This window comes from Schistocerca americana, chromosome 11, assembly GCF_021461395.2.
Source record: "Schistocerca americana isolate TAMUIC-IGC-003095 chromosome 11, iqSchAmer2.1, whole genome shotgun sequence".
Taxonomy (NCBI): Eukaryota; Metazoa; Arthropoda; class Insecta; order Orthoptera; family Acrididae; genus Schistocerca; species Schistocerca americana.
In genome coordinates, this window is record NC_060129.1 from 84553611 (window position 1) to 84697789 (window position 144179).

At 43.0% G+C, this 144179-nt stretch overlaps 1 protein-coding gene across 1 annotated transcript; it reads left to right on the forward strand.

Moving 5' to 3' along the window:
* Nucleotides 1-1394: 1394 nt before the first annotated feature.
* LOC124553266 (ankyrin repeat domain-containing protein 65-like) lies at nt 1395-65892 on the forward strand. Its single transcript, XM_047127151.1, has 3 exons — nt 1395-1585; nt 53061-53231; nt 65508-65892. Exons 1-3 carry the CDS (start codon nt 1395-1397, stop codon nt 65890-65892), a joined length of 747 nt encoding a protein of 248 aa, XP_046983107.1.
* Nucleotides 65893-144179: the final 78287 nt, after the last annotated feature.

Genomic DNA, 144179 nt, shown 5'->3' on the forward strand with positions numbered 1-144179 from the left:
TATCTACGCGGGGTCGGCGCAGTTGTTCTTGGGAAGCGGCCTTGTTGATCTGACTGGTGGCGGGATGCCTTTGCTGTCGCCACCTCGTTCTCCCCCCAAAGGGGCATCTGCGTACCCAGCTGCCTGCACGTTAGAAAGTAAACGAATGTTCCTTACATAGCGTTAACTTGGGTACTGTCCTGGCATTCACCCAGTCGGATGTGGAAAACCGTCTGAAAACTATATCCAGGCTGGCCAGAAAGCCGACCCCCTTCGTTAATCCTCCAGGCTGATTCGAACTGGGGCCAATGCGCACTCCATCCTGGAAGCGGTCACAGCTATTTGGGCAGGCAACGGTTGAGGTGAATAAAACTTACAAAACGCTTTGGGTAAAATCCGGCTGAAAGGTCACGTCTCGATAATATTGTGGGAATGGAATCTCAATGGGCCATTCTCCACGCTGCAGTTTTCAACGTTCTCCCAACAACCCCAGAAGTTATTAGGTTGGTGCGTCGGTTCGTAGTGTTTTTGTTTTGCATGTTTGTATTCCAGTTGCTATGGGCTTATTTCACGATTTGCAGCTTTTATTTGTAGTTCACTTTTGGTACTCGAATTTACATACTGTCATGTTTTGTAATTTGGAGATAGTGACTGGGGCTGTGGGCGCTACAGAATAGAAAGTCGAGTGGAGAAATCGGAACATATCCGACATATTCTTCTGTTTGAGTCCAACAGACGGGTGAGGGCAGGGGAGGCGGCCAGAAACATTTGCGCCGTGTCTGCGGATGACGATACTGGACAGAGCACGGCAATAAAATGGTTGTCTCGCTCCAAGGAGGATCGTTTCGACATTAGTGACACTCCATATCCAGGAAGATCTTCGGGGTTTGATGAAAATAGTTTAGGCGCATTAATCCAAATGATCAGCGCCATTGCACTCGAGAACTGGTTGTTTTGACTTTCCTGCCTGCTAAACCAGTCATTCCGACAATTGTATTGTTTCCGATTTCTTTGCACATTTTCATAGTCATTTAGTCTTGGTTTCTTTGCGCTTCCTATGTACTGCATTCCAAAACGACTTCTATTGCCGTATTCCTGTCCTTTCCTGAACAGTTTTGTAGTTTCTTCTTTCGTCGCTCGTTAGAAATAATTCTTGTATTTCACGCCTTTATACATAAAGAGCCATGATTACGTCTGTCGCCTTTACTTTAGGCACAGAAAGTCTCCAGAGACACCACCCATATATCAAGTGACAGTTTAGTGTTGTATTTACTAGCGTGGTCCTACTATTTGCTTTATTTGCAAATAGTATTTGTTTCTGGTTCAAGTTAGTATCGAAAACCTTGGATTACTGATTTGTTATGTCACCTTGACAAGGCGTGGGGGGGCATGAGGGGGTGGGGGGTGCGGGGGACATGGGGGCCGTGGGGGGCATGAGGATCGTGGGGGCCGTGGGGGGCATGAGGATCGTGGGGGCCGTGGGGGGCATGGGGGGCGTGTGGGGCGCCGCCCCTGGGACCGACCCCCATCCTGATGCCTTCCTCCCGGATTTTGCCCCGACACCGAAATTAACGAGACTGGCTAAAGAGTCCAGAAAGTTACCTGGGTGAGCCCATTCCTGTTCTGAACAAGAAATAAACTTTCTTTTAGGACCTTATAATTGAAAGGCCCCCAAAGAATGGCCACACAGCCTCTATCCTGTCTAGCTCCCTTCTCCATCCGTACTGAATTAAATTCATCTTTATTTTGAAGTAGCACTGAATTACTGCATACGTGCTATTCAATTTCGTGTCGTTCGTACATCTTTGTGATATGCTTCTCAGTTTCTTACCACTCTCCAAGATGTTCCTCAGCTTTTATGGTTCTGACGTACAATACTAAGATATGTCTTTACCATGTTATGGTGAATGTGAGAGCATGCATGATACACTCAAGCCATTTCGGTATTGTTCTGACGACATTATCAGCACATATCTTCCAGTAGGACAACGCTCTGTTACTGCGCCATTAAGCTCCTCTCCTGCTCTCATTTTACAGTGGCGCACCGGAACAGCTTCAGTTATGGTATGGTGGCGAACTAAATTGTAAAATAAACAGTGTGTGCCGAGTGGACGGTTATGGCAGACTCGTGGCTGCAGGGAACGCGTTCCCCGTTGTGCAGCCGACCTGTCGTAAGGGCGGGATTTCTTTGAAACGGGCATCGCCTCACTCGTCACTACAGCACTGCTTCCTGTGGCGCTCGCCCAGAAACTTTGCGTATGCTGGACAGGGTAACCGTGCTGAGCTGCCGCAGCAGTGTCCAGGGGTCGTCCAACACGGTCTGCCACCTCGTGTACAGCACGACAGATGTTTGACCTCAGGGTGCAGGCAGAGTGTCGTTACTCACCACGAGTGTTACACAGCTCCATCCCTCCATGAGGAGCCTGGCTTCGTTATCAGCAGCATACTGAACGTTACCCATTTTGTCGTTCATGTTTAGGGGAGTTTTCGTTTGTTGAGGATAAACTGAAATGTGGAGGATGTACCCAACCCAGTCTTCTATTGCCTCTGCAACTCTGTAATTACGTTACGTACCAGCAAGACCACGTGCATCACACACTGTCTTATACAGCTCCACTACCGCTGACGTACCTTACCTCACCTCACCTGGCCATGACACACAGGGGCACACTGCTATGTCATGTTGTGTCAAACTGCAGCCCAAGATACCCCCACCTGTTCCGTAATGGAGCAATAAAACTTGCTAGATAATTCACCTGGGAAGTGCCTGGCAGAGGGTTCATTGAACCACATTCACACTAATACCCTATTACTCCACTCTCGCACAGAGCGCCGAAAAAACTATCACTTATATCTCTCCGTGCGATCTCTGATTTCCCTTATTTTATTGTGATGATCGTTTCTCCCTAAGTAGGTCGGCGTCAACAGAATATTTTCGTATTCGGCGTAGACAGTTGGTGAATGAAATTACGTGAGAAGGTCTCGCCGCAACGAGAAACGCCCTTTCTTTTAATGTCTCCCACTCCAAATCCTGTATCACACGCACAACACTCTTTGCCCTTTCTCTCGGCAGTACAAAACGTGCTTCTCTTCTTTGAACTTTCTCTACGTCCTCCGTTAATCCTACCTGGTAACGGTCCCACACTGTGCAGCAGTACTCCAAAAGAGGACGCACAACCGTAGTGTGGGCAGTCTCCTTAGTAGATCTGTTGCATCTTCCAAGTATTCCGCCAATAAAACACACTCTTTGGTGTGCCTTCCCCGCAACGTTTTTTGTGTGTACGTAATTGTAAGTCTTACGTATGTAGTTAAATTTACGGGCTTCACATCTTACACTGAAGTCCGTGCTACATTTCGAGCTTCTGCAAAAGATCGCCAATCTTGCCAATTTTGCGTTCGTTTAAATTTGCAAAAACAGACATAATGTCTTATGGGATAACAGCAATCAGTGATTTTATAATGTTGCATAAAATCCGTCTTGATTGCAAAAACATTTTTTTTTGTTTTATTATTCATATGACCGGTTTCGGTTCATTCGGAACCATCTTCAGATCTGTAAAAATAATTATACTAATTTACCATTCCACGGAAGCAAATGTTTTTCATCCTATCTAATCAACATCAAATGCACCAGAACGTACCTGATATTTCACTTACAGGAGTAACCCGTCCAAATCCAGCAACTTTCACATGTTACGTCACATAAAATTGGTTGGCAGAGTGCACGTCATTTATATTAATTGTAGCACTATTACCGACAGTTGGCGTCTGGTACATTTGTTACATTCCATTTATACATACTGTATTCAGCAGATCTTTTTTATATTAAAAATATTGGGATAAAATATGTAGATGTCAAAGTTAAAATCTGTACTTGTCAGGATTAAAAAACAGTAAAATTATCATTTTTATACGATCTAAAAGCATAGGGCGATTTATATATCTATGGTGCTGGTGTGAACTTGTTTTCCTCTACGGTCTGCTTCCGTGGTTCCCGCCATTTTGGTGTTGTGCCGCGGTGCGCTCAGTCGTCTGATGTCCATCGCCGCGGGCAAGAGGGCCGCACAGGAGGGCCACGTCAACGACGCCAGGCGCTGCACGCGTCTTCCGGCTTCTCCACCGCGCACCATCTCTCATCCCTCGGCCTGGATCTCCACACGCAACGGTTGTCATCTTAGTAGGTCGGCATAAATGCTAAAATAGGCGTTATGATTGAATTCGTTTTGTTCATTGAGGATTAAATCCGGATCTTTATTTTTTGTGGGTGTATATTTCGATCTCTTCAAAAATGTTAAGAAAACGCCCCTTATGAGCTCTATGCAGGATTTCTAAATTATTTTCAATATTCGTGACTGAGTGCTTTATCGCAGCCATATGCGCCCCAAAAGCTGTTTTGTTTTGAGAGTAGGTGTGCTCCCTGAATCTGGTTTCAAAGTTCCTACCAGTCTGTCCTATATATTGTTTACAGCAGTCATTACATTTGATCTTATATACACCTGAATCCTGAAATTTATTCCTACTATTACATATTCTATGCCGGAGCTTCAATTTTAACGTGTTATTTGCTCGGAACCCTATTTTAACGTCAGATTTACGAAAGCATCTTTCAATTTTGTCTGCAATTCTTCCATTGTAAGTGAGAGCTACATATTTTTTCTTGTGAAGTGCCCAGACGTTGCTCAGCTTGCAGGGCAGTCACAGCACCCACGTACAGTCTTAACCTAAACGTTACTGCCCTCGGGGAACTGTACAGTGAGTGGAATACACCCACTTCTTCTGAGGCCGGCAGCACTTCATTAACTCGGCGTGTTCTCCCAGGTGGACAACGCCCACTTTGTCTCTGGCCGGGTTACACAGCGCCACACTCTTATGCACGCCCCAGTTCTCCTGTGCAGCGACAAGCATCACCAGTTGGGTACCATGTTTCGGCGAAACGTAAGCTGTGGAAACATCTAGTGTTTGATGAGGCAACGGTGAACCGTGGAAAATTAATCCTGCTGTTTCTGCAGCGCTTCTTAGAAGTTCAATGGGACATTTTCTTCTGTTCTTCCAGCACGGCAATGCACCTTAATTCATTACTGCGTCACAGAGATGCAGAAACCCAGATTCACTTCAGCGGCATAATCTGCGACATAGGACATCACGTCACTCTGTTTTTCATTGTTAGCACCCCCTTGGCAGCTCCTCTCAGAGGTCCAAATGCAGAACCAATCCGGATGTCGACACAGATATCGGCATGACGCTTTTTCAATTATTCGTTCCTTGTTCGGAGGGCGCCAGTGTCTTACTCATCTCTGCTGTCAGTAAAAGCAGTAAGCGGTGCGACATTTGCAGTTTAAAGGCACGCACTGTTTTCTTACACACCACTGGACCACCTCTACTGTTCTAGTGCCTCTCGCAAGAGGAGTGTTGGGTGGTGTTTTGTACGCAGCATCTTCGTGTTTCAGAAGACTACCTCCGCAAGATCGCTTCGGAAGTGGCCACACCCTGAGTTCACGTCATCGTCCTGCAGTGTGTTTTGTGTTAAGATATCTGCCATATTTCTGCTGCACGTGAACAAGTAAACAAGAGATAAAATCCATCAGTATGAAGATCCATAGCGATTAACACTTTGATCTCGGGCTTGACATGTTGTCGTTTAGTACTCGAGGTACAAGATTAAACTGAAACACAGTTGGGTAATCAGTTAGGCGTGTCATACCTTACGGCGGAGCGGTGCAGTAGCGAGGGTGCTGTTGACGCAGCCACGATACAATAACAGCGTCGATTCATTTATTCTCATTTCGTGTAAACATCCCCTCGACACCAGAGCGGCAGAGAGCCTTCGTCACCGCGAGCTGCTGGATGCTTGTCTGGACACGGCCACAGGGGCAGAGGGGCGCAGCTTAGGTGGACACGTAGTGTACGTACAGGGAGAAAGAACCACCTGGGACTGAACCACATACACTGTGTTCAGTTCCAACAAAAAGGCGTTCCATCCAGTTTCCTCCGATAACCTTCATCATTAAAATTCTGCAACCAGCATCACTCCACAAACTCCAAAACATGACCGAATAATTGTTTTCATCTTACTTTAGAACTGAGTGTTGTCATGGGATACCATTTAAAGCACAAAAAAATAGTGAAAATCATGTTAATGCTGGAAAACATGGAAAATACTCAGGCCAATGGCACGGTAAGGTCAGTAAGCCCCTGGACACAGTAGTTTGGTTTCTGCAGCTCTCAGAAGATGGCGTCACCACTAAATGTGAAGGCCTTGTCGTACAGAAGACAGTACACTCACGTCACGGGGTGGCAGTCTGACGTCATGAGTGGCCTTCACGTTCTTCGTGGATGTCACGCTCTCGACAGCGAACTTCTGGAAGCGATTTAGGTCACTTCATGAAGCTGGCAGCATGTCGACCAAAACGATTCCCGTCAAACCAGTAAGGAGACACTCCTCATTGCTGTGTAGGCCGTGCTCTCAGAAAAGCTTTATTTAATGCCGAACAGCATTATCATTTGTTAAGCCACCTTCAAATGTCATACGTGTCGCGGCTAAAATTATTTGATGGACGTAAACAGTCTTAGAAATAAACGTCGAGAACACAATTTATTCTTTGGGCTAACGAAATCTTCCGTTAATAAGGATGACGAAGTTTTCGTCTCACGGTTACATAAATACTTATATTTCCAGACATATCCTACGACGACTTTTACTGCGGATTTGTTCATACAAAATAGCAGTTTCTGTGGCGGGAGCATTTGGTACTGTTTCCTGCTGTCTTTCATGCAATTGTCAAAAATGGTTCAAATGGCTCTGAGCACTATGGGACTTGACATCTAAGGTCATCAGTCCCCTAGAACTTAGAACTACTTAAACCTAACTAACCTAAGTACATCACACACATCCGTGCCCGAGGCAGGATTCGAACCTGTGACCGTAGCGGTCACGCGGTTCCAGACTGAAGCGCCTGGAATCGCTCGGCCACAATGCAACTGTCAAATCTTCTAGCGGAGCGTCAGTTTGTCGTTGTGGCCGTACAGCTGACACAGTTCGTAGTTTCTCTCCTAATGCTTACACTCGTACGGTACTGGTCAGATGACACGTGGCCACTGCAGACTATCCACAAAACGCGAGTGTCATGTTTGGCCAGCCCTACTGTCCAGTCTCCAACTCCCTCTCAGTAGACGTCAGCCACCTGCCACCAGAGTACCCGTGGTACACCAGCACAACTGTGTGGCAGTCTGTCGCCACAGTCCTCCGTTTGTCCATTCAGCACGTCGTCAAACCGCCTGCTCTGGTTCGCAGTCTTTAATTCCTCCTACATCCGCTGCTTGCACCTTTTACGTTCCACCCTTAAATCTATTAAACTTTTTTTCGGTTCCTCGGAGAGGATGGTTGTGTACGCGTGTTTAGCGACGTATAACTTCTCGTAATTAGAGAGCTCCTTGAAGCTTGTCGTGTATGTTTTAAAAGGTTCATCCAGGGTCTGGAACGTACTCAGCATCGAATTTTAATATTACTGGCATTTAAAAAAGAATGCAATATTAAATTTATTGCTTTTACTGGTGGAAAGCTTCTAAAATGATAAAATGATGCATAGAAAATTTTTACTTGTGGATAACAAAATTATACATTCCGCCAACCAGCATCAGACCGACGAGAACGTAGGCCGACGGCATTGTTTAGAGGCCAGTGATCGATCTAAAAATTAGGCAGTTTGCGTAAGTACGCTGCTCGGATACTGATAAGAAAGACCGGTAAAAGAGATCTCAGGGATGCTGAAATAAAAATTTTCTAAAGTAGTAGCCAACTGAACACAAATTTCTAAAATGTGGCATAATAATTTGATAAGTGGAATTAATGATAAAGGAAAGTACATTCTTAATTAAAACATGGCTTTTGAAATTAAATTAGCGTAATTATTTGCCAAACGTCACAGAGCAACACTTACATTTTCGATTTTCGAAACAGCCATCGAAAACCAACGAGAGAGAGAGAGAGAGAAAGAGGGCTCACAGATCCTGCTTTTATGTTCAAATGTGTGTCAAATCTTATGGGACTTAACTGCTAAGGTCATCAGTCCCTAAGCTTACACACTACTTACACACTACTTAACCTAAATTATCCTAAGGACAAACACACACACCCATGCCCGTGGGAGGAGTCGAACCTCCGCCGGGACCAGCCGCACAGTCCATGACTGCAGCGCCTCAGACCGCTCGGCTAATCCCGCGCGGCCCTGCTTTCATGTAATCCGAAAACCAATTACGGCGAGTGCCTTCAACTTGCTTTACAGTTTCGATAGATAAACATTTCTCTGGAACTTTGCCTACCAGAACAGCAAAAAAATACATCCCTTACATCAAATCGTGACCTTTTTTTTACTTTACAGATTTACTTACGCAGAAAAATATAAATGTTGTGTCTAGACAAGACAGCCTAGACACAATGAGAGGAAGCCGAAAGGCACGCGCTTAAACTCACGCAGGCTGGCGTGAGGTCTGAAACAGGATACGTAATGAATGCTATAAAGAAAAGTACGTACCTGCTGGAATACTTAACTTTATTTAATCCATAATTGTAGAACATCGCTCTTGATGATACATGCTTCACAATATTAATTATCAAAGCTATGGCGCCTTGCTAGGTCGTAGCAAATGTAGCTGAAGGCTATGCTAACTATCGTCTCGGCAAATGAGAGCGTATTTGTCAGTGAACCATTGCTATGAACGTCGGCTGTACAACTGGGGCGAGTGCTAGCACGTCTCTCTAGACCTGCCGTGTGGTGGCGCTCGGTCTGCTATCACTGACAGTGGCGACACGTGGGTCCGTCGGATACTAGCGGACCGCGGCCGATTTAAAAGCTAGCAAGTGTGGTGTCTGGCGGTGACACCACAATAAATTCTTAGTGTATTATAGCCTTAATTAAAAAATTGGGGCACAGTCTATTAAGTATTCAAAAAAGCAACATTTCAGAAAGCACTACAGTTCTCGATTTTCTCCAGGCACTGAAGCCCCGGCCACTATATTGCTCTCCAGTGTTTAGATCAACACACCCATCGATATTACTAATCTCATCCTCAACTGGAAATTCTCTCTCCAGTGCGACGCGCCGCATTACTTAGCGACATTATGTTGTCATCGGCCGCATGTAATAACAACGTATTTTCGTCCACATAACTAATTTATTCATTAGGTTGAATATAAGCGCAAATAGCTTTCCTCCATCCCATAAACTTAGATCTGTATAACCCTCAATATATTGGACCACATGAACAGTCCCCTCATTTAAATGTGAAATCAGCTATTACAAGCAATTCATTAAAATTTATAACTACCTCTAGCACCTCGGCAAATCTGGTGGTTTCACACAAGTTCGAGAAAGTTTACTTTTTTAATTTCATTCCTTTCTGTGTGAAGCAAATATTACGTCCCACGGTAGGGCTTCAGTTACGTGCATGAGTATTATTTCATAGCATCCACTGTTATAAAACCTTCTCAGGGTCGGAAAGTAAAACTTGTGCGTCGCTAACGTGAGATCAAGAAATACCGTACTGCTATTGCCACACAATCATCGCAATGCAATCTCACTTAGTGGTGCACAGACGGTTATACGGTAATGTAGTCTTGATTACTGCATGGCGCACTGCAGTTACCAGAAAAGTAGCTCTGTATTGCTGGATAATGACTTACAGACCACATTTAGATCTTTCTTTTTGTCTTGTTGGTCATCACATCCTGGGCTGGAAGGACCCGGGTGATTCCCCGCAAGCCTGGGATAAGGGTAGGTGCGATACTATGGGATAATAATAACATGTGCAAAATATTAACTTTCAGTGATTTATTTGTATTATTAGGTAAATATAGTTCCAATATCACTTCTAACAACTCAAAAGCTAACTAATGAAAAAAATTTTTTTAAAGAGCAGAAGTTTCAGCTAAGCTGTCAACAACTCGATCCTGAAAGATTCGGTTCCCATTATCCTTGATCAGGTCTAATTTAAATAATCAACGAATTCAGCAGTTCTCCCCCCCAGTAAAGACCTAAATCTCGTCTTAAAGCGCTACAGTGGACTGAAAATCGACTTTCAGAAGTCACTTGCGTCAACGAAATTGTCAGTATTACACAGTAAAGAAACGTACAGGTTGGACAACGTACCGCTGTGCTGTGTCATACTGTGGCAAAAGTTTACATGCACGTCGTACGCAACTTCGCCAGGCGTCAGAACCGCTTCGGGAAAAGCAAATGACGTCCTTTGCAGTTTGGTCCAAGCCGTTTTCGATCGGCGTCTTGTTCCTCTGAGAATATGAACCATTCACGTCTTGTTTCCTCGGTGGAACGTGTTGATCCCAAAGAGTTTCAGACGGTTCATTAAAACTTTTGTCGAAATATTGTAATTCTTTTCACAGAAATTCTCGATAGGCATTTGCAGCAGATGTGAGAGACTTTAATGCGGCAGTAGGAAACCCATTTTTGCTAATTTCATCGAAGTTTTTCGGGTACAAAAAAGCGAGCGTCTTCATTAAATGTTAGTTGCAATTTACAACCTGATCAACAACGCCAACATCTTGGCAAGAATCCGCATTGAAGCTGAAAGATTTCGCCGTCTGGATATATTTCACGATATCTACTTTAACTTGAAGTGCATATATATTTATTAATTTATTGATAATGAGTTTTGACCAAAAGGTAATACTTTTCCTTTTTTTCTTTTTACTTTGAATAATTGCTTTTAACAACTGGATCTTACTTCAATAATAGGACAACTACATTTAGAAACAAATGAACTGCAAGTACTGTCTGCGAGAGGGCATTGATTTAAATCAATGTAGAATGTTCAAAATTTTTGCCGGGCAGATATTCGAACCAAAGTCTCCTGCTTGCCAGCACACGTTTTCCGAAAGAACAGACACCACATATACGAAGTTAAGGCGAAACGGCCAGTGATGTCTTCAGTTCGAATACACACCAGGCTGGAACTCCTACGGGAACCTGCAAGATGTGTAGTCCCTCTCGTTTTCCGTCAGTTGTAGGTGACATATTTTAAAGTGCCTTTATTATTTTTTAGGTTCAACATTATTTAAACACAAAGTGATCTCTAAGAGTAGCAAGTAAAGGAATAAAAGAATGATGTGCTGTAGATTATTTCGGTCTATGTAGTCTACTACACTACATTGTTAGATCTCTTTTGTTGCTCGCTTGCTGGTTGCTGCTTTTGTTGCTAATTTACGCTTACTGATTTGATTTCTGCCGTTATCACTAAAACTGCAGTTAAAGTTTTATTTATTTGTGCTGTGTAAAGAAAGTATTAAAAATACAACAAAGTTTATTTTAAACAGTGTAAGTCCTTTAACCGGAGATATTCCTGGTCAAGTCGGCGATAATTACATCCTACGAAATAACTGCTGCTGAAATAATTACTTCTCGAGGCTGAAACTGTTTCTGACAAGCGCTGCCCTGCACAGTCTAACACTGCCCTTCAGCAGGACGGCAGCCGCCCTTTTATAGTCCCGCTTCGATCCTCCGTGAAAAATTCAACTTGTACATCACGTAACGAGCTTCGCAGTCCCGCCAGCCTAATTTACATCTTTTGATACTTAAATAACACTTCAATTCTGACTACATCATTCTCATCCTCTTCGTGCCGTCAAATATTACAACAATTGCAGATACATACACGCCTGTGCAGTTAGGAAGAGCGAATGTTCCTTCGGAGATGCACGTACGTCCAAAAGAACGTTGCATCGTTCTCCTCGAAAACACAGCCGCTGCAGGATCGCATTCACACGCCAATACCAGGCAGCGACTTTCGATTGAAACGTGCCCCTCCCCTGCTGTATGGGAAACTTACGCAATGTGTCTACCAGCACAGGTTGTGGCGCAGGAACGACGACGTGTGATACGGAAGATCGGGTGTGGCCGTGCGCAGCGCATGGGCGGCTAAAGCGGCGGCGCTGGTGTAAAGCTGGGGACCCGGGTTCGAGTCCCGGCGCTGCAGATATCCTCACTGTCGTCAGTCTATTACACAGCTGACGAGTGTTCCGTACCGGCAGCTGCGAGTACACTCCGTGTATCTCATTACGCCTCCGCTGTGGCCGTTCGTCTGGAGTCGCGCGCATCTCCGAAGCAATGTTGCGTCATACGTCTCAACAGCACTGTGGTGTTGAACCTTGTGTTTCAGGAAGAGAACGAGGTAATCGAAGCAGCAACGCGAATTGAAACAGCTTAACGAATACAGCCACATGGAACCACCAAAACATAACAGAGATAAAAGTGTAACATTCTGTGCGTTGGCAGAGTCAATATATGCGGTGCTTATTTGGCATCCTAAACTAAACATGCACAAATATGTCAGAACAATATCTTAAAACTACGTCGAACAACAACAACAAAAAAATGGCTCTGAGCACTATGGGACTCAACTGCTGAGGTCATTAGTCCCCTAGAACTTAGAACTAGTTAAACCTAACCAACCTAAGGACATCACACACATCCATGCCCGAGGCAGGATTCGAACCTGCGACCGTAGCGGTCTCGCGGTTCCAGACTGCAGCGCCAGAACCGCACGGCCACTTCGGCCGGCTTCGAACAACATATTTACGAATTAAAGACATATTAAATAGACTAGACTACTTTCGCATCTCAGATTGAAGTAGTCTTTTGAAGTAGTCCACAATTCGTACTCCTTCATAGATTCACTTAAATTGAATGCACATTTCCACACCACACCATGATATCAAGTGCCACCCCCATCTACGGTGAAATAATCCATAGGATTGATTTCAGTAAAATTTTACATAATAAGCACACGTACGAATAAAAGCTTCAACAACTTCTACCCATATACGAACTGGCTACCAGCTTCTCACCAGTGAATCTTTCAAACGCATGTGCTTCTTATTTGCGCCAGCATTCAATACCTGCAACGGTCGTTACCCTAATCTTCATCTTTCCACAAAGGTAGCAGCGGGCCTTGACTTATCGTGGTGTTTCTTCAACGGACATAACATTTCTTTTGTATGTGAAAAACCTTAAGGATTCGTTTACAATCCTAGGTAGGCATATGATTTTAGCTCTTGAGAGTAGACGGAGCTCCAGTAATCCCAAACTCAGACGTTTTCAGAATTCTCAGTGACACCTGGACGTGGAAAACTGTATGTGATCTGGCCACTGATTCCTGCTGTGTTCAATATCTGGAAAAAAAATGAGGGCCATCTTCTGGTTCTTCTGGAAATGGAATAATTACTGGCTTACTGGACAACTGTGTCCACGGCACCTTTGGCGGTATTAAAAAAATTTATTAAGTCCGACGTCTGCGTGTTTCTCGATCCAAAATACATCACTCTACATTGTTGATAGCAGCAAATCCCACTTCCCATTCTTTGGTAAACAGGATGCAACAACAATAACATTTCGAAATCCAAAAGCAGAGAACCGGACGGCTTTGCTTGCTCTTATTCATAGATCCTTTGAATGTCAGTTTCTGCTTCAGCAAACAATCAGCACTAGAGTAAAAGATTTCACAAGCGAAATATCTGTTTTTCGTATTACGTTTTCCAACTATGCATGTACAGCTTATGGGGGTGTACCTGGCTTAATGTACTGTCCTGACTGCATACGCAATAACTTCGCACGTTACCTGTGTAAAAGGATTTTGCGTCACGGAAAGCAAACACCTTCAGGGCACACTTGGCAGGCGAGTTCGGCCGGTACTGAATGAACCCACAGTTTTCTCTGAACTTCACTTGGACGATACGATTCTTTGCAGTTATTCACAAATTGCTCTACAACAAATCGAACTGCTGCGAGTTCGCCAAAACATTTTCTGCCATTTCTCGTTTCCTTTTCATCAACTCTGGTGCAGGTCACAATAAACAGAAGAAATCGTGTAGCTCATACAAGCTCGAAATATTTCTATTCCAGTGTCATGAGTGGCCCGTAGCTCGACCAAGTGTTGCGTTTTTGCCTGTGTTCAACACTCGGCTCGTTTAAAGTACAAAAAATACGACGCTCTTCGCAGGACTTGCCACGCATTTACCTAGTACACGTCACATCTCTGGAGCGTTTGTACGTGACTTGTATCAGCTCTCTGTGGCAACCAGAACAACTTTATCGGGCCATCGATCAAGTATGTCGAGTACGCGGAAGGTGGAATTTTATCTTAAGGGACCTTTGCTCGCGCCACAAGGACAGCAGTACGTGGAAAAGTTTGCCGAAGCTTCTGTGCGCTGTAAACTCTTTAGCTGTGTAAGCGTGTTTGATTGTAATTTTTTTTTTGTGTAGCAAATGACGTTGAATGAGTATGAGGCGCGATTTTAAACAAATCAAAATCAAACGAAAAACTAAAATTTTTAACGTCGTGAATAAGGTCGCTGAAGTGTCAGTACTAGCTCTTTGAAGTTAATATACCTCCTACGTGTAACTGGAAGAAACGGGAAAAAGAATAACGAGGTAACAAGTGGCCACAGTGGGATTCAAACCGGGGACCGCTCCCTGAGAAGCGACCGCACCTCACAGCTACTGGCCGTTTGCTGCTTCTGTAACCAGCAGCCGGCAGGTCACTGCCGATAAATGGCGCAGGTGGTTTTATCGGAACCAAAGTCGGGGTCGGAGGTTGCTTAAGAATTCTGATGGAAAGCAGTAAACGTAATTATCACCTATGATTAACGAAGCCCAGTATATGAAATACTCTGGTTATTTATTTGAATAAAAATTTGGTTTTATTCTAAGCTATTTATGTAACTGACGACTGTAAGGTATAATGCAAAACAAAAACGAATGGCATACTGCAAAGTGATAGCACGGCGTCATTAATTTATTAAGCGTTACAAGCCGACATCTTTCGCGAAATTAATGGCAGTCAGTTCAGTAATAAGATAGTCAATGTCTTTCGATTTACGTTCATCGTATACTGCTGTTCGTTTCTTACCGAAAAATGTAATCAAATTACCAGTTCTTTAGTTCCCCTTAGCGTAGCTGAGCTGGATGACGGGGAAGCGTGACTTCATGCTTGACCTGTCTGGTTCTCTGTATCCAGCAGTGTCTACATATTTTGCGTGGCGTGTCAAAGTAGTAGTTGTACTTCCTGTGGCTGAATAGATTTTTTTGGAGAATTTTACACCTTTTCAGTATTGCCGTGACCTTCACTCGAGTGTTTCCAAATGGCACTCGCCGTATAGTTGGTCGCTGCGCTTACTTTGCAGCCTGGCCAGCGGCTGCCGAGCCGCAGGCAGCCTGACACAGGGTGCAGCTGAGCGACACGGGGGATGCAAAGTTCACCGGACTTGGATACGATGTGACGTCATTATGACTTATACACGCTACATCGAAAACGATAGAAACCGTATATCGACTTTTGTGAACTTTCGAGAGGTTGTGACGGGGTAGCGCTGTGCTCTGCGCCATTCGTTTAAATGTGTTTTGCGTTCCTTACGTTTAAATCGTGTATTGTACTGTGTTTGTGTCCTGTGCGATGTTTTTCATTTCTTCGTCTCTAATTATTGTGGCTATCCGCTCATGTTGTGATGCAATTCGTATTTTGCATAATCTTGTCTTAGCAAATTATACTGCTGACATAAACCACATTGACATGGCCAGGTACATGCTAAAACTATTGTGGCTGTATACATGACATAATATACAGTACATCTGGTTTATCATACCACCGTGGAATGCTTTGACACTGCATTCAATCATTTCATACGTCAATCAGTACTAGACACTAACCTTTGGTTAAGATTACATTGAGAAATCCACTTCCCCTCGTATTTCATCTCCGGTCGACGATTTTTCTTCAACAATGCCTCATATTTTTCTTTTTAAGTTCGAAATTCAATCATTCTACACACCAGTCATTACTGGACACTAAGGTACCTGTCTCTGCGGTCCAAGTGTAAAATTACTTGGAATTATGGTTGATAAAAGACTCTCTTGGGATGGGCATGTAAATTACTTAGCTAACAAACTTGCACGAGTTCTCTTTCAGCTATATAAATTAAGAAAAAAAAGTCAGCAAGAGTATGCTGCTAGAATCTAATATGTACTGACAAGACCAATTGTATGAAACCATACTAAAATGTTGATGATAAATAAGTATTATTTTCGGCGTAAGCGTTCAGTACAACAATCACACAATCTAATCTGGTCGGGACATAAGAAGACTTCACTTTTTTACGAAACGTGTTGTCCATGGTGTTTTCAAGGCCACGGTCAGGGAATATTTCTATTAATATCCAGCTCTTTTAATTTTATTTTGGCGGAACACATATACGCTGCCACACTGAGCTGTTTTCAGAATCGCACGTGTCAAAACAAACCACTAGCTGACGACAGTTTAGAATCTGGAACGTTCGTAAAAGTCGATAGGTGTGTTAATCGACTAAAGCGTATATACGTCATAATGACGTCACATCGTATCCAGGTTGCGTGAACTTAGCATCCCCCCTGAGCGATACGGGGGGGGGGGGGGGCTGCCCCCCGCGTGCCCCACGGGGGGACTCTCCTGGCCCGTAGCCGGCAGCCGCCAGCTCCCAGCTGGGCCGCTCACACTTCCCACTCACCGAACGCTCTTCTCCGTTGCAGGCGGTACGCACATACTGGGACTGCTATATATACAGAGTGATCCATTGATATAGTGACCGGGCCCAATACCTTACGCAGTAAGCATCAAACGAAAAAACTACAAAGAATGAAACTCCTCTAGCTTGAAGTGGGAAACCAGAAGGCGCTATGGTTGGCCCGCTAGATGGCGCTGGCATAGGTCAAACGGATATCAACTGCGTATGGGAACCCCCATTTTTATTACATATTCGTGTAGTACATAAACAAATATGAATGTTTTAGTTGGACCACTTTTTTCGCTTTGTCATAGGTGGCGCTGTAATAGTCACAAACATATGGCTCACAATTTTAGACGAACAGTTGGTAACAGGTAGGCTTTTTAAATTAAAATACCGGACGTAAGTACGTTTGAACATTTTATTTCGGTTGTTCCTATGTGATACATGTACCTTTGTGATCATTTCTGAGAACGCATGATGTTACAGCTTGATTACTTTTAAATACCACATTAATGCAATAGATTCTCAAAATGATGTCCGTCAACCTCAATGCATTTGGCAATACGTGTAACGACATTCCTCGCAACAGCGAGTAGTTATCCTTCCGTAATGTTCGCACATGCATTGACAATGCCCTGACGCATGTTGTCAGACGTTTTCGGTGGATCACGATAGCAAATATCCTTCAACTTCCCCCACAAAATGAAATTCGGGGACGTCAGATCCGGTGAACGTGCGGGCCATGGTATGGTGCTTCGACGACCAACCGACCTGTCATGAAATATGCTATTCAGTACCGCTTCAACCGCACGCGAGCTATGTGCCGGACATACATCAAGTTGGCAGTACATCGCCATTCTGTCACACAGTGAAACATCTTGTAGTAACATCGGTAGAACATTACATAGGAAATCAGCATACACTGCACCATTTAGATTGCCATCGATAAAATGGCGTCCAATTATCCTTCCTCCCATAATGCTGCACCAGACATTAATCCGCCAAGGTCGCTGTCGTTCCACTTGTCGCAGCCATCGTGTATTTTGCGTTGCCCAATAGTGCATATTATGCCGGTTTACGTTACCGCTGTCGGTAAATGACGCTTCGTCGCTAAATAGGACACATGCAAAAAATCTGTCATCGTCCCGTAATTTCTCTTGTGCCCAGTGGCAGAACTGTACACGACGTTCAAAGTCGTCGCCATGCCATTCCTGGTGCATAGAAATATGGTACGGGTGCAATCGATGTTGATGTAGCATTCTCAACGCCGACGTTTTTGAGATTCCCGATTCTCGCGCAATTTGTCTGCTACTGATGTGCGGATTAGCCGCGACAGCAGCTAAAACACCTACTTGGGCATCATCATTTGTTCCAGGTGATGGTTGACGTTTCACATGTGGCTGAACACTTCCTGTTTCCTTAAATAACGTAACTATCCGGTGAAATGGTCCGGACACCTGGATGATGTCGTCCAGGATACCGAGCAGCATACATAGCACACGCCCGTTGGGCATTTTGATCACAATAGCCATAGATCAACACCGTATTACCCTTTTCCGCAATTGATAAACGGTCCATTTTAACACGGGTAATGTATGACGAAGCAAATACCGTACGCACTGGCGGAATATGACGTGATACTACGTACTTATACGTTTGTGACTATTAGAGCGCTACCTATCACAGAGCGAAAAAAGTGGTTCAACTAAAACATTCATATTTCTTTACGTACTACACGAAGATGTAATAAAAAAGGGGGTTCCTATTTTCAAAAACGCAGTTGATATCCGTTTGACATATGGCAGCGGCATCTAGCGGGCCAACCATAGCACCAACTGGTTTCCGCCTTCAAGCTAGACGAGTTTCCTTCTTCGTAGTTTTTTCGTTTGATGCGTATTTCGTGAGATATTTGGCGCGGTCACTATCATTGGACCACCCTGTATACTTACGCGAAATTTCTCGAAATGGTTTAATTTGTAATAAATGTACGGCCCGCTGAGGTACGTTTATATTTGACAGTTCTTGCATGATATATACAAATGTGTCCTGCCTCGGCGTGCCGTGTCGAAAACATCGAAACCCAGACTCGTGGCCTGTGCAGTTACTGTGAAGACGTCAGAAAAGAAGACAAAAACCCTCTGTCTGGGTTTTCGCGACTGGATTTTGAGACGTGAAGACTTCAGTACCCACAGTCAATGTCGCAAATAGGACACTTGTGTACTGCTGGAGGCTTTGGGATCCGTACCAGGTCGGACTGAAAGAAGACATGGAAGCAATTCAGAGGCGGGCTGCTAGGTTTGTTACCGCTAGGTTCGAACTACACGTGTTACGGAGATGCTCCGGGGACACAAATGGGAATCCCAGGAGGGAAAGCGACGTTATTTTCGAGAAATACTATTTGGAGAACCGGTATTTGAAGCTGACTGCCTATCGAATCTAGAGCCACCACTACACACTGCACGTAAGGACCACAAAGATAAATTGCGAGAAGTCAGGGCTCACAGGCAGTCGTGTTTCCCTCGCTCTCTGTGCGAGTGGAACTGGAAAGGAAACGACAAGTAGTGGTACATAGTACCCTCCGCCACGCACCGTACGTTGGCTTGCGGAGTATCTGTGTAGATGTAGGTGTACGCTGTGAACTACATAGCGGACAGACACGGGAAACCATAGCACTTTCAAGCATTTCTCATTCCGAATTTTGCCTCTCGATCACTTCGAGGAGCGAATTTAAAGTGATTAGAGAAAATGGTTCAAATGGCTGTGAGCACCATGGGACTTAACTTCTGAGGTCATCAGTCCCCTAGAACTTAGAACTACTTAAACCTAACTAACCTAAGGACATCACACACGTCCATGCCCGAGGCAGGATTCGAACCTGCGACCGTAGCTGCCTCGCGGTTCCAGACCGTAGCGCCTAGAACCGCTCGGTCAGTCCGGCCGGCGCGTATTCAGTCTCACACCTCCAACGTGTGAACGGCCAGTGAAAGCATTCCGACATTTCGCATTCCTAGAAACGAGAGGTGGTCTAGGACTGCGATACGTGGGTGGGATGACATGCGACAATAAATTGGTAAATACTTAAGATTTCGATCTTAGTGTGAAAACGTTCTACATTATTTATACGTAAAGAGAGTCGCATTCTTTGCAGGTCGCAGAGACCTTGATCTCAAGCTGAGCGGCCGGCACTTATCTGGAAACGTGAATGGGCACCTGGCAGTCAACACTCCAGACCTGTGATGAGCTGATAAGCGAGTCGCCGTTATCGGGTGTCGACACTTGCGCAATGGGGCCAGTGATTTGCGATTCTGCGCCGTTCGGAAATAGTGAGGGCCCAACTGCAGAGAAACGGCTCCATTTCGGGAGGTTTGGAGACGGAGCAGCTGAGAGGTGTGTGCGTGCAGGAGGGCTGCGTGTGGAGCAGCCTGGCTTTGGGGGGCGGGAGGGGGTGGGATATGCGGGCTGGGGGGAGGCTCTGCAGGGGAGTCTGCAGTCTGACGTGGAGACCCTCCGGCGGGACTAAATCCCTCTCTGAAACATGGCAAACGTCAACAGAGTAACAGTCACGTGAGACATCGTCCCCTTGTACCACACACGACGGGTGGCTAATAACACACGCAGGTCAACGTGTACACCTTGTTACACTACAGAAATGTATTAGCTAGGGTAGCTCATTGTAGGTTGTTTATTATCAGAAAGTAATACGGTGTATTTTCTCAGGCATGGGCCTGGCTCAGAGAATTTTCGACTTGCTGAACACAGCACGATGTGCTGAAGGCGAAAACTCTATAGAAACTGCAGTGTCCACGTGTCCTCCCCAAGAAGGCACAATAGGACGCTGATATCGTCGACACACTAAACACTCTAGCGGAGAACACCGGCTGCATTCTCAGACGATGAAGTGACCTACAGGGAAGGGCAACTTCACGATGACTGCAAGGAAACCTGGAACAAATCTGACGGTATTTTTTTGCTTCATTTGCAAACAGAAACCTCTCTTTAAATAGGTATCAATGCAATAAAAATATCTAGTAATTAGATAAAGAGTGTCATGTTGGCCTGTTGCTGAATTCCACATTTGCATGAGATGCGAAAGTATGTGTAGAGATACATTATAAAACTACGCGTACATCACTAGTTGGCAAGCCACGTGACTCCGTGCGCTGGAGAGAGTTTCTGGGCGCACGAACTGACCCGCCCCTCCCCTCTTCCAGTCGCGGATGCCGCATGGGAAGAGCGGTCGTGGCTAAGACATGCACTGGCTCTGATTTCCAGAATTTTCGGATGCGCTGACATCGCGAAATGTACGTGACAGGCAGTGAGGCATTGTCCGACTCTTCCCAGAAACTACTCTCTCGACATGTCAGTAGTAAACCTCTGCGAGATAGACAACACCTCTCCTGTAGCGTCTGCCCCTGGAGTCTGTTGATGATATCTGTAGCTCTCTTGCGCCGACTAAACGATCACGTGGCGAAACACACCGCTGCTCGTTGCATACTCTCTCTCTCGTCTCTCAGACCTACCTCGTAAGCGCAGCAGACTAACAACACTCAACAATGGGCCAAACAAGCGCCTTATAAGCCTGGTTCTTCGTGTATGAGTTACACTTCCTTAAGATTCTTCCTTTCAATCTGCCGTCTGCTGTTCAAAAAATGTTCAAAAGTGTGTGAAATCTTATGGGACTTAACTGCTAAGGTCATCAGTCCCTAAGCTTACACTCTACTTAACCTAAATTATCCTAAGGTCAAACACACACACCCATGCCCGAGGGAGGACTCGAACCTCCGCCGGGATCAGCCGCACAGTCCATGACTGCAGCGCCTCTGGCCGCTCGGCTAATCCCACGTGGCTTGGTGTCTGCTTTTCCTGCTATTTGTTTCGTGCGGTCGTTCCACTCAAGGCCGTTCTGGATGGTTACGCCTACATGCTGCTCACAGTAGCTGTACAGTAGTGTACTTGTTCTCCTACGTACGCGCGATGTCGTACATTTATTTATATTCAGGGTCAACCGCCAGAGCCTGCACCATTCATCAGTGCTCTGCAGGTCGTAGTGGAAATAGACACTGCGTTGCTACTTTCTTACAGACAACTGCACTACCTGCGAACAGTGTCAAAGAGCTTCCGTCGCTTTCTACTAGATCATTCATGTACACTGCAAACAGTTACGAAACTAACACTCTTCCTCAGTGTATTGCTTACATTACCTATACATCTCAGGATTATGTTCCATTGAGAGTGATAACTTGAGCTCTGAGAAACTCTGGAATTCACTCGCAAATGTAGTCTCGATACTCGACGATCCGGTATTTTTTCCACTAGGCCGCAGTGCAGGACAGTGTCAGATGCCTTCCTTAAGTCGGGGAACGCTGCACCAACCTGAGCCCCGTTGCCTACAGTGCTATGGAGCTGACGGAAGAACAGGACGAGCTTGGGAGTAACACTGTGCATTGGTTGACATGGCTCTGAGCACAATGGGACTTAACTGCTGAGGTCATCAGTCCCCTAGAACTTAGAACTACTTAAACCTAACTAACCTAATGACATCACATACATCCGTGCCCGAGGCAGGATTCGAACCTGCGACCGTAGCCGTCGCGCGGTTCCAGACTGTAGCGCCTAGAACCGCTCGGCCACCCCGGCCACTATGGAGTATTATACGCCGATTTTTTTATCACAGTATATATATATATATATATATATATATATATATATATATATATATATATATATATATATATGTATATATACACTCCTGGAAATGGAAAAAAGAACACATTGACACCGGTGTGTCAGACCCACCATACTTGCTCCGGACACTGCGAGAGGGCTGTACAAGCAATGATCACACGCACGGCACAGCGGACACACCTGGAACAGCGGTGTTGGCCGTCGAATGGCGCTAGCTGCGCAGCATTTGTGCACCGCCGCCGTCTGTGTCAGCCAGTTTGCCGTGGCATACGGAGCTCCATCGCAGTCTTTAACACTGGTAGCATGCCGCGACAGCGTGGACGTGAACCGTATGTGCAGTTGACGGACTTTGAGCGAGGGCGTATAGTGGGCATGCGGGAGGCCGGGTGGACGTACCGCCGAATTGCTCAACACGTGGGGCGTGAGGTCTCCACAGTACATCGATGTTGTCGCCAGTGGTCGGCGGAAGGTGCACGTACCCGTCGACCTGGGATCGGACCACAGCGACGCACGGATGCACGCCAAGACCGTAGGATCCTACGCAGTGCCGTAGGGGACCGCACCGCCACTTCCCAGCAAATTAGGGACACTGTTGCTCCTGGGGTATCGGCGAGGACCATTCGCAACCGTCTCCATGAAGCTGGGTTACGGTCCCGCACACCGTTAGGCCGTCTTCCGCTCACGCCCCAACATCGTGCAGCCCGCCTCCAGTGGTGTCGCGACAGGCGTGAATGGAGGGACGAATGGAGACGTGTCGTCTTCAGCGATGAGAGTCGCTTCTGCCTTGGTGCCAATGATGGTCGTTATGCGTGTTTGGCGCCGTGCAGGTGAGCGCCACAATCAGGACTGCATACGACCGAGGCACACAGGGCCAACACCCGGCATCATGGTGTGGGGAGCGATCTCCTACACTGGCCGTATGCCACTGGTGATCGTCGAGGGGACACTGAATAGTGCACGGTACATCCAAACCGTCATCGAACCCATCGTTCTACCATTCCTAGACCGGCAAGGGAACTTGCTGTTCCAACAGGACAATGCACGTCCGCATGTATCCCGTGCCACCCAACGTGCTCTAGAAGGTGTAAGTCAACTACCCTGGCCAGCAAGATCTCCGGATCTGTCCCCCATTGAGCATGTTTGGGACTGGATGAAACGTCGTCTCACGCGGTCTGCACGTCCAGCACGAACGCTGGTCCAACTGAGGCGCCAGGTGGAAATGGCATGGCAGGCCGTTCCACAGGACTACATCCAGCATCTCTACGATCGTCTCCATGGCAGAATAGCAGCCTGCGTTGCTGCGAAAGGTGGATATACACTGTACTAGTGCCGACATTGTGCATGCTCTGTTGCCTGTGTCTATGTGCCTGTGGTTCTGTCAGTGTGATCATGTGATGTATCTGACCCCAGGAATGTGTCAATAAAGTTTCCCCTTCCTGGGACAATGAATTCACGGTGTTCTTATTTCAATTTCCAGGAGTGTATATATATATATACTCCTGGAAATGGAAAAAAGAACACATTGACACCGGTGTGTCAGACCCACCATACTTGCTCCGGACACTGCGAGAGGGCTGTACAAGCAATGATCACACGCACGGCACAGCGGACACACCAGGAACCGCGGTATTGGCCGTCGAATGGCGCTAGCTGCGCAGCATTTGTGCACCGCCGCCGTCAGTGTCAGCCAGTTTGCCGTGGCATACGGAGCTCCATCGCAGTCTTTAACACTGGTAGCATGCCGCGACAGCGTGGACGTGAACCGTATGTGCAGTTGACGGACTTTGAGCGAGGGCGTATAGTGGGCATGCGGGAGGCCGGGTGGACGTACCGCCGAATTGCTCAACACGTGTGGCGTGAGGTCTCCACAGTACATCGATGTTGTCGCCAGTGGTCGGCGGAAGGTGCACGTGCCCGTCGACCTGGGACCGGACCGCAGCGACGCACGGATGCACGCCAAGACCGTAGGATCCTACGCAGTGCCGTAGGGGACCGCACCGCCACTTCCCAGCAAATTAGGGACACTGTTGCTCCTGGGGCATCGGCGAGGACCATTCGCAACCGTCTCCATGAAGCTGGGCTACGGTCCCGCACACCGTTAGGCCGTCTTCCGCTCACGCCCCAACATCGTGCAGCCCGCCTCCAGTGGTGTCGCGACAGGCGTGAATGGAGGGACGAATGGAGACGTGTCGTCTTCAGCGATGAGAGTCGCTTCTGCCTTGGTGCCAATGATGGTCGTTTGCGTGTTTGGCGCCGTGCAGGTGAGCGCCACAATCAGGACTGCATACGACCGAGGCACACAGGGCCAACACTCGGCATCATGGTGTGGAGAGCGATCTCCTACACTGGCCGTACACCACTGGTGATCGTCGAGGGGACACTGAATAGTGCACGGTACATCCAAACCGTCATCGAACCCATCGTTCTACCATTCCTAGACCGGCAAGGGAACTTGCTGTTCCAACAGGACAATGCACGTCCGCATGTATCCCGTGCCACCCAACGTGCTCTAGAAGGTGTAAGTCAACTACCCTGGCCAGCTAGATCTCCGGATCTGTCCCCCATTGAGCATGTTTGGAACTGGATGAAGCGTCGTCTCACGCGGTCTGCACGTCCAGCACGAACGCTGGTCCAACTGAGGCGCCAGGTGGAAATGGCATGGCAAGCCGTTCCACAGGACTACATCCAGCATCTCTACGATCGTCTCCATGGGAGAATAGCAGCCTGCATTGCTGCGAAAGGTGGATATACACTGTACTAGTGCCGACATTGTGCATGCTCTGTTGCCTGTGTCTATGTGCCTGTGGTTCTGTCAGTGTGATCATGTGATGTATCTGACCCCAGGAATGTGTCAATAAAGTTTCCCCTTCCTGGGACAATGAATTCACGGTGTTCTTATTTCAATTTCCAGGAGTGTATATATACATATACATGTAGTGTTGTTATTGTTGGAGAATTCTCTTCAGAAATTGAAAACGTTGAGTAAATAACTCGATTAATTATTCTTTGAGTTCTTCTTTTTCTTCCAATACGCATTCATTCTTTCCGAGAAGACCTGTTTATGCACAACCGATCGCTTTGGTCTGTACTATTTTTCTTTTGGTTTCTCTGATATAACTTCCTATTTGTCTTCTTTGAGTCTGAAAGTGTCTCTTTCTTGAAGTCAGCTAGTCTTATGTTTGCATTATTTAGGTCCTTTCAAATTTCGTCCAGCCAAGCTGTGGAATACCTTAGTGTGGCTGCATAATCTATTATTCTCCTCGTCAATCGATTTTCTGGTAGTCGGCTGAGATGACCAAAAACTTTCACTCTCCTTTTGCTGATATCATTTTCGAGGTTTGAAAACTTTTCTGTTGTATTAATCGATTGTAGCATGTAACCACCTTTGTTACGTCTTCCTGCTAGAATTTTGCTGATTATCTTTCTCTTTTCTTTTCTGGTGTCTTCAAGTTGTTGTTTCCTGATAAGAGTTAGTGTTTCGCTTGCATAGCGGATTGCTGGTTTTATGACAGTATTGTAGTGTCGAATTTTTGTCCCTCTTGACATTGATTTTTAGTTGCAGAGGTTTTGGATTAACCCTAATCCTTTTTTAATTTTGTTGAGGCGATGTTGATGTGAACTGTTTCAACACCTGTCGGTTCAATGAATTCTCTAAGGTATTTAAAATGTCGGGCCCTGTTAAATTTTACAAAATTTTGTTTTCAAGCTTGCAATTTCTGTTTTTCAACAAAAGAATTCAGTTTTCTCAAATGAAACTTGTAAACCTACTTTTTCTGCACATTCTTTGAGTATTTCCAGCTGTTTCACTGCACTCTGCTCATTCTTTGTTAGTGTTGCCAGGTATTCCGCAAATGCGAGATCTAGTATGTAGATATTGTCTTTGGCAACGCCCAGTCGTATTGGCTTCCAAACCCCACATTTCTTGAGTTCTTTCTCGCATTCTTCCATAACTTTGTCCAGAAATACGTTGAACAGAACAGGAGAGAGTCCCTCACCTTGTCTCACACCTGCTTGAATGTCGAAGGGTTCTGAGATCTCCTCCATATACGTTACTTTAGATTTCGTGCCAATGAGTGTTTGTTTTATGATTTCTCGTGTTTTGGGATCTAATCACCTCTCTTGTAAAATCTGGAGTAGTGAGGGCGTGTCTCCTGAATTGTATGCTGTTTGAAATGTACAAATGTGCTTACTACACTTTTTGTCTGAGACCTCGCTTTTTCAGCATGATTTTGAGGTTGAAAATTTGCTCCAGACATGATCTGTTTGATCTAAATCCTGCTTGATATTCTGATACTTTGAGTTGTAATTGCTGTTGTGTTCTGTTCAAGAGACAGAGGATCGACACTTGCTTGCAGGGAGCGGCCATTGACCCTCAAGATAAGCAGATGTAATTTATTACGCATAAATAGGCATAATGACTGACTACTGGATGACTGTAGGATTGCAGAACAACCAGTGGAAGCAATTACATCCATAAAATATCTACATGTGTGTGTACAGAGCGATCTGAAACTAATGGCAGGTAAAAGCCATGCATGGTAATTGGAAGGACTGTCTGGAAGTGTAGTCCACCCACAAAGGAGGCAGCTCACAAAACACTCGTTCGACCAATACTTGACTATTGGTCGTCAGTCTGGCATCCGGAGCAGATAGGATTGATAGAGGAATTAACGGAGATCCAAAGAAGAGCAGCGCGTTCCGTTAAGGCCGGTTCCCACTAGAGCACGGCAGCGCGGCGTGAGGAAACGGCAGCGGCAAGCGTTTTCCGCGCGGAATTGGCGTTCCCATCTGGAAGCGGCAGACGTTAGCGGTAGCCAATGACGGAAAGCCACTGAGGTACGGGGCAGGACCCACTGAAACACGCGGTGCGTTTGATTAACTATATCTTACACCTACATGAAGGAAAGACGAAGTTGGGTGAAGACATACCAATTTTTCATTTTCTGTACAATATACTCTTTCACATATTTCATTATTCATGTTTTCTCATTTCACCATAAACAGATTTCATGACTACCGTTCACGATTGTTCACTATCTCCTAACACATTGAAACAATGTACAACAAGAGAGATTATTCAGATAGTTAAGCGAGACAAAAATTTAAAATGTGGTACGGTAGCAGGTACACGAAAACAGTAAGAACACAAAGGCTAGGTGGAAGGGATGAAAGTGGAAGCCACCTGATAGAATTTCCCACAGAGCATAATGTAATCATCGCCAGCACCTTGCTTAAGAATCACGAAAGAATAATATATATTTGGAACAGTTTTCGAAACCAGATTTTAAATTGTAAGGCATTTCCTTGTGCAGACGCAAACCTGACTGAAGACTGTCAATAGCAAGAAAAGCGTTCTGAAAAAGAAAATTTGTTCACACCGAATATAAATGCTAATGGTTGGATACTATTTTACAAAGGTATTTGTGTGGAGTGCAGCCTTGTATGTAAGTGAAACGTGGACGATGAACAGTTCTGTCAAGAAGACAATGGACGCTTTCAAAACGTGGTGATTCATAAGAATGCTGAACATTAGATACGAGGATCGCGTGACTAAAGAAGAGGTATGGAATTAAATAGAGGAGGAAGAGGAAATTACGGCACAACTTTGACAACAATAGGGGTTAGTTGACAGGATGTATTATGGGGCGTCAAAGAGTGAGGACAAAGGGGTTGGGTGATGGTATTCTGATAATAATCATCTGTTGAAATACTATTCTACTATTTTATCTATTAATGTAAGCAGTGAATTTACACTTCCATGCACTCTTTAAAACATTTAAACCAAAACTGAAATCAGCTGAACACCAAATCTTTCAACCACTGACAACTACTGGATTCACTTTCAACTTTCTATAACTATCACTGGCTAGCCACACACACATACAGATATAAGGAGAACAAAAATAAACAAACATTAGTTTTCAGCATATAATTCTGCAGTTTGGCAACATGGAAACAAACAAACCAGACAGAAAGAGACATGAGGTGAACACACTGTAGTTACGACTTTAAATCAGAGTTTTCGGTAAAACGTCTACTGCTAGTGACAGAAGAAAAAAGAGCGAACATGAAGATGTGCTTATGTTCCATAATCTAAGTTTTAGTTCAACCTCCAGCATGTGACCAGGTGAGGGAAAACGTATATGTCCGCCAAAAACTCAATTCACTGTTAGTAATCAGTCATTCACGTAAAAAAAGATGTGAACCGTTTTATAATCTGCAAGTATCACAGATCAAAACAAAACTGTGTCATTCTAGATTCCACCGAAGATGCCTTAAAGTAAAAGGCGAAACGCGTCTTGAATCAGTAAAGTACACTGGATAGAAAAAAAAGAAAGGAAATAATCAATAGCTCTACATATTTAGTAAATTACATCTTATGACATACCAGCAAATTAGTTTCGGTTTAACTTCTCATTCGACATGCTATTAATGCCATTTAAAAATATTCATCTATCCCTTCTGAAAAACTGTAGTTACTTTCATATCTCGGTAGATAAACAGATTTAGGATATTTATCATGCGACGAAATACATGACTTTTCACAAGTTATCGTTCGCAAAAAAACACGTTTCTTGAACCGTTTACGAAATTTGCGGTTGATACAACCACATGGTTTACGACAAGCAGGACAAAGTACCGGTCACGTCGAGAGCAACTCGCGCGCGGTCACGGCACAGCCCGTCCGCCGACGTATCAGTCAATATCTCGAGAACGGTGATAGCTATCGATCTGCTCTCAGCTTTAAAAACAATTTCGATATGTTGACTAAATTTCATACGCAATAATGTATTACCTAAAATGAACTGTACGCAAAGTCCACGCATTGCGTTTTTACCACTGCACACTCATTAAAATTTCGTGTAAAGGTTTACATAAATGCGATACAGCAAGTAACCACCACGAATAACGAAAAGAAATTCGGTTCTTTATCGAGAGAAGATATCAGGCTGTAACATGCCCAAGAATAAAATTTTTCTACCGAATAGTTTCCTTGGAATCGGATTATAAGTATTTCATAGCTGCCGCCGCGTCCGCGCCAGCGGTTCGGCGAAAGTTCGCGTGGCCCGGGGTTCTGTACCTGACGTCACACTCAGCGCGGTCTGTGATTGGCGGCGCGCACCTGGGGCGCGTCACGCGGCAGCGGAAGCGGTTCGACGTGGTCAAACCGCGACGCAGAGCCCGCCGCGCCGTGCCGCTGACGCCGTTTCCATGGCAACCACGCCGCTGACGCGCGGTTTTGACGCGCGGCAGCCCTAGTGGGAACCGGCCTTTACGCAAGCATCACGGAGACGCTCAGGCAGGTGTGCTGGCAGACGCTGCAGGAGACGCACTCCACAGCACTGTGTGGTTTACTGTCGAAGTCCCTAGAATGTACAAACAGTCATCTCGCAAAAGACTGTGATGGCAGAATCGGAGAGAGTCGAACATGCATGGAGGCCTACTCACAGCCATTGCTCCCTTGAAGCATTCTCGAGTGGAACAGGAAGAGGGGAATGGTCAGTGATTGACAATGTATCGTCCACCAGGTACCATAATGTTGCTGTGAGGCTGGGACGCCACCACCTGGCAGCCACTGCGGCGGCCTCTGGCTCACAGCTGCAGCACCGTGGAGGCAAGTGCTGCACCTGTCGCCTGAGCAGGGTTCAGCTTGCTGGCCAGCCACAGTAGAGCGACTGCTGACGGCAGAGGTGGCAGCTCCGTGTACTGAATGTGGCGCCCTGCACACCCCAAATCACCTACAAACTTTAATCGTATATCCTCGTTATCACGCAGTAGATCAACAAGAAGTGTCCTTAATCGCTATTCTTGCAGCTGCAGAAATTCCATTACCAGGCAGTGCCAAAGCATTCAATCTCGTGTCAAAAAAACTATAATAGATTTCGGGAGTCCGTTTCGTGGCATGATACTCACTGGAATGAGGCAGAGCGGACTGACAATCATTTCTGATACAATCGCGGCCGGCCATTCTACATCTAGTCTCCGGCCGGAATGGCTGAATGGTTCTAGACGCTACAGTCAGGAACTGCGCGACTCCTCCGGTCGCAGGTTCGAATCCTGCCTCGGGCATGGATGTGTGTGATGTTCTTAGGTTAGTTGGGTTTAAGTAGTTCCAAGTTCTAGGGGACTGATGACTTCAGAAGTTAAGTCCCATACTGCTCAGAGCCATTTGAAACATTTTCTACATCGAGTGCCGAAAGGTTCTGTTTGACGTCGTTCAAACTGAAACAGAAACAAAATTTTCAATCTCGAGGGTGTCGAGTTTAATCCAGTTATCGAATGTTTTGCGACATATCACACCCGGTGGGAATGGAACGTGCCTCTGGGATCCGAAGGGCGGATTGCGCAAGCGTGCTCACGCGGCAGATAAGCCGGCCGGCGTGACGTCACGCGGCAGGTGTATAAGAGCGGCTGCCGCCAGCTGCGCCGCCTCGCCTCACGTCGCTCTGCTCCGCTCCGCCTGCAGGGTGAGTAGCGGCGCTGCTGCCGCCTGCCAGCGGGTCGCGCGTCTGCAGAAATGTCCAAATGTGTGTCAAATCTTACGTGACTTAACGGCTAAGGTCGTCAGTCCATAAGCTTACACTCTACTTCACCTAAGTTATCCTAAGGACAAACACACACACCCACGCCCGAGGGAGACTTCGAACATCCGCCGGGACCAGCCGCACAGTCCACGACTGCAGCGTCCCAGACCGCTCGGCTAATCCCGCGCGGCGGTGCGCCTGCCGGTGTGCGGACGTTTGCCACGGCGGACATTTGCCACGATTTTACCTGCTCCGAAGGTTTTGGTCTCTTGTCTCCCTCTCCTCCTCCTCCCCATCGCTTACTGACCCTTTCCACTGGTTTACTTAACATAGAACCAGAATCTGTCGGCAATTTCCGCCACATTTCTAGAGAGAGTTTCGTTGTGCAAACTATTAAATGCCTCTCGCATTGAAATGGACACCGAATTTCGAGCCTCAGTAAAACTTCGCCAATCTTGTAGATTTTCCGTTCGTCTAAATTATACTTGCCTTTTTCGGTGCTCCTGGAGCAGCATTCTGTCGTGTTTTGTGTACCATGTGGGATCAATTCCGTCTCTTATTAATTTATTTGGTATGAATCTCTCGAGTGCTGTTGATAATATTTTTTCCAACTTCAGCCATATATGGTCTTCACTTACATAGTTTGGAAGGATTGGAGACTGTCTCTAAGAAGTCAACCGAATGTTTAGTGGCTTTTATAAATAGATATATCTCGCGTTTTGTTTTGGTGAATTTCTTTGTTACGGAATTGAGCCTCGCTACGACTGTGTGTTCACTAATTCCTGTATCCGTCGTGATGCTCGGGATTATTTGTAGCTAAGAGTTCAAGTGTGTTTTCGTAACCATTTACAATTTGAATGGCCTCGTGAACTAATTGTTCAAAATAATTTTAAAAAAGCATTTAGAACAGTTACGGAAGTTGTTTTATATCTACAATGTGGTCTGGAAATGTATTTTTGTCAACATACGGAAGGTAGATTGAAGTCACTGCCAACTATAATTGTATGATATGAGTAGCGTACCTGTTTGTGATGAGACTCAAGTTTTCTTCGAACTCTTCAGCAACTGTTTCATCTGTGACCGGCGGTCAGTAAAAGGAGCCAGTTACTAATTTATTCCGGTTCTCGAATATAACCTCTGTCCATACTAAGTCACAGGAACTACTGCTTCAATGTCACTTGTGAGCTGGAACGTACATTACATTATTTTTCCTTAAGTTGTGCTTCTTGTTTCTGTTGTAGTGGAGATCATTACAATTACGGCTTTTCCCTCCAAAACCTAGGATGCTTTCTCTGTGACCCTGTAAATACCAGAGCTAAAGAATGTAGAACAACAATGTACGTTACAAGCATAGCGTTCTGTATTACTTCATTTCCTTCAAAAATGGTTCAAATGGCTCTGAGCACTATGGGACTTAACATCTGAGGTCATCAGTCCCCTAGAACTTAGAACTACTTAAACCTAACCAACCTGAGGACATCACACACATCCATGCCCGAGGCAGGATTCGAACCTGCGACCGGAGGAGTCGCGCAGTTCCAGACCGACGCGCCTAGAACTGCTCGGCCACACCGACCGGCTCATTTCCTTATTTCTAACATTTTAAAAATGTACGTCGGCTTTAGATGACATGTCAATCATAGACTTTCTTATCTCTATTTAATGAACGTATTTTCAGTCATGTTTTGAACTTTGTCCCCCTACACTTTATTAACTAATGTTTCACCGCAAGGGATATCGCATTTTAGAGAGTAAATTAATATGGAGTATGTCGTTCTACTTTTCCCACATTCACATACCCATTTCTTCTTTACTTATTGTCTTTTGGGCATGCAGTTGTAGTAATGAAAGTAGGCACAAATGCAGTGATAAAAAAGAAATGATTAGCATAAATTCGCATTCTCTTTACATAGTTCCTTTCTTGTTGCTCGCCTGCCGATGGACTGTTTCTATCGCGATCAGTAAGCGTGAAAGGAACCTACCGTACAGGCAGAGGAATCTATATTTATACTAGGCACAACTAATTACATACTGGCATAATCGTCGGTATTGCTTTCGTTTCCCTAAAGTTTTAAATATTTCGATTTCGGAAAAGGAGCTCTGTATTCCGCCAAGATGTCGAAGAAGAAGGTCCCTTACGTGCTGGTTGTATCGAGTAAGATGTGGAGGCGGCGGTTTGAAAGCGGACAGAAGAGGGACGAGGAAGGGCGTCCCTTACCTGAGGGGTCGCTACCTGGCGAAGCGGCAGGTGTGGCAAATGGCCGGCGTGGCAAATGTCAGGCATTCGCGCCTGCCAGCGCCGCGCTGGAGCCCTCTACACGGGAGAGTACCGCCAACCTGCCGGCCGCCGCCATTTTAGGTCTACTGCGCAAGGGCAGCCCTGTCGACGGAACTGTAAAATTCACCTCAATACGATAGTACGTTAAGTCAACAAATAACTATCGTTATTAATCGTTACATCCTTGATAACTCGGCGTCTACTGAGAAAATTAGTGAAAGTTCCCTACTCTGTCACTGACAAGGGAACCTCCCCATCATACCCCACTCAGATTTAGTCATAAGTTGGCACAGTGGATAGGCCTTGAAAAATTGAACACACATCAATCGAGAAAACAGGAAGAAGTTTGTGGAACTATGAAAAAATAAGCAAAATATACAAACTGAGTAGTCCATGCGCCAAATAGGCAACATCAAGGAGATTGTGAGCTCAGGCGCGCAGTGGTCCCGTGGTTAGCGTCAGCAGATGCGGAACGAGAGGTCCTTGGTTCAAGTCTTCCCTCGAGTGAAAACTTTAATTTTTTATTTTCTGACAATTATCAGAGTACAGGCACTCACACATAATCAAATTCGCTCTCCAAAATTCCAGGACATGTTCAGATTTGCTTGGACGTATGCAGGATTTGACGGTCTACACACGGAAAAATTTGAAAACGTTAAAAACATATGTTTTGACAGAGCACGGAGAAAACTGTGCGACTGTGAAACTATTGCATTCATTTGTTGCAGCTTATGTGACAAACCCTTATGTTTTCATCACTTTTTTCGAAGTGATTATCACATCCACATGAAAACCTAAATCGGGCAAGGTAGAAGAATCTTTTTACCCGTTCGCCAAGTGTGCAAGTTAGGTGGGTCGACAACATATTCCTGTCATGTGACGCACATGCCGTCACCAGTGTCGTATAGAATATATCAGACGTGTTTTTCTGTGGAGGAATCGGTTGACTTATGACCTTGCGATCAAATGTTTTCGGTTCCCATTGGAGAGGCACGTCCTTTCGTCTACTAATCGCACGGTTTTGCGGTGCGGTCGCAACACACAGACACTAAACTTATTACAGTCAACAGAGACGTAAATGAACGAACGGACAGATCATAACTTTGCGAAAATAAAGAAAGTAAACTTTTCACTCGAGGGAAGACTTGAACTAAGAAACTCTCGTTCCGCTGCTGCTCACGCTAACCACAGGACCACGGCGCTCCGGGGCTCGCATTATCCTTGATGTTGCCTACCTTGCTTGCCCATGCACTACTCAGTTTGTATATTGTGCTTATTTTTTTCATAGTTCCACACAACTTCTTCCTGTTTTCTCGATTGATCTGTGTTCAGTTTTTCAAGGCCTAGCCACTGTGCCAAATTATAGCTAAATCTGAGGGGGGTGCGATGGGAAGGTTCCCTTGTGAGATATAGACGCTTATAAATATAGCTAGCAGTAATTTCTTTCTCACGATGACCTTTGTGAAAAGTATTACATGCTTAAACGATAGAGTCCAGTCAAGGTCTTTGAGGTACACACATGACTTACAGTACATATTAAATTACAAATGCATACTTCGATTTGCATATTTCCTTTTTTAATGCTTGTTTGTTACAAATGATGGTAGTTATTTGTAATTAAAAATAAAAAAATCACAAAATTACAAATTACCAGTGCATCAATTTAGCTAAAACATGTGAAAGACAATGAATTTCTTCTTCTTAAAATACCTTTGCTGCATATCTCATACCAATATTTCTACTACTGCTCTTTGCTGTGGCTTCCTTCAGTACCTGGCAGTTATATTTCCTCCGAAGAACGTAAATTCGAGTCTTCAAAAATTCATCTACAGCTCTGTCCACAACACTGTGAGGAGAAGGAATATTCTGAATGAGTTCCTCGAATGACTTCTGTGCAACTGCCTCCAGTGCTTGGAGGGACAACTTAGCTTACAGGAACAGTTTTTCATCCACACGAAAGACTTTATCTGTCATCTCAATAATGCGAAATATATCTTGGGAAATGCATTCCAAGCTGTCTTCAGTTGTGTAATTTTTTAGTTCAGTGAGTCTTCGAACTGCTTCACATTCAGACTTCTCCTTTGGTGAAAGTGGTTCTCGGCACGCTTCACAAAGCAAATACTTTTTCTGCACTTGCTTTGTTGTTCTGCCTGCTAAATAATGTAGAGACTGTGCTTCCTCAGGTGGCATTTCTTCAACATCGCTTACGTCTGAATTCGCACTTGAAGCAAGCCTGCATCGTCTGTGCCTTCTGCTTCGTCGTACGTCCGTCTGTGTTCCAAGTAGTCGACAAGAAATTCACCATCTTCTGTCTGATAACTTCCATGGCGACTGGGACGAAAATACTGTGACACAGCAATAAGCCGCAGTATCATCTTCAAACTCAGACAATCTGGAACAGGATTACTGGCTCGAACCATACTGAAAAGGTTTTCCAGAGCATCCTGTGATAGCCTGCACAACAGAACACACTGGAAACCTGTTTCGTTCAGAAGATAATCCTGGACATTAATAGCTGTGCATGTTGCTAGAATAACTCCAGATTGTACAGGTTTCCAGGTACCCCTGTTTCCAATTTTCAAATTTTCAAACAGCGAGATGACACTCTTAAGGAACTGTACAACATCATTGTGTATGTCCTCAACGGTTCTACTCATGGCAGTTTTCCTGTTCCTTGAGGTCATTAATTTAAACCAACGGAAAATTGTGGCTATGAAAAACGCTGTTGACGTGGCAGAATCTTCAAGTACATGTTCCTCTATTGCATAATGTAACACTGCTTCAAGGCTGTGATTTAAAAGTGCGTAAGCAGGACCAACCTTAATTTTATCATAATGGTCTGGCCTTATGACATTATCTTTTAAATCCCAAGCAATATTTAATTTCTTTTCCTTGTCAAACTCGTACAGTTTCTTGATAGGCTCAATCGAGACTACCGGTCCCATCAAATTATTGTCTGCAATTGCTTGCCGTGGTAGGATAAATTGGTCGGAATTAGTTAGGTGTTCCTCACATTCTTCAAGATATGAGCTACGTCAGGCATGAAGTACAGATTCCGCTCTGGAGTAAATGGATGTTGGCAGAAATTCTTTGTTTCATTATGACGACCAGCAATAACACCACATTCACCCCACAGTGGCTGATTTTGTCCACCCATATCTGATACAATAACTTCTACCATCAGACCAATCGCTTCACACTTTAGTTCTTTACCTGAAATTGAGTTTCTGGTGAAATGGTAACCAATTATTTGTTTCCACCGCGTACTTAGACCACCAAGCATAAATACCAAGGCGTGACAAGCATGTTTTCCATACGAACCATTAGCTGCTGGAAGTATTGGATAGCCAATTACGAATTTCGATGAAATGTCGTAATTTAGGCCTGGCGTGAGACTCATCTCATCCATCATTATTGCAACATGTCTTTCAAAAGGATTCGTGGTGTCTACCTTCACTTTAAGAGCGGATACGAAATCCTCCAAAATACCTGGGCTGATTGCCAGAGACTCAGGTTTCCTTTGTAGAGTTCATTCGCTTGGTAATGGTTGTCGCAGTTCTCTTACCAGATTGTATTCAACGCTTCCACAAGCTAATCGAATTTTCAAAGCCTTCTTAATAGTTTCTGGTGAGCACTTTGTCCCTCGCATAGTTTTTTTTCTGCAGTGCCAAGATCTGATCGTCGTATAAAAAAGGTTTCACAGATGCAGCCATCATATCAATTTTACCATTTGCACTGTGTAGTTGTTCTGCAATAAGTGGATTTTCCTTTTCAGTGTCATTCTCAGGAGGCAATCCCACGTCAGAACTGTGAACATCCGGCAAAACGTCTTCAGGAAGTACGCAAACTTGATCATTACCTGAAAAGAAATAATATTAATAATAATAACAAAAAAATGTTTTGTCGAACTACAATGCGACAAATATAAATTTCATAAAAAGTTAGTAGTGAATAAGATAGATAAGTTACTCTTTAGTTACATGTATTTAAACTGTACCTGGCTCTGTCTGTGTAGTGAAAGTGCACTCAAGTTCCCTTTGCACACCCCTGTCCTTTGGTGGCTTTCGTCCCTTAATTTGAGAACGATGGCTAAATATATTGGGTACCGCATTAGGTTTCAGTTTTTAACACCATCTTTACAATTTCCTTCAAACTGATCAGGTGTGAAGTGAAGCTAAAAATGACAATCCAAATTACACTGTTAAATAAAGTTCAAAACTAATACCAGTAAAGAAGTAAAGATGGCATTATGAATAACTAACAAAATAAAGCTTTTCAAATTTCATATACATGAAGTACATCTGTATTTGAAGATTTGATTTTCAGGTTCTGTCTCTTATTCAATGGTGATCGTAGGCATTATTGTAAAAATGATGTGGATGTAGCTTTATTAATACTATCAATAACTTTGTTAATGCATTTAGAGCTATTTCTACATAAATACTACTAGAAAAATGTATAAAGTGAAAAAATCTTTTTTGGTTTTCAGGTGGAACTGAACCCAGGACCCACATATCATAAATCAAACGCTATACCGACTTTTTTTGTTAGATCTCTTTTTTCTTTTGTTCGTCTTCGTTCGGTGCATCTGTTCGGGGTGGACGTCCTAAAACACCCGTTTATGTTCGTCGTTGATCCATTAACTCAGTTTTTTCTTATTACAGAGGGGAGCTAACCCTCTGACCGAACACACTGAGTTACCATGCCGGCGACTGAGGTATACTTGCACTCTTCCATTGTGCTTTGCAATATGTAATTCACATAATTATCTGCTGCAAAGATAAGTTTCCTTATCTCACACAATTTAGCTGTTTCGTATGGAAATGTATCTTTTCTTCCAATACGGTGTAGCCACAGTTCGCCTCTTTTCGCATTCCTTTCGAGCCCTGTGGAATGCAGAAAAGCTTGCTACCTCGGACTGGTTTCGTATAACAATTTACAGGTCAGGACTGCGGCATTTTCACTATAGAACAGTGGAACTTGCCACGTTAAGCTCTTAATTTAATACACAAAGAGTATATATATATTTCCAACACCTGTAAATACTTAAAAAATATCGGCTAGTTGATTCAGATTTGCCACTTACGCTCACGTATTGGTTAGGCTCAAACGGCTGCCTCCCTCCGCTCGCCTCACCCGACCAATAGCAGCCGCCGATTGTCGGCAATCCGCACATAAAAGGTTGGTGGCGCTCTCTCGCATACCCAAGGTGGCTTCCGCCGACTCCCCCTCCCTGATGATGCCTTCCACCCCTCCATCTACCCCCCCTCCTACCAACTTTGAAAATCCCCATCCTCCCCCCACCCCCGCCCGCCGGGGTGGCCGAGCGGTTCTAGGCGCTTCAGTCCGGAACCCCTCACTGTTATGGTCGCAGGTTCGAATGCTCCCTCAGGCATGGATGTGTGTGATGTCCTTAGGTTAGTTAGGTTTAAGTAGTTCTAAGTTCTAGGGGCTGATGACCTCAGATGTTAAGTCCCATAGTGCTCAGAGCCCGTCCCCCCCCCTACCCCGCTTTTTCCCCAAGGGCACACTCTCTCCCTTCCCTCAGTACTCCCTTCCTCCCTCCCTCCTCTACCCCGGGCCTCCCCTCCCCTCTACCTTGTTTCCTCCCCCTCCCATCTCCTCTGCCACTGGCATCTACACTCTCCCCTCTCCCTCCTCCCCCGCCTTTTCCCCTTTCTGGCAGCTCCCCAGACCCGTACATGTATAGAGAACTTTCGCTGGCCGGAGATCGTCGCCTAGTGTTTATGTGTGCTGTCGTGTTTGTGTTTCATCGTTTGTGCTCCATAGTTCGTGTGTGTCATCTCTGTCTCCTCTGTGTGTGTCCACGTTTCTGAACATTTTTATTTTGGACACTGTGGCCGTGTACGGCTCCATGTGTTTTAATTTTGTATGCCTACGTTTTTTATATCCACCATGTCTGTTCTGCAATTGTCTCCTTCTGTATCATTAGTCATGTGTGTGGCCGAAGAGCGGCGTAGTATGCCGCTGCTGGCCTACCTGTATCAGGTGTCAAAATAACAATAAAGGGAAAAAAAACCACTCTCATACAGGGCTCTATCCAACGCTCACGAGGGCGGCTCGCCTGCCCGTCGACACCGACTCCCTCCACATTTAAAGTCTGTGCGGGGCTCGGCCGCAAGTGAAAGTGACATAAATAGGGGCTGCAGACGCCAAGCGTTTAGCAAACGTTAGGTTTTATGGCGCGGGTCGGACGACCAAAATTATGTCAGCAAAATTCCCAGAAAGCAATTGGCGCAGCAGAAAGAGGCCAGAGAGATAATCCGAAGGTCCTGTTGTCGAGTCTCTACGTCCAATCTTTTTAGTTTTGTTCATTTTGTATGTCGCTTACACTGCAAATAGACCGGGATAATACTCCAGACATTGTATTTATTAATATCTTAATAAAACGCATGAAAACGAATGGGAAAGTAAAATTTGAAATTGCGAATATTAGTGCTAGCCGCAAGCCGGTCCCAAGCCCGGGCCCATCTAAAAACAAGAGGATGGGGAAGTGTGGAGGGGGAGGAGTAACAACCTCGTAAAAAAACCAGGGTCCGTCCGGCTCCAGATGGTAGCACCCTGTCATAGGGCCCCTGCCTAGGGTTACTAGGTGAAACCCAGCCAACGGTCTCAATGGCGGAAGAGGAACAATTTCCCAACGGCAGAGAGAGCGGAAGAGCTAACTCCAGGGCTTACTACCTTGGTTTTAATTTCGGATTCGGGGCAACCCGATCCCCCAATTTATTATCCAACAATTACTGCTAAGCATGATGGGAACGTCGTCAAAGATAGACACTACTCCAAGAGGTAGACCGAATGGCAAATCCTCCGTTGTTCGTAGAAACAATGCAATGGGGTCAAAGGATTTTGGAGGACCCCAACCAACATGTATGCAGCCCTCAACACTGAAATTTAAGAAAGCAACTATGTTTGCAACCCTAAATGTAAACTCTCTAATTAAAGTAGGAAAATTGAAATTATTGATTGAAAAGCTGAACCAGAAAGAAATTTTAATATGTGCATTACAAGAAACAAGGTTTTTAGATGAAACTGCTTTAGATTTTGAAAACTATCGTTTATTTAAAGGAAAACCAGGTAAAATCTTAATGAAACAAATGCCATACCTGGGAACAGCATTTCTGGTACATCACTCAATTTTAGATTCAGTTACTAACTTCTACTCGAGTTCTGAGAGACTATCCATTCTTGAGATTAAATGTAAAAACAAAGGATACTCTATAATCAACTGCCATGCACCCATAAACCAGGACAACAAAAATAACCCGGAGAAAGTTGAAGAATTTTGGGAGATACTTGAAATGGAACTGGATAGATGCTCAAAGAAGAACATAAAAATGTTAGTAGGCGATTTTAACGCACAAATAGGAAGGGAGAAAAAATACCATGGAACAGTAGGCCTCTTCCCAGGTCACAAAAGAACTTCAAAAAATGGAGAAAGGCTTATAGAGGTATGTAGGCATTTCAACTTGAAAATAATGACAACACATTTCAAAAAGCTGAGCCGAAAAACTAAAACATGGAGATCACCAAATCCACTTCTCGGAGAATTCCAAATTGACCATGTGGCTATCTCACTTCATTGTCAAGAAGAAATTCAAAACACTAAAGTGCTGAAAAGCCTTGATGTTGATTCAGACCACTATTTGACTACGATTAAATTCAGACCACTCCCATTTCGAAAAGAGAAGAAAACCTTTTACAAAATTCCAAAATATAACACAGAAACGTTAAAAAATGAAGAAATTAAACAACGGTTTCAAAGAGCATTGCACAAAGATAGCGATGGCATATCCACAATAAATAAGGAAGCGGGATGGGAGGAGATCAAAAACGAAATAGTTGAAATAGCAAAAGAAAATTGTCTCGTGAAAAGAGTAAGAAGACATCCATGGTGGGACAATGAATGTGATGAGAACCTGGAGAAGAGACAGAAATTGTGGCAGAAATGGAACTCCACAAAAGATCCTCAAGATCTTGACAATTTTAAAATCCAGAGAAGAGAAACAGCTAAGCTTTTCCGTAATAAAAAAAGAAGACAATTTCAGGATAACCTAGAACAGATTGAGGAAGACTTTAAAAGAAATAATTCTAGAGATTTCTACAAAACTTTTAGAAAACAGCTAACCAAATACCAATCCCCAAATTTATGTTTTAAAGATGAAGAGAACAAGCTAGGTTTGACAAACAAGACTAATTGTGAAATATTAGCAAAATATTTCGAGAATCTACTAAATTGTGAACCACCAAAAGATAAAATGAGTTTTGAAAACCACCGAAATACTAATACCGAGTCAAAACCTCCAGACGCTGAAGAAATAAAACACATAATACACAGTCTAAAAAACAATAAAGCCCCAGGTGAAGACTCCATAGTACCAGAAATCCTAAAAATAATGGATACCAACCTCCCACAAGTTTTGGAACATATGTTTAAGAAGATCTGGGACGAAGAAAGAATTCCTGAAGACTGGCAGTGTGCCCTGATACACCCACTACACAAAAAGGGGGATAAGATGAATGTTAATAATTATAGAGGGATCTCGCTACTACCAGTAGGATACAAAATTTTGTCAAGGAAATTACTTCAAATCGTGGAGCCAGTTCTGGATAAAAAAATAGGTGAATATCAAGCAGGTTTTAGACAAGGTAGATCTTGTGTTGAACAAATATTTAACCTGAAAACACTAATTCGTTACAGAATCTCAAGAGGCCAGAGATTTGCAATAGTATTTGTAGATTTCAAAAAAGCATACGATTCGGTAGATAGAGAAACATTACTGAAAGTATTGGAAGAATTTGGGGTCGATACGAAAACAATTCAAATTATCAAACAGACGCTAACAAACAGTAAGGCCAAAGTTAAATTTATGGGTGAAATTTCAAGGAAGTTCGAAATTAAAACAGGTGTTAGACAAGGTGATGGTTTATCCCCAATCCTCTTCAACTGCGTACTGGAAAAGATATTGAGAATATGGAAAGAAGAACTCAAAGGCACCAAGAATGACATCAGAATTGGAACAAAAAAAGAAAAAATAGAAGTGGACTGTTTAGCTTTTGCAGACGATCTGGCAATAATTACAGAAAACGAAGAAATAGCTCAGAACTACCTGGAGAAACTACAAGAAGTTTCGGCCAGAGCTGGACTGCAGATTTCATTTGAAAAAACCGTGTATATGTCTAATCATAGAAATAACAAGAAAAATCTTATTACTAAATATGGCAATATTAAGAGAGTAGAAAAATTTAAGTATTTAGGTGAAATAATTCAAGTGAATGGTTTAGACAAGAGTGCAAACCAGGCGAGAGCAAGAAAAATGGAATTTGCTTTTCAAAAAACCAAAGACATATATAACAAAAAAAACATTTCGATTCAAGCTAAATTAAGACATTATAAAACTGTCATTAGACCAGAATGCCTGTATGCATCGGAGTGCCTAACTCTTAACAAAAAGGGGGAAATAGAAAACATGGAAAAGAAAGAAAGGAAAATTTTGAGAAAAATATTAGGACCGAGAAAGATTGGAGAAGAGTACAAGCTAAAGAGTAATAAGGAAATATACAAAACTATTGAGAAAGTGAGTGAGGCAATGCGTAAACGCAGACTAACGTTTTATGGTCACCTGTTGAGGATGGATGGAAACAGACTAACAAGAAAAGTGTTTGAACATAGTAACAGGAACGAAAAAACCAACAATAAATGGATACAGATGGTGAAAAAGGATTTGGCCTATTTTAATGTCACCCGTGAGTCAATCAGGGACAGGGAAAAGTTTAGACAAATAGTGAACGAAATTAAGTGTTTTCCAGAAGAAACGAAACTAAAGAATAATAACAGGAAATGGTCGGAAGAGCGGAGGAGGAACCACTCGAAAATGATGAGGAAATATTGGGAAGAGAGAAAAAAAGATCAAAAAGCCGGGCAAGTGAATTGTTGAACGTGGTCCAAAGATGGCCGAAATCGAAAGAAGAAGAAGAAGAAGTGCTAGCGAAAGGTAATGCATCTGAATTTTTATTTATCTGAAAACTATTAAAGCGCTTTAAGTAAATCAAAACTTTATTAACATTCTACATATCTACATACATGTCTACGTATCTATTGGTCAACACGGCCGCCCTTGTGACGAATACATTTCTCCCAACAAGAGACCAGTTTCTCGATGCTGTCACTGTAGAATGTTTGAGTTTCTTGACGAACCCACAACCTCACCTCTCCACGCACTGCTTCACCACTATCAGAGTCCGCACCTTGTGGTCTAGTGGCTAGCGTTGCTGCCTCTGGATCACGGGGACCCGGGCTCGATTCCCGACCGGGTTGGGAATTTCCTCTGCCTGGGGACTTTGTATTCGTGTTGTCCTCGTCACTTCATAATCAACATCAGTCGTGACAGTGGCTGAGTAAAGGAATTGGACTGTGTGAAATGTTGGGACTTTGCAAGGGCGCTGATGACCGAGCAGTTGAGGGCCCAACACAACCCAACCTCAACACCAAACGCCGTTTCTTTAAATTTCGCCAACAGCTGAAAATCGGATGGCGCCAAGTCGGGACTGTACGGAGTAAACTCGTGGCGTCGGCTGGTCGCAAACGTCGCAGCGCCCGTGTGAGGTCTGGCGTCGCCACTCTGCAGGAGAGCTCGCTCCGCGTGTGGGCAGACTCTTCTGCAGTCAGACACTGAACCACAGCACACCGTCTCTCACGCACTGCGCCGTGTCACACGCTGCAAGTCAGAGCCCTCTACCGCTAGAGGCCTGTAACATTCAGTGAATATAAAGAATCCGCCTCGATTGCAAACAGAAACCGGATTCTATTTGCCTTCGAGGCGCATTTTTTATAATCATTAAATTATTCACGATTGCTGACGCGCTGCAGTGTTAAAAGTTCGAAAGTTGTCACGTTGCTCAGCGAGGTGGGAAAGTCGACCGAGGGACATCTTTGTCGTGTCATACCTCAGCCGATGTTGAAAACAGATGAAAAAATTCGGAGGTGTTGCTTTTCAGCACGGTCTCAAAAATTTTCTGGAATTGATTGTAAGGCATGCGCGAGAAATTTTTATATAAAATTACATACCTTTATCGTTTTACAGTTGATGATTTATACGGGCTGGGGTGATATTAATCAGTGATAGTCTCAGCGTCTTACAAATGCTGCAAACACAGAACTTTTTCAATTGCATAATTGTTTTAAGGATTCCCGAGAAAAACAAGCTTGATTTAGATACTGTGCCTTACACACATTGTCGAAATAAGTCTGGACTGTAGAATGACTCACACTGTAGAACAGTCGAAAAGTGACACCAAATCGATAAGACAGCTCACAATCACTCTGTCAGTTTACCCACTTGCAAACATTCCAGTGTTCCAGATACATATGTGGGTTGTCTTGGTGTAATCACAATCCTAGATCGAAGCATTAACTGTGCAAGTGTAGAAAAAAAAGAAAATGTCGAACATAAACAAACCCCTCAGGTAACATGACTTTGACTCTGTGAAGGAAGTCACACGAGATGGACAGCAATGTTATAAACTGGTACAATACCTGCTAGTCATCTCTCAGAACTACTTTCGTTTGTGTGTAATGTCTATGTGACACAATTATCTTAATTGGAAATTAGTACAACATGGCATTAAACGCCAACGTCCTGTGCTAATAGAGCTAATGGTACCTCCAGTAAACTAAACCGCACGTTCTAACGTCCAGTCGATCAACTGGGTCCTTCGTTACAGCAGTAGTGTTGCTGAACAGGCATAGCCCGTCACTGGAAACTATGAGATATTGAGTCAGAAAATTATCATTGGTCGCAAGTTTGCGAGTTCCTTATGAGTGTCTTGAAGAACATGTGATCTGACACTGAGACAGAAACAGTTTCCTATGTTTATAATTTTTTTGCTGTTATGTTAATTACCCATATGGAGAACAAGAAAGCAGCGTCCATTTAATATATATATATATATATATATATATATATATATATATATATATATATATATGTGTGTGTGTGTGTGTGTGTGTGTGTTATGTGCAGTCCAGAGATTGTTTGACAGTGGATCTCCAGTCTACATGTCTCTCTCATTCCAACCGCTGTGTTCCTCTGGTTCTTTCCCCATTGACAGATTCGCCAGTTATGGTTTCCAGGAGCCCTTTATGTCTCAACAGATAAGAGAACTAACATTCCTCCTGAGATTCTGTTTTGTTTGCAGCTATAGGAGGTGGTTACCAGGTCGACGATTTAAACCTAAGGCACAAAGACAAGCAGTTGCGTGGGTAAAATTCACACACTTGTCTTTCCAGTGATCGTGTAGTCAAGTTGGCAGAGCTACCGACGTAAGGTATTTATCGTCATCCCCTGTCAAGTTGACATTTGCTCATCTACCTGAACAAATCAGCAGATTGACAGCCTCATAGCTTCTTGTACCCTGATGATGTGGTGCCTTTGTGAGGCTTCGACGGCAGTCTTCCTGCATTTGTCGCACCTCCTCTGTCTAGTTTTCCGCGTCCGTCGACGTTTAAACAGTCACGGATGAACACTTTCGGCTGTGTTAAGGGCGTGGCCGCTTCTGGCGACCCCTGTTTGCGTACGTGGCGGCTGCTGTTCTCCAGTCTGGAGGTACTCTGCTGTCGCTGGAGCAGTGTGATGGCAGCGTGGTGTGTGTGTGTGTGTGTGTGTGTGTGTGTGTGTCTGTGTGTGTGTGTGTGTGTGTGTGTGTGTGTGTGTGTGTGTGTGTGTGCTCCATGTAACCACCACCAGCCCCACACTTTTTTATAAATCCAGACTGAGTTTCTTAAAATGTGGCTTGGCCTTTTTGAGGAAATGAAGTTAATATTTCCGCTGGACAACTACCTTAAATGTTCATTACTTTCTCTCTTTTTAAGTCATTCTTCTATTGATGGAAATTCAAATGTCTGTTTTAAGATTTGTGGACAGTTTCCCTCGTTCACTTGTACAACACATAAGAGTATCGAGCCAAACTTTCACATTCATTGCTCCCACAGAAGATCAGCAAAAACATTGTCGGTACCTGGCTCATGTTAATTCTCGACTTCTACAAAACTATTTCGAATTGCTGTTTTAAAATCGATTCTTCAGCGACTGTTACTAATGAAACAACGTAAATCCAATAAGCAGATAGGGATATCCCATTTTATTCAAATGTCCAGTCTCGGGATCTAATGCACACAGTCTACACAGTCAGTGTAAGGACGAACTGAGAAATTCTTCAGCGAAAATTAGACCTCGTTGTCCAGAAACTGTATCATCGAGTGGTTATCTACTATTATCAGTACCATCTGCAATGCGGAGGTTCAGTGACCTCTGCTACAAAATGATAGTATACGTGTTAGTTGAAAACAAATGGTTCAAATGGCTCTGAGCACTATGGGATGTAACATCTGAGGTCATCAGTCCCCTAGAACTTAAAACTACTTAAACCTAAAGACATCACACAAATCCATGCCCGAGGCAGGATTCGAACCTGCGACTGTAGCAGTCGCGCGGTTCCGGACTGTAGCGCCTAGAACCGCTCGGCCACCGCGGCCGGCTGTTAGTTGAAGGGAAAGTATATTCTCTGCGGCTGGCTCTGACATATCGTGCTGTGTGTGGTTGTCGGATGTCGTCCTGTTGGACTATTTGAGAAGTGTTGAGAATGAGTTGCACGCTGAGTAGGCCTGGTTCCCAATGTTTCGCAGAAATACCCTCTAGGTTGTAATAGATGGTGGATTCCCTGTGTGAAACAACTCCTGCAAGGCTACATGCACAACTATTGGTTAAATGACGAATAATATAGATTCCTGCAATATAATAATGTTGTTTTCTTGAAGAACAGAAGTGAAGAGAATATCTAGTTGAATAATGTACTGCTCACAGTTCTTCACAACCTTCTTGACATCTGGGTAGATGTCCACTTCGAACGATTGCCGGTTCAAGTAAAATCGCCGTGTAGAAAAAATTATGGAAATGAAGCCTCCCCCCCTTCTGGAGCTTATCGCGCAAATAAAATGTGCTGAAAGAAAACCGTAACTATTTAAAAAGGTATTATTAAAGATATGCAGGTATTCACCAATGGCATCAGTCTAACACAGCAAAGATGTAACGATACTGCCACTGGCTGGTGATGGACCACTTTTTATGAACCGTCACTCGAGAAGTATCAGTAAGCAACCAATTGTAAGCAACCAGTTTGTAGACATTTATCTGTCGAACTACACGTGTAGGAAAAGTTGTTCTTTAGGTTTTGGCATCAAGTGTCAGGAGAATAGGATACATTCACTGTGTGAATGCAGCATCACGCATTCTGCTGTGCACACAAAGCTGTATTGCCCAACCCGGCCTCAAACACAGTGATGTGTGTAGTTTGCAGCCGTCAGCTCTTATGGGTCGCTGTGAGCCTGTTCGCATAGAGCAGCGTTTAAAGTTGTTCAGTGCCGCTGTGGCTGATGCCAATGAGACACCTCTGAATAGTGTCACGCTGCATGAAGATGACGACCAAGTACGTCACTTCTGGCCGACACCTCGAGCAAGGAAGCGTACTGCACAACGGTTCGAGGAGGGCGGCAACATATTTACAGTTTTCGACAGCTGATGTTGATCTGCGGAATTTTCTTCGTGTAGTAAAGGAGAATATCAGAGTAATCGCTGTTCACACCTCAGTACTACAGCTTTGTTCTCTGTCACTTTCTTTCTTCATGCAAGCCATATGCCAGTAACCTCCCCAACATAATTCTTTGTTCTCTCCAAATCTAGGCAGTACATGGAAGATTTTGAATTGCTCTAAAGGAACATTATATGACAGAATAATGGTTCGCTGTCAGGTCTTGTATGGAACATGATCAGAAAACCTGGTGAAGTAAGCATCGGTGCTCCAGTGTACGGCTGCTCACACCTCTCGCAGCCTGGGACCACCTCACAGGAACACAAACCAGTCCTCGTGGTGGTTCCAGTTCGTTCCATAAAACTGAGACTTCCCACCTCATTTCCTTCTCCTCTCTATTCAGCCACTATATGAAGCTCACACAGTACTTGGATACATTCCCTTCTGTGTCATGCTTTACTGAGTCTTTGATGAATCGGTACCCCACGCCTCTCTGCCTGTTTCAGTTGCTCTATGGATTTCTATAGCCACCCAGTGAACACCATAGACTTGCATTCCACTGTGGCACTACCTATGATATTATCTACCCCAACTATTACTGTTGCTATTCCACCTTTCATAGTCTGAACATGAAAGAGTTTCTGAGACCAACAATCCCTTTTTTCTGCACCATCTTACAGTTACATGTGTCCATACAAGTCTAGTAGCCATTAACACTGATAAACTGTCATTTATTTTTCAGCTAGATTCTAGTACTTAGGTAATATTTTGTGTGGTATTTGACACACTGGTAACCTTGTGTTTGAGATGACGCTACTTGCATTCCCTCAACCAACTCCAATGAACTTATAGCCTGTACTGTAAACCATTCAGTGTGTTTATCTTTTGTTCAATAGACATCAACATGAAAATTCATGTTTGAAACATCGATCATGTTACAGTCATTAATTACGTTCTTGAAAAAAAAAATTTAACACATCGCAGCTAAATATATTTTTCTACATTACTCCAAACTGCTCCTGCACACTATGGGAAATGACAGGAGGTCTATAAAGTTTTTATTAACAGTAATCTTTTTAGTAACAGTAATCTTTGTGTACAGTGTCTGATGATCGATGTGCCCTGTTAATTAAGTTAAAATGTCCTTCACAACCAGAAGAGTGCCGTGCCTGTCCAGTTGGTTTGCTGCACCACTAGCGAGATATGCTCGTCTCTGAACTAGAAGTTATGCGAGGAAAAGTTCTGTGCTGACTGGGATTCTAACAACGTACTTACTGTCACCGCTGATGACTACACATGAATTGACGTTCACTGTGAAATAGTTTTTCACCAGTAATTAGAAGTGCAATTTATAAACCGCAAATGATATTATAAAAACTTCTGTGCCTGATTGAGAGTCAAAACCGGTACGAATCGTTATTGTTGACAATGAATGTAGAAATGTAAAAAAATTATTATTGCCTTTCACCGATGATTTGCAGTGCAAATGCTACGACTTGAAGTCACCTGATGAAAATTTTTGCACCCACCCACTATTTAAAACCACACCTGCGTCTTTCATGGAAACGCTGAAGAATTTGTATAGCTGGGGAAACAACAAAAGGACGGAACTGTATAGTCCAGAAAGGGTCAAAAACAGCGGAAAGGGATACCTGAGTTGAACTCCCTGCTCATCACCAACACTCTCCAACATCTCAAGCTGAAATACGTACGCTGTGACGTTACATGGCGATTGGTCCACTAGTGAAATGCGTACTTTCGACTTGATTTTGTAATCGCTGAAATGAAATCACATAACAGTCAGCTACACTATTGACATTATGGAATGATGCAGAAATTTCTGCAGGAATGTTGGCCCCTAGATGAGCAGCTGTGATTTTGTACGAGTCTATGGTTACACTAATACTGGATCATACAAAATAAACTCGGCGACAGGTATCAATCAAATTTCCAGAAAGTTCTCCGGGTAGTGTTGTCGCATTTATTGCTGCAGTAGTGTGTCATTGTGTCAAGACCAGTTAATTATTTTGTACTGCTTAATTATTGCGCTAGAGGTTTATATCTTTACTAAAAGAAGAGATGTATTTGGTTTATGAGGATGTCATTCATGTTGTTTGTTGTGGTCTTCAGTCCTGAGACTGGTTTGACGCAGCTCTCCATGCTACTCTATCCTGTGCAAGCTTCATCATCTCCCAGTATCTACTGCAGCCTACATCCTTCTGAATCTGCTTAGTGTATTCATCTCTTGGTCTCCCTCTACAATTTTTACCCTCCACGCTGCCCTCCAATACTAAATTGGTGATCCCTCGATGTCTCAGAACATGTCCTATCAACCGTTCCCTTCTTCTAGTCAAGTTGTGCCTCAAGCTCCTTTTCTCTCCAATTCTATTCAATACCTCCTCATCAGTTACATGATCTACCCATCTAATCTTCAGCATTCTTCTGTAGCACCACATTTCGGAAGCTTCTATTCTCTTCTTGTCTAAACTATTTATCGTCCACGTTTCACTTCCATACATGGCTACACTCCATATAAATACTTTCAGAAACGACTTCCTGACATTTAAATCTATACTCGATGTTAGCAAATTTTTCTTCTTCAGAAACGCTTTCCTTGCTATTGCCAGTCTGCATTTTATATCCTCTCAACTTCGACCATCATCAGTTATTTTGCTACCCAAATAGCAGAACTCCTTTACTACTTTAAGTGTCTCATTTCCTATTCTAATTCCCTCAGCATCACCCGACTTAACTCGACTACATTCCATTATCCTCGTTTTGCTTTTGTTCGCGTTCATCTCATACCCTCCTTTCAAGACACTGTCCATTCCGTTCAACTGTTCTTCCAAGTCCTTTGCTGTCATTCTTAGACAGTCATTTATAGACAGTCATTATTATGTTCAGACACTGGGCCCATTTTTATGCTGGAAGTATCGTTCTTTTACTGCAATTTCAAAAGTAATGTATTTTTTTTACCATGAGGTGATATTAAGCTACAAAGCAGCTTTGTTTATCCAATAAAATTGTTTTTTGAGGAGGTCATTCGTTGTTATTCTGTTATTATTCACACCATTGATCTTGGCAAAGAGGAGGCATGTCTTCAGTAAATGCAGCACAGGGGATCCCCCTGGATAAATTCCGTGTGGAAAAATTTACCAAAGGCTGTAGGGGAGTGGAAGGAGGCCTAAAAAAAAGTGTCACTCAACTGCGTAAGGAAGTGCATACTTTTTCCTCGTGTTGCAGTCAACATTGATGCATATAGCCTGAAAGGGCATTATTAACTGAAACAAGTAGAGTCATGTATAAGGTCGTAGAGATTTTGTTTGATGTGTTGTGATACAGGCTGCTATAAGTACATTTATCAGTCGTCATTCCTTATTTGAATTTATAAACTGTTTTTGCAGTGATGTATTGAATGTTGTACATTTGAAGGTTACAAGGATGATTGTTTCAACATTCAAAAACGGTGCATTAAACATTTTGTGAGTGTATGTGGTTTTTGCAGTGGTGTATTGAATGTTGTACATTTGAAGGTTACAAGGATGATGGTTTCAACATTCAAAAACGGTGCATTAAACATTTTGTGAGTGTATGTGGTAAGTGCAGCGAAGAATTCACATCAGAAAACAGTTTTCTCATTTCGAATAGTATTCCTCTGATGTGACAGTTTACCAGTACGGTCCAATCGATTACTGGCAAATGTATTGAAATACGACCGTTTAACCTTCGTGCAATACTTGAATTCAATAGGAAATGTTGAGGAAGAAAAAAGAGATTAACTTAGGGTCAAACGTCCCATCGACTGCAAGACCATTAGAGTCAAAGCAGAATCTACAGCTCCCAAATGCGGGGAAGGAAATCTACAGTTCCCTTTCAAAGGAAAGGTCTCAGCATTTGCGTCCATCGATTTAAGGAAATAAAGCAGAACGCAAATTAGGATGGTCAGATGGACATTTCAACCACTGGGCTTTAACTTCATAAAAGTAAATTTTGTGGCCCTGAGGAAAAATGTACAATCAAAGGTTAATCTGTGTCCTCAGAATGTAACATCATGCATACGGTGTGACGAAAGTGTTCTGTAGTAAGAAATCCTTCCAAGCAGTATGCCCTTAGTAATTAGCATCTTTCGTAATCGTGGCTGGCTGCAAAGATTTTCATCGAGTCATTTAAACTGCTAGTACGTGCACATCAAACCAAAAGAGAAAAGTAATTGTGATTTTATCGTCTGCGTATGTCTTGTCATCAAAGACGGTTGGTGTTCGTTTCGACTTGATCACTTACCAAAGTTTTCAAGGCATCATTTCAGGTTAAAAATGTCACTCCTAGCAACCGTCGAAACAGAATTCGATAATCACGTCTCCTTATTTGCAGTAAGCAACGATGCTGCGAGCGGGCTTACATTCCCGCCCCTCACAGAACTTTTCGTCGCGTTATTTCCAGTTCAGAGATGTGCACATGTCGCTACAGGTCAACTAAGCAGATGCTTAACGTGTGTTTGTGGCTAGGAAACAATGATACGTACTTGATTCAAATCCCAGTAAAGGAACAAAATTACTTGCCTCACCGTTTCAGGTTGTCATCTCGCTAACAACGAAAAATTTGGATATATAACGTGTTATTGTGCCTAGTTAACAATCCTATTAAGTGCTGGGTTCAAATTGCCATCCAACTCAAAACTTAGTGAAACTTCAAGATTTCAGCGCTTAGATACGTGCACGCTAGCTTACCTGTGACTGAAACGATATCTAAGACCTTTGGTATTTAGTTAACAGAGACAACGGTTGTTCGATTTGAGTCCTGGATGTCAGTGTGAACAAACGTTTTCGTCACGTAATTTCAAGGTGAAAGTTAGTTTCTAAAATGTCATTTATTGCAGTAAACTTGAGTTTTGCAGGCGCTAAAGACTGTCATCTAATAATAACTCTTTTTCTGGTATTGACATTATTGAGATATTAGTCTGATTGTGGACTGACAGCCTTACAGATCAGTTTTCTCAAGTGGTCTCTTGCAGTAACCATTTTGAACAGTGAAACGCCCATACCAGAAAAGAGAGCAGAGGGATGGCAAGACAGTAACACTAAGTAGGTGCATACAAATCAGGTGGAGTGGAATTCAGGCTGTTTGGATAATTTGGAGGGTGATAGTACATGAGCTGACCTGTCCACTAATTCTGTATGTATCTTAATCCTGCACTTGATTTTGAACTACCTGTTGTATGGTGTTGTCATCAACTGCTGTAGGGAGCTCAGGCGTGCATCTGAATGTCATTAACTCAACGGCAATTTATCTGTATAAACTGTACCGCTATCGCAGCATTCGGCACCTGTCGTCTGCCAGTTGCCAGTGTGTGCACGGCCCCTCAGCAGGGCTGGCTGTAGTGAGCCACCCCCACATCCTCACATGGATACGCCAGCTAGCTCACACTCTGCTCTATGTGCAGCACACCAGCCGTCACCGCCACTACCGCCATTGCCACCACCGCCACCACCGCCACTACCGCCACCATGGCCACCGCCACCACCACCACTGCCAACGCACCCCGCCAGACACCTGCTGCAGCTGCACTTCCCACATCTCCTCCACCTGGAGAAGCCACTGTCTCTCGTATGCAGTGAGTTCCCTCACTACACACACACGCACACACACATTGGCACTACATTGTACAGAAGGTAGAAAAACAGAGAAAGGAAATGTAAAGGATCAGTCTACATTCAGTGAGGGTTAGCAAAATGAAATGGAAAGAAAATCATAACATATGGTCAGATGAATAATGGGCAGTATCCACAGAATGAGGAAGTTGTATTATGAAAGAAAGGTCAAATAAAATGGTTTGGTAGGGAAAGCAGTGATCTATTGTGAACATTTCAGTGATATATTCCCATCAGAACCAGTAAACCAATCCAACAATAACTCTGGCATGTAAGGCGACGTCACACACGGAAAATCCAGTCACAGAGAGGGATTATAAGAGCACTTGATGCATAACACTGTATTTAAAGAGACATAAACATCTAAAAATCATGGTGTATTGGAAACTGTAGCAGGGGACAAGTAAAGACAGATTTATTTAAGAGAAAATTTAGGGTCGTTGGTAGAAACAAAGGAGGAGAAAGGATCCTAGACCCCTCTATTAAGCTTGTGCTAACAACAAGAATTACTCTGATCAAGAATCAAAACAAAAGCAGTAGTTGGCAGAGGTGGTCTCTTAAGCCTAAGCTCCTCAGGGTTTGGACCAACATGATTGTACCATTTTATTTTGCTATAACAGGTAGTCAAAGTAACAACAGACATGCAAAGCAGAAACTGTCTACTGTAGATCATATTTCTGTCTGTCAACACACTTAGAGTGCTGAGATCCCATCATTTATTTCTGGGAAGAGGGGGTGCAGGGTCGGACTCTTCACCACAGAGCAGCATTTTCATCCAAAGTCTCCAGTTATTTGTTGGATGTAGTACAATCTTGGTCTTTGTCTACAGTTTTTACTCTCTGCTGCTTCCACCAGTACCATGGCAGTTATTCCCTGATGTCTTCAGATATATCCCACTTTCCACAGTTCCTTTCTTATCAATTCACCTAATTCTCAACATCCTTTTATTGCATCCCAATTTGAATGCTCCAAGTCACTTCTCTTCCTGTTATCTCCCATAATCCATTATTCATTTTCATACAATACTGTGCTCCAAATGTACATTTTCAGATATTCTATCACAAAATTGAGGCCTATCTTTGGCTGCAGTAGCGTTGTTTTGCCTGGAATGATCTGTTTTCCTCTGTTACATTACTTCATATAACAATCTCGCTCTGTCCCTCAGTGTACATTGGCTTCCCAGGTAGCAGAATCACTCAAATTCATTTAATTTGTGGTCCCTAATTTTGATGTTAAGTTTGACACTGATGTTATTTCTGTTACTCCCCAATATTTCCGTATTTCTTTAGTTTAAATCATAATGCTGTGCTCATCCAACGGTTTATTACATTCAACCACTTGGGTACTTCTTTCTCACTTTCAGTGAACATGGTAATAACACCAGTGAATTTTATCAATGAAATACATTCACCCTCAATTTTAATTAAATTCCTGGAAGTTTATTCAATTCCGCAAACGATTCGTTGATGTTCAAACTGAACCCTTGGCGATAGTTTTTCGGTCTTTGTTTTGCACCTTTTTAATGACAGTATTCCTTGCTTCAGTGTTTGCTGTTCCGTGTTGATTATTGTACATATAGCAATTTATATAATCTGCTTGTATTCTATATCTCACTCGTATTTTTCGAGATTTCACACATGTCGCATTACTTTACATTGTCAATCTTTTTAAAGGTGGCCTAATGCAATGAAGGCTGCGTGATTTTCTTTAAACTTTGCTTCCCTTTTGAAATGTATGATTAGATCTATCTCTCTGGGGCTTTTACCTTTGTTAAATCCAAACTTACTTTCTTGTACATATTAATCGTGCCAGCAATTAGGATTCATAAGCTATTAAGCTCATTGTGCGAAATCGTTCGTATTTAATGGTCCTTACTCGCATGTGGAGTATGTAGATGATATTTTTCTGTAAATTTGTTGCTATGTCTATAGTCCCATAGATTCTACAGATGAATTTGAATAGTTGAAACTTCCTGGCAGATTAAAACTGTGTGCCCGACCGAGACTCGAACTCGGCACCTTTGCCTTTCGCGGGCAAGTGCTCTACCATCTGAGCCACCGAAGCACGACTCACGCCCTGTACTCACAGCTTCACTTCTGCCAGTATCTCGTCTCCTACCTTCCAAACTTTACAGAAGCTCTCCTGCGAACCTTGCAGAACTAGCACCCCTGAAAGAAAGGATACTGATGAGACATGGCTTAGCCACAGCCTGGGCGATGTTTCCAGAATGAGATTTCCACTCTGCAGCGGAGTGTGCGCTGATATGAAACTTCCTGGCAGATTAAAACTGTGTGCCCAACCGAGACTCGAACTCGGGACCTTTGCCTTTCGCGGGCAATTGCTCTATCATCTGAGCTACCGAAGGACGACTCACGCCCGGTACTCACAGCTTCACTTCTGCCATTCTGGAATTTGAATAGTTGTTTCATTGCAGCCTCCTGCAAGCATCATATAAACTGCAAGGGAATGTTATTTAACCATTCGCTTTGTTTTGGCACAAATCGTCCAGAGCTTTGTTAAACTCTATGTCTAATGACCAGTCCGCTATGTTTTCCAGCTCGACTTTCAGTTTTCCATCCATCATGTCATCCAATAGTCCCTCACCTCATGGAGGTGCTTAGTGTACTTTTGTCAGCCATCCCTTTCCCTCCCCCCCTCCCCCCTCCCCCCTCTTTCTCTCTTTCTCCCCCCCCCCTTGCACTTAGTAGCGGAATTCTTTTCTAACTCTTACACCCAAACCTGCAGATGTCAGACACTCAGATCAGTAACAAAAATTGCAGGTCGATAGCTTATCAACAAAAACTGCGATTTAGTTCGAGCTGTCTGCTGTTGTTCAGCAGAGAGCGCATAAACCTTAATTAAAAGTAACACCAGGACTACAGAGCACTTCACAAGCCTAACAGTGAGTATGTAAAGTATGGTGCTTTCATGCGGAAGTTGATAGAGCCTAAGATTCCTGTATCAAAGATCATGGGTTCACAACCCAACGACCCTAAATTTTTACCGTATTATGTGTGAAAGTGCTATATGGGACGACGCGCTTTTTTTTTTGGGTCATCAGTCTTCTAACTGGTTTGATGCGGTCCATCACTAATTCCTCTCTTGTGCCAACAACTTCTTCATGACAGAGTAGCACTTGCAATCCATGTCCTCAATTGTTCGCTGTATGTATCCCAATCTCTGTCTTTCTCTGCAGTCCTTAGCCTCTGTAACTCCCTCTGCTACCATGGAAGTCATTCGCCGATCTCTTAGCAGATGTGCTATCATTCTGCCCCTTCACGTTGTCAGTGTTTTCCATATATTCCTTTTCTCTCGGATTCTACACAGAATGACTTCATTCCTTACCTTGTCAGTCCACATAATTTTCAACATTCGCCAGTAGCACCACAGCTCAAATGCTTAGATTCTCTATTCCAGTTTTCCCACAGTCCATGTTTCACTACCAAACAGTACTGTACTCCATATGTACATTCTTAGAAATTTCTTCCGCAAATTAAGGCCTATGTTTTATATCAGTAGAATTCTCTTGGTCAGGGCTAGTCTGCTTTTGATGTCCTCCTTCGTCCATCCGTCTTTGGTTATTTTGCTGCCCAGGTAGCAGAATTCTTTAACTTCATCTGCTTCATGACCATCAAATCTGATGCTAATTCAGTTTCACTCAGGATAGGAATGTCAGCAGCATTTCATATCCTTGGTATCCTTTCATCTTGAATTTTAATTCCACTCCTGATCCTTTCCTTTATTTCATTCCTTCTTCTTTGTACAGATTGAACAGTAGGGTGGAAGACTACATCCCCACCTTACAGTCTTTTTAATCCAAGCACTTTGCTCTTGGTCGTTCACTCTTATTATTCCTTCTTGGCTCTTGTACATATTGTATACCACACATCTCCAGCTATAGCTTAGCCCTATTTTTCTCAGAATTTCGAACACCTTGCACCACTTTACATTGTCAAACACTTTGTCCAAGTCATCAAATCCTATAAACGTGTCTTGATTTTTCTTTAGTCTTGCTTCCATTATCAACCACAATGTCAAAATTGCCTCTCTAGTGCCTCTACCTTTTCTAAAGCCAAACTAATTGTCATCTAGCACATCCTCAATTTTCTTTTCCATTCTTCTGTATATTATTCTTGTCAGGAACTTGGATGCATGAGCTGCTGAGCTGATTCTGCGGTAATTCTCGCACTTGTCAGCTCTAACAGTCTTTGTATTGGGTTGATGGTATTTTGCCGAAGTCCTAAGACACATACATTCTATGCACCAACGTGAATAGTCGTTTTGTTGCCATTTCTCCCAATGATTTTAGAAATTATGATGGAATTTTATCTATATGATCTGCCTTATTGGATCTTAAGCCTTCCAAAGCTCTCTTATATTCTGATTCTAATACTGGACATGACATGTAAAATAGCTGTTTGGAGTTCACAGGAATGTTCTATTGGTGGTCCGCTTTTGGTTCATTTCACTGAAAGCAGTAAAGCTGTAGAGTGCTTTAGTAGTTTCACAGCATATACAACCAGAACAGAAAAATAAAGATACAATTGCATTGCACATGTGGAAATAACAGCAATAACAATAATCAATAATACACAACATAACAAGATCAATTATAGGTACATGATGTTCAACTAATGGAGCAAAAGAAGCAAACTGTCAAAAGAACATTGATACAAACTCCGAAAAGTCTTTGTACATGTAAGGAAAATGTTGTCTCATGTAACAGCTTCGCGCCAACACAGTTGTCACCAGTGGTATTTGAACGTTATACCTTCTCATCCACACGAGATCTAGGATGCAGTTACTCACAGATGCGCTCCTCCCGTGCTCAGCAGCTCTCGTGATACTTTTAACTGCCGTTTACACGTGCCCTGTTTTGGTTCATACTCCATCGACATAATGGCTTTTGGCACCGATCTGAGAGTCTAACATCTGGAAGGTTGGGTGTTGGTGTTGTCATCCCTGCATTTAATTTCACAGAAGGATCTTTAGGCTTTTCTATGTGCTGAATGTGTGCATCCTACGATCACTTTTTATTTATTTACCTGAAACTTATTGCAGTCATTCTACTTCATCGTCCGTCGAACTTAGAATTACATTCTTTAGCGACCTGTAATACTTTATTCCTGGCTTTCCCTGACTATTTTAGTACTTCTGTCTTTCATCAATCATTCTATGTATTTTTTCCGTTTGCTAAGATTTCTTCAGAGTTGCCTTCCTTGCTCCAACATTTGTCCGTTCAATTTTCGTGTTTGGCGTTGTCAGAGACATCAGCTGCTGTTCACCTGAAATTCCAGCTGAGACATTCATTATCGCGTTATCTACAGTCTCACACAACTTGAAAAACCCATTACATTCGTCAGCTCTTCAGAATCCCATTTATCTGCACATTGATTGCTCCTAACAGTTCTTTTCAGTTTGTTCACCACCATAACTAGGTGACCCTAGGTCTGCTCGTGCGTACCTCTTACAATTCATCGGATTCTCTATCTGGGAATGATATAATACAGCTGGAACCTTCCAATTCTTCCAGCTCTGTCTTATACACCAAATATACACCACCACCTTCCTCCTTAACCTTCTTGATAGCCAGAGACGCTGAGGCGCTGAAGTAATCATACAAATATCACAGAACAGAGAGTGTAGACTTGCAGTAATTCCGCCACACAGAGCAGGGGGTCTCTCACACAGGGAGCGGTGTGGACAGAGCCAGCTGCGAACTGATGAGCAAGTCCCACAGAGGACAGTTCAGTAATGACTGCACATGGTAGGCCAAATGTCTTGAAATTTTTTTCTGGAGCTGCTGTCCTACAGGCCATACATATTTCAAAAGTGGTTGTTAAATAACGAAAGTTAGAAGTAGCTCAAAGTGTTAATCACGATATTTTTCAAAGATTGGAAGGGCCACTTGTCCTTAACATTTGACTGTCTGTTACCATTATAACAGCTATAAAGACAGACAGACGTACAAATGCCTCTGCCTGAAGCACATACTTTGGTCTGTACTGGTCTCAGATGCCACACTTCAGGACTTTAATGGTATGGTAAAACGACAATATCTAAAAGGGTGCACATGAAATGCGAGGCAGTTAAGTTATGTGGGTCACGTACAAAGAGGCACAATCCAGTTCAGATCATTCGGATACCTTTGAGAACGATAGTACCAGAGCTGGCCTGTACAGAGGCTCTGTAATTAAGTTTCGTGTAAGTGTCAGGCACTGTATGTACGTTTTGTTCATGCTTGATTTTGAACTACCTGTTGTGTGGTATGGTGAGCAACTGCTGTGGGGAACTCAGGTGGTGCAACTGAATGTGATTACCGCACTGGTAATTCATTTGTATTTACTGGACCACTACTCCTGTTCCGCGTGTGTGTGCGAGTGTGTGTGTGCACTGCAGTGGGCCGTCCCCAGGACCCCACGAGGACACGCCTGCTCACACTGTGCCTCTCTCTCTGTGTGTGCAGCCCACCAGCCGCTACACAGATGAGGCCCACCACCACCTCTACCACCACCGCCGCAGTCGCCACCGCCACCACCACCTCCACCACGACCACCGCCACCGCCACCACCACCTCCACCACCACCACCGCCACCGCCACCACCACCACTGCTGGCACAACCCGCCAGACTCCTGCTGCTGCTGCTGCTCCTGCACCGCCCACGACTCCTGCACCCGATGACGCCACTGTCTCTCGCTTGCGGTGAGTTCCCTCACTACACACGCACACACATACACACACACACACACACACACACACACACACACACACGAGTCTTATGTGGTAGATAAGATATAAATACAAAAAAGAAAAGTGTAAATGCTGAGTCTAGATATAATGACGGTCAGCAAAGCGAACTGGAATAAAATCAGAACAATACAGTCACATGAATAACGGGGCTGTATCGACATGATAGGAGGTTGTATCGTGAGAGAGGGAGTCATTAAGAATAGGTTGGTAGATAAAATAGTGAGTTACTGTCAACAGTTCAGTGATTTATTCTCATCCAACGAATGTCAGCGATAATTCAGGCACATACGCCAACGTCGTACACAGAAAATCTGGTGGCAGGGAGTGACTGTGACTGCACTGAATGTGTGACTCTCTTTTGTCAAAAGAGATAAACGTCCAGTACTCTTGGCATATTGGAATGGTCTAGCAGGGGTCAGATAAACACGTTCGTGAGACCATCTGGGGTGGTTGGCAGGGCTGAGACAGGACAAAAAGAAAAACGATTATTAGCCATAAAATTTCCGCTAATAACAACAAATATGCTTGTCAAGGAGCAAAGAGAAGCAAATGTCGGCAGAGCGTCAGCTCGTCAGGGTGTGGACGACTTTGGCCGACCCGCCGCAGTATGGAGTAACGGCCAGTCCCAGTAACAACACACATGTGAAGCAGAAACTCTGCCTGCTGTTGACCATGTTTCTGTCTGTGTGAACAACAAGTTTAGAGTGCTGTGACCGCCCAGAGTCCACAATTACTTGTGCTGTGCACTCCTATCTCTGTCCTGCCCTACAGGTTTTACCCTCTACAGCTACCTCTAGCACCATGGCACTTGTTCTCTGATGACTTCACATGTAACCTATTACGCTGAGCCTTGTACATGTCACGGTTTTCCACGTATTGTTATCCTCACCTATTCTGGAGGGACGTTTCAGGGTTCCTCTGGTATGAGTTCACCTAATTGCAACATCCGCCAATAGCACCGATTTAGGATGCTTCGATTTCCTTCTCGTTTTTTCCCGTAATCCACGATTCATTTTCATACAGTACTTTGTACAAACATACATTCATAGGTTTCTTCCCCAGTTAAGGACTATCTTTTGTACCAGTAGCCTTGTTTTCCGAGGAATGTCCTGTTTTCGTGTGCTAAATAACTTTTTGTAACAACCTCGCCTTGTCCCTAAGTGTAAATACGCTTCGCACATAGCAGAATCCCTGCAATTTGTCAGCTTCGTGGTCCTTAATTCTGATGTAAACTTTGCCATCAATGTTATTTCCGCCACTCCCCAATACAAGTTTTACCCATACCACGTGAAACAGTAGCAAGATTTCCGTCAGCTACGAGTCATTTTCTAACTCGTGGTAATATTTTTAAGATAAAGTTTGACACGTTGACCATCTCAGGCGGAAACGGGGGGGATGAAACCTCATCGACTTTGGGAGAAAGTCAGAAACTATATCCGTGTGTTCCACACACGACATGCAGAAGAAGACACACACGACCCTCACGCCGCACTTACCAGACGAAATTACTCCCACTGTCTCGAATCCACCCACAGATGTACGACACGTCGCCAATGGCTTTTATCATTTTGAACAATTTTGATTCGAACTCAGTTATACTCAAACCAGAGTTGGCCGTCGAATATGGTGAAAGTCAAGAACATGTACGTGGAATTAATGAGAAGCAAAAGCGGAAACGTGACTGTACAAAAGCAGCCGCACTACAGCTGGAGGGCCATTTGAACAAACATCGGCACCCCTCACCTACCAACAAGTGTGAAAACTACTCGGTAGAGGGCAGTAAACAGGAAAGTAGCAACCAAAGCGAAACTTGAGGCAGTCCACCTGGGTGGTCGGCAGCACGTGAGACAATTACGACCTGATAGCAGGCGAGGTTCGTACGCGCTCAAGTGAAGGACATCTGGTGAGTTATCACATAATTGTTAGCCGCAATAACACGAACTCTACTCCCAATACCTTACCTTCCAATTTTTTTGAATCGTAGCGACGTGCCGTGTGAATAAAGGAATGCTGTAAACTGGCTAAGAGGACAGACAACGTACCACCTGCCAGCAGAGGGAAACGAGACGGGCGGACGCTGGGTGGGTCGCCGCACGCACGCCGGGCACAAGCGGACCACGGGGCGGCGTGTGCGTCGCTGAGGCGGGAAACTGCGAGAGGAACTTCGCAACATGTTTCAGTACATACAGTTACGTGGTACAGAGTGCAAAGTGAATAGAAAAAGGCGTAAACGCAAGAACATCATAATGAATCGTCCTTAAGCTCTTTTGTGTTAAATGGTGTTTCTTACTGACTTATTTATTTTTAAGTAAACAGAAATCTAATTTAAAATACGTAGGTCAGAAGCACTTTATTTTGTGTTGAAGGAAACTCGGAGGAAAAGCTGGTCCTCACGACAGAACACATGCTACTTTTTAGTACACTTTATTTTACTTCATTCTGTATATTAAAACTCCTTTTAACCAGAAGCGACTGCACTGATTTCTGCTGTTCTGCGTTACATTCATCGTCACCCGCTGTATCAGGAATCGCAGCACGGAGCTTCCAGCGCGTGCAGTGCTCAGGGATGGCAGAAGACCAACTTTGCAAACGAGCCTCGGGAACCGAAGCATTGGGCGAGTTACAAGATGTTGAGAAATAAGTCGGAAAGCAGACCATCGTGAACACGGAACTTGGAAGGCGTCGCTCTCAGCTGAGTTACTTTGTGTGCAAACATGGTCCTTCAGATGAAGTGCTAAAAATAAAAAAAATTAGAAATAAAAAAATTATGCGCGAAAATAGCGCAGCGACTCTGTGACAGGTATGGGGGAGGCGTCGTGGCCAGACCTCGGGATGGTTAAAAAATTAAATTAAGGAAAAGGGGTTAAGGGCGCGAGTTTCTAGTCTGCATGTAGTGGATTCGAATACCGCAACTCGCATGAATTTTAATTCTTGGTAATAGTTGCTAGTTAAGAAAAAGTTGAAATGATTCTTGCTACATATGCTGACCTTTTCGTTTCACACAGCTGACAAACATAAGCAGCACCTATCCCACCTCTGGTAACCTGTAGCAGAGTCGGTATAGGCTCGGCCGCGACAGAGTGGGAGGTCATGGCAGGTCGAAACTCTGTCACCAGCTACCTTCCTTACGTGATATATATATCTATCAATGAGCCAATCTCCGTGCAGGGCCACAGGGCACTTGACTCCTACTGTATTCGAGCCTGAGACGTGGAAAATATTGACGCTGGACTGGAATTCGAACTGAGATCTCCCTTTTTCGTCACGTTTGATCACTTTCACATGATGCATTTCCACCGCTTCATTGTCTCTTCTTGTCTGCAAAGTCATAAAGACATTCACAAGAGACACATCTCTGGGTTCGAACCCTGGCATGTCACTTTAAGTTGCAACGTGAGCACAGCAAAATACATGTGAGAAATTATTCTGATTTTACCGATTCTCTGGGCTTTGTTAACAGTAATGGTGGTACTGGTTTCGAGTCCCAAGTCAGACGGGCAGCTTTTCGTCCTGTCGTGTCAGTTTCAAACATGCCACTCCTAGCTACTGGTGAAAGAGAATAGTACAGTCGAGGTATCTTTGTATGTAGTCAACAACGATGTGTCTAGGGTTCCATTCCTAGTTGGCAGAAAATTTTCATTGCTGTATTTAAAATTATGACATGTCCACATTTCGCTGCTCAACGTCTATGCGTGACTAGAAGTCAGTGTTGACAGGTGTTGGTTTCGAATGCCCATAACACAAAACACTTTCGTCTCCTGGTTTCAGTTTGTCATCTCATTGTTGGTTAAAAATGACGATCTCTGACGTTTCATTGTGCTTAGTTAACCACCCGATCAAGTGTTGCGTTCGAATCTCCGGGAAACACTAAACTTTATGGCATATCATTTCAAGTTTCAACTTGCACTCTCTTTGTTACTTGTGACTGAAACCATACTTGAGATATTTCTTCTTTACTTGTTAGATTGCATTCCCGGATAGTAGCGCAGTAAGAAAACTTTCGTCGTGTCATTTAAAGGAGGATGCTGCTTTCTGAGCTTTCATTTATTACAATAAGTTTGAATATGCAAGCGTAATGGCTGTGTAATGTTCAATAACACGTTTTCTGGTATTTGCATTATCGAAGTGTCAGTTTGCATGTAAACCGATAATCACACAGAGCAGTTTTCTCTTGTGGCCTCATGCAATGAACATTTTGTATAGGCAAAGACTGTACCGAAAACAGAGCAGAGGAACAATGTTATGAGGACTGATTACAAATCAGGTGAAACACAATTCAGATCGTTCCGTAAAGTTTCTGGCGTGCAGCCGCATAAATTCAGCTTCTTCCATAATATTTCGGCCGAACACCGTCCTGCCATCTCCAGAGTTGGCCGAGGTGACTGACGCTGCTGCACTTGGTCCGTTCTTTTAAACCCGAGGACCAAACCACTGAATTTATGCGGCTGCATGCCAGAAACTTTGTGGAACAGTCCTTACGCCGCAAAAACATTAAGATGGACGACAACTGAGGTCGTTCAGATGATTTTGAGCACGATAGCACATGTTAAATACATGTGCATATGCTATGAGGCCATAAAATCTGACACACAGACAGGTTTTCATGTAGGTGGAGTTGCCAATTTGGTGTTTGTTATATCTGACATGTTTTGAATAAATTGTCTGTGTGTCAGTTTCGGTATTTGGTGAGACTGTGTCAAGAAAACTGCCGGTAAGTGCAGTGAAATTCTTTTGGCTGTATATTAGAAAAGTGTCTCTTTGAAAACCGGGAGATGGGACTCTTCTTGTGCGTGACGTCTGGCAGTGAAGCTGCAGACAGAGACCAGTATTAGCTGCAAGAAAGGAGTGCTGTGGTCTCGTAGTTACCGTGAGCGGCTGCGGAACGAGAGGTCCTTGGTTCAAGTCTCCCTCGAGTGAAAAGTTTAGCCGGCCGAAGTGGCCGTGCGGTTAAAGGCGCTGCAGTCTGGAACCGCAAGACCGCTATGGTCGCAGGTTCGAATCCTGCCTCGGGCATGGATGTTTGTGATGTCCTTAGGTTAGTTAGGTTTAACTAGTTCTAAGTTCTAGGGGACTAATGACCTCAGCAGTGGAGTCCCATAGTGGTCAGAGCCATTTGAACCATTTAGCTGCAAGAAGCCTGTCCTGTAGTGAAGGTGAGCGACTGGTTAGGTGTAGCGTCCCGAGAGCAAAGGAGCTGACTTCCAGGAATGAGTGTGACAAAATGTGATAATGAAATTCCTTCAGAGGTTTTATGATCCTATTTGTAATGGACGATGAATGAAGATTTTCTTATGAGGAGGATAGAACAGATGTACTGTAATATGTACACACAATTGCGCACTGTTTTGTACTGTGGGAGGGGGAATACGGTAGGTTTGTTTCAGGACAGATTCTTATTCACAACAGCTTTTTCCTCGTGTGGCTGTTTTCCTCATTTTGTGTGCTGTGTGTTTGTAGCAGAGAGTGGCAGTTTGTGTGTTTTGTGCAGGAGCCTCTCTGCTAAGGAGAGGGGCAGGAGGCTGGTCCTGGCGGCTGAGCAGGGGGCAGTGGAGGAGCTGAGGGCGCTGATCGCCGCTGGGGCCGACGTGCGGGCGTGGGACGAGTGGGGCTGCACCGCCCTGCACTGGGCAGCGTGGAGAGGAGACGTCGAGGCGGCGAGGCTGCTGGTGGGGGCGGGGGCGGCGGTGGACGCCAGGGACAGTTTCATTGGGTGGACGCCGCTTCATCACGCGGCACACAACGGCCACGCAGAAGTGGCGGATGCGCTGCTTGACGCGGGGGCCGACAGGGTGGTCACAGATGCTCAGGGGCGGACAGCGCTGGACTTCGCCAGGCAGTTCAACCACAGGCGGCTGGTGGAGATGCTGTCATGAGGCAGAAAGTACAATGAACTCTGTGCAAAAAAAGAACTGAAACAATCTGTAGGAGAGCAATATTCATAATTTTTTAAATAAAGATCCAAAAAACTCAATCCTATTGTGACTCACTAACTTCAGCCCTCCTCCAGTAGCCTACACCATAACAAATACTCTAAGCAACGCTGTAGCAAAACTCAGACGACGCCAGATAACAGAAAAATAATTCAGGTAACAACGGACAATCCTTCTCTCACAAAAATGTCTCGAGTAAAACTTCCAGACTAAACATGGCAAAAGTCAACAGTTCATTGTGAACAAACACAACTGCTCCATAAAATCTGACCGCTGAAAAGCGTTTCACACCAGTCTGCAAGGTGCTACATCAGACTATTCTAATTTTAACATACCGAGATTAACGCTATATGAGTTCTATCATCAGAATTTTCGCTCCTGATATCAGACTCAATTTACTTCTCCATATTCAGCAAACATTCTACTCTACCGTACCTGTTGTGTTTAATAACAATGAGATATTAGTAGCAGTATTCACACTACATAATGCGACTATCATCTGGAACCACACTGTCAGTCTACATTTAACTAAACACAATCAGACCACAACATGACACGCATACAAAATGTGACGGAAATCCTCTCTATCTGTTATTGTTGTCACTACTTGACGTAAAAGATTGCAACGAGCAAAGTAATTCTAGTTGTATTCGAGACAGAACACCGAGGCCCGAGTTTCAGCACACGAAAGCAATTTCACAGTGACGCACACGAGTCTCCACACTCATCGGTCACAACGGCACAGCTGAGATGGTAACGCAAGTCGTGGAGCTACAGGTAATAAAATTACACTTACCTTCACTCATACATCGAGTAAATAAGTGTAGTGGAGAGTGCATGCCTATCAACTCAGTTGCTGTCACCTCACTTCATTCCCTGTGGCCGTGCTGCGGTCGCAGCTGACGCAACTCGCCGCTCTCTGCCAGTCCGTGACTCCTGCCACAACTGTCAGCGGCCTCTCTGCTTGTGAGGAGCCAGCAGGCAAACGGCAGAACAGTCCGTGAGGCCGTCACTCAAAACCTCACTCACAAAGAGTACTGACAAGGCGCAGAAGAAATGCTCAGACACAACATTGCCTTCACGAATATTTTCAACAGTGAAATTTCTTCTCCGAGACCGTCGTTATTAACGTCTACACTATAGCAAGCTTCGTCGTTTCCCACAAGCTCTTCGACCGGAGAATCGTGTTCGCTTATGTAGTTCCACAGGAAACGGAATGTGTCCGTGTTGTGTGCGGCTGCACACGGTACAGTGAAGTTCCCAACAGCTGTGTAATAACGTGTCAAACATTTAGTTGAAAACTGTTCCTCGAGCTATGGTTTAAATCGTCCCCTGCTGCTTCATCAACAAAGCGTTTTCTTCTGCCTTGCCTTTTCTCTCCGTCATCAATCATTACATTCAGTTCAGGTGATATTCCAATATTTTCTGCTACTTCGCAAGTTCCTGCGTAAATAGTATGCCAACATTTCTCAGCTGATTTAATTCTTCCACGATACTCTTATTAATACTACTTGAAACATACGTTTCTCCGGTTTGAAGTACAACTTTACGTATGTTTATTGCACGTAATAATTTCAAATATTTCTTGTGAGTCCTTGGCCGAGAGGCGGAAGCTTGGGCTAGTAAGCGGGAAGGGCGAGAGGTGCATCCGCCTCTCCGGAGTGCGGGGTGCACTTGCCGAGGAGCATCGGGTGAAATCGACGATGACGGAGCCACCGATGGGGACCAGTGCGCTGGCAATGGCGCGCTGAACCCTGCAGTTCGAAGAGTGCCTTTGGCCTTGGGGCAAGGCCGGTGGGCGAGCTGCCTCATGTCCCCCCCCCCCCCCCATGCCAGAGGAGCCGGTCCGGGGCAAAAGATGGGCTCCCATCTTTTATCACTCGTTTACTCATCATGGCGACAACTGAAACGAATGATTCTTGTGCGTCCAAACGCGCTTCTATTGCGTCTGATCCCTCTCCCCAGGACGAGCTGGGACAGGCAGAAGGTGAATCTGTAATGCAGAGACACGCTAGAATTTCACTGCTCCTAGAGCAGAATGTCAAAAATGGAAAAATAAACCAAGCGGCTTTATCAATCATAAAAAATGAACTCACAGCATGGGCTATCGCCCATGCGAAACTTGAAGGCCGGGTGGAAGAATTAGAAAAAGAAAACAGTAGACTGAGGAACCAACCGGTCAAGACCTGGGCGGCGGTGGCTGCGCAAGCGCCAACCAAGCTGCACATAACTAAAGAAACCATAGATAAAGTTGCCAAAAGAACAGACACTGCGGTCTTTCTCAGGACACTGCCTGGGCAAGATACCAGTGTAAAGAAAATTCAAGAGCTGTTCACAAAAACAGTAAACGCAGCCAAAGATAAAATTAAGATAAAAAGAATTGAACCTAGCAGAAACTCGGTGATTGTGGAAGTAGCTTCAGAGGAAGACAAAGACAAATTATTAAACAACCAAAAACTAAACTCACTTGTTAAGTGTGAACCTCCAAAGAAACGAAATCCTTTAATAATTCTTTATGACGTGCCTACTATAATGACTGATGACGAACTGACGAACAAAATAAAAGATCAAAATTTTGATGATCTAAGTGAGGAGGAATTTCGAAATGGTTTCAAATTGAGATTCAAGACGGGGCCTCGGGGGCGTGATGTGGTTCATCACGTTCCTGAGGTCACGGCACCAATGTGGAGGACGATCACAGCAATGGGCAGACTATATGTAGGATTCCATTCAATCAACGTTAAAGACTACATCGTGGTGCCTCGCTGCCACAATTGTGGTGACCTGGACCACATCCTAAGGCTTTGTACCAGGGAGTCGGCTTGCATGAAGTGTGGCACAAATGGACACAACCGCAAAGACTGCAAAGCAGCAGCGGTCTGCATCCCCTGCAAAAGCCGCGGGAAAAAGTCATGCGGAGCCACGGGACGTAATTGCCCAACATATAGAATGTTAGAACAACGATTTATCTCCAAAATCGATTGTGGCTGATCACAGCCCACCAAACAGGATGCCAAAGCGTAAATCCCCGAGCAAGAGGAGGCGGGACGCTATGAGGGCAACCAGGTTTAAGAACTTCTTGATGGCGCTTTCGGGTGCCACTAAGACAGTAACAATAGATAAGGCCATCCAAACAGAGCCTTACATTATTGATATAAGTATACAAACAGATTTCCCCGTACTGAGCACAGATCCCGCCCCTCAACGCCGGGAAACGAAGGCGACAGTCCATCTGAAGCGACAAGAGCATCCTATGACTGCAAAAACCCTGACAAAATTCAAAGAAAGCCAACCCATCCAAGACAATGCTATCACAGGCACAAGTCTGAAGTCCACAACGCAGAACACTCCAGTGGTCAGATTGCCACCTGTGGACCCGGTAAGGGTGTACCCCAACATCGAGTACACGATGCAACTGGCCAGGCTGGAAGAGCCGATTACCCTGTGGACAGAATTCAGCTGAAGTCAGTGAATCTCCCCACTGATTTCGGAGCCCTGCGAGACCTACTGAAAAAAGTTTTTGAGAGACGTGGTGGGAAGTTTGACCTTCAAGACATTTACGAACAGGCCGTACTGGCAAACGGACGAATTGCTTTTGACTGGAGTAAGACCTGGCCGGAGGACCGCTTACACACATACTTCCCATGACGACTGAGATAACAATTGGACAATTAAATACGCACAACAGCCGACTTGTTATGCAGGAGCTCCGCAAAGAGGTGGAGGAGAGGAGACTGGACGTGCTCTGCCTACAGGAGCCGTACTCCCAAGCTGGGAAAATAGCTTTTGCTGCCACAACTTGGCAGATTGTCAGCAGAGGTGAGGACCCTAGAGCGGCAATAGTAGTTACAAACAAACTCTTGAGGGTAACCACGCTCTCACAATTTACAACTCGTCACTGCAACGTCGTGGAACTTCAGTCCCCGATGGGAGTAATTATTCTCATAAATATGTATTTCCAATATGGAGACGAGATTGAACAACACCTAGAACATGTGGCAAGAGTTACCACGGCGTTACGGGGACGGAAGATAATCATAACAGCTGACATCAATGCAAAATCCCCTCTGTGGTACAGCGGCACCAGAGACACAAACGGTGATAAAGTGGAAGATTTTGTTATGGCTTCGCAGCTCGCGGTGGCCAACAGGCCGGGCAATCCTCCTACCTAGACAGAAGGAAGAGGACAAGGCACGAATATAGATGAAACCTTAACATCACATAATGCACAAAACCTTATAAAGAGTTGGAAAGTCGTAAGCAATGCCACCACGAGTGACCCACTTTAGGTGACAGAGGTGACAGAGAGTGCCACTGGACCATGGGGTGGCAAGTACAATTTAACCACAACAAAGCGAATTGGGAACTACTAGCAAGGGAGTGCGACATTCCTGCCTTACCAGAAGGTGACGTACATCAAGACCTAGACATAGAAGAAAGAGCTGAGGAACTGGTGGGTGCAGTACATAGAGCGGTGAGGGCCGCTGTACCAACCTGGAGGAAGGCCGTGGCGGCCTCGCCGTCACCATGGTCGCCCGAATTAGAGGAATTACGTCAGTCTGTCAGAAGGCTAAGGAGGATCTACCAGCGCAGTGTCGTCTAACTGGAAAAGCAGTTGCGATACGGAGAGGCCAAGCAGAGATTCCAGAAGGAGTTACGCGAAGTGAGAATGTGTAGCTGGGAAAGCTACATGCTGAACCAGTTGGCTCTAGATCCATGGGGTCTCCCTTATAAATTAGTAAGGAAAAAAATCCGCTCTCCGCTGGAGCTATCAACAGTCAGGCGGGAGGATGGGATGACAGAATCTTGGCAGGAAACTGCTGATGTCCTTCTCCAGTCCCTGCTGCCTGACGACAATGCGGATGGAGAAACCAAAAGCCAGAAGCAACTGCGAGACGCATATCTAGTAGATTACAATAACAACACGGCAGTCTACCCATTCTCGGAAGAGGAGGTGGCTGCACATATAAGATCCCTAAAAAGAGGGAAAGCTCCAGGACTAGACGGCATTGTGGCTGAGGTGGTGCAATTTCTGGCACCCCAGTTAGTCGCGCCGCTGACCCACCTATTCAATGAGTGTCTTAGACAAAGGAGATTTCCCAAGAGGTGGAAAACCGCGAATGTGGTAACAATAAAAAAAGGACCAGAAAAAGATCCGGCTGAAGTTAAATCTTACAGGCCAATCTGCTATTGGACCTGTTTGGGAAGCTTCTGGAGAAACTGCTGGCTGACAGATTGACGGCTCACCGGGTGCTGTGTGGGATGAGCAGCAGGCCGGGGCGGTCAGCATCTGATGCTATCGCTCTGGCGGCTGAGGTCTGAGGCTCAACCCTGCATAAGTACGTCGTCGGCATCATGGTGGATATCAGTGGCGCCTTTGACAACCTGTGGTGGCCTTCGCTCTTCTCCTGTTTACGGGAGAAGGAGTGTCCAGGGCCGCTTTGTGGGTGTCTGAGGAGCTATTGTAAGGACAGGGAGCTTTGGCTATCATCTTCTAGTGGGAGAATTGGAAAAGTAATTACGAAGGGGTGTCCCCAAGGCTCTGTTCTGGGACCCCTTTTCTGGGATATCCATATGGAACCATTACTAGACGGACTACAACAAAGTGAATAAGTGCTACAGGTGATAGCCTACGCAGATGACCTCGTCCTGCTGGTCGGCGGTCGTAGCCGAGAGGACATCGAGCCAAAAATCGAAAGGGCCATTGAAAAACTACACCAATGGTGCCTTAACACGAAGATGAAAAAAATATCTCCTAGTAAATCCACATACTTACTGCTGAAAGGTCAGCTTATCAGGAATCCCACTGTCAGAATCGATGGTTCACCAGTTCTTCGGCGACGGGAGGCGCGATGTCTGGGAGTCATAATTGACGAGAGATGGAACTTTGGAAAATACATAGATACCCCAGAGAGCCCTCCAATTACTGAATAATGTCATTTCCATTGGACATAAACGATTTCATCTCCCCCCTCATCTCATCAAACTCTATCACAATAGCATCTTGACCTCAGTAGTGGGTTACAGCCCGGGAGTCTGGGCGCATAGGCTCACGCGGGTCGTGCCCGCCATGATAGTGAGAAGAGTCCAAAGAAGCATGATTCTAAGATCAGCAGGGGCCTACAGGACATCACCAGGGGGAGCTCTGTTAGTCATAATGGGGCTCTGCCCGTTAGATATCAAGATACGTGAGCAAGCAGCTTGGTATCGGGCAAAAAAAGGGAATGGGGAGAAAGTAATAGACATTATGGGTGTGAGAGTAGGGGATAAGAGGGAAATAAGAAACAGAGGTGAAGAACGGTGGCATTGGGAGGAAGATGAAACGGGGAGAAGAACATTCCAGTTCTTACCTGACGTTAAAGAACGTGGGGCCATGAAATATTTTGAACCTACACGAGGACTCATCCACTTTCTCACTGGTCATGGACCCTCCAACATACTTATGTCGGTTTGGGAAAAGGGCAACCCCCGAGTGTGACTGTGGCGCGGCGGAAGGAACTCCTGATCATGTGGTTTTCGAGTGCCCTCTCTTCAACGACGTTGCGACAACACTCCGAGACAGACTTCCAAATAACGAGACATACAATCTCCTAAGACAAGAGACACTTTCCATACTTTGAATGCTCTGGCAGATGAGGTATCGCGAAAAGTGTTAATAGAATACTTGAGGGACCAAGAATAGACACTAAATTGATAAACCAACCGATTAAGACCTGATCCCATTCCCATACCGCCTGTGCGTGGAATGGCCGACTTCCATCAGTTGGAAACCGCCACGTACGGGATTAGGGGGGGTGGGGTCTATCACACCAATTGCGACTAACATAGAAGAACTGCAGCGAATACTAACCATGGCCGGCCCAGTGCCAGGGGCATGCTCCCCGGGGTAAGCTCGAGGAGCCTGGCCACCCTAAGTAGGTTTGTATTTTACTGGCACACCTGTGACGCTGCAGTTAGTAGTCATTTCTAGGTTAGAAGTAGATAAAACTAAACTGCCCATTGTTGTTGTAGGAATCTAATCATACTTTAGGAACTTAAACAGTAGCTCACTAACATAATTGTAATATTAAGCTGCAATAACTTAGTTTTATGTAACAATTAATGGCCCACTAATCATGTTAGGAGGTGGGCTAAGTATGTATGATTAATATTGTTGTGTTAATAAAGAATTTTTTAAAAAAGAAATACTTCTGAATGCTCCTTAGTTCAATGTGTTGCTCTCGCAGTCCAGGTTATTAGCAAGTTCAACCGCCCATTGTAATCCTGGCAAATCCTCGGCAACTGGATGCATGGCACCTACCCATACAGACCCGCTCGAGCCGATATTTTCTTTTTAAAACTTTCCATAGCTGCCTCTTTCATTTTAAATGAGTTGCTTAGAAACAGCAGTTGTACTGAAAACAGAAACGTCATGGGGAAATATCGAAGTTAACTCAAGTGCTTCTTTTTGCCACGTCTTCCCCACATGTCGCACATGTAAGCTCACGTTTCGTTGCTCTGTGTGCAACTATGACTTCCATATCAGACACACTCTTACACACCGCCATGATATTAAACGCTCTTTAAGGAGGTAACAGAGAGCCATGTTATGCACCTCGCCGAAAGTTCGGGACGCGCCCGATGCCCTTCACCTGGTGTTGCCTGCTACTCCGGCTCACTGGAACGGTACAGCACGCTACAGCAGAGGGGAAACAGCCCAGAACTCCGTCCCCTTTCCTCGCATCGTCAAACACGCCGGTATTCACTGCTCATATCGCTCAATAACCGGACGCCAAATAGTCTGAAACGTGTTCCTGTTTAAACTCATGTACGTAAATGTCTGGTTGGTATCTGAGAAATTGGTAAAATTTTGATATGTAAATAGGTTAATCTCAGAGCAGGGCAGCAGAACTGTTTTAAAATTAAATTTTGAGCGGAAGTATGTGAAGCACACGCTACATGATGCGAAATCCAGGCTGACTAGCACATCAAACAATTCGCCTGCGAGAGAGCACGGTGTTTTTAATGAAATTTACAAGCGCTATGTGATTGCAAAACAAATGACTTGGGTTAAAATGTTGCCACTGAATGTTGTTAATGTTTATCTTTAGCCGTGCAAAAATCAATGAACCAGCAGTTTTATGGTAATTACAGAGCAAATGAACACAAAATTTTACGCATCCAACTTTGTGTTAAAACCATTTCAAAACTCACTAGGTAACACCTATCGCAAATCATTTACCGATTTGAAACCTCTGAAGCGATGTACTTCCACAGATATATCCTGACAATTACTCTAGCTGACAGTGGGAATGAACTTTGATGATAATTAAATACACTCTTGGAAATGGAAAAAAGAACACATTGACACCGGTGTGTCAGACCCACCATACTTGCTCCGGACACTGCGAGAGGGCTGTACAAGCAATGATCACACGCACGGCACAGCGGACACACCAGGAACCGCGGTGTTGGCCGTCGAATGGCGCTAGCTGCGCAGCATTTGTGCACCGCCGCCGTCAGTGTCAGCCAGTTTGCCGTGGCATACGGAGCTCCATCGCAGTCTTTAACACTGGTAGCATGCCGCGACAGCGTGGACGTGAACCGTATGTGCAGTTGACGGACTTTGAGCGAGGGCGTATAGTGGGCATGCGGGAGGCCGGGTGGACGTACCGCCGAATTGCTCAACACGTGGGGCGTGAGGTCTCCACAGTACATCGATGTTGTCGCCAGTGGTCGGCGGAAGGTGCACGTGCCCGTCGACCTGGGACCGGACCGCAGCGACGCACGGATGCACGCCAAGACCGTAGGATCCCACGCAGTGCCGTAGGGGACCGCACCGCCACTTCCCAGCAAATTAGGGACACTGTTGCTCCTGGGGTATCGGCGAGGACCATTCGCAACCGTCTCCATGAAGCTGGGCTACGGTCCCGCACACCGTTAGGCCGTCTTCCGCTCACGCCCCAACATCGTGCAGCCCGCCTCCAGTGGTGTCGCGACAGGCGTGAATGGAGGGACGAATGGAGACGTGTCGTCTTCAGCGATGAGAGTCGCTTCTGCCTTGGTGCCAATGATGGTCGTATGCGTGTTTGGCGCCGTGCAGGTGAGCGCCACAATCAGGACTGCATACGACCGAGGCACACAGGGCCAACATCCGGCATCATGGTGTGGGGAGCGATCTCCTACACTGGCTGTACACCACTGGTGATCGTCGAGGGGACACTGAATAGTGCACGGTACATCCAAACCGTCATCGAACCCATCGTTCTACCATTCCTAGACCGGCAAGGGAACTTGCTGTTCCAACAGGACAATGCACGTCCGCATGTATCCCGTGCCAACCAACGTGCTCTAGAAGGTGTAAGTCAACTACCCTGGCCAGCAGGATCTCCGGATCTGTCCCCCATTGAGCATGTTTGGGACTGGATGAAGCGTCGTCTCACGCGGTCTGCACGTCCAGCACGAACGCTGGTCCAACTGAGGCGCCAGATGGAAATGGCATGGCAAGCCGTTCCACAGGACTACATCCAGCATATCTACGATCGTCTCCATGGGAGAACAGCAGCCTGCATTGCTGCGAAAGGTGGATATACACTGTACTAGTGCCGACATTGTGCATGCTCTGTTGCCTGTGTCTATGTGCCTGTGGTTCTGTCAGTGTGATCATGTGATGTATCTGACCCCAGGAATGTGTCAATAAAGTTTCCCCTTCCTGGGACAATGAATTCACGGTGTTCTTATTTCAATTTCAAGGAGTGTATGTTGGCCTACCTCTGCAAACGGAAAGGTCGTTTGTTCTGCAGCCTATTCATTATTAACATAATGACAGTACTGTCAGAAACCAAATTTCACTTGCCCTATCTGTGACCGATATGCAATGCATTCGGTATCATATCACGTTTCATATTTGTGTTTCTGCAGCACACAACTCGTGATGTGCAACGCAAGTAAGCAAACACGTTCACAAAGTTAAAGAATGAAAAAAGAGAAACTGAAGTTAACGACTGACAAATGAGAAGAAAGATTCCAAGTATAAGTATGCTTCATTAAGCCACATCAACAATACACCCTTTCATAAATTTCTCACAACCACACATGTTAGCACACTCACTGGTGCGACACGTTTACATAATAAAATACTTAAAACGACTCACCATCTGCCAACCGGAGAATGTGTTTTGATTTTGCATGTTGAGTTGATAACTACAGTGCTGTGCTGTTATCCAAAATACGTGCTCCAGCATGCCATGATGATTGTTTCCATCGTTCCATATTTGAAATGTTTGCTGGTATGTTATTAGTTTTCGGGTAATTTCTGCGTTTCGTATTTTTACTGATACGTCTGTGGTTGACAGCCTCCAGCTGTTCCAGCACAATGTCTCCAGAACTGAGTCTGAATGCAGTGCTGGACAATCCACACCCTACATGAGAAAATCATTACAAAATATTATCAGCCCTGTATAATTTTACTTACAGCTGCTCAGTAAAGGCTGATATTAGGAAAAATATTTTGTTTTTCTCGCATCTCCAGTTATAGAACAGTTCTTACAGGTGGCGACAATCTCTAAAAGACTACAGAACAATCAGGTGAAGAAAGGTTCAACCGTAATTTCGAAAATGTAATTCAAATGACGCAACGGATATCTAATTGTACAAAAAATGTCTTAGAGGTGAAGTGGAAAAATAATTAACATAATCGGTGTTGAGCGAACTGCCATACAAGAAAATGAAAAAATCTACAAAGTAATGGAGCTAAATAACTACAAATATTCCAGAGTTTAGTTTTAGACCTCTTTCCTTTGGCAGATTCTTATAATACAGCGTTGTATGTATGTCTGTTTTCACCTCTGCAACTGAACGTAGCCCAGTCAACTGGTTGTTGTCCCATAACGAAACTGCGGAAGATCTTTTAATTTGGCCTACTAAATAATAATTTCGTTGTTGCTGCCTTGTAGCACACTGGCTTCACAACGAGAGATCCAGCCTCAAAATTTTCACTCTCTTCTCAGATTTTCGTTCGTTTCACGAAGACTATGCGTTTCTCGGAGTTGAAAACGCAGCACAAAATTACAGTAGCCATAACTCTTCTACAAAACGCACCAATCAGGTCTGATTTTCTGGCAGCGAGCGGTGACGGCGCTAGAGCGCGCTGAAGAACGGCGACTGCTTAAAATTCGGAACGCTCCTTTAACGCCCTTCGTCTGTTGTTCTCTGCTATTACGGCGCACTGCAACGGTACGGCACGCTTCAGCAGAGGGGAAACAGCCCAGAACTCCGTCTGCGTTCTTCCCATCACCAAACACAACGGCATTCACAGCATATATGTTGTGATAAAAGTAAAGTGATATCTTTTGAAACGTGTTCGTATTTATTTAAACTCGTCTTTTAAAGTGTGTCTGGTATCTGAGTAATTGTTGAAATTTGATACCGAAATACGTAAATCTCAATACAGTGCAGCAGAACTGTATAAAAATGTATGTGAAGGACACGCTACAGCCCGCATATCGTGGTCGTGCGGTAGCGTTCTCGCTTCCCACGCCCGGGTTCCCGGGTTCGATCCCCGGCGGGGTCAGGGATTTTCTCTGCCTCGTGATGGCTGGGTGTTGTGTGCTGTCCTTAGGTTAGTTAGGTTTAAGTAGTTCTAAGTTCTAGGGGACTGATGACCATAGCTGTTAAGTCCCGTAGTACTCAGAGCCATTTTAACCATTTTTTACACGCTACACGATGCGAAATCCCCTGTAGCCAGTTCATCAAACAATTTGCCTGCGAGAGAGCAGGCCGTTTTGAATGTAATTTATATACGCAACTTGTCTACAAAACTAATGACTCAGATTAAAATGTTGGCCCTGGATACTGTTAATCCTTATCTTTAGACATGGAAACAATGACTGTACCAGAACTGCTTTTGTATTTGTAGTGCAAATAACCATAGAATTTAACGCATCTGAGTTTGTGTCAAACTGCTAAAAAATTGACAAATAACACCTTTCTGAAACAATTTACCGATCAGAAACGTCTGAAATGATATGATATCTTCACAGATGCATTCTGGTGTGTGGCGGAGGATACTCTGAGTACCACAGGTGTTTCAGCCTTTTCCTGTTGCAGTCGCGAATGTGTTGTAGTCTCATCAAAAAGTTTGAAATCGACTGAAAAACTTTACGCCCACAAGAGTAAACAGCTTTCATAAGTTTCATCTCAAAGTATCAGTTCCACTTACGATTAGCAGAAGTACCGAGCGCATCCTTCACGTACTTCGATTCAAAATTTAATTTTTATACAGTTCTGTTGAACTGTATTGAGATTATGAAACTGCATTGTCCTCCTCCTTCCAAAAAGCTCCTTCACAACTGTAGTGGACAAGGTTCATTCTCACGCTAGGCTTACTGTAACTGAGGAACCAATCGAGAACGGAGCTGAAATTCTGCCGTTTCTGTTGACATGCTTCCCATGTATCAATGATTCGGAACGGAGGACTGTAGAATATTTGGTAAGTGAAATGCTGTGGCAGGTTAGTCCTCAGGGACGGTGCGAGAAATATCTTTGGACTACTCGTCTATTAAGAGCGTCCTTTGGCGACAGACCGACGTTGGGCGGACATTGCTCCCAGAATCCACTCAACTCGTCACGTGTTTATTACAACCGATCCAGCGCCGTCACGCATGCAGCACGCCATAATCTGGAGAACTTGGTCTTGAATTGTTCTCACTGTCTCAACATGGTATTAGTTAACTGCAGGAGCGTCTACGGAAAGTTCTCAGAACTAATCTCGCTTATAAGCAGTAACAACGTCCACACAGTAGTAGGGACAGAAAGCTGACTGAAACGCGAAGTCAGTAGCAACGAGAATATAAATTCCGGTCGCAACATAGGTGGTAAAGAGAGGTCGACCGCTGGTGTTTAAAGCAGTGAAATGTAGGATTACATTAGAGAGATCAGTGGAGATCCCAGCAGCAACAATGGTAGAAAAGTTTGAGGGGAACCTGGAGAATGTTTAGCGTGAAATTGCTGGCCATTTTAGGTGGAAACTTTATCCTGCCATCTATACAGGGAGACAGGTGGCTAAAACTGGTGGTAGGGCCAGAAAATTGTAATAAACTGATCCAAGTACTTTACGCAAAAACTACCCCAAGCCATTAATCTGAGAACCCACTGGTGAACATAACATCTCAGACCTGTCGGTAATAAAGAGACTCGAACTTTTCGAATCTCTTGGGGTAGAATTGGGAATCGGCAATGACAAGGCCGTTACAGCATCATTGAAGACGACTGTAAATAGGAATACAAAGAAAGGTGGGAAGGTCGTTCTGCCTAGCAAGAGCGACAAGAAACAGGCTTCAGACTACCTGAGCAGTCAGCACCAAAATTTCCTCTGCAGTACTAATAGCGTGGGTATCAATGGAAGAAGTTGAAGAGTATCGTACAGTACGCTGTAGGATCACAGCGATGAGTATAAGGCACTGATTTCCATACAAGTGCGCCTCGGCGCACGCCGGAACACGAGAGAACAGTACAGAAATGACAGCGATCCGAATGTCAACATGGAACTCGAGCCAAAGAAAGCGTTCTTTGTGGGAAGCGATCCACACCTGTAACATGCTGCGTTACTCTCTACGTGACGAAAACCTGCGTAAACATTCGGTCTGGTGGTTTAGGCAAAAATGCTTACGGCACTTTTATCCACGTACAAGTAGCTTCAGGGGGCGACATTTACGCCGCGGGGAAAGTCGTAGGTGGGGGCGCGACGCGGAATGTGGGCAGCGAGTGCGGCCGAGGACCGCGCAGAAGCAGCGGGCGGGGCGCGAACAGGCGGTAGGGGCGCTGCGAGCAGAGAGAGAGAGAGAGAGAGAGAGAGAGAGAGAGAGAGAGAAAGACCGGCCACGCGACGGGGACGCCGAAACTAAATCGGAATTATCACTTAACATATAAAATCTGCAACACTGTTTGGCGATTCGAGCTCCAGTTCTACTCAACAATTCAAAATTCAGCCGTGATCGCAGACACCAGCGTCCGGCTCGATGTTAATGTCACGATATTACAAAGATATTTTCCCCTGATCTACCAATTATTTCGCAGTTGTATCTCAGCAGGTTACATCTACCTAATGGCCGTATACGGTGTACTAACACTAAACGCTATTTTGATAACAGTTGTTTCACTTATGAGACAAAACGTTGCATTGTAAAATTTCTGCTGCAAACTTCAGCCATACGCAATGTCATAAAAATAACAAACTACACAGTTACAAGTATGTGAAATACGGACATGTCATTACTCGACGTATGTCGGTACAAAATCCCCCTGAGCTAACGCTGTCTCCAGCACACGGCAGGCCGAGTACACAGCCAGACCGCCCGACACACACTGCCTGCTACTGCCGTGAAAGGAAGCAACACCTGTGGTCTCGGCAACAGACCTACAACGAATATGGTTGTACGGATACTACAGAAGTTGAGTGCAATTGTCAAATTCACGACTTCATTCAGATTTATGGCCCAGACTTCTAGAAAGTTGACAAAGAAAATAGGACACCCCGTTTCCATTTCTCATTTAAGTGCCAACACGAGATATTTCTGCATTATGGGCATTTTCCAAAAAGCATGAGCGTCCAGTTTAGCGGCAATATCAACTCCTGAATGCAATCGAGGGTGGAACGGAGTGGAGTACAGTAGAAACAGACCAAGACTTCACCACCACTTACACACGTAATTTCATTGCCGCATCGGACGCACTGCAGGGCGGCCATCCTTGCATAAAATATTGCACGATTTCGGCAGACAGCTGTGAATTCTGTATGTCTGGAGAGACGCCCACACGGCCGTACCTTTCGAATACACCGATTCTCGTCCGCCCACCCAAGTGATGGCGAGCGCCTGTTGGCTTTAGTTTTGTTTTTTCGCGTCCTCTCCTATTTATACCCAATATTGCGATAGGAACTGCATTACACATTTAGCATCACGTCGCACGCAATCTTCCACACCGTCGCCGTGGTACTGAACACCATGTGTAGAGGTGACACAGCGCACTCCTGTACCCAGTTGCTGGCTGTAGCGAGGTGTGAGAGGTTACGGCAAAACACACACCGTGTCCTCCAGAACTGAAAGTAGTGCCGTTAAGTCGATCTCACGTCGTACACAATTCGAGCTACGCCCACAGCTTACACGTTTCGTCATTTATCCACAGCCACAGCTACACTACGCCCAGCAGAGAATAAATCCGTACCATCACCTCATGAACGTAATTCGTGTTCAAAAAATTCTTCGCATTCAGTCTCGCCACTCAGGTCATAGGGAGCGCCGTGAATGTTTCGCAGCTTGCTACGGAGATTTAGGATTGGCGCCAACTGAATGCATCAAAATGAAACACTCATCAAAGGCAAACACCTGTAAGGACTGTGTGAAGAACAAAATTGTTGTTAACCTCCCAGATGAGCGTTTAAGTAGTGCAGTATGTGGTTCGTTGGGACTGAAATGCTCGATAAAACCGACTGCTGGTTCTCCGAAGTGAAGAAATCGCAGGCAGTTACTCTCGTAAAGAAACGGCCAACGATAGTGACGTAGATGACCAGCAAATGTTTCCGAAATAAATTTAAGAGTTAAAATTTGCATGCCGCAAGTACGGAAAGCGTTGGCGTATGGGATGAAAGAACGTGCTGAGAAGTGTCTGGTAAGGAATGCTTACATATTGGTAGCCCTGGTGGAAAGCAATCCGATGAATAGGAAGATGCAGAATAACGTGAAAACCGGTCGTTAATAATTGGGACGTTTAATATACACACTTTGGACCTATTTCTATGAAGCAACAGAAAAGTCAATCAGTGACAGAAACACCATCTTGCATGACATGGTTTGTGATATTGCTAACGATATAAGGAGCGAAAGAATTTGTAGCTTCACCAAGCTGGACTATCCGCTCCCAAAACATCGCAGAAAATCACGTCTAGAAAGATAATAAAGAAGGTACCGAGAAGAAGGTCTTAAAAGTATATAATTCATATTTAGGTGTTGGTACGTTTTGTTTGATATGTAAAGAATAGGACCGCTGTTCACAGTGACTCTACCGTGAACAATGAAATCAGTGTCTGAATTTGCGATAAAACGACGCTTTCATTGAGAGGCGTGAAGAGGCGGATTTGGAGTCAGTATCTGCACCCACATTTCTGTACAGGGTAATACACATTATCACTCTGGATGGCTCAATGTTCATTGTAACCTGTGTCAAGCGGCTGGAAAGTGCTGGACTTGTGCAAAGGTCAACGTCACCCACAGACAAAGTAGCGACAGGCTCATCGACATCTGGAAAAATGGAAACATGAGTGTTGTTACAGTTGTAATGCGTCACGCTTTTCCTCCGCTTTCAGGAAGCAAATCCTTCTTCTTTCTAGATTGTGTTCAGCTGAAAGAAATGAAACTAAAAAGCTACCGCCATTCACAACCAGAATTAACCATCGAAGTGTTGCCAGAAAACAGTTCCACTCTTCCGCTAAACAGCTACTTTGTACATTCTGCGTCATACGCTGATAAATTAAGTTCAGCCTGTGTCACATCTGTAACGAAAAAAGTATTTTCTACTTCTGGCGACAATTTTGTGGGGCCTTTCGTCTTGCTATGGCTGCTTACGTCCGCCTGAGCAGCTGCCAGGAAACAGGCGTCACTGCGCACGCGCGGCGGCGACTGCGTAGCAAGCCCGAGGTTCCTGTGAGCAGCTGCATGCGCAGAGCTGAATTCGCGTATGAGCAGTGCCTTCTCCCGTTCCTGGCTACTTGAAACGCGGCTGTTTGCCGTATGAGCAGCAGCAGCGAGTAGCCAGATGCTATCCAGATAAAATTTTCTGGCGCGCCCAAGCTCTCAGATTCGACCATCCGCAGACTAGAGGAGATATAGTGGGGGCTCATTCCCCACGTGACCCGTGTGTATGTTTCATGATATTGCCGGTCTCTCTTCCTTTACAGCTCCCACGTCAAATGAAAACGAAACACATTTCTGTGGCTGGCAGCCATCAAGTGAATTAAGATACATTCTCATAATAATGAAAGACTAAAAATAAGTCAGTAGTTTCAATTTTATATTATTTTATATTATTTCCACATTATTAACAATCAACCATTAATCTCTTAATGAAGCTATTTCTGTCATATCTGTGGAGAACTTTGCTTCTATTAATTTTTTTCCGTTGAGGCAGTTAGTTTGTTTGAAACGAAGTCTTTCGTTCCGCACTATTGGCGATAACAGGTGTGAAGCTGACTAAGCAGGCAAATTTGGTCAGTAGTTTTGAACTAAATGTTTTGTTTCAAATGCACACATCAAAAAAAGTTTTGCATCACCCCGGTTCCCAGAACTCCTGAAGACAGACGTCGACTGTGGATATTGTATCACAGACACGGTCCCTTTGATTGTTCAGAGATGTCACTAAACCCTCCCAAACATGTAAACAACAATGCATGAGCAGCGCCAATTAGATGGAGCGGGTCCGACAGCTGATCAGTTTGTAATGTCTGTTGCAGCGGTCTCTCCGCGATATTTTCAGAAATTTTATAAATTATATAACTCAGTGCATAGCTCGAAATATCTCTTCTTATCTTACCGATAAACTTTAATATACGATGATTATCAAAGCAAAGTAGTTTCAAGTCCTATTATTCCTTGGAGCGTGCATTTACTCCATGGAATAGCTCCTCTGCTATCTACGTTTTCTCTTATGAAAAGAAGGATTGAGATCTTGCCGATCAGCCCTGAAAGAACGAAGATGTATATGTATGTATTGTTGAGCTAGTCGCCATCTTGATTAGATTCTGTATGAGAAGGAATTTAATACATGAACTAAACTAAAGTAAGTGTGTTCGCGTGTTATTTAACTGATTATTACTGACGGTGTCTGCTTACTACGCTGTGCTGCACGGGATGAGTGGGGAGCGTCTGATTTACACTGGACGAACCTGCCGTTTTGTACGCTCAAGATATCCAGTTTATTACTTCCAATAAATGGGCTGACTCGGTCTTACCAGCAGATCTCCGGGCTTCCCCATGTGGTCACCGAAAGTTAGTAATTATTACAAATCTTTTCAGGACATCGACTGACAATTTTCGTCGCACCGAGACTTCGAAATTGCTTCACTGCCTTATGGAATTTAAGTTAAGCTCAATTTAATCAGGATAGAACAGTATTGAACTGTGTGAATGTGATAAGCCTGCTTTGTGAATGAAAATTCCCTTAATATACGCATGTTGTTTACTATCCTGATCAGCGAAGCTAAATCAGGCCGGTGTGAGAGAGGTTTTTAAATTTCAGATCCCACAAAAAATATTAAAAGTTCCAGTCATTCCACCAGGAAGGAGGTACACGGCTCGTGTTGTCTGTAGTTCAACCACGCCTAGACGGCCAATACCGCGGTTCGATCGCGCCCGCATTGTTACTTTGTGCCAGGAAGGGATCTCAACAAGGGAAGTGTCCAGGCGTCTCGGAGTGAACCAAAGCGATGTTGTTCGGACATGGAGGAGACACAGAGAGACAGGAACTGTCGATGACATGCCTCGCTGAGGCCGCGCAAGGGCTACTACTGCAGTGGGTGACCGCTACCTACGGATTATGGCTCGGAGGAAACCTGGCAGCAACGCCACCATGTTGAATAGTGCTTTTCGTACAGCCACGGGACGTCGTGTTACGACTCAAACTGTGCGCAATAGGTTGCATGATGCGCAACATCAGTCCCGACATCCCTGGCGATGTCCATCTTTGCAGCCACGACAGCATGCAGCGCGGTACAGATGGGCCCAACAACATGCCGAATGGACCGCTCAGTATTGGCATCACATTCTCTTCGTGAGTGCCGCATATGCCGTCAGCCGGACAATTGTCTGAAAGGTGTTTGGAGGCAACCCAGTCAGGCTGAACGCCTTAGACACACTGTCCAGCGAGTGCATCAAGGTGGAGGTTCCCTGCTGTTTTGGGGTGGCATTATGTGGGGCCGACGTACGCCACTGGTTGTCACGGAAGACGCCGTAACGGATGAACGAAACGTGAATGCCATCCTCCGACCGACAGTGCAACAATATTGGCGGCGTATTGGCGAGGCATTCGTCTTCATGGACGACAATTCGAGCCCCCATCGTGCACATCTTGTGGATGACTTCCTTCAGCATAACGACATGACTCGACTAGAGTGGCCAGCATGTTCTCCAGACATAAACCCTATCGGACATACCTGCCATAGATTGAAAAGGTTCTTTATGGACGACGTGACCCACCAACCACTCTGAGGGATCTACGCCGAATCGCCGTTTAGGAGTGGGACAATCTGGACCACCACCTCTGAAGGTCTCGCCGTATGGTGGTACAACATGCAATGTGTGGTTTTCGTGAGCAGTAGAAAGGGCGGAAATGTACATACAGTTTCCGGAAATCTCGGAACCGAGGTGATGCTTTCAATATATAGAACGTAATAGTAAAAATGTTAACCAGACGTAATTACTTACCAAATGAAAGAAGGAGGTACTGATTTCTGTGGGTTTATAAGCGTTCTTTCGGGCAGAGCATCTTCATTTTGCAAATAAAACACAGTTGTTGACAGAAAAAATAGTGGCAGCCAGAATAAATTCATAAATGTGCTGAAAAACAACAGGAGAACAATGCTATTAGTGCAGTTCATAAGGGAATCTGTAGACAGCATTGGGGGTAGCAGAATGTAATGTTAAAAATGTAGCCAGATGTAATTACTTACCAGAGTAAAGAAGGACAATTATTTCTCTACATTTGAATGTAGTACATCTTGAAACACTCAGAACGAAAGTTTCCAGAGGTTTCCATCACCTCACCAATATAAAACCTTTCATTGTATAATTATTTAACTTTCTTCTCTTCCTTGAGATGACTAAACCATACGAATATACAACACTTATGTTCTGATAACACGTATTTCATTTTTTTATGACGTCAAGCGTTTGCAAGTAGTAGTTAAGCTTTTCTATAGGTTTTCTTTCATTGACATGTATGTGTACATGAAAATAGCAATTTTTCTCATACAGTACTATAAGTACAAGCCACTTGGTATGTTTTCACTGTCATTATTTTTATGTAATAGATACAACAGCGCACACATCACGCATGGTATAACATAACTCACCCCGATCTTTACATTACATCATTTTACAAGCAGAGATTACGTAAAAGAAGAGAGCAATAATTTTTTTCGTCAATGACAAAGGCATCACAGAAGATAAAAGCAACACGAGAAACAATAAATCGAATTTTGCGCGTCGTAAAGCATTTTCTCTTACAGGCTAACGTACAGAAGTATGCAACAACGGATCCAGACAGTACTGACAAAACAGGTAGAGTATATATTTTTTTCACAGGTATAACACGTACTGTCAGTAATCGGAGGAGATATTCAATTTAAGCGTCTTGCACTGAGATACTCAAACCCTGAGATATATATAACCAGGTTTTCTTCACTCACTGTCAGAATTTTACTGTAGGTGTCGTATGTGAAGTGAGGACTTAAGGCTTCATTATAGATGAAGTATGTGTAGCAATGATTTATAGATTTTTATAATGAGAATACGATGAGATAATAGGAAGTGAGAATAGCGATCTTTTTATGATTATTATGCAGACGTTTATTATTTATGATATGAAGTGGCATATTGATGTTAGGGATTGTCACGGACTACGTGATGATTTCGCCCTTGTTGCATTCCTTGTTGATTATGTTTTGGTGTGTATCTCTGACGAGTAGTACTTCTAATGGTTTGAGAAAAGCTGTTGCAAAACGGTAACACAAGGCTACGAATTTACAGGAAGATAAACACATTGTTTCAAAAATATGCATTTTTTTGTGAACCGCAATGAGAAGGGTTGAAGACTCTTATTACGATGCACTTGCTTTGATGAATTTCTGACTTTGCTTGCGCTAGTGTATTTTTTTCTCATTTACATGATAATACCGTTTCTCATTCTTTTTCGCCTCTAGATAATAGACTTAATCGGAAAGAGATAAATTCTTAATTGTTTCCGTTCTGCACCTTGACTTTACTTTTTCATAGATATTAAGTACTCTTCCAGATACCACTTAAATTTTACATTTGGGGCAGTTGTAAGTAATCGGCACGTGCATAGGTTAAGGTTTCGTGAACACATGTTCGTTTGCTTTATGTTTTGTGACTCAGAGGCAAAAGACAGATGTAATAATTTCTTTTTTTTTCTCACCAGAAGTAAAATATTGTTCACATTCCATTCCTTTCCTTCCCTTTAGCCTGTATCCTTATGGGCATCTACTCGAGTATATAAAAACATACACGCTGCAGAAATCAGTATTGTACGCTTGCATAACAACACGAGTGGCAGACGCATGCTCGTCTGAAAGGTAAGAAGACGGACGGCAATGTTTGCCTATTGATACTCTCACAACGCATTGTACGTGTAATGGTTACTATATTTTAATGTTTCTTTTCTCTCACAGCTTGAACCCAATTTTGATTATGATTATTCTGTCTGACATGTCACTGCCGACACAGCAGTGTATATTGTAATTTGAATATTCATAAGAAATGCTTGTTATTCTTAGTCTTTTAATCTGAGAATTCACCATATGTAGTTTTAGATAAATGTAAAAGATTTATTTTCTTTCACTGCGTTGTAACAGGATACACGTACTTTGAGAAAACAGCACATTGATGGACTCGAGTGTAGTTATTCTCTGCACTGTGAGACAGTTGGACGTATTATGGACGTTTTCCTTACGACGCCATGCCAAATCGATTATCGTGATTTTAGATGGCTTCACAGACATTTTGTTAAAGTGACCTTTTGTGGGCGGTCTGACTCTGAGTTGTCACTGGGTTCATTATGGACAGGTACGGCATCCACCAAGTCTGCTCTCAGCCGCCTCCCACACAGTCACGGTACGACGCTCTCACCTGGTGAGATATTACAGCGTTGTGAGTGCTCGAAGACACTTCAGCATGCGCTGCGTAGCGTACTGTGTACACTCGTGCCAGCAGCTTCGTGTACGAAAACCACGAAAAGACATTGCTTCGATACACATTTCCTACGACAAAAAGACGAGGTAATCTCAGCCAGTCTCACGAGATTTTGCGCAGAGTAACTGCATAGAAATATGCTGTGAACGTCAGTTTTTCCCACAATTAATGACTTTATAACTAGGGCACACAAATCTAGTGGACAATTTCCTTTAACTTGCGCACATTGCCTTCAAACGAAATGTAGCGCATTCTAAATACACCTGAGCACCAATGTAATCAGCTTTATATTTGGAGTGCAGCTGAGCGCGAAATGTACGATGATTTTTGCAAATTAATTTATGAGCGACAGAGCACTGCTACTTACAAAACTTCTTTATAGTGCATATATGCACTTAACATGTATACATTGCATATTCTGTTATCTCTATATATTTATTTATAGTATTCTATACCACTTCCTAGCTTACTACTATTTTCGTGTAATATTATGTAGACGAAGTTTTCAGTACATTCTTTAGAATGTGTAAAAATCCTCCTGCAAAGTTCTGCATAGAGGCTGTGAGATAGTGAAATAGATCTACTATGAGTTTCTTCTTCTTCTTCTTCTTCTTCTTCTTCTTTAGAATAACCAATTTGGAGGGTACGAGGAATCAACTTTGGCTACTCTTCATTGTATTAGATTTCCTTAGTTTTCAAATTTCCTTCCTCCTTTTAGTGTGTTATTCCCTTTCTTGTTGAGTCCACTCTCGTCTAGTTGTTTTCTTTCCCTCCTGAAATTTTGCCTTTTGTGCTGACTTTCTGAAATGTATTCTGTTTTCTGTTGTGTGTATTGTAATTCCAGCGTTTTCCATGTCCTTTCCACTCTCTATGAACCATGCGGGTTTGGATTGGTAGCTACAGAGTAATGTGATTCTACGTTTGGTTAGTTTGTTCTTATCCATTCCGAATATACCTCCAAAAAACTGTAGTCTTCTCTTCCACATTACATCAGTTAGTTTTTCAGTTTTCAAGTACAGCACTCTGGTCTTAACCTATATTCAGCATTATCGTTTCTTTTAGCTCCCAGTATTTTCCTTAAAACTCTTCTTCCGACCTTCTGTGAGTTTGTCGTTTGCATTTCAGTATTTATACGTACTATGTGTGTCTCAGACGCCAAACGACAATCTTGAGTCTCTTATTCTTCACGGGCAGTCTTTGGCCAGACTCTGCCTGGCAGCGAGGAGCGCGGGAGTTGTGACGTCAGAGGGGTAGCGAGGCAGGCGCCCAGCAGCGGACTCGTGGCAGAGTAGCCGTGGAGGTGGCCGTGGGTGCGTCTGAGTTAAAGTGAACCGTGTCTGAATATTGTGAGACAGGGGGGAAGACTTGACTAGTGATTTGGAATGAAATGAGAGCAGGAAAGAGTATGAGGGGGAATGAAGGCAACATTCCTTATTTAGTGACACCAGTCGCACGTAGTTAGATTCACTGTTGAATGAGACATCCATATAAGTCAACTTTAAATTCTTCATTACAGATTGTGTACTTTTCACTGTGAGCTGTTTTTGATGTTTATTAATTATTTCTCTAACGTTTGTGAGACTAAGAGTTTGTTATCGGTGTCGTCCATTGCCACTGTTAATAAATGTTGTAATGTGAACTACATACAAGTAATAATGTATCAGATTATTTTTAAAAAATCTCGTTAAAGGCATATTTCACCTAAGAGCATTGTGCACATGCTCGGTCCAAGTCATTTTTATTTAAAGGCGTGTCTCACTCAGTCATGTGTATAAAATGGTTTACTTGCTGTCTGAAGCACTGGCAGTAAGCTCGCAGCAAGTGTTCGGAAACGTGAGGTACTCTGTCTCGGTGGTATCCACTCCGAATACAGCATAAAGACGCACACTGCGTGGAACAGAAGTTGCAACGTAATATCGAGTACGCGTCTAAAAAAGGGGTTTCCAAACGTTTCCTCTGACGGAACACTTCGAGAATCTTAGTAATTTTACGGAACGCCTTGTTCGTTTTGACTGTTAATGAAACTTTAAAAAATGAGAAGGATTTGTTTTATTCAGTCATTACTTCAACTTAACTAATAACACAGTAATCATAATAAAATAGAGTGAAAACTAATATCGTCAAGATGTTGATGAAAAAACCGCCATGTTATAAACATTTTTTTGTGGAGCACATTTTCTGTCCTCGCGGAGCACCAATGTTGCACAGGCCACAGATTGGGCAATCCTGCTCTAAGAAAATGCTCTGTGTTGAGTGCAGGGCGAAAGAGGACCGGTTAGTTTGAGACACACTGCCAATCTGTTTGTCATCCTCAGCAAACTAACAAAACACAGTAGCACAGGTGCGTCTAATTTTGGCTCCCAGAATGAGATTTCCACTCTGCAGCGGAGTCAGCGCTGATGTGAAACTTCCTGGCAGACTGAAACTGTCTGCCGGACCGACATCGAATCTCGGCACACAGTTTTAATCTGCTAGGAAGTTTAATTTTGGCTTACTGAAAAAGACGCACCGTCCAAAATACAGGGGCGAAAAATTCATTAGCTGGATCGAATTGGAGTAACATTTTTGCCGATACGTATACTGGGGAATATGGGACTAGTACCATCGCCGTAGTTGTTTTCAAATCGACAGTTCGCTTAACTTTTTTGTTATGACTGACAGTAAACATTGAATGACGTTCGCTACGAGACTGTTTTTCCCGTCCCGGGCTACTTATCGTTACAACGCAGGAGCACTGTAACACTGTGGGTGGGGGGGGGGGGGGGGGGGGAGGAGGGAGGGAGGTGTTGGTGCTCGGTTCCTGTCTGAGCTGGCTGCATAGGGTTAACTGCCTTTGGTTTACTTCGAACCGGCGGCCATTTGTGTAGCCATTCGACATCTGTCTTACTGCAGCTACGTTACAGTGTACTATATTAAGCGAGGTTCGAACGACGACCCCGAGCTGGCGCCCAGGCAAGTTGTGCAATGCGATTAATTCGTTTTGCAAAAGATTTTAATTGGGATGAAACTAGTGCACAACTAATGACACCATTTTTAGTTGCACCGATAGCATTTTGTGTGCAATAACATGCAGAAAACACGTTTTTCCGGGAATTTTTTGAAACGTGCAGCTTCTGTACTTTTAACTTGCATAAATGGGTTCAAATTTTGCACGAATGTTGGTAAACGGATGAAGTCAAAACGAGCCAAGATACTGGGTACACCTGGTTTCAATTTCCATTTCTACGTGAGCCAGTTGCTACGACGTGCTATTTTGGGCGCCCACACGCGCACCTTTACATGTGTAAGTCGACGTGCGCGACCGATACGTGCCCGTGTAAACCCCGCTTAATGTACCACTCTGTACCTCCCGAGGTCTTTAGCAACCTAAAGAGAGACAAATACGGCGTAGTTTTTTAGTTAATGCCGATTTTTACTGCACTACATGCGCTGCCTCTTGTGAAAACTACGTTGTAAGTCGTCACACACGATACTTGCCGCTCTCATCCCTTATCGTCTTCAGGAGTGCAGGTTACTGTCCGCTTGGGGCGCTGCCGTCGCTGTGCATAAGAAAAACGGGCACCAGTGTGGTGTTAAGTCTAGACTGTGGTTAGACAAGACTCAGCCGCGTGTTCGGCCGGAGTCGTTTTTGTTCCCCTGGTCCGCAGATAAAATATCTTTAGGACTGGAGGGCAGCGTGGAGGTTAAAAATCGTAGAGGGAGACCAAGATATGAATACACTAAGCAGATTCAGAAGGATGTAGGTTGCAGTAAGTACTGGGAGATGAAGAAGCTTGCACAGAAAATAGAGTAGCATGGAGAGCTGCATCAAAGAAGTCTCTGGACTGAAGACGACAACAACAAAGCATAATTCAGTTTCTCAAGTAAAAGTGGGTGAATTCAACAGCTGGACACAAACCGTAAGTTTTCGGCCGTGGGTTTTTCTTCAAAATGTTATTTACCCACTGCCATCTACAAGTATTAGAAATTTGCAACAGGAACTTCCGAAGACCCTGTAGCTCAATGCAATTAGTAATCCGCGATCGCATTTATTCCGGTGGTTCCAGATTTTTAATATGTTATATGAACTTATCCCTGCTGTAAAGTCTAAGGTCTCGACATTAGAGTGGACGTGTGCATGTGGTCACATTCGAACAACCACCCGAAATCGCGACAAAATCTTTTTCCCTATGTGTCTTTATTGCAGTGGAAATTTCGGTAAACGCAGCGTCAATAAATTTTGTAGAGCATTTTTCTACAAACTTGCATCTACGATTTTTTCTCTCCATTATGGGTTCCTAGATATTATGCTTTAAAAATATGTATGAGTTAGGAGAAACACGCATTTTTCACGAATAGGTATGAATTGTCACGAGTAGTTCTTGCCAGGGAAATTTTGAGAAAAATTAAGTGACAACAATGTAGTACAGCATAAAATACCCATAATACATATAAGCTGCAATGAGTTAATCCTGAGCCCTACTTAGAAATGCTGATATAAGGGAAAAGGAAGAAGAGCAGATAGTTAGTCTGAACACCATTTTAATTGAGATGTTACAATTTCCAGTCGGTAACATCCCAAAACAACGTTAATACATTTCAACTCTTGTTTTTCTGCGAGTATTAACCGACATACGACGTTTTGCTCATCACTCCAGGTAATTTCCGATAGCAGGAGTTCCAGACTTTGTCTCGTTCGAATTCCTGATTAAAATTGCCATATAAATCGTTGGTGTGTTTTGTGACCAATTACTGGCAACAACTGCTGGTGACATTGCCAGCGAGATATTGCTCATGTGTAGCCTGCTAGATGAACTCGTCGTCGGCAAACCTATCAGATAACAGGATACACAAGTGTGTAGGAGGTCACGGGTAAGTGATGCTCACTGCTGTACTTTACATATCAACAGAATGAAACACAGCTTTAATCAATGATGATCACAGCTTTTGAATGATACTTCCGCCTTCTGACTGTACAGACTTCCTTGTCCTATATTAATATCATGGTTTTGTTCTTAATTCACTATCAGGTTCATTTGGTATAATTAGAAATTGTTAAGTGAAGTCATCGTTAAGATGTATTGAAATGGTTGTGCAGGATGCAGAAAATCCAAAATCGTCTAAATATATGACAAACAGGTAGCAAATATGTTTTCCAGTCATTAAATAATTGACCCACAGAATGAACATTAGTACAGTAGTTACATGTTTAGGGAATTTGGTCTGAAAATATACTATGGAAGATACTGATTGACTAATGCCAAAAGGTGAATAGCATAGGTTGTATGTCCCTGTACCATAACACATGTTCACAGGAAGATCATAGGTACGTAAAATCATACATCTTTGGAAAATCAGTGTTTTCTGTGTCTACAAGGTGTAAACAGCATGTTCATAGCATGAAAATGTGACACCATGCCGAAAGGAATACCCACATTATACACAGGTTTAAATGAGAAACATGTCCATGTGTCATACATACCATACTACAGAAAATTACGAGAATTTGCCTTTGGCAAAGTCGACAGCGAAATGAATCAAAGTACCAGCAGCTCGAATTCGTGCAGTCTCTACTATTTCAGTTCTAGGGAGACGAGAAGCCAACATAACGTGACAGTATTGCACTGGTGTTAAGGATGCGAATTTCATTGGCGCAAGGACGACGAAGACGCCTCATTTAATGATACACAAACGGTAAAAAAGCAATGAATAAATTCTAGTCTCCAGTTTCACCCTCGGCTTTGACCACAGAGTGAGCATTCGGATGCACGGATTTGATTTTCTGTTGTCGACACACACTGCCACAGTGGGCACGTGACCTCGGGGCGGCGTATGTCTGTCCGTAAAACGTCCCACAAATTTGGAATGCCGCCATATCCTTAGTACCGACAGAGACCCTTCGTATGTGCTCTGTGTTTGGGACAGGTGTTTTTTGGACACCAGTTAATTTGCATTCGATACCTGGGATAAATTCTTCTCTCAGCTTAGATGAGTAAAATGAGCGGGCGTCGTCTCACTGCACCGTCACGTCAGCGTGTGTTCACACTGCCTGTCACGTCATGTAGCGTCAGTTCGCTTAGTCTGTGTGAGAGTATATTATTGCAACTGAGGAAACAAGGTTGTTAATGGCCAAAGCAAACCTCATAAGGTATGTTCTTGATCAGTTTTGTTTGTGCTAAGACGTGAAACAACATTTCAAAACGTCGACATTTCTGTGCTGTGGGAAAGTGAGCATCTGTTCTGTTACTGTCAAACCTAAATAGTTTTGTCGCTTTCGGATATCTCACACTGCTTGTGTAAAAACATCCAATGCAAAAAAACCTCCAAGTCGGCATGAAACATTTACAATTTGCCACGAAAATAAAGCAAAATAATAAAAGAAATATTAAGAAGATACAAAAGCACAATATCCACTACTATAACACGCGTGAGTGCGGCAAAATAGGTTAACTTACGATGTTAGCAGACAATGATACTGTCGACACTTCATTCCCGGGAAACCTTGACCTGCTGTGACGTGACGTGAGGTGACGGTCTGTTGACGACTTGTCTGAATGCCGCCATTTGAAATGCATTGTGCAACATTTTGACGGGACTCAATGGCCAAGATGAACTGTTCTTAAAAACAGTCATGCCGAGATCGCGTGATAATTTCTGCTTAATGTTGACAACGTGAGCATCACGCAGTGCAGACTCCAGAGATTTTTCTACTCTATGGCTTTGACCGACGTCATATCTAAGTCACAGACGCTACATCTGAAGGCACTGAGGTTTATTCCTAAAGCAAAGAATGTATCGCAGAAAAGAAAGATAATAGACATACATACAATAAAATTTCATAGCAGCTCACGTGAATTAAATAGCCACAAGTTATATCGCAAAGAAATTGAGGTAAGAAAAAAAGAAAGCAACAACATTAAAAACAAACAGGCATAAAATAATTCCGGAAAGAGATTTTCACTCTGCCCTGATATGAAACTTCCCGGCAGATTAAAACTGTGTGCCGGACCGAGACTCGAACTTTTTTTTTTGAACGTATATAGAGTTTTATTTACAAAATAACAATTTTCGTTTTACAATTACAGTTTGCGTTTTACTTCTAAAGACGAGACAATCCATTCTTTGCTTTTATTTTTCTGTTACTGTACTGTCCAGGTAATTATTTCATTTGGTGCTTTTTTTATATATATATATTTCGAGAGTCTGTCAGTCACATTTCGTTAGTTGTTTCTTGCACTGTTTATTGTTGCAGTTTAGCTTTTTCTGAGTCTTTGTACACTACATCTGTACGTGTGGCAGAATGGATTGGGAATAAGCATTGATTGTACGATCTAGTTATTTACAGAGAAAAATTAGCAAAAAAAGTTATTTTATGGAAAATTTACTCATTACTAGTTATGGTATTATTAGTAATTTTATTATTTTTGTAGATATTTTGAGTTGTGGATGTGCTCTATTCATTTTACAATAATGTTGAGTTATTACTATCTTCTTAGTAAATCTTGTGTTAGAAAACAAGGGGGAGGCATTTCACGTTGGGTCTTGAAAACGAGACCTTAGTGGGACATGCACTAGGCATGAAATCAGTTTGACAGAAATATTAACGAGTGTATCAATTGTCCGCTTTTGTTTGATGAGTGAACTCGGGACCTTTGCCTTTTGCGGGCAAGTGCTCTACCGACTGAGCTACCCAAGCACGACTCACGCCCCCTCCTCACAGCTGTACTTCTGGCAGTACCTCGTCTCCTACCTTCCAAACTTCCTGTGTTTGCACACAGTTTTAATGTGCAAGGAAGTTTCATGCATTAAATTAATTATTATCACAGTTTATGCAAGCAAGCGAAAGATCCATAGACGGCCCTTTAAGTCCGTAATATCACTCGTAGTAAATCCTTAATCTACATCTACATCTACATGGATACTTTGCAAATTACATTTACGTGCCTGGCAAACGGTTTATCGAACCACTTTCACGATAATCCTCTATTATTCCAGTCTCAAACAGCGTGAGGAAAAAACGAACACATATATCCTTCTGAGCGAGCTCTGATTTCCTTATTTTATGATGATAATAGTTTCTTCCCGTGTAGGTCAGCGTCAAAAAATATTTTCGCATTCTGAGGCGAAAGTTGGTGATCGAAATTTCGTGATAAGTTTCTGCCGCAACGAAAAACGCCTATGTTTTAATGATATCCGCCCCAAATCCTGTATCGTGTCAGTGACACTGTCTCCCCTATTTCTCGATAATGCAAAATGTGCTGCTCTTCATTGAACACTCTCGATGTAGTCCGTTTATTCTGTCTGGTAGGGATCCCATACCGTACAGCAGCGCTCCAGAAGAGGACGGACAAGCGTGGTGTAGGCAGTCTCTCTAGTAGATCTGTTGCATCTTCAGCCAATAAAACGCAGTCTTTGGTTCACCTACCCACAACATTTCCTATGTATGGTTTCCAGTTAATGTTGTTCTTAATTGTGATTCTTAGGTGTTTAGTTGAATTTACAGCCTTTAAATTTGACTGATTTATCGTCTAACCGAAGTGTTACCGATTCCGTTTAGCACTCATGTGGAGGACCTCACTCACACTTTTCATTATTTAGGGTCAACTGCCAATTTTCGCAACATACAGATATCTTTTCTAAATCGTTTTGCAAATCGGTTTTGATATTCTGATGACTCTAGGCGCTTCAGTCTGGAAGCGCACGAGCGCTACAGTCGCAGGTTCGAATCCTGCCTCGGGCATGGATGTGTGTGATGCCCTTAGGTGAGTTAGGTTTAAGTAGTTGTAAGTTCTAGGGGACTGATGACCTCTGAAGTTAAGTCCCATAGTGCTCAGAGCCCATCTACAAACAACCTCAGACGACTCATCAATTGTCTCCGAAATCGTTTATATAGATAAGGAACAGCATTACCTTGGAAAAAGGTGGAAATCTTTTCCGTTTCAATCGATGAATTTACTCCAATTACTACGAACTGTGGCCTCTGTGACAGGAAATGACGAATCCAGTCACAGTCCAGCCTGTGAGGATATTCCATAAGCACCCAATTTGAGTAGAGGCCGCTTGTGAGGTACAGTGTCAAATGCCTTATGGAAATCTAAAAAGACGAAATCACCTGGAAATCCCTTGTCAACAGCACTGAATACGTCGTGTGAGGAAACGCTAGTTGTGTTTCATAATAATGGCGCTTCCTAAATCCGTGTTGACTGTGTGTCAATAGACCATTCTCTTCGATATAATTTACAATGTTCGAACACAATAGATGTTCCAAAATCATGCTGCAAATCGACGTTAATAATATGGCCCTGTAAATTGATGGACTATGCCCACTGCCTTTCTTCAATATTAGTATGTTTCCACTCTTTGAGTTACGGATCTTTCGTCAGGGAGTTACAATATTCAGTTTCTGTACGACAGTCCTGTGTTCATGCACGTTGATTCTTACTACACAATCCTGTGTTCACTAGTCTCAGTATATGTTTTGGTGCCCGTTATCAGCTCAGGATTATTTGTTTGCTAAGCCGGTCAGGTTTGTTTCCACAACTGATTACTATTGGAATGGGCTCATGAACTTACTGCTCGAAATACTTTTCGGAGAATGATTCAGCACAGTTTCGGACGATGTCCTTTCTGTACCTCCGGATTTAAGTACGTATTTTCGCCAACATATCGAGAGTAAACTGAAGCAACAACCAACTATATTTGCAAGAGGCGGGTACGTGTTTGAAATTAGACTCAAGTTTCCTTTGAACCTTTCAGCAGTTGCATCATCTGAGTTGGGAGGTCGGCAAAGGATCCAGTTACTATTTTATTCCGGTTGCCAAGCATAAGCTCAACTCATACTAACTTAGAGAAACTATCTACTTCAATTTCGCTAAAAGATAAACTATCGGTACTTCTAACAGCAACAAACACACCAATGCCAACTGTGTTTAGCCTATCCTCTATGATCACCGTTAGCTCATTTGCAAAAATTTCGGCTAGACTTATCTCCAGCTTTAGCCAGCTTTAGGTGCCTTTAATAATTTGAGCAACAGTACTTTCTATTAATGCTTGGAGTTCTGGTACTTCCACAACACAGAGAGGACGGTTCACAACTGTTATACCGATGGTTCCTGGATCTTTATTCTCCCTGCATTCGACCTGTACCATTTGAGACTGAAGACCTATTTGAGTTTCTCTGAGACCCTCTAACCTAAAAAACCGCCCAGCCCACGCCACACAGCCGCTGCTGCCCGTGTAGCCACCTCCTGCGTGTAGTGGGTCCTGACCTACAGGCTGGCGCCCGAAATGTGTTACCAATCGTTTCTTTCACAATTTACGACGCACATTAGATATCCCGCTGGTATCTCCACCGCAGTACCAGCAGAGCTTGGAAAAACTAATGGGTTACTAAATGTCGTGTAATTCACGATACTGCCGCTAGGAGACGAGTAAGCAGCAATGGCTGACAATGGAAGACACGACACAGCAACGATCGGCAGTTGTGTTACTTTTTCATGAAACGAAAAGCCTTGTTGTGACTCAGAGGCGTTTTCGAGAACAGTTTATCACACGATGGGTCCCAGGTTTTACGATAAATTTGTACAGGAAGGAACAGTATTGGAAGCGAAGCCACCTCGGCCTAAGCCTGTTTGTTCGCCGGAGAATAACGAGTTGCTGTATATAGAAGTCCCGGGAAATCGTGTAGAAAGGCAGCAGTGCAACTGGGAATATCCAGACGCTCCGTTCAACGCATTCTTAAAAGTGACCTCCGTATGTACCCATACAAGATGACCTGTGCACAGAAGATCACTGAAAAACACAAGCAGCAGAGACTACTTTTTGCTTAGTGGGTGGAGGATAGGGAAGAAACTCTCAACAACGTTTGGTTTACAGACGAGGCGCATTTTCATTTAGACGGTGTGGTTAACAAACAAAATGTACGCTTTTGGACCACTGAAAACCCACAAGGGCTTCATGAACGACAACATTATGCTCCGAGGATTACAGCGTGGGCAGCAATTTCCAGTCACGGACTTATTGGACCCTTTTTCTTTGAAGAAACTGTGAACAGCGAGCGTTATTTGAGCGTGCTTCGCAATAGCTTCATTCCACAGCTTCTTGCTACTGCCTTGCCCTTCAACACGCAGTGGTTCATGCAAGATGGAGCAAGGCCACATACTGCAAACAGTATGTTGGAGTTTTTGCACGAGCATTTCGACATGCGGATCATTTCACTCAGGTTTCCAGGTCGCTTCAATGACGAACAAAATTGCCCCCCCCCTCCCCCAATAGTCCAGACATCAGTCCATGTGACTTTTTTCTTTGGGGGCGCCTAAAGGAAAAAATTTTCCCGAAACGTCCATGTGGTTTAATGGAGCTCAGAGGACTTATTATTCAGGCATGCAGTGAAATTACGGAAGATATGTGCCATAGGGTAATCACTAACTTCAGTATTCGTTTGAGGGGAGTTAGGAAACGAAATGGTGGACATATTGATCATGTGCTCAGTTAGAAGAAATCTCCATGGACGGCTCTTCATTGTAGTATATGTTCCTTTCAGATTGTATTGACAATAAAGTTTATATTCAAAAACAAAATGGTAACACATTTCCTGCGCCACACTGTATTTAGCGGAATATTATGGAATAGCGGTAATACTTAATAATAATTCTTAATAATAACAACTATTGAATCGAAGGGGATATCACGGGAAAGTGGGGGTTTCGCGTGGGGACAAAGTAAAATCTAGCACAACAATGGCAAAATGACATAAATAGTAACATGTGGGAAATGTATAGCTCCATACTTGAGACAGAACAATGCAAGGGAATTCTATATAGTTTTCAAAGAAGTAATAACAGGGAACAAGCAGAAGCACTTCAAAGATTCAAAAGTCAAACTGATCACCAACAACAAACACAAATCTGTATTACTAGCAAAATACTTCAAAAACCTTCTAAACTGCGAGGAACCAACACACAACACCTAATTTTCAGACAGCCTCAAAAGGAAGAGCCACCCTCAGAGTCACTGTCCTGCATTAGACTGAACAACACAATGGCCAGCCGAAAAAGAACGGGGCGCCAGAAGAAGAGGGAATATTGGCTGAGATGTGAAAGCTAGGAGGGAGGGGGGGCAGCTGAAACCATTTACGAGGTTACGAAATATCGCTGGGGGGAGGGAGGAATAACGGACGACAGGTACCAAGGCACAATCCATCCGCCACATAAGAAGGGGGACAGGACACACACCCACACTTTCCCAGCTCCGTACTGAGGCGTCTACTGAGAAAGACAGAAGAGCAAGCAGAACACACAAACGGCGACTACCATTTGGGTTGAGGAAAAATAGTTTTTGCCCAGAGCAAATTCCTAACTTGAAAACAATCATCAGGATCAGAACAATGAAGAACCTCAACACAGTCGTTACATTCACTGATTTAAAAAAAAGCCTATGATTTTCTAGAGACAGTATTTCAGAAGTTAAATTCCTAGGAGAAGTTTCTGATGCGTTCAGAATTACCACAGGAGTTCGGCAGGGCGATGGACTCTCACCCATTCCCTTCGGTGTGATCTCAGACAAGCACATGAGAGGGAGGGATAAAGAACCACAAGAGGAGAACGTTGAAGGAATCCATCTAGAACAAAGAAGAATAAGATCTGAGATAAAATATCTTGTTTTTGCTTAAGATATTGCTATTATTTCTAAGGACAAAACAGATGCAAAGATAAGGACAGAAACACAATAAAAAATAGCAGCTGAAGCCTGACTACAAATATCGAAAACGAAAACAGAATGCATTGAACACAAACACAATAGAGAAAAATGTCTACAAACATAAGGTGGAAACGTCAAACGAGTTTATAAGTTTAAGTATCTGGGACAGTGAATACAATTAAAAAAGGAATTAGCAAACAAATAAAAATCGGTATCATTCTGGGTAAAATTTAAAAACTGCACTACAGTAATTAAACCAGGTGCACTACACAGATCTGAATGCCTAATACTGAATACAAGAGGTGAACGAGAACGAATGGAAAACCAGAAAAACTTGAGAGCGACAAAAGAACAAAACTAATAGCTTGACAAATATGAGAAATTAAGAGCTATAGTGAAACATAGGAACAGCAGACACAATAAGAAAGAAGAGATGAAAGTTTTACGGTCATGTTTACGGAATGAATGACAAGATTCTAACAGAGAAAAATTTTAATTTTATTTTCAAATTAAAAAACACCACAAGATGGTTGGAAGAGACAAGAAAGGATCTGAGAAAACCAAACATCAAAGAAGACACCAGAGAGGCCAGGGAAAATTTCAGGCTACGGATCAATACTGCAAAGTTTGTTATCTGACAATAAAACTTACAACCTAGCAGGTTGATGGTAAATGAACAGAGGCAGGCCATCAGTCAATGCATAAAGAGATTCTGGGAGGAAGAATAATAATTTGCCATTGTCTTAGGTTCTAAGCTATCCGTAGTTGATCAAATTCAGTAATAAAAAAATAGGAAACCTAAGCAGGATGTAAGCAGGAAATAAGGAGAAATCAACACAGAATCCCTAAATGAAGCACTGCAAAGGTACAGAAAATTCATGAGAAAATAACAAATGTTGGAAATGGTCACTGGAACTGAGCTATATATGTCAGTTCTAGATATCGAGTCCAAGTATTTTCAGCGTTCCTGCAATAGGCGAGTGCAGTTCTTTGTCATAGGATTTCTGTTGTTGATGTTGCACTCTGTACTACTGCGACAAACAAGATATGCTGGAATTCGACAACTAAACTTGACCTAGATATCCCAAGTACTGAGAGAAGACATTAAAAAATCCTACAAAGTAATAACAATAAACACTTAATGAAATGTCATCAAAAATAACGAACTGTGGAATGGAGAACTACAATTAACCTATACAGGCCTAGCTGTCCTCTTGTTCCTGCCTAACGTCACCCTCATAAATCCTGCCCGACCTCACCTTCGGAAGTCATGTCTTATGGGAAAAGAAGCATCCAAATATTTTACGAGAACCAAAATTATAAACACGATTGTTACTTGATCCACTAGCAGCAGTTTAAGCTGTGCCCATTGGTTGCTGCCCAACCACACTCTCGGAAGTAGTGACGTAGTTACAGTAAACGGCACATTTTACGTCAGGCAGTAAGACAAGCACAGATAACATATAATGACGGGACACGGGACACTTTCGTCTTTCGCGTCGTAGACCGATGAAATCACGAAGTCGCCGGGCAAAGCTGTCGCGTGGAACAGGACACTAAATTTAAACCGAAATAGTATTTAATGCCTGAAATTCACATGCAGGCCAGTGGTAAATCTTATGAAACTAAATTATGTCTTACGATAGGTACACCGACGACATGTGTTTCAAGAAACCACAACGATGTACTAACCTCGTCAAGCATTATCCAAACGATCGAATGAAGAAATCACTTGGCGTGGTAGCTTTGTAGGGGCATTTATAATTCACAGACGCCCGATCTTCCTGTAATTAAAAGATACATAAAATTAATGTTTCTCCTACACAGACTGCCTCAGGCAGTTCCGAATGAATAATCCGTTCGAGTGGTTTGTAAAATTAAATTGTTCTAAATATGACTGCTGTGTCGACGATGACCATGTTTATTAAACACACACGAATCAGGAATTAATGTTACGCATGCGCAGAAAGGTGCAGTCATTTCGGTGGCCGTGCTTTGGCAGACAGAGACCAGAGGCTGGTTGGTGACTCGGCACAGACGGTTGCCGCTGCTCCGCGCTGTTGCCGCGTTTCCCTGATTTCTAAGTCTCTGCTGGGAACGGGGACAGGAACAGTCACCTTGCTCACCTTTCCACTCAAACCGTTGCTAAACTATGGCGTAGGCCATAGAGGATAGCCATGTATTGTTGACAAGAGCGTAACGTCACGATTTGTCTTGTTTAGTCTAAGAGGGTGCAGTTGATTGACAGTCTTTTTTGAAAGGGCCTTGCTCTAAATTCTGACAAAATGAGTTACGAAAGATAACAGATGATATACACATAGATACATGTCTTTGCTTGCCAAGCTCTTTGTTCCAGATATTGTCAATGTGTTTTTGCGGCTGAGTTACAGCGACGTCATTTATGAAAGGGTTTTACTCCTGGAATAGCGCCCTTTCAATGGTGATCATATTCGCATGCCTTCTACTGAATACTTAATCCACTATATCTTATGTTTCCCTCTACGCAGTTCAAATGTTGTCACTTCTGAGCATGTGTTGTGAAATGTAAAATAGCTTCGAGTACTGGGTTGGAATGTACTGAAAGAAGGAAGAAAAGAAAGAAAGAAAGAAAGGCATAATGTTGGAAATTATGAACAGAATGCTGTAAAAACAGCAGTAGTGAACTGTCATGAGCATACTAAACATTTGAATTCTGTTTCTTTATGCATTTTGAACATAGTAACTCATAGTCACGTGTTGTGGCTTCTAAACACATAGAAGGACTGCAGAAGCAAACACTTGATGTTTTATTTCCGGAAGTGTCTGTTGTTTTTAATTTAGAAAATACTTACACTGGACACGTAGCTGTTACCAGCAAGGAAGATGAAGAAATCCAACATTTACTTAATTATATTCGGCATGACTATAGGTATTTCTGTGATGATTATAGAAATGTCCCGTACGTAACACTGCCGTTGCTGCTGGTGCTGCTTTTGATGATAATGATCGATGAAACAATTTCATGAACGTTGATTAGAGTAATAATACTGTGAAATTGAACAGGAAAAATGAGCAATTTAAAACACTAATAGAACATAACTTGACCATGCATACGAATTACTTATTCAAGAATAGGACCTTATTCCAAGATTTTGGACTTATTTTTTTATTCTCAAATGGATTGCAAACCTTAGCAACTGCTCTAGTAGCAAACTATCCATTTCGTCCTATTCTTTAAACAGTGGAAAGCCCTCCCTGTTACATTCCATATACTCACCTACAGAATGGTTTTCTTCGCCCCTCAAAACTTTAGATTTGGAGTAATGCCTTTTCATGGATAAAAACAGTAAAATCGATCAGGCAAGAGGAGTCCTTCACTAGGTTAAAGTAATGGAAGTCGTTTACTTATTTTTGTTTTGTTGCACACATCTACGCTGGGAGCAAGTCTCTATGGTGATGGAACGAGTTGATACATCAGACTAACGTCTGGAACCTTAAAGAGATAAAAGTACACGAATAGTAGGCAGATGTCAAGCCACCAAGTAATATCTAACGTAATAAACAATACAACACAAGAATTTGCTTCATTTTTATACACGGGGTCACGTCAGCGTAGAAGGAGTGAGTCATTAAAGTATTTCAGATCAGACTTGAAAGTGCGTCGATTCCTGCTAAGATTTTTTAATGTGTGTGTGTGAAATCTTATGGGACTTGACTGCTAAGGCCATCATCAGCCCTAAGCTTACACTCCACTTAACCTAAATTATCCTAAGGACGAACACCCGCACCCGTGCCCGAGGGAGGACTCGAACCTCCGCCGGGATCAGCCACGCAGTCCATGACTGAAGCGCCTAAGACCGCTGGGCTAACCCCGCGCGTATTAATTCTTGTGGTAATTCATTGAAAATGAAGAATACAGCACGTCCGAGTCAAGTAGGTAGGATTGAAGTGCAGTGTGGATTTCTGCCTAGTATTAACTGAGTGAATGCTGCTAATTCTCGGGCACAACCACGAGTTTTTAACAACAAACGACGTTAAACCACACACTTAGAGGCCAGAACTCCCATAATGCGGAACAGGGGTCGACCACAGTTTCGAGAACTTGCTCCACATTTTGCTCTAATTGCCGTTTTCCGAGCCAAGAAGAGCCTTTGGGAACGAGAAAAGCTACATGGGATGTAACATCGTAAATCATAAGCTAACCAGAATAATCAACTTATACTAATCCTCTTGTGGGGCTATCGCTTATTTCAGATACTCTATCAGTGATAAATACATCGCTATTAAGTCTTTGAACAAGATACTGAACATGCGCTGTCTATGTCAGCTTACTACCTACCAGAAGACCTACGAGTTTGGATTGTTCGGACTGACTAATCGTACGCCTATTATGTCAGTTTTACTTAAATTGTTCGCTAGAAACTGTAAAAACTGAGTCTTACTTTGATTTAGCATCAATTTGTTTTCTACAACCCATGAACGTACGCCTACTGTATTTGATACAGTGCTACCTACCTTCACTACCAAGAAATCTGTCAGAAAACAGATAGATCTTAGAATATGCCGCAATATCCACATCAACATTAATAGTCCGCAAGCCACCTGATGGTGTGTGGCGGAGGATAATTCTGGTACCACTAAGTGATTCCCCCCCCCCACGTTCTCTGTTCCATTGGTGAATGGCACATGGGAAATGTGATTGTGGGTAAGCCTCTGTGTTGGCTCTAATTTCTAGAATTTTCTCGTGGTACTTATTTCACGAGACGTACGTGGAAAGAAGTAATATGTTGTCCGACGCTTCGTCGAAAGCGTTTTTTCCAAGTTACAGCAGTAAAGCCTCTGCGATGCTTAACGCCTCTCTTGTACCGCCTGCCACTGTAGTACGTTGAGTACCTCTGTGACGTTCTCGCGCCGACCAAACGACCCCGTGGCGAAACGCGCCGCCCTTCGTTGGATGTTCTGTATCTCTTCTGTCAGTCCTACCTGGTAAGGGCGCCAGGTGCAAGAATGGTTGGAACAAGCTTAGGTTCTTGTATCTGCGTCCACTCATTGTCGCTTCTCGATATGAACAAAGAATCCCGTGATCAGCTGCTGCGGTTCCTTTTCGGATCTGCTTTCATACAGCAAGGCGTAAAAGGCTACTCTCCACTGGTGTAACTAGGTGACGTAATTGATTGACCTACCGTGTTATTACTATTTGCTATTGACTAATGTACCTTATGAACCCTCCAGTTCCAGCCAATCCCGATACGAAGAAAGTCACGTATGCAAAAACAAGAACTGCATTATCCGTGTGGGAATCAAACACGGAATCTTCGCTTACGGACCACGTGTCTCCACTACTTACCTAGCGCCGCTTTCGCTGGAGCACGTTTACCTTCATGCCTGTCAAAGTGGCAGTCGTAAAAGATTCTTTTCCTAATTTCTCGGAAAATGTACGTTTTCTGGCAACATATAAGATGGTGAAAAATGCTGACGTGACAATTATTTCTCGATGCACTTAATTCTGAGTCGATTTAGTGTCATTAACTTTAAGGGCGATTTTCTCATACTGTGGTAGGTAATGAGCGAATGTATCTTACATTCTTTACTTTCGTTTATGCTCAATACCTGTCATTTCGATGTTCGGACGGTGACTGAAAGGTGGGTTCGAATTCGGAACCTTCCGCAGTGAAACAATTTTGGAAGACCGAATTCAGTATTTGGGCCTTCTCTCTGTTTTCTTCCGATTTGGTGCCAGTTTAGTCTCTGAGTGAGTGAATAGATGATTTCGAACCACTTACTGTTTGTAGGTAAGACCAAAACTTGTAAGGGCCTTTAGTCGAATCGGTTGCCATAATTTTGCTGTCAAATTCATTAAAAGCCTGACTAATTGTCCTGCTTTTCCTCACTTTCGCTTCCTTCAGCTTTTGCTTGTCAGCTAGATTTTGACTTGTTTTGAATCTGTGACGAATGTCTGTTTGCTTATGTAGAAGTTTTCGAATACGGCTTCAGACCTCTGGCAGGGTGCTCGGTCAGTGGAGCCAGACTACTGAGTTAAGAAACACACGTGTGTCCCGTCACAGAACGATACTCAAGTGTGTGGGACGCATACCAGATAGCACCGACAGGGGCTGCTGGACGTATACAGAGAAGGGCAGCTCGAATCGTCGCAGGTTTATCTGAACCACGGCAGAGTGTGACGGAAGTGTTGAAGCAGCTCTGTCGGCAGGCGCCCGGAGAATGACGCGAGCTGTCCCACGACAGAACGCTCAGAAGTTCGGCAGACTTTTTTTGGCTGCTGAGCGAGGAGTCCACTGGCGCCCCCGGGGGGAGCGAGAAGGGGGGAGGCGCAGGCAGGCCGGCCGCAGCGCCATCTAATTGCCTGCCAGTTGAAACACGTATGTAACGCAGCAGCGATGGCGAGGCATTGCAGCGTCTCTGACCAGAGAGCCTGCGCTTGACCGCGCGAGTGTTGCGAGCGGTTCTCAGTCTGTAGCTCGATTTAGTTGCGGGCAGTCTGTTAGTAGTAGTCGTGCAGTGCAGTACGCTAATAGTCGTCATGCAGAGCGGTCGGTCAGTAGTAGCAGCCCAGTGCGGTTGTGTGATGTAGGCGGTCGGCAACACTGGTCAAGATGCCGAATGAGGTATACTGTTAATTAATATAATCATTAGATAATGTAAAAATTTATTTATTGTAATTATTCTCCAACAAGTGCCCCAATAATAATTTTTATTTCAAAAGCATTTTTTCAAAAATTTAATTTTTTATTGAACTAAAGATTTCGTTGCACTTCCCACTTCACTCCACTTTTTTTAAAGAAAAATTTCAGTAAAATCACAAAAAAAGGAATATTATTATTTGCAATGCAGTTCCTCCAAGCCGTAAGCATGAAAAAGAGCAGAAATTTGACATCCAGTTATTCTGAGGTAAGACTTTAATTCTGATTGTTTTACACAGGGCCAAAGACCGATATTTCGGTTTAATTGAATTTTCTTATTACTGAATGGACTTTAATTTTTGTGAGGAATATATATTTGAGTCAGATTGCTAATTTTTGTTTAATTGTCATTGTCAGTAGATTTCATTGTGGGCAGGTTACGCTTAGCGCAATGTCCATTAGCATTCATAATTAAATACTGTCATATTTCTTTCTTTCAAATTTTTGTGGGGAGGTTACACTCGGCTCCCATTTGTATTAAGTATTGTCATTTATTTCTTTTAAATTACGGTGGGGAGGTTACACTTAGCGCAATGTCCATTAGCATTTCTAAATAATATTGACATTTCTGTCTTTTAAAATTTTTTGTGGGGAGGTTACACTTGGCTCCCATTTCTATTAAGTATTGTCTTCCCTTTAAAATTTCGGTGGGGAGGTTACACAGTTCACAGAGCAAATGTGAAAATACTAACCAGTACTCAGAAACTGAACGTATTCGACACAAATCGAGCGAAAGGGATAGTTAATTCTGCCAAGGGAGCCATATTTCTAACATTTCGCGTCGTTTTCTTCTTAGTACAAGGACGTATAACAGTTCGCAAAACCGAGCAGTATAGGTATTCTGTTAAACGAGAAAACGGCTTTACATTTCAGGGACCAGATCACCCGGCAATAACTTCAACATGGACGCCAGGTGTTCATCTGCAGAGCAATCCCGCCACTTACTCACGTACCACCGTGAGGGGAACAGCGTCGCAGACATCGACACCCTATCTGCAAACACGACGGCGCCGAGATGGTCCCGAAAAAAGGCGACGTACATTTTCGCCCTAATCTAGATTTGCCGCCTGGAATCTAGCGCGGCACTCATACAGACAGCGTCGTCTGTCACTAGAATGGCGTCGCAAGAGACGCCGCAGCCGGCTGTAACGCAATTTTCGGCCCACAGCTGTTTAGCCGCGCTTTGTAAACTGCTCCTCAGTTAAAAGTGTTCGTTTGCTCTGTTTCTGACGATACGAAAACCAGTCAACTCAGCAGAAATCTGAAGACGATGGTGATTTGGTTTCCCAAGCAGATCGACTGTGGGAATATTGGTACCTACGTGTTTGCTTGCATTACACGTGTAGTGCACGAACAGGAAACGCGATCGTTGGTAATCAAACAAGTGGTCCAGCCAAGGCCGGTGATGAAATGTAAACCACTCCCTTTTTGCGGTTACAGTATTTTATTCTGTTATCGGACAAATGTGAGGTGGCGGAAAAGAATCTCAAAAAAGAAAAATCGAATTCCAGGAGCCGTTTTCCGCTGTCGTGTTTGCGTGTAAGACTTGAATCACTTTCGCTAACCAAATCACATATCTCTTTTGTGGAGGCGTTGTTACTCTACAGTAGTGGTGTCCGTAAAACAGCTGATCTATTTCGCTTGTGCGATGAGGCAAGTTTAGCAGTACTTTGGTAATAATTTGAACCAAGGGACAGAACAGTTTGTTTATGTATGTCAATAGAGTCGTGATGAGGAGGAGCAGGAAGAGGGTATTGCTTCGGAATCGATGTGCAAAAATCTGTCCTATTCCTGTTAATTCGTTGGAAGCTTTTTCATTCTCCCACCTCGGTCGCACACTTTGTGGAAAGAGGGTAAAGCAGTCGCTCGTGGAAGATTTTCTGTGGACAGCGGAACTGCTGTATCTGGGTGGACTGAAATGTCACAATGACCTCCTCCTGTGGTTACATGTTTCAGGAATTACTTCATTGCGTCAAGCATGGACTCTCTGTCTGACCTACATCACTAACGTTTGCGTGTAAATGTAACAATGAAGCCTGTATAAAGTAATATTACTACAGATGTTCTGCTTGGTAAATGCGAGCTATATTTCAGAGATGCCTACAGGTTTCTTGTCACAGCTTTCAGTGAAGCGAAATAAAAGCTGTGTGCGGAGATAACAAGGAATCAGCTAACCTGGAAATAAAACTCGGTGACTCTTTCAGACTCATCGCAAAGCTTTAAAAGTTAACTACAACATTTAGACGAGGTGGTCAGGCAGCTCTCTCGCATCGCCAGTAGTGACGGACGCGTTTAACAGCGTCTCTGGTTGGCGAGCGGTGCTTCCGCCGCTATTAACGGTCTGCTACCATCACTAACTGGAGAAGGGATCTCAGTTCCCCAGTATGATTCACAAATACGGGTCAGGAGTCATTAAACAGGGATGTAAAGCACTCTTTTCTTTACGGTTTCAGTATGTACCTACGTCACACGGTAACGTTTCGTGTGTGACGCGGTGGTGGATGTTCAGCAGGTAGTGAACATAATCTGTCGCAACAAACGGGTGCCATCAGTTTCTTCTCCCTAGAATGTAGCTTAATTTCATCTGTTTCCAATGTTGCCTAAGCGTAAAGCGTCCAAATAATGCCTCTTGGCTGAAGTTGGAATGTTTATGTGCAACTACCGGTGTGGGCTAAACGAGAGTCGTTCCTTAGTATGCGTCATTCATTGACATGGTGGCAGTACCAGATGAGATCCCTTAGAAAACTTTAGTGTATTAATGAGAAAGCAGACAGTAGTTCTGCCGTACTAGATGTGTTTGCGCTAGGTGGGACATAGCTTTCTGAGATTAAATACATTCACGATTCGCGCCAATTCCTTATACAATCTTGTAGTGTGGTCTGCAGGGTGTCCCAAAACGTACGGTATGAAACCAAACTGCTGTAACTCGACTTGCAATTAACTTAGAGAGAAAAACTTAAGTTTCTCTGACGCACCAATTGTTTCGTCGTTAAAATTTGTTTCTTATGGACTCGTCAGTCTAGAGACATGTAAGTGATGAATGCGTGGTGTAGTTTGTGAAAACGTTTCTGCTTAGAAGAGGGACCGTGTCTCACAGGGACTGCAGCCAGAGGCTGGCGTGGGCGGTGACGTCAGACTGGAGTCTCGTAACGTACCGTCAGGTTCTGATACCGTATAAGGTGGCACGACTGGAGTTTAAATTTTGTTTGTTTACGCAACTGCTAATAGCTACGTTTATGACTGTTTTTGAGGAGAGCAGTCATTGTATTCGAACGGAACCGTATAGGGATCCAATACAGCACATTATTCGGGCAGATGTTGATCACATATTTACCTGCAAGATTCTGCCTAAACAGACAGCTCACCAAGCAACTGGGCAGAGCGACAAGAGCCCTACGTTGCGTCCACTCCCTTCCCAAGTTTGTTATCGACGACCAATCACAGTTTGAAAAAAGAGAAAAATTGTGACTGGCGACCTCGGATACAAAGAATGCCAACTGCTGAGGTGGCGTCATTTTCCACAACAGTTACTAACTACAACTGCACACGGCGCTCAGTTAAAAATAAAACTGTGTCATTTTCACTTAATTTTGGTTCGGTGCGTTAAAGAAAATTACGAACTACTAACAAGTGGGGAGAGGTGTTTCATGAGGAAAACCACAGGCCTGCTACTCTACGTCTGCAACTAAAGTACATTCCGCAAGCCAGCTCACGGTGCATGGCGGAGGGTGGTTTGTGAACCAGTGCCGCCTCCCCCTTTTCCCGTTCCAGTCGCGTATGGTTTGCGGGAGGAACGATTGCTGTTAAGCCTCCACAGTTTTATCCTCGTGGCCTTTTCGCGAGATACAACCTAGGAGCAGGTAATGTACTGATCGGCTCTTCCAGCGATGTACGCTCTCAGAAATTTAACAGCAGACAATAAGGGCCGGCCGAAGTGGCCGCGGGGTTCTGGCGCTGCAGTCTGGAACCGCGAGACCGCTACGGTCGCAGGTTCGAATCCAGCCTCGGGCATGGATCTGTGTGATGTCCTTAGGTTAGTTAGGTATAAGTAGTTCTAAGTTCTAGGGTAGTGATGCCCTCAGATGTCAAGTCCGATAGTGCTCAGAGCTATTTGAACCGATTTTGAGAAATATTCAGACGTAAAAGAACCTTCGCGCCCGGCCCACGCGAATATTATAGGACCGTTACTTTTCATAATACGTATATACATGGCCTAGTAAGCAAAGTCGGAATTTCAATGAGGCTTCACGCGTACAATGATGTATACAGACGAGTCGGTACGCTGTGAAATTTGTAGCGAAACGCAGGAAGGCGTGCAAGGAAGCGACGCTTGGTGCAGCGGGTGGCAGTTAACCCTCAAAACAGACAAATGTGACGTGTTGCGAGTAATTACACTGGGAGACACTTCAGTTTGTGATTAGGAAATTACTGAACAATCAGTGGAAGCGGTCACTTCCGTAAAATGTCTTGGAATATGCGTGCGTAGCGATACGGAGTTAAATTAGAACGTAAAACTAATCTACAGGTACAACATACTCCGAAAGTGAGCTGGCGGTGTGTGTCGGAGGGTGCCTCCTGTGCCACTCACTGGTCCCCCCTCCCCCTCTCCAGTGGTGAATGGCGCCGGGAAGAACGACTGCTGGCGAGCCCCTGCACTGGCTCGCATTTTCTCGTCGCGGTCCTATCGCGAGGTGTGTGTGGGAGGAAGTGACACGCCGTCCGATTCTTCCGGAAAGAGCTGCCCCGAGGTTTCAGTGGCGGCCCTCTCCGTGACGCACAGCACGGCCCTCTTGCAGCCTCTGGTGCTGGGGTCTGTTGTTTCCATCGCGCCGAGCAAACCGTCCCGCTCTCCGCTGGATCTTCCCCGCCTCTCCTGCCAGAACTACCCGGTTAGCGTCCCACACTCATGAACGGCAGCGAAGAACTGGTCGCACAAGCGCTTTGTAATCCACGACTTACATTTGTGTAAGATTCTCCCTACGAATCTGATCGGGGTCCGCTTTTCCTACTAATTCGTTTATATGGTCACTCCACGTAGTATCGGTCTGTACATTCTCTCCTAGATATTTTTCGGTACACACTGTTCTCTCCGTAAGGAAGTCTCGTATCCTGTGGCAGATCTAGTCTGAAACTGGCGAAGCTCGTATTTGTTCACTCAGTGGCAGAGTGGGACGGTGTCAGATGCCTTCCTGCAGTCAGTGAACCTGAGCGCCGGTGTCTCATGGAGCAACAGGGCGAGCTGAGGTTCGCAAGGTCCCTTTCTGCGGAATCCATGTTCATTTTTACAGAGGAGATTTTTGCTATCCAAGAATCTCACAATACCTGAGCACAAAACATGTCCCATAACTCTACAACAGATGGACATAAACGATATAGGTATACAAAAAAATGGTTCAAATGGCTCTGAGCACTATGGGACTCAACATCTGTGGTCATAAGTCCCCTAGAACTTAGAACTACTTAAACCTAACTAACCTAAGGACATCACACACATCCATGCCCGAGGCAGGATTCGAACCTGCGACCGTAGCAGTCGCGCGGTTCCGGACTGAAGCGCCTAGAACCGCTCGACCACAGCGGCCGGCCGGGGTTTGCATTTTCTGTCACCAGAGACGCCGCACAGAACACATTTTGCAACCATAGTTTCAGCATGGGAAGCGGCTATTGTCTTAGCGTTGACAGAGTACAGAGAAATTCGCCGGAATTTATTGTCTCCGTGTGTGGAAACAGTGCAGCACACATCGCCAGCTTCTCCGGCAGCACGACGGCAGTAATACGGTCCCGAAAAAAAACTAAGAAAACGAGGCGGTGGAGTTTCTCGTCCTCATCTCGATCTGTTACTCAAGTGTAATTCGGCACGGACACGGACAGCGTCTGACGCAAGAATGCCTTTGTGAGCAATCCCGTTCCCAGCTGTAACGGAATTCTCAGCGGCAATTTATAAACACCGCCTGATTTTAATTGTTCGTTAATCTGGCGCTGATGAATTGCACACCAGCGAACTCGAAAGAAATGCGATTCCAAACATGATTTGGTGAAGGCTTTTTTCTTTTCTATTGGTAAATCGGGAGACTGTGTTTTCTGTGGGTTAAGGGAGAGAAGACAATGCACTTCCAGTCCCTTTCCGCAGCACTGAAACTTAAAACCGGAAGATTTAAACGAGATGGTCAAATCGCTTCATCGCCTTGTTAGCAAGGCGACCTCAGTTAATAGCGTCTCTGGTTTGGAAACGGAGATCGACAGCGAAAGTTTGCTGCCGCCACTGACTACAGAGGCGTCCTTAGTTCCCAGGGAAAGCAGAGCACGCGGCGAGAGGTGAACGAGTGAGACGTCGATATATGGTGATATCAAGCGACTTCTCTCTTTCTCGACTCAGTGTATATCTGTGCACAAGAGTAACGCAATCTCTGTGATGTTGTCGTCTACGTGGCGGGATGAATAAGCATATGTGTCGGAACAAATAGGTGCTATTAGTTTCTTATGAGCAGAAGGCAACGTAGCTTCGTATATGACCAATGTTAGCCGCTAAGTACTGCCTCCAGACGCATGTGTGGATACGTTCCAGAACTTTAATGGTAGCCGGAAGGTTCGATGTTTACATCGAAGCGCTGATCGGAACGAAACAGAAGAGTCGTTGTATCCGTCATTCACAGAAATGTTCAGAGTGCCAGAGACGCTCTCCTACATAAAGTCAGTGTACTAAACAGAAATTAAAGATTTTGATAGTACGCAGTGGTTGTAGCATAGCAGTTGTCTTTGCTGTAATTGTCCTGTGGTTTTCAAACTTTATATATTCACTCCAATTCCTAGTAGTTTTCTACTACGGAGAATTAAAACACGGCGGAGTGCGGACTCTAAATTCCGCATGAGCAGCTACATCTCTCCTCTGTCGTCATCAAGTCTAATTGTTAAAGTACGTGGCCAGAAATTGTGAGACGTTGCAGGCCTACTTCGCAGAGGCAGAAGCAGCTAGAACGAAAACACTTTGCCAACAGAGGTTGTGCGATTCGCATGCCGAGCAGAAAATAAAGCGACGGAAATCTCTACGTTTGACGCTTGTAACCCGCGGTGTTCCAAACGATCGATTACGTGTACCCCAATTTGAAGGTTTCGAAATCTTCTTAGACCTTGTCTTAGTGAGAAGGACGTAAGGACAAGCTCTGTCAATTGTAGGGCCGGCATATGTGGCGTTGCCGAATCGGTCGTAATAAACACGACGCGAGGTCCGTGTTATGACGTCACAGTTGTATCACAGAACGAGGCCCGAAGCGAGGTGTTTAGAATTGTAAGTGTAAATTTACTAAAGTAGGTGACTACATCTTCATACGCGTTTCCACGGCGGCGAGGTGTCGGGTCAGCTTAAGCTGCAAGTGCTTGCCGACCATCACAAACACACGTGAAACAAAACTCGTTACGATTTAGCCAATGACGAAAATTTGGAGACTCTCTTTCAAAAGGGGGAATGTCAAGCCAGTTGACTGCACAAGCTATGCAGCAATCCTGTTTCAGAATCCTTGTATGGGTTGAAAGTAGGGATGTACGTCGGTCGTCAGATCTAAGACTCTACGAATGGCGACGATTTTTGACACGACTGAACGTATTCTCTAACTCATTATTAGGATGTCCTGTAGCATAATAGAGCGTGTCACATGTATAGCTGAGGAAATTGCAAGAAAACTATATGCCTCCTGCCAAACCGATATTTGGTATTGTCACTGTGGAAGCGTTCAACTAAATGAGTCACAGTCCACCATGAAAAGGAATTCATCGAATAAGTAAACGTTTGCTGTCGTCCCACGTAAGAAGAATAGCCACCACAATAACAATGCGAGTTTTGGGGAATTTACGATAACTCAGTTACTACATGGGTAACATTAAAACAACAAGGAGATCAGTTCTTGAAATCAGTACTTTATTCCAGCTATAGGTGAGATACAACTGTTATAAATGTCGAAGAAAATTTGCTTCAGACCTCATCACAGCAGGGAGAGAGGCATGCACCGTCTATATATGTATCTGTATGGTCCAAGGTACGAGACGTGGTGTGTGTCCAAAGTGTTACACAGGCCAACGAGCAGCGTATAACGCAGTCAGCCACTGCCAACTAAAACTTTCCTTGTCTTCGTTCTCGCGACCGGCTCCTCCCAGCGTGGATGACGCAAGTTTTCTTTTTGGTAGAAGCAGATATTAATGACAAATATATTCTGTGTCGTTATCAAGGCAACTTTGATATTGATTTGATACGTGGCTAGAATGTGTAAGATGTTGCAGAAGTACTTTGCGGGGGAAGATGCAACACTTTGTCGAGAGAAGTTGCGCGATTCGATTGCCGAGACAGAAATCAAACCGATGCAAATTTGTACGTTTGGCAATTGTAACCCGCAATGTTGAAAACGACGTCTTACTTATACCGCATTAATATGTCAAAAACGTATATGAAATCTTCGCTCAGCAAGGAGCACCCCTTTTAAACGCTTAAACTTGATAATACAGGAATATTTTGGAACACTAAACGTACAATCTTGTGATAAGAGCGTTAAGGTAGGGGCTGCATATGACACGTTTGAGAGTCATCGTAATAAAGAGGACGCGAGTGCAGATGTTATAACATCACCGTTGTGTATCAGGGAACGCGATGTGTATAGAACATACGCAGATTTTCCAGAGCAGGTCTCCACATCTGCATCTGCGTTTCTAGAGACGGGCTGACAGCGATGAGCTGCCGCTGTGTCTTATGACGGAAGTGCTTGCCGACCGCCACAAACACACGTGAGAGAAAAGCCAAGTAGCGTTTTCTGGTACATCACGATTCGTATCTCGATATTGTGTCGGTATCTGTGCTGGCTTAAGCACAAGTCATAGCTCTTCATTCCGTGTAAAAATCGGACATGGCGGAGATGTCACTTCTTAACGCATAATGCCACATGTGACACGCACTCCTGAGGAAATGGTCAGAAGGCTACGTGCTTCCCGCCAAACCTATTCTGCGGAAGCGGCCAGCTAAATGAGCCACAGTCCAACAGCGACAGGTATCCATCGAATTGCTGCAATTCTGTCGTTTATGAAAAAAAAAAAAAAAAAGAATTGTCAGGGCACTGTTTGAAAAGTTTGCTGGCGTTCCACCTGGCCAAACGTATCAAGGATAATTATCGAATTAACATTGCGACTCTTGGGGAAAGTAGGTTAATTCAATTACTACATGTGTGACACTAATACAACAAAGTCAGTTGTTGAAATCAGTACTTGATTCCATGTATAGACAATGTAACTGTCTAATCCATTTGGTTTCGAACCTAAACACGGCAAGAATGGATGCATGCTCCGTGTATCTCTACGGTCGAACACATGATAGGTAGTGTATGTCCACAGTTTCACATGCGCCAACGAGCGCCGTAAATTAAAGCCGTAAATTAAAGCGTTGGTTGTCTGCGTTCTGCCGATCGACGCTGCCCAGCGACACGACACAATAATATCTAAGACACGAGCTTTTTCCTTGTCATCGCCTTTTCAGTGAATTAACAGATCATTTTTATCTGTTACCGTTTAACGAATGCAATTTGTAGAAACGGGACGTGAACAGTTAGATCCATTGCACCGAATTAAAACAGGTTCTCGCACTGAGTTTGAATTTCGCTTCCATAAAAAACAGATCAAAATCAAATAGGGGTAATGCAGGACTAGGTTTAATAATGAATAGGAAAATAGGAATGCGGGTAAGCTACTACAAACAGCATAGTGAACGCATTATTGTGGCCAAGATAGATACGAAGCCCACGCCTACCACAGTAGTACAAGTTTATATGCCTACTAGCTCTGCAGATGACGAAGAAATTGAAGAAATGTATGATGAAAGAAAAGAAATTATTTAGATAGTGAAGGGAGACGAAAATTTAATAGTCATGAGTGACTGGAATTCGTCAGTAGGAAAAGGGAGAGAAGGAAACGTAGTAGGTGAATATGGATTGGAGGTAAGAAACGAAAGAGGAAGCCGCCTAGTAGAATTTTGCACAGAGCACAACTTAATCATAGCTAACACTTGGTTCAAGAATCATAAAAGAAGATTGTATACATGGAAGAAGCCTGGAGATACTGACAGGTTTCAGATAGATTATATAATGGTAAGACAGGGATTTAGGAACCAGGTTTTAAATTCTAAGACACTTCTAGGGGCAGATGTGGACTCTGACCACAATCTATTGGTTATGAACTGTAGATTAAAACTGAAGAAATTTAAGGAGAATTTAAGGAGATGGGACCTGGATAAACTGACTAAACCAGAGGTGGTACAGGGTTTCAAGGAGAGAGTAAGGGAACAAATGGTAGGACTGGGGGAAATAAATACAGTAGAAGAAGAATGGGTAGCTTTGAGTGATGAAGTAGTGCAGGCAGCAGACGATCAAGTAGGTAAAAATACGAGGGCTAGTAGAAATCCTTGGGTAACAGAGGAAATATTGAATTTAGTTGATGAAAGGAGAAAATATAAAAATGCAATAAATGAAGCAGGCAAAAATGAATACAAACGTCTCAAAAATGAGATCGATAGGAAGTGCAAAATGGCTAAGCAAGGATGGCTAGAGGACAAATGTAAGAATGTAGAGGCTTGTCTCACTAGGGGTAAGATAGATACCGCCTACAGGAAAATTAGAGAGACCTTTGGAGAAAAGAGAACCACTTGTATGAATATCAAGAGCTCAGATGGAAACCCAGTTCTAAGCAAAGAAGGGAAAGCAGAAAAGTGGAAGGAGTATATAGAGGGTCCATACAAGGGCGATGCACTTGATGACAATATTATGGAAATGGAAGAGGATGTAGGTGAAGATGAAATGGGAGATATGATACTGCGTGAAGAGTTTGACAGAGCACTGAAAGACCTGAGTCGAAACACAGCTCCGGGAGTAGACAACATTCCATTAGAACTACTGACAGCCTTGGGAGAGCCAGTCCTGACAAAACTCTACCATCTGGTGAGGAAGATGTATGAGACAGGTGAAATACCCTCAGACTATAATAATTCCAATCCCAAAGAAAGCAGGTGTTGACAGATGTGAAAATTACCGAACTATCAGTTTAATAAGTCACGGCTGCAAAATACTAACGCGAATTCTTTACAGACGAATGGAAAAACTGGTAGAAGCCGACCTCGGGGAAGATCACTATGGATTCCGTAGAAATATCGGAACACGTGAAGTGATACTGACCCTACGACTTACCTTAGAAGCTAGATTGAGGAAAGGCAAACCTACTTTTCTAGCATTTGTAGACTGAGAGAAAGCTTTTGACAATGTTGACTGTAATACTCTCTTTCAAATTCTGAAGGTGGCAGGGGTAAAATACAGGGAGCGACAAGCTATTTACAATTTGTACAGAAACCAGATGGCAGTTATAAGAGTCGAGGGACATGAAAGGGAAGCAGTGATTGGGAAGGGAGTGAGACAGGGTTGTAGCCTCTCCCCGGTGTTATTCAATCTGTATATTGAACAAGCAGTGAAGGAAACAAAAGAAAAATTTGGGGTAGGTATTAAAATCCATGGAGAAGAAATAAAAACTTTAAGGTTTGGCGATGACATTGTAATTCTGTCAGAGACAGCAAAGGACTTGGAAGAGCAGTTGAACGGAATGGACAGTGTCTCAAAAGTTGGATATAAGATGAACATCAACAAAAGCAAAACAAGGATAATGGAATGTAGTCGAATTAAGTCGGTTGATGCTGAGGTAATTAGTTTAGGAAATGAAACACTTAAAGTAGTATGAAACTTCCCCTTTGAACTATTTATATAGGACTGTGCTTAACCTGACACACAATACTTTGTTAGCGCAACGCAATCTGACTTTCAAAATTCCCTACAAAAGAATGGCCCTGACTAACATTAAACTATACCTTTCACAAATCACTTACCTCACAAAAATCTTCGCTGCTCAAGCTACTGCAATACAGCAAGCGCCACTACTGCCAGCTAAATAAAAGATTCAAACTACTAAAGGCACTAACTACTGATAGGGATAGTTAGCAAATGAAAGATATTAATAGAGAACAAACAATGTATTTACCTTGATATCATCATATATAAATATAGCAGTTCATGACAAATTTCAAAACTCCGCCATCTCTCTCCCCACATCCACCACTGCTGGCGGCTCACCTCCAACTGCCCAACGCTACGCGCTGTTCACAGCCAGCTGCCGCTGCCCAACACTACAATGGCGAGTATTACAACAATGCAAAGCAGACACAGACTGCCCACAGCACAGCCAGTGATTTTCATACAGAGGTGGCGTTACCAATGAAAAAACCTAAACAGCCTACTTACATAGCCCCCATGCTCCCCACAAAAATTTTTACAAACAGGATTGGGCAGTGGCCAATACAGAATTGAAAAAAATTTTTCATAATTACAATAACAAAGAAATCAAATGCACACACTTATTGATACAACGTTGGTCAAAAGCTAAAATTTTCTCACAGTCTATAAAGACAGTCCTGATTCATCACAGTAAAATGACAGTGTTTTTCCTTTTTTTTTTCAAAGTCTGAACAGTAATAGAAAATGCACACAGAAGTAGTTGATTTCCATGCTGTCTTGAAGAAGTAGTGTTGTCCATCCAATGGAAAGACAGTGCTGACTCTTGACATGCTGACAGGTAATGGGCCACAATGGAGCAAACCCACAGCAGAGTCATTCGAAGTTTTGAAGAATATTGGTAGGTAGGTCATCACAGAGCAGACCCACTGTAGTCCTGGTATAGACGGCCAGCAGCCATCCGCTGCGACTGTGCAGGTGCACAATCACCATCGAAGATTCTTGCAGAGAATATAGCAAGTCCATAAACCACCACTTGTGCACTCAGAAAGTTTTTCTTTTAATTGTCCTTAGAACCAGCAATGCTGTTATCCAGTCCCTTGCTGAATTACCAACACACGTGCAAACACTATCAGTCCCTACTTCTCACATATTGTCCATATACTATGACCAACAGAAACGTGTGCAGTGAAATGTAACTAACAAGTTAATAATATCATGAACTGGTGACAATTACAATTTTATAACATAAGAATACAATAACAAAGGTACAAAATACATCATTAAAAACATAACAATATAGATAACATTTGTAGTACAGGCTTTACAAAAGAATAGAAATAGACATATACATCAGTGTTACAGGAATTATGACATGAGTACATACATAGAAGATCAGAATAACTTGCGAAACATCAACTTCACACATGAGCATTTAAACAGAATGAATAATGTCTAATATCTTTACAAAGTAAATAACATATTATTAATGCCAATTACATTTGAGGATAACAGTATTCCTCATCATAGTGAATGTAGCTTAATATTAAAAGAAGAAAAAAATTCTATGAAACTACACAGAGACAGGAAGAAAACAACTACACAAGGGTACACAAACACATAGTGGGATAACGCCAATAGGAAAGGACAGGGTTCGTTTTCAGTGTAACATTTGGTACTGCAGTCCAACCCAAAACTTCATTCTATAGATCTTTCGTCTTATTTCAACCTTTGCTTCTCCCAAAAAAATCTTATCCAAGCATGCTTTCTGTATTCTGTTCATATTTCTTTCAAAATAATTATTTCTGATTGTACAATACTCATTTGGGCCCAAATCCTTTTTATATAACTTCACAATGCATTCTTTACCTATTCTCCAAAGTCAGTTTCTCATATAGTCTACCCCCTCTTAAGCTAACTTAAATCTACTGAGCTCAGATGCTAAACTAAGGGACGAGGCAATGCAGCAGCACGTAAAACAATTATTATAAACAGCAATGCAAAAAATGCAAATTGGCAAAGCTAGCAGCATAAATGAGCAAAAGTCAAATTCAATAACACTATGCCTGGCAAACAGCAGCAACTTATACCTAAACATGACATAGCGCAAGCAGAAAAAATATTACACTAAAATGGCCATGTCTAATACCTATGTCACATCTTAACATTAGAGTGATGCATCACAATTTATTCTACAAAAGAAATTACCAAGTACTTGAAAAGAAAATTATGTGTTACTGTTATTAGTTCCTTCTTATTGTTCTTTCCTTTCCAAGTGCTCCTTTTTTTTAAAGAATGTGGATCATAAAATAATTATTTAATAGATCTGTTGACAGAAAGTGTTCACATTAGCAAATGCATTTCATTTTATAAAAGCAATGCTGCAACGCAGCTGAAGAACAGGTATCAAATGAAATAAGCAGTTACGCAAACCAAAGCATAAAAATATCATTCAATAGTCATGTGACATTTCATAAGTTAGTAGAAATTCTCTCAACTCTCGTAGAAAGACGCTTGTCGTAATCAGGTGTGCAGATGTACGAATATTTCCCATCAATTCATAAGCATTTCAGTAATTAGCACAAAGTGCGAGTAATCATATGTTTTCAAGTAACGAGGGTGTCGCATTAGCGATGAAAGGCACACCCTAATGGCTTGTTCTCCAGGTGTTTGACACATCCCACGTCCCCTTTTTTTTTTCTACCTGTGCCGCTGAAAAGGGCTCGCAATAATGGCTTTTTCTCCAGGCGTCTGACACAGCTGGGTGCCCGCGACGCATTACGTGCAGGTGGTCACTTAACTTTCGTACGGAAATATTTACGACAGCAATTTTCGCTAAAGTGACAGTCTCACATAAAAATACTTCACAGGTCAAGAATTAGCGTTGCAAATCTGTAGAAACAAAATCCTATGAATATAACAGTGTCCAAAAAAATTTTCAGTGGCATTGTGATACATTCACACATGATTCACACATGTACACACATTTCATAATTCTAAAGTATGATTCTTGGTTTCCAACATCCTTTTCCATAAGTCAGAGTCCCTAATCACTATTCATTACTCGTTACCTTATTACACATATACGTATCCATCGACACTCGTCAATATTTCGTCATTATAAATATGAAGCATAATCAAATAACTCATATAGCCTCAGCCTATTAATCATAAACATACCTCAGCAGCATAATACACATCGTCGTCGTAAAAATAACATCATAACACCTCAGTCAAATCTCAAAATCGTCGTAACTTCCTCCAATAATTTCTAAGCCTAAAATAATTCTCTGCTCATGTCAAAAGTGTCAGCTGCCTCAAACGTACTTTAAAAATCATGATCTCATACCAAATACATCATTTAAAGCTCTCATAGTATCACAATGATTCCGAAAAAATATGAACAGTTTACAAAGTACAGACAAAATACAGTTTCATAAGTGTGCAGTTATCCAACGGTGTAATTGCGTAAACATCTGTCACTGATGTAGTAAAAAACATGTTTATCTCTCAGTTAAATGATCAGATAGCTGTGTAATTTGTGTGTTAGAGAAATATGGTACCGATGTGTAAAGTTGTATAAGCAAATACCATATTAGCCAGGGCTCCTTGTGCTTGCCAAACACATGGTACACAAAGTAAGCGTGTACCCCCCTGAGGATTAATGTAATTATACCCGCAGGTGTTACAGATTACAGCAATGAAATGAAATGTATCACTGAAAACTTTCTTTGTAATTCAAAAATCTTTAAAAATAAATGTTTTAAGTACAAAATTAATCACTGAAATGCGTGTCCTGTAGCGCTAAATGTGCATATTGTTGTAAGATAATCTCTGTGAAAGTGTCGTAGTTATTTTCCTCCAAAAGCTAAGTTCTGCAGAAGCCAATGTACTTACCTCATGATAAACAAAAGTGAAATGCTTTGCGTAGAGATATCTTAGTTATTACGCTTATAGTTGTGATGATGAAAGTACTGTGCTGTAACGTATTGTTGTGCTATGGAAAAGGCTGTCTCCTTGTAGCTATACCACAAAAGTTACTAATAAAACATGTTTTGATTTCCAGAAGAATTCAGAAAACTGTGCAGATATAATGTAAGTAGGCTGTTTATGTTTTCTGTATGTAAGTAGGCTGTTTATGTTTTCTTATTGGCAACGTTACGTAGCGCTCAATATGAAAATCACTGGCTGTGCTGTGTGCAGTCTGTGGCTAGTTTGCATTGTTGTCTGCCATTGTAGTGTTGGGCAGCGGCAGCTGGCTGTGAACAGCGCGTAGCGTTGCGCAGTTGGAGGTGAGCCGCCAGCAGTGGTGGATGTGGGGAGAGAGATGGCGGAGGTTTGCAGTTTGTCATGAACTGATATATATATATTATGATTTGTGATGATATTAAGGTAAATACATTGTTTGCTCTCTATTAATATCTTTCATTTGCTAACTACCCCTATCAGTAGTTAGTGCCTTCAGTAGTTTGAATCTTTTATTTAGCTGGCAGTAGTGGCGCTCGCTGTATTGCAGTAGCTTGAGCAGCGAAGATTTTTGTGAGGTAAGTGATTTGTGAAAGGTATAGTTTAATGTTTGTCAGGGCCATTCTTTAGTAGGGAGTTTTGAAAGTCAGATTGCGTTGCGCTAAAAATATTGTGTGTCAGTTTAAGGACAGTCATGTATAATTGTTCAAAGGGGACGTTTCATATGTCGACCCTTAGCCGAGGATACCTCACTGGAATCTTCTGATCTTTTGTTGTAGTTTGTGTAATTAGTGTAGATTTTGTTTATTTCTAGCGCGTAATTGTAGAGAAAATCTCCTTTGTAGTTGCAGTCTTTCATTGTTGTACAGTAAAACAGTTGTGGCATGCATGTAGATTTGCACCAAGTATTTCGCAGCTGCAATTAACTAGATATTATTTTCAGTGTTATGTTAATGTTTTCTCTTATTTTTGCTCTTCAAATTGTGTTTTTCTGTGTTGTCGTGTGAAATACTGTGACAATAATGGCGTGTGAAAAACGTAATACTAGGCTCCAAGGTAAACTGAGAAATGAGAGTGAAAATGAAAGCAGTGTGTTAGCGCCACCAAGTAATGAATTAGCTGATGTTCAAAGTAGTAATTTGGTAACTGTTCATAGGGAAATGGAGCAGGCGGCAAACAATGGCGTGGACAGTGAAACAATTAGTGAAGAGGGAAGCATTATCGATCGATCGGTCGGCAACAGCTCGCCTCAGGAATTCGAAATGACAGGACACAATTTCGCAAATACTGTAGATTCAGGTTTTGGGTCATCACCGTTTTCTCAAATAAGTCAAGACACATTTTCTGCTTGTCAAAATGTGAATGTTGTCGGTGCAAATGCACTGCCGAAAAGCGTAGAGAAACAGATTCCAGACACTAATACATTATTATTGCAATTAATGCAACAAATGGGACAAAAGCTTGAAAAGTTAGACACAATGGAACAACACCAGAGACAAACACAGCAACAGTTAGACACAGTGGAACAAAATCTCAAAAAGTTAGACACAGTGGAACAAAATCTCAAAAAGTTAGACACTACACTTGAACAAACACGTGAAGATTTAACCACTGAGTTACATAACATCGAATCGAAATGTCAAAAAGTCTGTAATGACGTAAAAACACAAATTTGTGAGCATTTTCAACCTATTTTTTCGCGGCATGAAAATGCATTACAGAATCACGAAGCAGCCATAAAAGAGCTGCAAACCATTGTTCATGAAAATCTTGAGACCTTGTGGGCTAAATTTGACTCAGTTGCATCTACCGATTCGGTTACGCAACTTGCAAAAGCTCAGGAAAACTTAAAGGACAAAGTAGATACTCTGAAACTTGGTTCAGAAAAACACGCTGAGGAAATAAGTACACTATCAGAGAAAGTAGCCGAACTTTCGGATCAATTCACTAACTTATCTACAAAGGTAGATGATGATCTGAATGACACAAGACCCGTAGCCTTCACTGACACAGAAGAGTATGAACAAATAAGAAAATTCAAACAAAATCAGAATCAAATTAATACACAACACCAAAGAGAAATCCGGGAAGTACAAGATCAGCTGATACAGGTAATACAAGAATTACGTATTTCAGAGGACACTCGCGCTCCAACACGGGAAGAGGGACTTAGAAACACGGAAAAGCTGCAAAATAATAACACAGGGCATTTCGGAAGTAATGAAAGAAATTGGGAATGTGCACCGAATTTTGAGATGGAACGGCCGACACGACCTAACAATGACCGATATGCGACTCGCCGTCATGATGATTTTGACTATAAGCTGTTCATTACTACACGTAAATTCAAAACATTTAAGAATTCTGGCAACGACATTCATCCACAAGCATGGCTCCATCAATTCTCGCATTGTTTTCCTCCCAACTGGTCGTTAGAACACAGATTAGAATTTATGTGTGGCTACTTGGAGAATGAACCAGCTGTAAGAATGCGATCGGTCATTCACGATTGCCACAGTGAAGGAGAATTTTATCATGCCTTCCTCTCAGCATATTGGTCTCAAGCTACACAAGACCGGGTAAAATATAGCATCATAATGATGAAACATTTCGAACAATCTGAATTTTCCAGTCTTGTGAAATATTTTGAAGACATGTTGCACAAGAATCAGTACCTGTCAAACCCATACAGCCCCTCAGAACTCATCCGCATTTGCTTAATCAAATTACCTGAACATTTACGACACATTATTTTGGCAGGGCGTTGCAAAGACGACATTGAAGCATTTCAGGGACTGTTACAAGAATTAGAAATTGACACTGACAATCGCGGAACGCGAAACCAGGAACACAACAATTACAGGTCACATCCGTCGCAATTCCGCGATGAAAGAAGTAATAACTTGACACGACAAGGCTATTCTCACAACACAAATCGTGACCAAAACAGACACCATCCATATGACAACCGCTGGCAGAGTAATAATAGTTACAGAGAAAGATCGCATTTCCGCGGTAGTGACTATCACAGAGACAATCAGAGACACAGACAATATGGGAACCAAAATAATTATTATCAAGGGAGACAGAATAACTTCAGACGCAACAGTTCAGCGAGCAGTTACGATTCAGGGAGAAATTCTCCACGACTTAACCGACAAGAAAGAAACTACAGAAACTACCGACAAAACGACAGACCTGAATTCCATCAGAACTGGCGAGCTTTAAACAGAGCTGGGCCCTCTCGGCAAGGCGAATTTGTGGAAGTTAGGCCTCCTAATCCCAGTAACGACGCGCGGCAACAAAGAGACAGACAATGACTCGCACCGCAGGCATACACGTGCGCCGGCTGGCTCCGAGAAAAATAACATTATATCTGGTACTGCTAATGAAATTTTCATGCAACATTTTGGTTTGCTTGAGAGTGGATCCTGGATTTGAGGTGCTTTCTGTGAAATGCCAGATGACACAGGGTTTGTTTATGTGACAGCTACACGATTTTATCACGACGCTGCTAATGCGTGACAATTTACAATGTTGCTTTTGCAGTGTATCTGTTTTATATCTGCACAGTTTTCTGAATTCTTCTAGGAAGAAAAACATGTTTTAGTAGTAACTTTTGTGGTATAGCAACAATGAGACAGCCTTCTTCGTGGCATAACAATACGTTACTGTACAGTACTTTCCTCATCACGGCAATAAGCGTAATAACTAAGATATCTATACGTAAAGCATTTCACTTTTGTGTATCATGAGGTAATTACATTGACTTTAGCAGAACTTTGCTTACAGAGGACGATAACTACGACAGTTCCACAGAATTATCTTACAGCAAGACGCGCATTTAGCGCTACAGGACACGCATTTGAGTGATTAATGTTATACTTAAAACACTTATTTTCAAAGATTTTTTTAATTACAAAGAAAGTTTTCCGTGATACATTTCATTCCATTGCTGTAATTTGTAACACCTGAGGGTATAATTACGTTTATCCTCAGGGGGGTACACGCTTACTTTGTGTACCATGTGTGTGGCAACCACAAGGAACCCTAGCTAATATGGTATTTGCTTATACAACTTTACACATCGGTACCATATTTCTCTAACACACAAATTACACAGCTATCTGATTATTTAACTGAGAGAGACAAACATTTATTTTACTACATCAGTGACACATGTTTACGCAATTATACAGTTGGATAACTTCACACTCATGAAACTGTATTTTGTCTGTACTTTGTAAACTGTTCATATTTTTTCGGAATCATTGTGATACTATGAGAGCTTTGAATGATGTATTTGGTATGAGATCATGATTTTTAAAGTACGTTTGAGGCAGCTGACACTTTTGACATGAGCAGAGAATTATTTTAGGCTTAGAAATTATTGGAGGAAGTTACGACGATTTTGAGATTTGACTGAAGTGTTATGATGTTATTATTACGACGACGATGTGTATTATGTTGTTGAGGAATGTTTATTATGCTACGTATTTCTCATGATGAAATATTGAAGAAGTGTCGACGAATATGTATATGTATAATGAGGTAAGGAATAATGAGTAGTGTTTAGGGACTCTGATTTATGAAAAGGATGTTGGAAACCAAGAAACGTACTTTAAGAGTTATGAAATGTGTGACTGTATCACAATGCTGACCAATATTTTTTTTGGACACTTATATTTATAGGATTTTGTTTCTACAGATTTGCAACGCTAATTCTTGACCTGTGAAATATTTTTATGTGCGACTGTCTCTGTAGCGGAAACTGCTGTCGTAAATATTTCCGTAAGAAAGTTAACGGACCACCTACACATAATGCGTCGTGGGCACCCAGCTGTGTCAGACGCCTGGAGAAAAAGCCATTAGCGCGTGCCTTTCAGAGCACAGGAAAACACCTGGAGAACAAGCCATTAGGGTGTGCCTTTCATCGCTAATGCGACACCCTCGTTACTTGAAAACATATGATTACTCGCACTTTGTGCTAATTGCTGAAATGCTTATGAATTGATGGGAAATATTCGTACATCTGCACACCTGATTATGACAAGTGTCTTTCTATGAGAGTTGAGAGCTACTGACTTACGAAATGCCACATGACTATTGAATGATGTTTTTATGCTTTGGTTTGCGTAATTGCTTATTTCATTTGATATCTGGTTTCCAGCTGTGTTGCAGCATTGCTTTTATAAAATAAAATGCATTTGCTAATGTGAACACTTTCTGTCAACAGATCTATTAAATAATTATTTTATGATCCACATTCTTTAAAAAAGGAGCACTTGGAAAGGAAAGAACAATAAGAAGGAACTAGTAACTGCATACATAATATTCTTTTCAAGTACATGGTAATATTTCTTTTACAATAAGTTGTTGTGGTGCACCACTTTAATTACATAGACATTAAGATGTGAATATACATTTCCCTTATCTGCATTGTTGTTTTCACTGTAATATTTTTTCTTCTTGAGCTATGTCATGTTTAGATATAAGCTGCTGTTTGCCAGGCATAGTGCTACTGAACTTTAATTTGTGTTACTCTGCTAAGCCAATTTTACTACTCATTGATTTTTCATGTTGCTGCACATTGGCTCATATTAGTTGTAATTTTGCATTTTATCTGTTAATTTAGATTTACAGTAGCTTGCTTTGCAATTTTCCAATTTTTTGGTAATTGCTGTTTATATTAATTGTTATGTGATGCTGCATTGCCTCGTCCCTTAGTTTAGCATCTGAGCTCAGTAGATTTAAGTTAGCTTAAGAGGGGGTAGCCTCTAAGAGAATGAGTTGCGATGAATTTGAAGAAATGCATTGAGAAAACAGGTTTAGGTAGGATTTTCTTGGAAATAAATGATGAGGTAAGATAATGGAAAATAAAAATGAGGTAAGAAATGTGTGAACATATAAACACAGAAAGCATGCTTAGTTAGAATTTTTTTTGGTGGAAACAAAGGATGAAATAAGAGGAAAGATATATGAAGTTTTGGGTTGGACTGCAGTACCAAATGTTACACTGAAAACGAACCCTGTCCTTTCCTATTGGTGTTATCCCACTATGTGTTTGTGTACCCTTGAGTATTTGTTTTCTTCCTGTCTCTGTGTACTGTTTCATAGAATTTTTTTCTCTTCTAATACTAAGCTATATTCACTATGAGGAGGAATACTGTTATCCTCAAATATAAGTTGCATTAATAATATGTTATTTTCTTTGTAAAGTTGTTTACAATTCTGTTCTGTTTCAATGTTCATGTGTGAAATTAATGTTTCGAAAACTATTCTCATTATTTTATGTATGTACTTATGTCACTATTTTTGTAACACTCATGTATATGTTTATTTCTATTCTTTTGTAAAGCCTGTACTACAAATGTTATCTGTATTATTATGTTTTTAATGATGTATTTTGTACCTTTGTAATTGTATTCTTATGTTATAAAATTGTAATTGTCACCAGTTCATGACATTATTAACTTGTTAGTTACATTTCACTGCACACGTTTCTGTTGGTCATAGTATGTGGACAATATATGAGAAGTAGGGACTGTTAGTGTTTGCACGTGTGTTGGTAATTCAGCAAGGGACTGGATAACAGCATTGCTGGTTCTAAGGACAATTAAAAGAAAAACTTTCTGAGTGCACAAGTGGTGGTTTATGGACTTGCTATATTCTCTGCAAGAATCTTCGATGGTGATTGTGCACCTGCACAGTCGCAACGGATGGCTGCTGGCCGTCTCTACCAGGACTACAGTGGGTCTGCACCTCTGGTGGCCCACCAATACCATTATCTCTACAAGGACTACAGTGGGTCTGCATCTATGATGACCTACCAACGCCATTATTTTTACAAGGACTGCAGTGGGTCTGCACCTCTGGTGGCCCACCAATACCACAATCTCTACCAGGACTCCAGTGGGTCTGCTCTGTGATGACCTACCTAACAATATTCTTCAAAACGTCGAATGAACTCTGCTGTGGGTTTGCTCTGTTATGGCCCATTACCTGTCAGCATGTCAAGAGTCAGCACTGTCTTTCCGTTGGAAGGACAACACTACTTCTTCAAGACTGCATGGAAATCCACTACTTCTGTGTGCATTGTCTTTTACTGCTCAGACTTTGAGAAAAGAAACGGCAGTTTCACTGTGATGAATGATCAAGACTGTCTTTATAGACTGTGAGAAAATTTTAGCTTTTGACCAACATTGTATCAATAAGTGTGTGCATTTTATATCTTTGTTACTGTAATTGTGAAAAATTTTTGTCAAATCTGTATTGGCCAGTGCCCAACACCATTTGTAAAAATTTTTTGTGGGGAGCTTGGGGGCTATGTAAGTAGGCTGTTTATGTTTTCTGTATGTAAGTAGGCTGTTTATGTTTTCTTATTGGCAACGTTACGTAGCGCTCAATATGAAAATCACTGGCTGTGCTGTGTGCAGTCTGTGGCTAGTTTGCATTGTTGTCTGCCATTGTAGTGTTGGGCAGCGGCAGCTGGCTGTGAACAGCGCGTAGCGTTGCGCAGTTGGAGGTGAGCCGCCAGCAGTGGTGGATGTGGGGAGAGAGATGGCGGAGGTTTGCAGTTTGTCATGAACTGATATATATATATTATGATTTGTGATGATATTAAGGTAAATACATTGTTTGCTCTCTATTAATATCTTTCATTTGCTAACTACCCCTATCAGTAGTTAGTGCCTTCAGTAGTTTGAATCTTTTATTTAGCTGGCAGTAGTGGCGCTCGCTGTATTGCAGTAGCTTGAGCAGCGAAGATTTTTGTGAGGTAAGTGATTTGTGAAAGGTATAGTTTAATGTTTGTCAGGGCCATTCTTTAGTAGGGAGTTTTGAAAGTCAGATTGCGTTGCGCTAAAAATATTGTGTGTCAGTTTAAGGACAGTCATGTATAATTGTTCAAAGGGGATGTTTCAATAAAACAGATACACCGCAAAAGCAACATTGTAAATTGTCACTCATTAGTAGCGTCGTGATAAAAATCGTGTAGCTGTCACATAAACTAACCTCTGTGTCATCTGGTATCTCTCAGAAAGCACTTTAAATTCAGAATGTATTTTCAAATAAACCAAAATGTTGCATTAAAATCTCATTAGCAGTACTGGTAAATGTTCTAAGTATGTGAGCGTTATAGTCGTTACGTAATCGTGCAACAAACAAGCAAGAATGTACTCACACAATAACACTGTGACGTCTGTTTACTATAACAATGCATTCGTCATTTCTGTTTAAAAATGTTCCCTAGGTTCTAGACTGGATATTTAACTTCAAACATTGTTGCATGTTAACAGTTTCTAAAGCATACTAGTAACGTGAAGTGAAACGTTTTATGGCAAAGACAAAGTTAAAAAGCAGATTATCTTTCAATAATCGGTTTTACATGTGAAATGTGGTACAATCTTTTACTCTTCAAAGTACTCAGAATTTCAGCTTGAACGCAATTATCATGCAGTATACGTCGGTAAAGAATACTGGAATTTTTCACAGGGTTAGCGTCAATGTTATTTTTCTCTGAGCCAGCCGGCGCACGTGGATGCCTGCGGCGCGAGTCATTGTCTGTCTCTTTGTTGCCGCGCGTTGTTATTGGGATTAGGAGACCTAACTTCTACAAATTCACGTTGCCCAGATGGCCCAGCTCTGTTAGAAACCCGCCAGGTCTGATGAAATTCACGTCTGTCGTTTTGTCGGTAGTTTACATAGTTTCTTTCTTGTCTGTCACGTGGTGGAGAATTTCTCCCTGAGTCGTAACTGCGTGCTGGACCATTACGTCTAAAGTTATTCTGTCTCCCTTGATAATAATTGTTTTGGTTCCCATATTGTCTGTTTCTCTGATTGTCTCTGTGATAGTCATTATTGCGGAGAGGTGATCTTTCCCTGTAATTATTACTACTCTGCCAACGGTTGTCATACGGGTGGTGTCTATTTTGGTCACGATTTGTGTGGTGAGAACAGCCTTGTCGCGTCCAGTTATCGTTTCTGTCGTCACGGAATTGTGACGGATGTGACCTGTAGTGATTGTTTTCCTGTTTTCGCATCCCACGACTGTCTGTGTCAATTTCTAATTCTTGTAACAGTCCCTGAAAAGCTTCAATGTCGTCTTTGCAACGTCCTGCTAAAATAATATGTCTCAAATGTTCGGGCAGTTTGATTAAACAAATGCGGATGAGTTCTGAGGGGCTGTATGGGTTTGACAGGTACTGATTCTTGTGCAACATGTCTTCAAAATATTTGACAAGACTGGAAAATTCAGATTGTTCGAAATGTTTCATCATTATGATGTTATGTTTTACGCGGTCTTGTGTGGCTTGAGACCAATATGCAGAGAGGAAGGCATGGTAAAACTCTCCTTCACTGTGGCAATCGTGAATTACCGATCGCATTCTTACAGCTGGTTCATTCTCTAAGTAGCCACACATAAATTCTAACCTGTGCTCCAATGACCAGTTGGGAGGGAAACAATGAGAGAATTGATGGAGCCACGCTTGTGGATGAATGTCATTCCCAGAATTCTTAAATGTTTTGAATTTACGTGTAGTAATGAACAGCTTATAGTCAAAGTCATCATGTCGGCGAGTCGCATATCGGTCATTGTTACGTCGTTTCGGCGGTTCCATTTCAAAATTCGGTGCACCTTGCCAATTTCTTTCATAATTTCCGAAGTGTCCTGTGTTATTATTTTGTGGTTGTTCCGTATTTCTAAGTCCCTCTTCCCGTATTGGAGCGCGAGTGGCCTCTGAAATACGTAATTCTTGTATTACCTGAGTCAGCTGATCTTGTACTTCCCGGATTTCTCTTTGGTGTTGCGTATTAATTTGATTCAGATTTTGTTTCAGTTTCCTAATTTGTTCGCACTCTTCTGTGTCATTAAAGACTACCGGTTTTGTGTCATTCAGATTATCATCTACCTTCGTAGATAAGTTAGTGACCTGACCCGAAAGTTCGGCTACTTTCTCTGATAATGAACTAATTTCCTCCATGTGTCTTTCTGAACCAATTTTCAGAGTATCTACTGTGTCCCTTAAGTTTTCCTGAGTTTTTGCAAGTTGCGTAACCGAATCGGTAGATGCAACTGAGTCCATTTTAGTTTGTAAGGTCTCATGATTTTCATGAACAATAGTTTGCAGTTCTTTTATGGCTGCTTCGTGATTCTGTAATGCATTTTCATGACGCGAAAAAATAGGTTGGAAATGCTCACAAATTTGTGTTTTTACGTCATTACAGACTTTTTGACATTTCGATTCAATGTGATGTAACTCAGCAGTTAAATCCTCACGTGTTCGTTCAAGAGTTTGCTCCAATGAGTCTAACTTTTTAAGATTTTGTTCCATTGTGTCTAACTTTTTGAGATTTTGTTCCACTGTGTCTAACTTTTTAAGATTTTGTCCCATTTGTCTCTGATTTTGTTCCATTTGTTGCATTAATTGCAATAATAATGTATTAGTGTCTGGAATCTGTTTCTCTACGCTTTTCGGCAGTGCATTTGCACCGGCAACATTCACATTTTGACAAGCAGAAAATGCGTCTTGACTTATTTGAGAAAACGGTGATAACCCAAAACCTGAATCTACAGTATTTGCGAAATTGTGTCCTGTCATTTCGGATTCCTGAGACGAGCTGTTGCCGACCGATCGATCGATAATGCTTCCCTCTTCACTAATTGTTTCACTGTCCGTGCCATTGTTTGCCGCCCGCTCCATTTCCCTATGCACGATTACCAAATTACTACTTTGAACATCAGTTAATTCATTACTCTGCGGCGCTAACACACTGCCTTCGTCTTCACTGTCATTTCTCAGTTTACTTTGGAGCCTAGTATTACGTTTTTCACACGCCATTATTGTCACAGTATTTCACACGACAACACAGAAAAACACAATTTGAAGAGCAAAATAAAATAACGTAGCAATGGAAATAATGTCTAGTTAATTGCAGCTGCGAAATACTTGGTGCAAATCTACATGCATGCCACAACTGTTTTACTGTACAACAATGAAAAACTACAACTACAAAGGAGATTCTCTCTACAATTACGCGCTAGCAATAAACAAAAGCTACACTAAATACACAAACTACAAGAAAAAATCAGAAGATTCCAGTGAGGTATCCTCGGCTAAGGGTCGACATATGAAACTTCCCCTTTGAACTATTTATATAGGACTGTGCTTAACCTGACACACAATACTTTGTTAGCGCAACGCAATCTGACTTTCAAAATTCCCTACAAAAGAATGGCCCTGACTAACATTAAACTATACCTTTCACAAATCACTTACCTCACAAAAATCTTCGCTGCTCAAGCTACTGCAATACAGCAAGCGCCACTACTGCCAGCTAAATAAAAGATTCAAACTACTAAAGGCACTAACTACTGATAGGGATAGTTAGCAAATGAAAGATATTAATAGAGAACAAACAATGTATTTACCTTGATATCATCATATATAAATATAGCAGTTCATGACAAATTTCAAAACTCCGCCATCTCTCTCCCCACATCCACCACTGCTGGCGGCTCACCTCCAACTGCCCAACGCTACGCGCTGTTCACAGCCAGCTGCCGCTGCCCAACACTACAATGGCGAGTATTACAACAATGCAAAGCAGACACAGACTGCCCACAGCACAGCCAGTGATTTTCATACAGAGGTGGCGTTACCAATGAAAAAACCTAAACAGCCTACTTACAGTAGTAAAGGAATTTTGCTATTTGGGGAGCAAAATAACTGATGATGGACGAAGTGGAGAGGATATAAAATGTAGACTGGCAATGGCAATGAAAGCATTTCTGAAAAACAGAAATTTGTTAACATCGAGTATAGGTTTAAGTGTCAGGAAGTCGTTTCTGAAAGTATTTGTATGGAGTGTAGCCATGTATGGAAGTGAAACATGGATGATAAATAGTTTGGACAAGAAGAGAATAGAAGCTTTCGAAATGTGGTGCTACAGAAGAATGCTGAAGGTTAGATGGGTAGATCACATAACTAATGAGGAGGTACTGAATAGGATTGGGGACAAGAGAAGTTTGTGGCACAACGTGACTAGAAGAAGGGATCGGTTGATAGGACTTGTTCTGAGGCATCAAAGGATCACCCATTTAGTATTGGAGGGCAGCGTGGAGGGTAAAAATCGTAGAGGGAGACCAAGAAATGAATACACTAAGCAGATTCAGAAGGATGTAGGTTGCAGTAGGTACTGGGAGATGAAGAAGCTTGCACAGGATAGAGTAGCGTGGAGAGCTGCATCAAACGAGTCTCAGGACTGAAGACCACAACAAGAACAAAAAAAAAAACCGATGATGCTGTCAACTTGATTATTATATGTTCACAAGCAGTGGCTAGAGACAACATATCCGCTAAACCCACTTAAATGATTAAGACTTCGCCTTGACTCCAGAGCAATTTTTCTATCCATTATATGTCTTCAAAACCATGGAGTGTAAATACGTTCCACCCATTACAGCTGTTCCCATTCCGTACAACGCGTGTCAACCAAGTGAGCATAATAAAAGTATCACATATGTTAATTGGCTAGGGTAAAAGCATTGTGACAATTTCTACACATTGTTTTCGGGAGATTTTCTCACAGAATCGCCTCCTTCTCAGAAGCGTAGAGCTGGAGGCAGCTGAGACAGGAGGCCATCCACGAATATGCGGAGAGTGCGAAACAGCAAGTGTGCGGGTGCGTCACAGCGGAGAGGCTGGCCAGCGACCGTCAGTGTGACCCACATGTGGGAGTGGACACGCATCTGGCAACTGGAGCGATACGCGACGCTGTGCTGTGGGTTGATTTTATAAATGTAGTCGCCGCGTCAAGTGTGGATTCACTCTCATTTCGGTAATGAACTCGTGCATGTAAATTTCTTTATCGTTCTCATTTACTTCATATAACCACCAGTACTAACGGGAGAGTTAAAACTGACAACATTCTGCCATGCTAACAGCAACAATCAGTCGCCGAGGCAGCGACAAAGCTGTGTCGGTTGCAGGAGACGGAAAGTTAACAAAATAATAAATTCAACTTTTACATTACTACTACCTGCATTTGCGATTTACATCTAAATGTGCTCATAATCGGTACACATTAGGTATGCGGATCTGATGCTGCTTTCGCGATGCGGGAACGTAATTTAAGACATAGGGACGTCTTTAACAAAATGAAAGGAAATTCACAGAAAACGTACGCATGAACACAGTCTCTGGACTAGCCAGTCTTCAGGATGAGAACAAGAAAAAATTAAAACATTACATACACTTTTATCATACTTAGCCGACGTACCAGATAGTACTGCTTTGGAAATGAAGAAAATCACAAGTCCATGTTTAATGTTTGAAGATGTCTTTAAAAGATCAAAGTAAATGAAAAATAAGTAAAAATATTAACCACCACTTAATTAACGTAAGTATGTCGTAGCAAATGACATAATGATAGTCGAATTATCAAGAGTCCATAGAAACTGCTGGAAACGGCAAAATGACGGAATGCGTTGGTAGCAATGTACAACTTTAAAATTACGTAGACGGTAAGTACGTGAAAGAAAATGCGATACGTTTAACCATGGTGTTACTATGTAAGATGTAAAATATCTTTCTTGATTACAAAAAGTCCTCGACCGAAGTTGTAAATGTATAAATGTCGTGAGAAAAGCGTCTGCCACATTATTATGGGGCAACATATGAGCCGCTACAGTATCGGTATTAATGAAACGAGAGACAATGCACCATTGGTCAGTTCCCAATGCACCGACAATGAAACACAACTTAACCCAGTTGCCCTCATTTGTTGTATTTATTTACAGTTTTGACTAAAATGTGGTGAATTTTGCCTCAAGTCCTCCATGTAGGTATCTAATACCTGCTGCAAGTTTCCATTTTTTTTTACTCAGCAGTCAAGATGAACGGTACGACACAGACGAGGACAACACGGAACATAACATGCAGGTGAGGAAAATTTCGGAATCCGTTTTTCTCTAACCATGTGGTTATACGTTAAGCATTAATCGGCTTTGCTAGGGTCAACATACGTCGATGTCCCGTGAATCATAATTTTTACACGCATGGTCTCTGCAATACAGCTGTCCTTGACGAAGAGAACCTATCAGTCTTTGTGTAATATGAAGAGAAGACATTAACAAACAGTGGAGGGCACGGATTCCTGACAGACGCCAGTGAAAACATGATGCGGTGGAAGGCGAGGAAGGAACTGCGGGTAGATGGATGTTCAAAAGTCTCGTGCACGGGCAGTGAAGCGTTCATAGCTGATTTGTTACGCGATCAGGATTACGATTGTTGTGGAAAGAAATGGAAGATGGGCAGTGCTGCAAACACGTTTCACCAAAACGCATCAGGCGTTTAGACACGGCGACAAAACTTCTCAGAGAGTGAACACACATTCACATCGCTGTGCCCAGAGTCAGGGGGTGTCTCGTCACCGGCCACTGTTTGCCGGAGCCCTCGCCACTTACCGAGAGGCTGGCTGTGGCTATAAGCACATTTCCAGGATAGGTATCACACAGTTTGCGTAATAGGACAGAACAGCTATTGGCAAATCGGCTTGGAAAGACTGCCCTATGTGCTACGTAGTAGCAGTCCCTTCTGTTTGATGTTCAGAAAAACGGACTGAGTACCAGATACGCTTCCCTACGGAAGTATATTACTGGGAAACCGGAGATTGGAATACTAGATAACAATTCTGTCATCGCTAATGTCCCGCAGATGGGTTTATATCATATTGGGCAATGACTTCGAGATAGTCTCGTAGATATACAAATCGCGCCGATTTGTGGTACAGCTTTTCGATGTCGACTGTTGAAACACGACGGATAGCACGTTTATTAAGCGGAAATAAAAATGACAACTTTGTTTCGTGGCCATTCAAAAAAATTGTGGGATTTTGTTAATATATACCAAAAACGTAAAACCGACTACGGTAGAATTTCGAGATGTTAGGCGCCGCAGGAATATTATTAGCATGTTGCCGAAAGAGAGCACATGATCCGTTTGTATAGGCGAACACAAGCTGTACTCTGGTGAGTTAGACACGATCGGAGAGATATCGACCATTTAGACACTTTCAAAGTGAGTTAATAGCTGTGCTAGAAAAAAAAAGTGTCGTATTAAATGGAAAAAATCATCTCTTCAGAAAAGCATGGATTTTTGTAGAGAAATTAATGTATTATTCTAGTGAGAACGAAAAGGCCAGGCTCACCCGATTTCAGGGCTAGGATATGTCGCAGTGCAGAACCGTTCGTAATGAATGAGAAGCGAGTCTGTGTGTTATGACGTCACCATAGTGTATCGGCAAGAGACGACTGCCGTGGTCTTTAGGTAATGAAGTACTGTCACAAAGAAGCTGCAGAGCTACTCTTTAAGCTCTTAATAACACTAGATAAAATAATAACAACCAATTTTCTCTTTCCGTTATCATCACAATTGTAACACTCTTTTAATATATGGCCGGAATATGTAAACGGCCACAGCGCCACGTCGCAATAGAAGATGCCATATTAAGAAAAACATGTCAAGCAGTCAGCTCGTAAAACACATGTTTAGGCGATAATAATTATACATAAGCGACAGAGTTGCAAACGGTTAGATACACATCGCTGCTTTTAAAGCTAGAGCCAAACAAAAAACATGCCCCTGAAATTCCTTAACTTCCTAAAACGACGGAATGTTTAGGGTGCCAAATGCATTTTATTAGTGTGCCAATAACAGTCCAAGGTCTGTCGATTCTAGAATACATGTAAACTATCGTAAGTAGCTTTCTAGATAACCAAATTCGTCTCCAATGCTGGTGTGAACTTGTTTGCACTTGTTGATTATAGTGACTGTTTACAAATTAATACAGTAGGAAATACAAATTGAGCTGCCACATCAGACTCCTCCTTCTGACTGACCTTCTTGTCTGACATTTTTATTAAATCGACAGAAAATACCTCTTCACTTACACTGAAGTATCATTTACCATTTTCTATGTCAATTTGCGTCTCATGTCGTAAACTTGTCCATCCCCTATTAATTTGTCAATGATGAGGAAATGACATTTGACTAAAGTGTCCTATTTTTCTTTAACTCTTGGAAAAGTTCAGTCGACATTAAGTTAGTCGTTGCACCTGTGTCTAGAACTAAGTGTACCTCTATGCCAGATATCGTTGTCTTTGTAACTGCCTGTACCTGCTCTTCGTACAACTGTTCCTGAACTTCCTCCTCATGTCAGTATAAATCATCTTTCACGTCACCTTGTTCGTCGCATATCAGAAAAACATGTGTTTACAGGTGTACTGGCCGCACTCGCTACCTGGTCAGCAGCGTGGGGCCTCACTGCGACCGGTTGGAGTTTGGAACCCCGGTGCAGGAGCGTTGACCCCCAGTCACCGGACTGGAGTAATTTCAGCGAGATGTACGGTGTGTGTTGTGGTACGGCAATTGGTGTCACTGGCTGCGGGTGACCCATTTTCGCCTGAATTCGTCGTTGTGAAATTATAGTTCGCGCTATTATGTTGTCCGAAAGTGGGCTGAGGCACAGCGCGCGGCATTCGATTGTAGCCGACCGCTTGCCACAGCATCGGCTGGCTGTTACCACGTAACTGGCGGCGGATCTTTTGCAGAAAGATGTTTTACATAAGACACTGTCTGTAAACTCAAGAGCGAGCAGCCCTTTTGGTGGGGGAAGTGGCCTTTCCCAGACGAACCCTGCCACTGGCCTACAGGGCCACCCAAAATCAGTTGCCCCTTACCTGCCTGGCGCTGTAGATCGGCGTGCAGTGATAGACGTCGTTCTGTTCGTGGGATCTTAATTTCCAGTGTCAGACAGCTAGTTCCGTATGCTTACTGATATTATTCGCTATGGATAATCACCCTGCATTGCAAGAAAATGTGCAGAGTTTGGAGAAGAGGAGGTATTTATGGAGTAACGTGCGTTCGATCGTCTCTAATGTTACAACATCATGTGTTGAAGAGGTGGCACAAAAAAAACTGTTGGCTAATATTACCAGTCCCAGTCAGAGGGCTGCAATTTATGCAAACGTCAGCCTCGTAGCAATAGGACGCAGAAGGAAGAAACGCGAAAATAAACCGCGTGGTTTACTGGAACCGCCACGAGGTAAGACTGACAATTTTGGGAGGTCGTTATAGGCAGTTTCACAAAATCGTTCATTCGACAAACGATGGAGGACTTTCACATAAACAAAAAAATAATGCCGACATTACGGACATTACCTACTGCCGTGTAAAAAAAATCTATTTTCTTTTGCAGAAAGATGTCTTACATAAGACACGGCATGAAATGGGATTTACTTGGAAAAGATCTATAAATAAACGAAAGATTCCGATAGAGAGAACGGATATAATTGACTGGCGATGTTAGTACCCAAACCAAGTGAGGAAATTAAGGGAGCTAGGCAGAAAATTTGTTTTATATTGATGAAACTTGTGTGGACAACAATATTACCTACAGAAAATGTTGGCAGGGCCCTTGCGTTGATAGCATTATCGACAATGTTAGCTGAAGCAACGGGATTATAGTGGTCAATATTGAGTAAAAAGATGGGGTTTAATCCAACGCACAGTTAATTTATAAAGCAGGATATGCAACAGGGGACTACCGTGGGCAAATGAACTACGAAAATGTTTCAAATTGGATATCGACTAAAGTAATTCCGAATCTGCCACCGAACTTAGTTTTTGTAATGGACAACACTTCAAGTCACAACAAGGAGAATAACAAAGCTCCGACTAGGTCCTCGAATAAAAGGGAAATGATTGAATGATTATTAAAAAAATGAGGTGGAAGATGATTTGTCAATGATGAAAACAAAATTATTTCATTTAATTAAACAACATAAGCTGGAAGACAAATTATTTGAAATTAATAAAATACTTGAAGCTTATGGGCAGACTCTGCTGCGACTTCCACCATAAAACTGTGATTCAAATCCAATTGAAATGGCGTGGACAAAACTCAAAAATTTCCTCAGAGGAAGAAATATTCTTGGAGATATTTACAAGACGAAGTTGCTGCAGTTGGTGAAAGAAGGTATGAAGCAGTTTTCCGACTTTCCGTTTTTTATTACAAACTAAATTTTGCAGTAACCGAAAAAAGCAGATACAAACACTTGTCCCAACTGTAACAGGTTTTGAAACGATAACTCAAGTTGACAGGAGTGCATAATGCCTCTACGTGGAGACACTTGAGACTACTGGGTTAAGGATGGGATTATTGAAGGCCTACTAGACGCCATAGTTATTAATTTAGAAAATGACGACGACGACGACGACGACGATGACAATGATAGTGACAGTGACACTGTTGATGGTGACCTCTAAAGTAAGGTGTATGTAAATAGGGCAATAAGTAATTTGTTAAGAAATACGTTGTGTATTCTTTCAAGCGTGACTCTGCTCATACACTACAAAGTTTCTTTTGGTAGAAATCTACTACATGGTAAAAGAAGTGTTAAACAGTTTTCCAAAATAAATACAGTCAAGTGTGATTCAAAGCAATAAATACCTTTATCACTAGTTGTACAAAATCAGTAATAATTTAAGAACTTTATGATAAAATTAATTAATTTAGAATGTGATTTAATCACGTAAAACCTTTGATGCTTAGGGAACGCCAGCATTTGAATATATTCTGTCGCTAAATCTCTATCTCGGTTACTAGTCAACTAATTCTAAGACATAATGCTTAAAAGCGCAATAACTACGCTAAACACTGCTAAAATTTCCTTCGACACTTATACACCGATTCTGGACTTCTATGTCAAAAGCTTGACATAAGAGTTCCGTTCACATATTAATTTTTATTTTTTGGTAAGAACTTTATTTGTTAATTTACAGCGATGTTAACCTCTTCAAAATATTACCCAGTAGATACTCTACACTTATGCCAGTGATTTTTCCAATTACCGAAACAAATTTGGAACGGTTTCTTCGGGACAGTTTATAGGTCTCCTAACTGTGTATTTTTAATCTCATCCATGCTAGTAAATCCGCTGTCTTTTAAGGCCTGTTGGCAATATACTAAAAATTTGATACACTTTATTCCATTCTTGTAACAAAATTTAATATAGATTCTCTAATCTATTTATATACAAAACAAATAATCCTTGATACTACCAAAATACATGTAACCTTTTTGACAGCTGACAATGGAATAAATACCCAATATGCATAACATTATACACATACTCTTCAGACATGTTTACGAAGACAGTGACAAAAGATGTAGCGCAAATAGGACTAATACAACAAGCGGAAATATAAAGTTCTCCTTACTATTTTATCACTCTTCGTGTTGCAAGAATTGTCAAGTTTCGACGGAACCCTTCAAAGAAAATTTCTAGCTTTTAGTAGAAACACGAAATAAGAAGAAGCCTTAAATTCTACAGATTTATTGCACTATACTGGGTTCGCTTTACAAATAGCAGTAGAGGGAAGATACATTCACATGAACAGGCATTCGGTTCTGTGTTTGTATCAGAATCCTGACTTCCGTTCTTATGTTAATATTACTTACTCTATAATGTTGTGTTTCGGAAGAAGCTGTCGTCTTTTGCATTCATTATTTATCTAAAAAGAAACGTCGCCGGGACGTATCTGTAGACGGCGTCGCCACAGATATAAAGCGCGCGCCGCGGCAGGGCCGGCACTACAGCCTGTAGAAGCGCCTCGTGACGTAGCTGGGTGGGCACAGTGGGGACTTGCTCGCTCGCTCGTCAGTTCACTGACAGAATATAGCCTTGTACTGGCGGACCGTAGTTCGCTTGCCCGTTGTAATTGTTCCTATTGTTCTGACAACCTCGCCTAAATCTTTTGTTTTTCCCATTTTCATTACCAAATCCATCCCTTTATGTATGTACTGTGTCGGGTATGGTTGCCGTACTTGTTGCGTAGTAACATTATTACTTACAGGTCAGTTTCCAAAGACGGGTTGAGGTGTTTCTTCATCTACTGCTTTATGTTGCCGTGGCGCCTCTTCATAAATCAGGTCGATGGAATCCAAAACTGACAAAAAGTACTCAGTATCGTGTTGTGTTCTGATGTGGTTTTTCCCTTATGTGTGGCGGAAGTCGGCTCTTCAATATCTTCAATACATTCACCTGTGATATGGGAATTGTCCAACATGTGGTCGTACTTAAATACTCTTCGAAAGCTTTCAAGCTTGCCACTAAATGCAGTCTGTTTAAAGACTTCGTCTTAATCTTTCTTGAACGGCTTCCAACCAGTACTTACACAAGCGCGTTCAGATTGCTCGTAACTGTGGCAACGTTCCGCCATTTCAGTGGCCCACAGAAGAACGCCACCTTGGGTGTAACCAACAACAAATCTTATCTCTTGAGCCTCCATCCCGTTGTGGAACGCACTGATAAAAACCACCTGGTTCATCCGCTTTCCGTCTGACGAATACGTGGCAAACTGCCTGTTTCTAAGTAACCCTTCACCGGCGGAGATGGATGTTAAACATGCGGCATTACGAGACATCGGTGTGTTGTTACAAGTGTGCGGAGCAGTGTGAGACAATGGCGCTTGTGTTGCAGGTACAGCTGCAGGTAAATTACGAATTTTGCAATCTCCACTTGCGCTCGCTGTCGCGCTTGTGACGGGATGTGAGTTCTGTTGTTGATCGAGTCGTTACCGACGTGGTTGATGACAGGCCCAGTACTGAAATGCCTTTCTCGGATTCGCATGCGGCAGGAATTGAGAGAACACCAGGCGACTGACCGTAAGTAATACGTTCCGTGGCTTCAGTATTTAACTGTATGGTGAAATCCTTAGAATACACTTTTGCGTCACACATACCTCACGCAGATCGATTACCCTGCGTTCAAGTTAGGAATTTGCATCACCCCTGTTTTTAATTACAACACTATGTTAGCTAAGAACGAGCGCGTGTAATGCTTTCTGTCTGGTCCCCTAAGAAACATGCTTTATTGCTGGACTATAGCTAAGCAGTATTACGTTCTCTTTAAAAATTAAATGACATTCGAAGCTACATTATTTGTGTGCTCGTCCCTTCTTACGATTTAACTGCAACGTTCAAATCACTGCAGGTTAGTGCTCTCAAAGTTAAACGCGGTGGTAAAGCTGTTGTCCCGTTCTGTCGCTCAGTCGATGTACGCGTAACGCACAGCGCAAAACGTATCC

What these genes read in the sequence shown, in the direction of transcription:
- LOC124553266 (XM_047127151.1), top strand. Translation starts at nt 1,395, where the DNA reads ATGGGGGCCGTGGGGGGCATGAGGATCGTGGGGGCCGTGGGGGGCATG. An exon ending in GAGTCCAGAAAGTTACCTGG is followed by an intron (nt 1,586 to 53,060) that starts GTGAGCCCATTC and finishes CTCTATGTGCAG; the next exon opens with CACACCAGCCGTCACCGCCA. An exon ending in GCCACTGTCTCTCGTATGCA is followed by an intron (nt 53,232 to 65,507) that starts GTGAGTTCCCTC and finishes TGTTTTGTGCAG; the next exon opens with GAGCCTCTCTGCTAAGGAGA.